The sequence below is a fragment of the Triturus cristatus genome, chromosome 7, assembly GCF_964204655.1.
Source record: "Triturus cristatus chromosome 7, aTriCri1.1, whole genome shotgun sequence".
Taxonomy (NCBI): Eukaryota; Metazoa; Chordata; class Amphibia; order Caudata; family Salamandridae; genus Triturus; species Triturus cristatus.
Genome location: NC_140590.1, coordinates 1,560,774,513 through 1,560,918,691, shown reverse-complemented (window position 1 = coordinate 1,560,918,691; position 144,179 = coordinate 1,560,774,513). Strand labels below are relative to the sequence as shown.

Below are 144,179 nucleotides of genomic sequence, written 5' to 3'. Positions count from 1 at the left end.
ATAGCCCCCTGGGGTCGTTTCAAAGGTGCTAAGCTGCAGCAATTGGTGGTCCAGGTCTGCCCCTTTCAAATGCATCCAATGACTGCCTCCGCGGTGGCAGAGCACGCCTACCGCAATCTTAAAAATTGTATCTGGTCACCACAATCATGGCTCCTATTAGCTGTAAGGGCATGCTCCATGGGAGTGATACAACTCTGGGGCCTGGGGTGCGCTACCACGATGGTGCATCTTTCAAATCCAGCCAATGTCCGCCTCCGCGGTGGCAGAGCACGCGTACTGCCATCTTCAAGATTGCATCATGTCACCACAAACATGGCTCCCATTGGCTGTAAGGGCATGGTTCATGGCGGTGATACAACGCTGGGGCCCAGGGTGCGCTACCGCGATGGTGCATCTTTCAAATCCAGCCAATGTTCACCTCCGCGGTGGTGGAGCACGCCTACCGCCATCTTCAAAATTGCATCATGCTATCGAGCTTTGCATTGGCTCTAGGGCGAGCTCCATGGCGGTGAAATACCGCAGGGGCCCGGTGTGCGCTACTGCGATTTTAGTGGCGGAACATGCCAACTGACATTTCCACATGTCTCCATGCCTATGACTACCGCACTTGTGTGAATGGGGGTGCTGGTGACACACCGCCGGGGCCAGGCCGTAGCTACCGCGATATGGGTGCTATACAATGGCGATGGCCATCTGTCACACATCAACAGTGCACAGTGCCAACATGTTCAATGGCACATCATTGTGCACACGACTCCAATGTTCAATTTACTCCACTGATGGCTACACATGCCATGTTTTTGTGTGTGTAACATAGATTTTCCCCTACCCACTCTCATGTCACTTAAGGATTTGATATTGGTGTAGGCAGGACAGTGTAGTCCTGGACTGTACAATGTGTACACATGTCAATGTGTTGAGGTCCAGTGACAATCACAGCAATGCTCGTCTCGATGAATGATTATCTATTTAGCATTGTGTGGTAGATGTGTGCCAGAATGTAATGACGCATTAAGGTGTGACCGGTACAGCATCTAGGTATGAGACAGTGGTTTTGATTAGTTGCACATATGCTGGATGCTAGACTCCCAGGCGTGCAAGTGTACCGTGGCCATATCCCTATGTGCATTACGCATTTAGTATCCGCTCCGTATGGCTGATTTTTGGGCATGGCCTTCCTGCAGTTCTTTTATTTTATTTTATTTTATTTTATTTTATTTTATCTGTCTCCTCATTTTAGGAAAGGACTTCACCGGCGCGTATTATGTGATTTTGTTTTTTCCCCGCACGATAAATCATTGGTGCGGACTTCTGCACTGTGAGCTCCTCATTGGCATCTATTCTCACCCACTACCCTGCTAATATGGCCGAACTTCTGGGTGAGGCTTCCCATTAGCTCTTTTCACTTTACCCGTTTTTTATTTCTATGAATGGGCTCCTCCGGCGTGCACCAGGTGATCTCGCCTCTATCTCCGTGCGGTATTTTAGCAGTGCGGACTGCGACTGGGCGTTCACACCGCCGCTGCCGTATTGAGGGACCCCGCTTTCTGATGACTGGATGGTGATACATGCGGTAAGCCGTCGGCGTGTTCATCTATCGCCTCTACCCATTTTTGTAATGCATTTTCTACGGCTTGTTACACTTATAGATACTTGACTTCCCTAGGTCTTGGATACTCTTAAAGGACTCTGTGATTATCCGTATCGCCACGATTCATTTGTACCTTATTTCAAACTTGGTGAGTCAATCACATACTAGCCATCCTGTCCCCCGGCATTAAGATAAATTTACTTAGGGCATTTACCCCTTTATCTCTGTTTTTTATGTGTTTTTTATGTTTTTCTTGACCTTTAGAGATTCGGGAGGACATATTACATTATCCTGTATTATCCGGTATTATCCATCTTTGTGGATTCACCACGGGTGCGGGTCCTGTCCCATATTTGAGGTATGATTGTCTCTTGATGAACTGCGCGCTCTAGCCTACATTTAGTATTTGAACTCTTTTTAGAGCCTGCCTACCCGATATATTGTCATCTAACACATGGTCTTATTGCATAGGTTTTATAATCATTATCCCCTGAAACATAGTGACTTTGGAGGATTCATATTTCATCTTGATTACTCTTCTGACGACATATACATTACCAATATCTGAGGTCGCACTTGGTGAGTCAATTATATGTTTGCCCAGCGTTTTCTTTCTTTTCTTTATTTAAGGGCAGTTTAAATCAGTGTGTTCAGCCTCTGTTTAGACTTTAATAGACTTGGGATGATGGGCAGTCTTGTTCTGCTAGAGCATTTCTCAGCACGTGGGACTATCCTCCATTACGGTTTTCTCCATGTGTTGTGATACTTGAGTCTCTAAAAATTTCTTTAGAGATTAGTTACTAGCGTTTACCAACAGATTGTATTCGTGTTGTTGGGTTCAATTCCTGTGATGTGTAGGTCATTTCTTTCATATATGTTGTTCTGCAGTAAGTCCTGTATTTACCCATTTTCTTTACTCTGTACCTGTTATCGTATAAGTTAAGAAAACGATGGAGGGTAGTGCCTTCTTAATTGGTCCACGTCAGTGGATAATCAATATCAGAGACATTGCTCGAATGAAGATCATTTGTGTTGTTTTTATTTATCTTTTTATCAAAGGAGCGCAAAAATTTCAAATTGTGAAGAGAAAAACAAAAGCCGACACGTGTTTCGCCCTAGTGGCCCAATGGCCGTGGGCTTTTTCAAGGCGGTGAATATTAATCAACACAGTCTTCCTGTGAGAGTAGAAAAGACGTCTCTGCGGTCCTCGGGAAAGTCGACTAGTGAAAGGAGCTGTCAGATGTAATCTGACTCAGGTTGCATGACAGCTCCTTTCACTAGTCGACTTTCCCGAGGACCGCAGAGACGTCTTTTCTACTCTCACAGGAAGACTGTGTTGATTAATATTCACCGCCTTGAAAAAGCCCACGGCCATTGGGCCACTAGGGCGAAACACGTGTCGGCTTTTGTTTTTCTCTTCACAATTTGAAATTTTTGCGCTCCTTTGATAAAAAGATAAATAAAAACAACACAAATGATCTTCATTCGAGCAATGTCTCTGATATTGATTATCCACTGACGTGGACCAATTAAGAAGGCACTACCCTCCATCGTTTTCTTAACCTAAACTTTTCAATGGCTCTTGGGTGTAGCCATTTACAAGGACTGTGCCACATATAAAATTGGGCCCTAACAACTGCAGCGTCGCAAGTCCAGAACTTTCCACCCATACAGCAACCTATACTGTTATCGTATAATCCTGTTTTCTAGACGATATCCCTTTACTTATTTAACAGGTGTGCTCCCCAGTTAATAATTGATTCTCCGACTATTACCTTCTGCTTTGAGGGATACGCCAGTTACTTAAGTTACGCTTAGATTTTGGACTTACACGCTTGGAGTGGAAGACTCCCCGTTTCCTAAGTACGTTAATATGTTTTTCTTTCGTTTCTCTCATTGTTCTTTTACACTCTAAAATATTTCGTGCAGGTTCTTCACACGGTTGGTCACCGTGTCACTCTCTCTTTTTATATTTTTTTATATATTTTTTTTATTTTCACTAAATTTCTGGAAGATATAAAATGTCCTCACTTTGGTCTTCTTTATTCTTTATTCTTTGGTATCCATAATGAGGGATATTCATACTATGTCACTTCCATTGTTATCTTTTATACACGGGTTGTTTGGTGATGGATCAATGTTTACACGTTGGTTACCTGTGGTTGGGATTGCATCCGTACCTGTAGTTTCATGTATTGTATATTACGCTAATTTTGGTTTTGTGTTCCACAGATCCTCAACATACTTTGTTGCTCCATACCCGACATGTAAATCATTATTCAGTTTTGAAAGAAATTATCTGGTTTACCTTACTGAGATTGTCAAAAGTATTTTGCGCCCTGAAGAAGGAGCTCATTTTCAAGCTTGGGATCTCCGAAACGCGCGTCGGCGCTTCACTGTCTTGGTTATGTCGTATTTTCTCAATTATTTTGTATTTTTTGCAGATGTTTTGACTGGTCTGAATCAACCTTAAATATTGTTGGGCTGTTCAATTACAGTTGGGTTTGCACACATGATGATGTTCCTTTTATAAAATCCACTGTGTTAAAGTCTATTTTACAATGTACCTGATGTATATGTACTAAATGAATACCAGCAGCAATTTTGCTACAACAGTTATAGTAGTATGTACAGCATCATTTTAGAAAAATAAATCGAAATGTGAAAAATAATTTAATTTTTTTTTTCTTTGTTGGGTCTGTAGACACAGTTTAATTTATGGACATATTGCCTACATATATTGTGTCAGTGGGGGGAATGGGTTCCTGTTTTCTGTATTGATATTTCCCTGACTACCTTCCCCTCCCATTCACTGTTTCAGGGTCCCTCTTCGTTGTATTTTCTCATATCCCAATGTGCATTCACATTGCCCAAGGAGGTGTTTGAGGTACTTGTCTTGTGTAGGTTGACACGTGTGCCCTTTGTGTAGCTGAAGGTGTCCCTCCATGTAAGCTGGTCTGTTAGTCACTGTAGATGTCAGTCATTGTTGTCGTTGTGTCATCCAGAACGTGATATGCTGTGCACATCTCATGATCTATTGCATTGACATGTGTCCACTATCATCTCCAATAGGAGGAGGCCAAATTTGACTTGTCACTTGACGGTGCTGGAGGACATGGAGGATGTTGCGATCATACGGAAATGCTGCCTGGACAGAACCACCCTGAAAACCCTTTGTGATCTGTTGGAGCCCCACCTGCAGCCACGCAGGACATATCCAACAGCTTTCACCCTTACTTATAAGGTGATGGCAGCCCTGCATTTTTTTGCCACTGGATCGTTCCAGAAGACTGTGGCCAGCGCTGGTGGGATGTCACAACCGATGTTCAGCATGGTGCTGCATGATGTACTGTCCGCCATGATGCTATACAAGGACAGATACATCCATTTCCCAGGGGTGCTGAATTGCCAGCTGAGAAGGAAGACTTCTATCCCCTTGGACACATCCCCAATGTTGTTGGGGCCATTGATTGCACCCAAGTCGGTCTTTTAACACCACAGGCAAGTGAGCACATTTACCGCAATCGCAAGCATTACCACTCCATCAATGTGCAGGTGGTGTGCCTGGCAGATATGACCATCTCGCAGGTGTGTGCCAAATTCCCAGGCTCGGCCCATGACTCCTACATGCTGCAGAACAGCATTGTGCCCCAGCTGATGGCTAATCTTCTTCCCAAGCGTGCATGGATTGTGGGTGAGTATGCCTAGTCGTGTGGCGTGCTGTGTGTGTGAACTGCTGCCCTAAGCCTCTGCGATGTTGCAATGTTTTTGTGCTTGTCATACCTAGGGGACTCTGCATAGCCCAACCGTCCCTGGTTGCTGAGCCCACTGCGGAATCCCAGGTCCCCGGCTGAAGTCTGTTACAATGAGGCCCATGGGAGGACATGTCGTGTGGTGGAGCTTTTGGCCTGCTCAAGTCACGTTTCCGGTGCCTGGACAAGACCGGAGGTGCACTGGCATACTCACCCGGGAAGGTGTGTCAGATTGTTGTAGCATGGTGCATGCTCCACAACCTAGCCATTCGCAAGGAGATTTCCCCTGCTCCTGGATGATGGTGAGGACCCAAGGCCCCAGCCTGCAAACCAAGCCGTGCCCAGTGATGAGGACAGTGGAGAGGAGGAAGGTGTTGACCTGCGTGAACAGCTCATCACCCGCTACTTCACTTGACGGTGGGTGTCAATGTGCAACATACCCATTGTCTGATGATATTGCTGTTGTCGTGAAGTGGCATGTGAGAATTGTAGCATCAGCCAGTTGTAGACTCAGTGGTGGTTGGAAATGTTTCTAGGACATGTCATTTGGGAACATCAACAGGACGTGTATGGTGACACTTGGTGGCCATTGTGACATATGCATGTTGAGTTATCCTGATGTTAGGGCTTGTGTGATGTCTGTGATGCCACACCCAGACCAGTGAGAGTTGTTCTGTTGTGTTTCCCTAGGTGCCTTCGACTTCTCCTTGCCTACATACAGCCCATGCTCCTGGTACATTGTGATCATGTTGAAGACTGTACACCCTGCAATAAAGACGAAGCAGACACAACAACATGTGTGTGAGGATATTTTATTTACTATGGTGAGATGCGAGGGGGGTGTACATTTCCATTGGGGGTGGGGTGGAGCAGTGAGTTGACAGTCATGGTAGATGAGATAGTCGAGTAGTCACCACATTGCTGTGGTGACCCAGTCCAACAGACAGATGCCATTCACAAGGCAGTGTGGGGAAGGACAGTCCAAAGAGTCAATGCAGTGGTGGACGGGGTTGCCATCATGGCTGGCTCCGTGACTGGCATCTGGCAGGTGTTTGGCCTCCATATACTCCCAGTGTCTTCTTGGGACAGCTCCTTCGTCGTTTGGCAGGGCAGGCCCTGCTGCAGGGCCAGAGGGGTCTGAGGACTCACCCCTCTCTGTGGGCGCAGGGGAGGATGGTGAACTGTCATTGTGCAGCCCACCAGAGGGAGGTGGAGGTGCTATCTGTGGCACATGTCTGTCCCTCAGGACCACCACTTGCTGGCCCAAGAGGTCCACGATTTGTCCCATGCGGGTGTCGATGGACCTCATCAGCAGGATGAGCTTGTGCAACAGATCGTCTGACCGGCCCGTTCGTCCCTGGGCCTGTTCGTATGCACCCAGGACTCTGGTGATGTGTTCCAGGGAGTGGGTCCCAGCCTCCTGGTGTCCGTGGGTGACCCTGCCCTCCCACCTGCCCTGCTGCCACGGACCTGTTGCCTCATCACTGTGGGCACCCGCATCCTCTCCCTGCCCTCCTCCGCCGATGGTGTGTGCTGGGCATCCTCTGGGACAGGGAGGGTGTTGCAGGCAGCACTGGTGGTGGTGGTTGTGGTGGTGGCAGTGGCCGCACAGGCCGTGACAGCAGGGGTCTGCTGTGGAGTTGGTGTTGCCGCAGATGTGGTGGGGGTGACGATGGGGTCCTAGGACCTGTTGCTCCCTGGCACACCAGATGGGCCAGCCTCGAGCTCATCGTCCATGGAATACTGGGAGTCAACATCCGAGAGTCCTTGTACCGGGGGTAGAGACTGGCTCTGCAGGTTGCTGGTGTTGTCCTCTGCAGTGAGTTCTTGGTCACCTGTGGGTCAGATGTAAAATGGTCATTGCAGTGCACCTGGCAAGCTTTGTGTTAGCTGTGTGTCATTCACTTTTTGTACACTGCACAAATGACATATCATCACATTGTTGACTATGTGCAGTACTGTGCTTCCTGACATGATGCAGTGGTACAAGCATTACTTGTCCATGGTGTGAGGTGTCAAGGCATACCATGCGAACCGTGCACAATTGAGGTTTACAGGGACTTGTTGCCATCGAGGGCCTGGCACAACATGTGTTTAATTGAGGACTCATAGTTTATTTGTCTGACCTAGCAGACGTCACATCTGGCCATGGACTGGCTATTGTCATCTCCTGTATCCCTTTGTCCTGTCATGTGCATATCTTGATTTGTGCCACCACATATGCTTTCATATTTTTCGAATGGTCCTTGATGCACTTGCCCCATGGTGATGCACATGTAACTAGTTGCTATGCATGATTGTGCCCTGACTTTCTTCTACTTGTGCATTGTTGTGTCACACTCTGATGGTTGTGACAGTTTCCTTAGCTTACCTGAGTGCACACTGTGCTTGTCAATGGGGTAGGTAGGCCTCTTTGTGCAATGAGAGGGCTGGTGTTGTCATATGGCAGCATTTAATTTGTTAAAAATGGGTGGGTGCACATACTGGCTACCTACCTGTAAGTTTGATGAGGGTTGTGTAATGGCTGACACATGCTTCTGGGTGGGGTGGTGGGAGGGATCCATCTTGCTAGGCTGTGGGACAGGGGGCATGGTGGGAGTAGTGGTGCAGGCCTCCCAACCAAACCACCCTCCTGGGGAAGATGGCTACCTACCTGTCAGTTTGTTTGGTGTACTGCAATGGCTTCCAACTGATTCTGGGTGGGGCGGGGGAGGAATCCATCTTGCTAGGCTGTGGGACAGGGGGCATGGCGGGAGTAGTGGTGCAGGCCTCCCAGCCACAACCACCCTCCTAGGGAAGATGGCTACCTACCTGTAAGTTTGTTTGGTGTACTGCAATGGCTTCCAACTGATTCTGGGTGGGGCGGGGGAGGAATCCATCTTGCTAGGCTGTGGGACAGGGGGCATGGCGGGAGTAGTGGTGCAGGCCTCCCAGCCACAAACACCCTCCCAGGGAAGATGGCTACCTACCTGTAATTTTGATGAGGGTTGTGTAATGGCTGACACATGCTTCTGGGTGGGGTGGTGGGAGTGATCCATCTTGCTAGGATGTGGGACAGGGGGCATGGTGGGAGTAGTGGTGCAGGACCCCCACCCCCAAATACCCTCCCAGGGAAGATGGCTACCTACCTGTAAGTTTGTTTGATGTACTGCAATGGCTTCCAACTGCTCCTGGATGGGGTGGGGGAGGGTTCCATCCTGCTCAGGTGTGTGCCAGGGGGCCTGGTGTGAGTTGTAGTGCTGTCTGCCTGTACACATGCCCCCATGGTTATGTTGTTAGCTATGTTTGGGGTGAATGGGAGTGGGTGAATGTTGGATCTGTGAGCCATGTTTTTGTGAGTGTGTGGTACAGATGGATGGTATGTGTCCTAGATGGTGTAGTTTTGTAGTTGTGCAAGGCAGTACATTGCAGAGTGGCGGTAGTCATTTGTTTGTACTTACCAGCCTCCACTCCCCCGGCTACTCCTGTGAGACTCTCTGGATGCAGTATGGCAAGGACCTTCTCCTCCCATTGTGTGAAGGGTTTTTGTGGAATGGGAGGGCCACCGCCAGTCCTCTGAGCCAGCTCACGGTTCTTGCTCCTCCTCTCCTTGACCAACCTCTTCAGATCATGCCACCGCTTCATGATCTCCTTTTTTGATCTTGGGGTGGTCCCTACTGCATTGACCCTTTGGACTATCCTAGCCCACATTTGTGTCCTTGTGGCTAATGGTGTCTGTTGGACCAGGCTACCAAAAAGCTGTGGTTCCACTATGACTAGCTCATCTACCATGATCTTCAACTCACTCTCAGTGAATTTGGGCATTTTCTGTGTGGCAATGGTGTGTGGTGTGCAAAGTGATTGTGAATGCAGGAGTGTGAGTGGTGGTTGTGGTTGTGCTGTGTATGGTGTGTGTTGTTCAGGGGGTTAGTTGTGCTGGTGTGGAGGTGGTGGTGCTGTGTGTGGTGTGGCTAGTGATGTTCCTTTGCCTCTCCTGTCAGCTGTGGTATGTGTCCCTTCTCTCCTGGAGTTCTGCAAGGGATTGTGGTCAGGGAAGGGGCTGGTTTTATACGCAGCTATGTGGGTGTGTCCAATTGGGGTGTTGCTGACAGGTGTGTTGTCCTGGGATTTGTATTTTTCTTTTTGCCATGTGGTTGTGTCATTGGGGTGTGTTTTGTTTATTTTGGAGCCATGGCTAGTTTTCTGTGTGCACTTTTTGGTCTTGTTGTGGGGTTTTGGCTTCGTCCGCCATAATTTTGAAGGTTTGTCCGCCGCGGTGGCTGTGCTTCAGCTCTACTGCTGGCTCTCCCATTCATCCCATTGTGCGACCGCGGCGGTCAAAGACAGCGGCACGTACCGCGGGACCGTCGGGGATATACTAATTTCCGGTGCGGTGTCTCCGCTATACTTGCGGCGGGTTGTTGTTTTGCCGCCACGATTCCAACCGCCGCGGACGGATTTTGGCCAACTCCGCCCGTTACGGGTGGGTTTTTTTGGCCTCGTACCGCCGCGGTCTGAATTTTTTGGCGGTTAATCCTAATTTGGCCACCGGTTCTCCCACGGTGCCGGCGGGCGGTTGTTTTCCCCTTCCATGGTGGTCGGGGTGCTTTTCCGCCCGCCATCCTAATGGACCTCTAAGTCTAACACTCTTTGAAGTGCAGTCTAGAGTGACTCGATCTGCACTTCAAAAAGTGTTAGTGTTTATAGAGCGAGAATGCAGACTGGTGCTGGTGCAGTCTGGTTCTCAGCATTTTATCTTGAAGTCTGTTATGAAGCTCTATGGTTATACTGAATAAGCAGCTACCATGTTGTTGTTATATGACATCCCTTTATTAATGTAACAACTGCACTTTCACAATTGCTTTATTAACCTTCTTGCTTCTCAAATTTGCTTGAAAATGCACCATTTACCAACTCTTTTTTCAAACTTTTCTCGGAGGGAGAACCCTCCCGAACCCCCCATTAATTGTTCGTGCTCGCTCGCTCGCCACGGTGCTCTCACACAAAGTTTACGCCTCACCACTTACAAATGTCACCAGCCACCACGCTGGATGCATTAAAGTTATGTATAATGTGGCTTTGTATTGTGTTGGATTTGTTAGTGGTTCAGGACGAGTGGTGTTTTATATGAAAGTGAAGGTGCCACTGTGATAGTTGGGGTAGAAGGATGTATAGGTGTGGTTTGTGAGGTTTTGTAGTGGTTCTACTGTTCTTACCTCCATCTTTGTCTTTTGATCACTGGGCAGTTTAGGGCATGGAGAAGCTGGGGCTACAAAATGGAGGTGCCTGTCTTGGGGTTGCCTCCACAAACTTTAAGGGCTGTGCAGGTGTGAGAGGATGGCTTAGGGTTGCTTTGGAGCTAGATGACCAACTAGTAAAGCACTGGCTGGTGGGCAAGGAGGTGCTCCTGAAATCAGAATCTCCTTGAATACAGACGGGCTCAATCCACACTTTGTAGTTTCTGTTCAACCCTGCTGGTAAGGCCCATTGCCTATACGAACATAGGTCTGTGAAACGCAGAACTCAAACTCAATTGTCTCAGGGAAGTGCCCAATCATGAGCTCAAGAGCTGAAGCCTCTCCAACAGAATCTTCCATACCAGTGAAGAACCAATGGAAATAGGTCTAGTTCATGTAACACTTACAGAATCTGCGAGAGAGTACATCAGAAACCTGGCCTATATATATATTCCAGATCTCCCGGAAATTTAATTCATATTTGCCCAATATGACCCAAGAAGGCATTGGGAAAAGCCAAGTCCCAACCTCTTTCAAAAGAGAGAGGTCGGTAAGATATATTAGCCCTTTGATATGCACCTCAAGAGAACTGTTAATCTCAGTTTTTCTCCTACGTATGCAGTTGGAAATTCCTAATGGGAAAAGTGAAGGGATATTGGCACTCTTGGATAGTGGGAGAGTGGCCTATATCTTGATAATAATTAGGCACTTGAAAGAGAGAGTCATCGAATTCCAAAAGAATCTTCCTGACAAGTGTGAATGGTTGATGGTACACCATTGGTCTGTGGACCAGTTAAGGATGTAACTGTGCCTTTCAAGTTAACCTTCAGAAGACATCATGAGGCTCTCTCCTTCGACCTAATTCCCACACGTACCCATGTCATGATTTTAAGGATTCCATGGCTTGCCTGGCATAACCCTTACATAAATTGGGAAAGAAGAACCAATTCTCTTTGCCCTCAGTTTTTTGACCAGTTCTGCTACGCTACAGAAGATTATCGGACTCCAAAGGAAATGTCTAAGAGTTTTGTGGACAATCATGGTACCATCAATGTCCTGCAAGGCGTTACCAAGGATATATGGATTTATTTAAAAAACCCAAAGATGCGTCACTACCTCCTCCCCAAGAATAGGATTGTGCTGTTCCCATCGAACCTGGTGCAACTTCCTTCTGGGTCAGAGAGGGAGGTGTTGAGGTAATACCTTGAAGAAAATCTCCAAAAATGTCTTTATTCCTCAGTTCTCTTCACCTGTTGGGGCTCCACTATTCTTTGTACAGACAAAGTTCAATGAACTGCGACCTTGCATAGACTTTAGAGGTTTATACAAAGTAACCATCAAGGACAGGTATCCCTTACCTCTCATTAAAGATATCCTGGAGTCTGTTCGAGGTGCAAAAATTTTAATAAAATTAGGCTTTTGTGGGTCCAGTCATCTCTGATGAATCAAAGATGGGGTGAATGGAAGACAGCTTTTAGAACCCCTCTGGAACACTTCAAATATTGTGTCTTGCCAATCGGATTAAGTAATTCCCCTGTGATCTTTCAACTCTTCATGGATTATATCATTGCAGATTTACTCAACCATACTCATGTGGTTTACTTGGGTGACATCCTTGTCTTTTCTTATGACCCTTCTCTGCATCATCATGTCTGTGAAATGCTTGGGAGGTTACGACAAACTAAATTATATTGCATGCCTGAAAAATGCAAGTTCAATCCGCCTGAGGCCAAATACTTAACGGGCCTAAACCATCCACAATGAAAAAAGACTCTGTGTTTCCATGGTTTTGCTAATTTTTATCTGCAATTTATTGGAGACTTTGCCTCCCTAACCAGTAATATTACCCGAATCCTTAAAGAAAATCTCCATCATGGGTCAAGTGGGATACTCAGACTGACAATGCCTTTCAGAAATGAAAACAAACCTTTACCCAAGCACCAATTCTGCGTCATCCAGATAACACCAAGAAATTAATTGTGGAAACCAGTACTTTCAGACTGAGCTGTTGGGGCTGTTTTGTTAAAATACAAGAAGATGAGGGCCTGGAAAATTCCATCCTCAATCTTTCACTTATCTTGTTAGATTCTGAAAGGAACTATTCAGTATTGGAACAAGAGCTTTGGGCTATAAAATTAGCTTGCAGTGAGTGGAGACAATTCCTAATGGGAACTCGAGAACCTTTTGAAAATAGGACAGACCATCTAAACCTCCAGTGACTTTGTAGCATGCAAAGGAGGAATAGCAGACTTGTTTCAACCAGTATGAATTCACCATCACGTTTATCCCTGGCTCCAAGAACATCCTGGCTGAGGCTCTTTCCTGCAAATATCCTGAATCACTGACCACCTTTGATCAGAATATTCTGGCACCTCAGCGAATTAGTGGAGCAACTCAATCTTTTCTTGACAGAGTATTATCTAGTTATTCTACAGTAACTAAGAAAAGCTGGAACTACTTACTTGGCCAAATTTAAATACAAGACAAGAATTAATTTAAGGACAAAACCGTGTTCATGCCTACTAAGAATTCACAACTTGAAGTCCTTAAAATGTGCTATAACTCCCCTATAGCAGGACACAGAGGCACCAAATCAACCTTAGAACCTCATTCTGTTTGGTGGCCATCTGTGCACAGTGATACAGAACATTATGCCACCTCTGTCCAAACTGTGTCCAAAGTAAGCCTTCACATACTCAGCCTTTTGGTTTGCTTCATCCATTACCCGTTCCACCTGAGCACACCATATCAGTTTAATTTATCATTGCATTATCTCCTTCAGCATGAAACAAAGTCCTAATGGTAGCAGTTGATTCTTCTTCTAAAATGGCACATTTCACCCCTCTGAAGAAATTGCCATCAGCTAAAGCATTGGGCGAATTTGTATGCACAAAATATTTCTTCTACATGGGATTCCTGAAGCCATTGGGTCTGATCGAAGCCCACAATACATATCACAGTTTTGGAAACATTTCTGTAAGTCTCTGCAATTTGAGGTTGCCTTTTCATCTGGTTTCTTAACCCAGTCCGATAGCCAGAGTCTAGAACAATACCTCCTATGATTATGCAATTCAACTCAGAGTGACTGGTCCAAACTTTTGTCTCTTGCTGAATTCTCTTACAATAATTCAGTTTACAATGCTACCAAGTTTCCGCCATTTTATTGTCTGTGTGGGCAACATGGGGTCATCTCTGTTCCTGCACTGGCTAGTTTCTTTTGTCATCTTCAAACTCGGATTTACTGTTTTCCTTAATTTGCAATTATCTAAGCGCAAGATGAAAGCTTCTGATGACTCCTATTGTCGTCGGTTCTCCACTTATCAAGTTGGGGTCAAGGTATGAAAGTCTTCTAAGTTTCTACCTGTTCACCTGTCCCAAAACAAGTTCAAACCACATTTTTATGGGCCTTTCAAGATTGTTCATCATAAATCTCCTAGCGTTTCAAGTTTATGTACCCTTTTCTTTGAAGGTGCACCCAGTTTTTCATTCCTCTCAGCTAAAACCTTATGTGAAGGATCTATCTTTTACTAACTCCCCCAATTTTGGTGAAGGATGCTCCTGAATATGAAGCCCAGGACTTTTGTAATTCCCACTTCTTTAGGAACCGCTTGCACTTTTTGATCCGTTGGAAGGGTTATCCTCCCTGTGAAAGAAAAAGATGCTTCTACAGTTTATGCCCCAGTCCCAGTCCTTGTCCAGCATTTTTTAAACAGTTTCCTGAAAAGCCTAGAGGCTCGGAAGGGGGGACATACTGTTATATCAATCTAAAAGAGAGAGGCCCTGCTATTCCAAGAGACAGTGTGCCATATAAGACTTTGTTATCACCAATAGATTCTCTTGGAAAACCCAATGCATTCACCACTTGTATACTTCACTTTTTACAATTTCATACCCTATTCTGCACCAGTATATTTAACAGGACCCACTCAAAAGTTCTAAATAATCCGGTTTTAATATCAGATCATATAAAAACAATTTGTACAATCATAAAAAAATTAATAAATTAAAAACAATTTGAAACCCTGTCATGAAAAAATTATTGCACATAATAGAATAAATACATCATAACAAGAGAGACAATACAAAAGACATTCATTTGTGATCAGAGAGTTAATTTGAAGGAATCAAAAATCATGTTATCTGTAATCATTTCAGCATGTAACACTTTGTTCCTCATATTTAACACAAGTAGGGGTCGACGCGTTTCGGTGGGTTAACAGGATAGGGCCACCTTCTTCAGGACAACAAGAAATATTTTAGCCCTCTCAACAAATATGCAGCTTTAGCCTTTATGCACAACTGCTCCCAAGTTAATTCAGAGCATATAGATATAGAAACAATTATAGATAGGTAACACACTAATATCCATTAGGTGCTCTTCCAAATGATAAAATCATGTAATCCGGTTATTCAAAAAAACCCACAGCATTCATGGCAATAAATCCATTAAATACAAACTCCTTAGGGTCCTAATCTTCGAAGGGACTCCGATGTGGTAGGGTCAAAGTCCAGATTCCAGGTCGTAACCACGGAGGCTGAAAAGCCCTCCAATCACTTCAATCCTCCACTAACCGCACCTTCAAAGTGTCTGTTGATGTTTTTTCAATATCGTGAAGTGTTGCGCGGTACGTCCTGTCTTCACGTTGCTGAAAAGACATGTGAGGTCGTGAGTTTAAATGGTCTGGGTTCACCGACAGAATATGGACGTCGCTAATATCGTACTACAAAATTATCGACACAAAAATATCAACCACAAAAATATTGACATCCTATATTTATAATGCAAATGACAAAAATATCAGCCCAAAAATTGATGTCACTAATATCGTTCTAATAAATATCATTTTATATATATATAAACATAAATAATAAACATTAAATATATTTAAAAGTAACAGTAATATGATAAAAATTACGATTATACTTATTTAAAAAATACTACACAAATATGTATTCATATATACATGTATTTATATATTTCATTTCTAAATGTTACTAATCATTTTAATGTATGTGATAATGTAATGATTATATATATATATACATATATATATGTATATGTATATATATGTATATTTATATATAACCACACTCCATGAACACGCACATGCCACTGGCGCCACCATGCCCCATGCACCCAGCTGGACAATGTCAAGTCACAGGCCACAGAAAACACCAACACATGACACAGTAAGCCACATGGCGGGAGTGTGGGCCCAAAAAATTACATAGTGCAAATCAGAAGCAGACAACAATGCCCTCTGCCCATATGGCCTAGGTCACAGCCAGACAAACAGTGTGTCCCCACACAGGAAAGACTCGCCAGCAAATGGCGGACGCCTTGCATCAACACATGGGGGTGACGGCACCTTCTTGCACATGACAGCAGCCAATGAACAGCCAACACTGTGAAAGAGTGGCAGCACACACCACCACAGCAGCAGCGCAGACACAGACACTACACCCAATGGGTGCCTGGAGATCACAAACAAACTCACATCAACAATCCAAGGGCCATTCAAAGATCTGCTAACAGTGTGTGCCCAGGAAGCTGGGCTCAGGTGACAGAGGGTGACACACAGAGGGAGGGAGAGGGGGACAGAGAGGGAGGGAGACAGAAGTGGACACAGGGAGACAGACAGAGGGAGGGAGGAGGGTGACAGAGGGAGGGAGAAAGGGAGACAGAGGGAGACGGACAGAGGGAGGAGGTTGACAGAGGGAGACGGACAGAGGGAGGAGGCTGACAGAGGGAGGGAGAAAGGGAGACGGACAGAGGGAGGAGGTTGACAGAGGGAGGGAGAAAGGGAGACAGAGGGAGACGGACAGAGGGAGGAGGCTGACAGAGGGAGGGAGAAAGGGAGACGGACAGAGGGAGGAGGTTGACAGAGGGAGGGAGAAAGGGAGACGGACAGAGGGAGGAGGTTGACAGAGGGAGGGAGAAAGCAAGACAGAGGGAGACGGACAGAGGGAGGAGGCTGACACACGGAGGGAGGGAGAGGGGGACAGAGAGGGAGCGAGAAAGGGACACACAGGGAGAGCAAATCAGCCTTGTGGGGTGTGGGAATGTCTGCTACTCAGCAGGTAGACTGCGTGCATGTAGACAAGGGTGGCCAGAACCCCCCCCCTCTCCTCCATGGCAAAACACAGGGCCATGTCACAACCTGTGCACGAGCACAACGACAGCCACCTGGATTATCTAAGTGTGTGGAACCACTCCATGTGCCCACGTACACTGCAACACAGAAGGCGCCAATGCATGGCTCGCCACACCTGCCCACTCCACTCCTGACTGCAGTCACAATTGACGCAGCAACTAAGACTGTGCCACACATAGGTAAAGTCGCAAAAGCTGTGGCCAAGGGACCTACCCATGTACAAGTGCACTGTGAGTGGAATGCAAGACATATCCAAATTCACAGAGGAAATGTGCCAACTTAGAAACCAATGAAACATGGATGTTGCATGGAACAAAATTAACATTGTCTCTCTCACACACAGGTCAACGTCGTGGATCACCCCCCAACACTGGGGGGGAAGACTCACAGGACCCGGCTCTGCGGGAGGCCGATCCCACCGGCAGCGACGACTCACACCACTCTGTGGACGACCCCGACCAACCTGGCCCCTCTGGTGTCCAACGACCTGCAGCACCTGCGTCAGGTACAACGGGGCCAACCACCACCCCCACTCCTGCCACATCCCAGGAGACACCCAGGATCCCTGCCCCACCACCACAAATCAGCCAGGCTGGCCAGGAGGGACACGGTGTCCCGGGCACCCAGGAGGAGGCAGGCGACAACGCCAATGCCACCCCTCAGGTGTCCCGGAGACCCGATGTGCCCACAAGGGCAGGCCAGGTGCAAGTGGGCAGGGGTGGTGGGAGTGGAGGACGGCGGAGGCGCCAGCCTGACCAGTTGGCTGCGGAACCGGTATATTCCCATGTCCGAAACATCCTGGACACATACCGGCAGGACACCACGGGCCTGGCCCAGGTTGTGTCCGTCCTCGAGGGGATCAAGACCCAGCAGGCCCAGCAACATGCGGAGCTACATGCCTGTCTACTGCAACACCAACGGAGGATGGAGGACGGACAGGCTGAGCTTGTGACGGTGTACACGGGAATTCACGATACACTCCGTCGGATGGCCGACAACATGGGCAACCCTCCCTGTGCCAGAAGGCGTAGAACATCACCACCCACAGGGAGGGATCAGGAGGAGGAGGAGGAAACATCCGATGGAGCATCCCAAACATCGTCACGGCCTGCTTCTGAGGGTCCCCGCAGGAGGGCGGGTCGTCCACGGAAAAGACCGTGAGGGTCGGCGCTACAGCACCATCTCCCAGGACACCTGGCCTTGCACCTGGCCCACTGGAGCAACAGCAGCACAGCATCAAAAGACATTCTCTGCCACATGGCCTTGCTGGTCACTGTCTGACCAATGTTGACAAAGACTGTGGCATGGACTCTGAGGATTTACAATGGCAAGGACACCAACTCCCCTACTGAACTTTGGATTCCAAACACCCGGAAAGCCCCTCATGTCATACCCCCCCCACTGAAATAAAAAGTCACACCATGAAGAGAAGATGCCTGCTGGTTGCATTATTACCTTACATGTGTCTTGTAATGTCTAAACATGCCTGAGTTCTCTTTTGACTTCAACCATCCACACCCTGGGGCCTGAGTCTGGCACAGGACACACGGGTCACAGTGTATTAGGCAAGACAGACATGGAGCACCATACACACCCGTGATGGCCCCAACCAGCTGAGGGGGTGGCCGCACAACCGTGCTGACAGACATATTGAGTACAGCAACAGTCATGCGCAGAGGTCAGGGATCATGTCCAGTGTCCTGGGGGGCACCCAGGTATGTGTAGACAGGTGGCAGAACCATGTCCTGCAAGCTTGAGTCTGGTGGATGCAGATAATGGGGGCCTGGCCAACGTTGGATGCATGGGGATGGCACATGTCACAATACCCACACACTCATGGACATCATGCACAATACACAGTCTCATCCCACACACACAGCTTGCATCTTGCTACTCGACACATAGACACATAGCCACTATCAGTGAAAACCATGCCAGACATGCTGGATGCACCGTGGCAACACACCAGCATTGACTGAGAAGAGGCACCTTGGAGGCATAGGGACACCTTTATTAGTCATGTTTTCGGGATTGCAGAGGCAACTTGAAGTACACATGAACACTTCATGTGGAGTAACATGTGGGTCCAACACTGGCACCCCCCTTCTGCAGCACAAATGCGTGATAGCCATGGAACTGGCACACAAGTTTCGGCTAACAGCTAAACACCCACAGCTGCTCACGGAGAGCCTGCCACACACCATTGATCCGCTGATGTGGAAGTCCCACAGCATGTCAAGCCAATGCAAACCGTATGTGTCCGAGGGCAGTGTTCAACACATTGATGCTATCATCACAATCCACTATCCCATCACTGATGACTGTCAACAAGTCTGACCATCTATTCAGGTGTACCCAGCTGCATGTCATGTGTACCATGGTTATGCAACATGGCTGCAGAGGAACCAAACTTCGACAGGGGCAGTGTGCATACATCGTGAACAACTGCCACACCCAATACACCCCTGATGCATCCCTTACCCTAAGGAGACTTCCAAATGTGTCCGTGCCTGTAACGCTGAGTCAGCACACGATGACATGTCCATGAGGAATAGCAGTGCCACAATAATGCAGGCAGCAGACGGCATGCGCAAGTACCTGGGGAAGAGAAACACACATGAAGTCAGCCACAAAAAGCACAGCCACTTGCATGTGCATTTACTCGACACATGTATGGATGACAACATGCTAGGTCACAATTATGACTGGGGAAATACAACCATCACTGGCACCATCACTCCAGTGACACACCCACACACACCTCTGACTCACGTGCCATACATGCAGGTGGAGACACACATCACAACACATGCCACACGGGGACCAATGCGTGCACACTCAGACACTGGTACTCACCACTAAGCAAAGAAGTCGCGTATGAGCCGAGTCCGAATGTCCTCTTGCGGCTCCACATTCTCCACATCACTAGCCCCATTGCCAAGCCCTTCGTCCTCCACGGGTGGATGGTCCTGGTCATCTTGATCCAGGATGAGTGACACAGCTTTCTCAACTGCCATGTTGTGCAGCATGCAGCAGACCATGAAGATTTTGCAGACCTTCGCCGGGGCATATGGGAGTGCGCCGCCGGTCTTGTGGAGGCACCTGAATCGGCTCTTCAGCAGGCCAAACGTCCTCTCTATCACTCGCCTTGTCCGGCCATGGGCGGTGTTGTAGCAGAGCTGGGCCGGCGTGATGGGGTTGCGGAGAGGTGTGATCAGCCATGGCATGTTGGGATAGCCAGCGTCCCCTACATGGGAAGCACATGGACATCGTTAGAACAGGAGAAGCGGTCGTGCTGGAAGTCTACGCAAAATACAGGACAGACAGACTGTACCCACCAACAACACATGCTCGTTCGTTGCGCAGCTGCGTCATCATTTCAGGCATCCTGCTACGCCTCATGATGTAGGCATCGTGTGCTGATCCTGGAAAACGAGCACAGACATGTGAAATCACCATGTTGGACAGACACACCACAAGGGCATTGATGGAGTGGTAGTGCTTGCGATTCCGGTACGCTACTTCCTGTGCGTGTGGTGGTACCAAAGCAACATGTGTCCCATCTATGGACCCAATGACATGGGGCATCCCTCCCAGGGCATAGAATCCACGCTTGACCCCAGTCAACATTTCAGGGGTAGGAAAATGTATGAAGTCATCCAGGTGAATCAACATGGCCTCTAAGAAATCATGCAGCACACGGCAGAACATGCTCTGGGACATGCCACCAACATGAGCTATGGTATATTGAAAGGTACCCGTGGCTAGAAAATGTAGGGCTGCCATTACCTTCAGCTTGGGTGTCAGTGCCGTAGGATACCTGTGCAGCGGTTGCAGGTGTGGTGCCAGTCTCGCCGTCAACTCCAGAATCAACGGTTGGGGGAAGCGGTAGCACCGGATACTGTCATTCTCCCGCATGGCAGCCAAGTCCGGAATTGGTCGGGCAAGAGGTGGCGCTCTGCAGTAATTTGGAAGTGACAAGGAAGAGTGAGTGCACCACAACAACAATTGATTTGTACTGTGCACATGTTAATCTGTCAATACACATATGCCACATACAGAGTCAGGTATGTGCTACATGCCCTGGACACATATGGCTGCCAGGTGACACTCCTACCAAGACCCAGCTACACACGGAGATTGTGAACCTTCACATGCCATGGCATGGGAATAGCTGTGTCCCAGTGCTAGTGAACAGCCAGACGCAAGACAGGAGTGACAGACATCCACACATCAGCAGAAGTAGGATGTCGATTGCAGAGACTGGTAGCGGAATACTAGAGACACAGGTCACATGACATTACACTAGGACAGCCCACACACCTTGCCATGAAGGTGTACATGTCATGACTCACCACACATTCATAGAGAGGATGCAGACATTTCCTTGTTACGCTACTACGTGTCCCATGCATACATACGCACTTCACATCCGATACCACATGTGGCATGGTGTGCGGAACAGTGTGCCATGGCCATCTACACACAGACACATGTTGGTTGCTGCAATGGCTGCAGCTTTTGAGGGAGCTCAAACATCTACCTAATGTGAACCCCCCACACATACATGACATAGTCACATCGTGCACCGTGGGTAGTGACATGTCAGGTGTGGTAACCCCTGTACCGGGCCTCAGGGGACACTCCCGTGTGTTGGTGTCCGTGCCATGCCAGTGACGCTCATGCCAAGTGTGCAGTACGACATGCACACATGTCAAAGGAGTCAAGGGCATGGCTGGCACACATTGCACCGTCACACATTACATATGTACACATCTCATCATACATCTGGTGCCTTCTCCACTCAGGAGTATTGTGCCACATCACAGCCATTCACACCTGTGCCCCACACATGTAGTACTGCCCAGACAATGACTTGATGCCCATCCATGGACAAGTATGTCAGCCCTATTCCTTCCTGTGTGCTGCCTGTCACCACTGTGATGTGTGAGAAACAGCGTACTTCTGCTAAGAGGGCCTGTGTACGTTCCCGTATCACTATGGGAGTGCTGCCGTATGTGTACCCATCGTGATGGTGAGCGTACAGGCATGTGTACGGTCCGTACCACTACGAGTACGCATACGCAAGAACACCCATAGTGGTACGGCCCGTACACGCGTGCGTACGTTCACTTTCACTATGGGTGTCCTCGCGTATGCGTACTCGTAGTGGTACGGGCTGTACACACGCCTGTACGCTCCCTATCACTATGGGTGTCCTCGCGTATGCGTACACGTAGTGATAGTGAGCGTACAGGCGTGTGTACGGGCCGTACCACTACGAGTACGCATACGCGAGGACACCCATAGTGATAGGGAGCGTACGCACGCGTGTACGGGCCGTTGCCATGCATTTGGGGTGCCCTAGGGCCCCGGAACGCACCGTACCTGTGTGTGAAGCTCCAAATTACATAGGGGACACATGAGGGACAAGTATTAAGGCCTACATGCATGCTGGTTGTCATGGAGACCAAGTTTAAACTATGATTTTGTTCTGGAAGGTGCACAGCAGAAGTCAGTTGGAATTAATCTACTTTGTTGCAATGTGTTTGTGGGGTTGACATCATGCAGAAGAAAAAAACAGAATAAGAACCCACTGACTGCTAGGTTTGAAGGGATTGGAGGAAACATAGGATGCAAATGTGAGTGACCAATCACTCTGCACTCCTGTGCATGAAATGGGCCAGCAAGGCAGATATAAGGCAGCCAGGTCCCATGAGGGAGCACTTGCCTGCACATCTCTGTATTCCACGACCCAGCTGCTGCTACTGATTCCCTGGAACCATGTCAAGGGCTGTGGAGAGGTCACAGCCATTCACCCTGGAGGAGAACCTGGCTTTGCTGGATGTGATCCTCCCACAGTACCCCATGCTGTATGGGCGACCAGGTTATCAGGTGAGTGCAGTGTCCACTGGCACAGACTGTGACCCTTTTTTGTGACTGTGACTTCTGCCATTTTGTCCAGGTGTGACACACATGCTGTGTACTGTAGGGGGGGTCCCAGGGGGGGGGAATGCCGGATGTCTCCCAGCAGTGCCCAGAGACAGGAGGGGTGGGTGCCTATCACTCCCAGCAGTGCCCAGAGACAGGAGGGGTGGGTGCCTATCACTCCCAGCAGTGCCCAGAGACAGGAGGGGTGTGTGCAGAGTCCCCCCAGCAGTGCCCAGAGACAGGAGGGGTGGGTGCCTATCACTCCCAGCAGTGCCCCGAGACAGGACGGGTGGGTGCCTATCACTCCCAGCAGTGCCCCGAGACAGGACGGGTGGGTGCCTATCACTCCCAGCAGTGCCCAGAGACAGGAGGGGTGGGTGCCTATCACTCCCAGCAGTGCCCAGAGACAGGAGGGGTGGGTGTGATGCACAGTGTGAGCCTGGATCATTGATTGTGTAGTTGCCCTCATTCCACCTGTGTCCTTTCAATGGCACGTACTGCTTTTGGCCTTCCCCAGAGGATCATGTCCCTATGACAAAGGTGCAATGCGTTGGATGCATACTATGCCTTGTTGTAAACAGCATATGTGTTCTAATCTGTGTCTCTGTGACATGTGCCAGATGTATTGATGTAGTGTCACTTGTTCATCCTCACAGGTAGACGGTAGGAGCAGATATGGCTGGACGCCGTCAGCGCCGTGAGGAGTGCGGATGGTCGGAGGCGGCGCCTGACCCAGGTGAGGAAACGCTGGCAGGATATCCGGTGCTGGACGCGGAGGATCGCACGGGTCCTGCTGGGGGACTCACCTGAGAGCCATAAGAACCGCGGGCGCCGCCGTCTCTCCCACATCCACAAGCGTGTGCTGGCGGTGGTCTTTCCAGACTTGGACAGGCGCCTACAGGAGATGCAGCAGCAGGAAGGGGGTAGGTACATGTGTGTTTGTTGTGTTTCACCAGCATTTGTACGTGCACTGTTCCATGGATACACTGCCAGGGTTTTATGGTGCTGTGCAGATCCTGTTACCCACAGTATTGCAGTGCTCTCCTGCCTCCCTTCCCCTCCTTGCAATGTGTTCCCTGGTCTGTGTGTAGTCACTCCGTCACAAGGTTATGTAGCCTGGCACCTTCTCCAAGTGTACTATGCCTGCAGCATCATGTGTGGGGGTGGTGTGTAACAGGTTTTGGGACCTTGCCTGTGCCCTGTCCAGTTCTGGACTTGTGGGTTCCATGTCAGTTGGCACTCATGCTGAGTCCAGACATGGGAGTTAATCTCTCAAGTGCGAGGCCTTCCAGCACGCATGTCCTATGTGGTGGCCTGTGACATGATGTGCATGAGTGTGCGGGACGCATAGTGCAGGGATGTTAGCGTGTGTTGCAGTCATTCTCATTCAGGAGCATGGAGTTGTGTGGCCACTACTGTCCCCAGGGGCATCTTTTCCTAGGTATCGTGTGTAATCCGAAAATGTCGACAATCTCTGTGTCTACAGCATAGGTTGTGCTCTGTGCCATTGTCCCCTGGCACCATGTATATTGACGTGAAATGTAGTACAAGTGTCCACTGTCCAGCCTGACCTGATTTCCCAAGTACATACTCACAGTGGCCATTGCCTGTGTGTCTTGTTACAATCATCTGATGATGCCCATTTGTACATGATTATTTGGACAGGCGCACCTTGGGTATTTTGTGTGCAATATTGCATTTTTCCATCCCATGTGTATTTCACCCAGACTAAGAGATGTACGTGCTTCCTGTGTCTCCTAAGAATTGTCTCATGTAGGGGGTGGGTGGTGAGGGCATGGCCTACATGTCAAGACCTGAAATCTCCTTGCTAGGACTGGCCAGTGTGTGATGTTTGTCTGGACATACACTCAAGGTGCAGTGTGCCAGTCAGGGTGGGCATGTTATCAGTATTACCTATGCTGCATGTGCCTCTAGTTCCTGGATATGGTCCCTGCTCATCCCTATTTCCTGCCACGCTGTGTGGTGCAGATGCAGTGCTGGATTGTCCCCAGGGCCTTGCTCCTCAGTCAAAATTCCATGTCATCTCATTTGCTATTGTGTCATGCTCTCCATAGTTTTTCCATGGCATGGTGGGTCAAACAACTGTGTCTTGCAGGGCCTACATATGTACCTTGTTTTGTGGTTGTAACTCTTCTTTTGTTTCAGGCTATGCACTGTAACCTAAGTAGATTGGACTCATGTGACATATGTATACAGGTGTATGATTAATTTCTGTCTCTTCACCCTGCCCACAGCATCGTCGGGGGACACGGAGGGAGACATGGACACAGACGGCGCAGAGGGACCGAGCACCAGTGCCAGCGGTGACATCGTGCCTGGCACATCGAGTGGGACTGAGGCGGAGGAGAGTGAACCCGGGGACCTGTCGACTGGCACAACAGAGTATGAAGCTGACGGTCCGAGGATGATCTCTCCGAGTGGGCGGTGGCTGCACCACCATCTGACAGCAGCCCTACATCTCGCACCGCCCCCTCCATTGGCATCAGCCGCCTCCCACGTGCTCGTGTCCCTTCCCAGCGTGCCCAGTCACCGCATGTCTCCTTCCTGCCAGGCACCGCACCCCCTGCCCCTGTCTCCACTGCTGCCACCAATGCCGAGTCTGTGGACATCCAGCGGCAGTTTCAGATTGGTCAGGCTGCGATCCTTAATGTCCTCCATAGCCACAGCCAGGTCCTCAACAACATGGAGGCATACTTGGAGGGCATTCATTCATCGCAGGCTGACCAACGCAACTTGCTGAGGTCCATAGACTCGACACTGACTGCAGCAGTGGGTCTCCTGCAGCGCTACGTCCCACCCCCTACCCCTGCCCCTTCCACACTTCCCACTCCCATGCCTGTCCCACGTACACCCAGACGTCAGCATGCACCCACCACAACAGACACAGGTACCACACCAGCAGGGTAGGTCCGCCGCACACCTCCTGGCACGCACACACAGGGTGAAGTAGGCACACCCACTGGGTCGGGGGGCAAACGTGTGACACGCAGCCAGAGTGGGAGTCCGCATTCCACCCAATCCACTCCCTCCAAATCCCCTCCCCTCAGCTCTCCTGGCCACATCTCCCCCAAAGACTCCTTCATGGCCGCTCTGTCCCTGAGCCCCACAGTGACACCACCCCGCAAGCGGTCAAGGAAGTCCACGGTCAGGGTGCTTGAGTCCCCCCCTGTCCACACCCTCCCCCAGTGGCGCTGCGACCCATCCCTCTGACCCCCCCCTCCTTGGGGCCTGTGGTTCCTTCGGGTGCAGGGGAGTCCCTGGAGGACCTTGCTGAGGTGTGCAGCGCGCTCCTAGAATCCACCTTTGGCCCTGCCCCACCCCCTGTGGTGGAGTCCTCCATCCCTGCCTCCACGTCGCCTACCCTTCGCCCTCCTGTCCCTGCGGTGCCTGGTCCTTCCACCCCACATGATGCCCTCACCCCTGTGGAAGACGACGGAATGTAACTGTGCAGGCAAGCTAGGGAACACGCATCCCACTGTGTCCCCCATCCAGCTGTGACTCATGGACTGCTCTATGGGCTTTGTAAATATTGAACTTTCTACTAACACACTATTTCAGATCATGCTGATTAAAGCCATTTGTGTTTCCTTTGAACACTACTGCTTTTCTGATGTTGCTGTTGGTGGGGCTGCGACCTGATTTTGGGTGGTAATCATGTGTTGGGTGTGTGGGAAATGTAGTAGTGTGCTGGTCATAGGGGGGACCCTGGTATCTGTGTGCCATCACACGGTGTTAGCTAGGTTTCTCTGTCCATGTACGCAGTTGCTGCATGGTGAAATTGTCCCAAGGTGTATTCCTTCCTCTGTGTACCCTGCCATCTTCCCTGCAGGGTGTTCCCAATATGTGGTGCTGAGCTGTGTGTACATTAGCTGGGTGTGTGACGGACTCCTTCAACTTTGCACATGCATGCTGAGCGATGTCTCCACCTGCATCATTCGTGGCATCCTTGGTAGTCATAGTACTTGTGTGTGTGGACTATTGACATGACTTCATGTGGACATGTTTTCTTTTCGGCGCTATGCATGCGTATACTCCCAGCCTCGCACACATGTGGTACATGTACTGCAGGGTCTTTGTGCACATGACTGACATTTGTGGGCATGGTATCTGTGGCTACTCCACCCTATGCGTTCCATGGGCACTACTGGGAGTGTTAGGCACCCACCCCTCCTGTGACTGGGCACTGCTGGGAGTGATAGGCACCCACCCCTCCTGTCTCTGGGCACTGCTGGGGGGGACTCTGCACCCACCCCTCCTGTCTCTGGGCACTGCTGGGAGTGATAGGCACCCACCCCTCATATGTCTGGGCACTGCTGGGGGGACTCTGCACACACCCCTCCTGTCTCTGTGCACTGCTGGGAGTGATAGGCACCCACCCCTCCTATCTCTGGGCACTGCTGGGGGGGACTCTGCACACACCCCTCCTGTCTCTGTGCACTGCTGGGAGTGATAGGCACCCACCCCTCCTGTCTCTGGGCACTGCTGGGGGGACTCTGCACACACCCCTCCTGTCTCTGGGCACTGCTGGGGGGACTCTGCACACACCCCTCCTAATTCACAATATGTACGCTTCGGCAATACACGGGTGTGGGTTCGCTCCATGCATACGCGGGTGAGGGTACGGGTCGTACTTACACTGTTGGGGTGGGGGGTACGCTCCGTACGTACGCGGGTGAGGGTACGGGTCGTACTTACACTGTTGGGGTGGGGGGTACGCTCCGTACGTACGCGGGTGAGGGTACGTGTCGTACTTACACTGTTGGGGTGGGGGGTTCGCTCCATGCATACGCGGGTGAGGGTACGGGTCGTACTTACACTGTTGGGGTGGGGGGTACGCTCCGTACGTTCGCGGGTGAGGGTACGTGTCGTACTTACACTGTTGGGGTGGGGGGTTCGCTCCATGCAGACGCGGGTGAGGGTACGGGTCGTACTTACCCTGTTGGGGTGGGGGGTACGCTCCGTACGTACACGGGTGAGGGTACGTGTCGTACTTACACTGTTGGGGTGGGGGGTTCGCTCCATGCATACGCGGGTGAGGGTACGGGTCGTACTTACACTGTTGGGGTGGGGGGTTTGCTCCATGCATACGCGGGTGAGGGTACGGGTCGTACTTACACTGTTGGGGTGGGGGGTTTGCTCCATGCATACGCGGGTGAGGGTACGGGTCGTACTTACACTGTTGGGGTGGGGGGTACGCTCCGTATGTACGCGGGTGAGGGTACGTGTCGTACTTACACTGTTGGGGTGGGGGGTTTGCTCCATGCATACGCGGGTGAGGGTACGGGTCGTACTTACACTGTTGGGGTGGGGGGTACGCTCCGTACGTACGCGGGTGAGGGTACGTGTTGTACTTAAACTGTTGGGGTGGGGGGTTCGCTCCATGCATACGCGGGTGAGGGTACGGGTCGTACTTACACTGTTGGGGTGGGGGGCACCCACCCCTCCTGTCTCTGGGCACTGCTGGGGGGACTCTGCACACACCCCTCCTGTCTCTGGGCACTGCTGGGGGGACTCTGCACACACCCCTCCTAATTCACAATATGTACGCTTCGGCAATACACGGGTGTGGGTTCGCTCCATGCATACGCGGGTGAGGGTACGGGTCGTACTTACACTGTTGGGGTGGGGGGTACGCTCCGTACGTACGCGGGTGAGGGTACGTGTCGTACTTACACTGTTGGGGTGGGGGGTTCGCTCCATGCATACGCGGGTGAGGGTACGGGTCGTACTTACACTGTTGGGGTGGGGGGTACGCTCCGTACGTACGCGGGTGAGGGTACGTGTCGTACTTACACTGTTGGGGTGGGGGGTTCGCTCCATGCATACGCGGGTGAGGGTACGGGTCGTACTTACACTGTTGGGGTGGGGGGTACGCTCCGTACGTTCGCGGGTGAGGGTACGTGTCGTACTTACACTGTTGGGGTGGGGGGTTCGCTCCATGCAGACGCGGGTGAGGGTACGGGTCGTACTTACCCTGTTGGGGTGGGGGGTACGCTCCGTACGTACACGGGTGAGGGTACGTGTCGTACTTACACTGTTGGGGTGGGGGGTTCACTCCATGCATACGCGGGTGAGGGTACGGGTCGTACTTACACTGTTGGGGTGGGGGGTTTGCTCCATGCATACGCGGGTGAGGGTACGGGTCGTACTTACACTGTTGGGGTGGGGGGTTTGCTCCATGCATACGCGGGTGAGGGTACGGGTCGTACTTACACTGTTGGGGTGGGGGGTACGCTCCGTATGTACGCGGGTGAGGGTACGTGTCGTACTTACACTGTTGGGGTGGGGGGTTTGCTCCATGCATACGCGGGTGAGGGTACGGGTCGTACTTACACTGTTGGGGTGGGGGGTACGCTCCGTACGTACGCGGGTGAGGGTACGTGTTGTACTTAAACTGTTGGGGTGGGGGGTTCGCTCCATGCATACGCTGGTGAGGGTACGGGTCGTACTTACACTGTTGGGGTGGGGGTATGCTCCGTACGTACGCGGGTGAGGGTACGTGTCGTACTTACACTGTTGGGGTGGGGGGTTCGCTCCATGCATACGCGGGTGAGGGTACGGGTCGTACTTACACTGTTGGGGTGGGGGGTACGCTCCGTACGTACGCGGGTGAGGGTACGTGTCGTACTTACACTGTTGGGGTGGGGGGTTCACTCCATGCATACGCGGGTGAGGGTACGGGTCGTACTTACACTGTTGGGGTGGGGGGTACGCTCCGTACGTACGCGGGTGAGGGTACGTGTCGTACTTACACTGTTGGGGTGGGGGGTTCGCTCCATGCATACGCGGGTGAGGGTACGGGTCGTACTTACACTGTTGGGGTGGGGGGTACGCTCCGTACATACGTGGGTGAGGGTACGTGTCGTACTTACACTGTTGGGGTGGGGGGTTCGCTCCATGCATACGCGGGTGAGGGTACGGGTCGTACTTACACTGTTGGGGTGGGGGGTACGCTCCATACGTACGCGGGTGAGGGTACGTGTCGTACTTACACTGTTGGGGTGGGGGGTTCGCTCCATGCCTACGCGGGTGAGGGTACGGGTCGTACTTACACTGTTGGGGTGGGGGGTACGCTCCGTACGTACGCGGGTGAGGGTACGTGTCGTACTTACACTGTTGGGGTGGGGGGTTCGCTCCATGCATACGCGGGTGAGGGTACGTGTCGTACTTACACTGTTGGGGTGGGGGGTTTGCTCCATGCATACGCGGGTGAGGGTACGGGTCGTACTTACACTGTTGGGGTGGGGGGTACGCTCCGTACGTACGCGGGTGAGGGTACGTGTCGTACTTACACTGTTGGGGTGGGGGGTTCGCTCCATGCATACGCAGGTGAGGGTACGGGTCGTACTTACACTGTTGGGGTGGGGGGTACGCTCCGTACATACGCGGGTGAGGGTACGTGTCGTACTTACACTGTTGGGGTGGGGGGTTCGCTCCATGCATACGCGGGTGGGGGTACGGTCCGTACATTGCCGTACCCACGCTGTGGAATGCTTGTGCGGGCCATCCCCAGGCCTTTGCCACGTGGATACGAGCCGTCCCGCCATTGTTGGGGTGACGTAGGTGTGGGCGTGGTACGACTCGTACCCACGCTCTTAAGGCGTGGGTACGGGACGTACCTGTATGGTTGTGTTGCCGGTTCGCGTCGTGAAGAACTTCCGTTGTGGCGGTCGCTGGCTTGGCTGGACACGCCCCCACCCCCTCGTAGTGACCAGGGCCTGAGGGTCAGGTATGTCCAGGGCATGTGTGCTGTGTGACTTGGGTGGGGGTTATGTGTCCTGCCCCTGCCCCCCCCCCCTTTGCCCATGGGTGTTGTTCTGACCTTCTGCGGCGTCTGCGTCGTAACCTGTAGAGGAGGTCGACTGCTATGAGGGCGGGGATGACACGTAGGTTCGGGTCCATGTCTGTCCGTCGCGTACAGGTCCTCCTTGTTCGCGTCGTCCTGTCTGTCCGTCGCGTACGGGTCCTCCTTGTTCGCGTCGTCCTGATTTCCCGGCAGTTTTTGGCAGCCGGAAAATATTCACCGTGCGGGATGACGTCGGTGCGAATCGTAATTTCTGGTTCGTGAATGGCAGGCTGCGTGCGTCCCGACGTCACGTCGGCGCTTTCCCGGATCGCTTTTGTACGTTTATTTTGTTCGGTCGGGGTTTTGTACGATTCGTACGGAAAAGGTGTTTCCGTGCGAATCGTAATTCCATGTTTGTATATTTACACGACCGGGTACGCGTTGGACGGAGAATATGCTCCGTCCGACGGTTCGTACCCGGTTTTTACCGGATTGTAATTGGCACCATAATGTTTTTACCACCAGATATTGAATGCCCTTTTAAATATAACCAATAATATTTTAAATTAATTTCTTTGGAGCAACATAGTGAGTTATCAGACAAAGTATAAAAATAATCAAAATTGTAAGCAAGAGTGATTGAGAAAAGATTATGTGTGCTTTCCCTATAATTTAAAAGACAGGAAGAAACCATTTTGAAGTTCCAAGATGGCGGTGCTGTTTGACGATGTTCATCAATATGCGTAATCCATGGACTATGTACATTTCCTGATCATTGGCTATGTACGGAGCTCTGTTCTATTGGATAGTAACTCCGTAACCCCGCCCATACAGGGCAAGGTGTTCCTCAGTGCTGCCTTAGAAGGAGCTGATAAATATTAGGGGTGGGTGAGGCAGGGGGAAAACTCCGCTACGTGGCGGAGTCAGAGTTTTTTTGCCAACTTCGCACTCCCAGTGGAGTGCGGAGTTGACAAAACTCTGCAAACTCCGCTGTCGGAACGGAGTTCCCCACCCAGGATTACCTAATATCAAATTAAATATATGTAATTACTTTTCCATCCTTTATCCTTAGAAAACAAACAACTTGCATCTAATATATGTATTTAAAAAAAAAAAAAGATTCAATAATTTACATAATTAATTTGCAACGAAACAATTAATAATAATTAACTAAAAACAAATTAATTATAGTTAGTTAACTTTCCACCCTTTACCCCTACAAATACAACTGACACCTAGGGCCTGATTACGATGTCGATCGTAAGGCCTCCGACCTTAGTTTGGAGGCCTTATGACTGACATCGTCGGTTTCAATTCCAACCGGCTGATTATGATACAGCCGGACGGAATTGAAACAAGCCGGCCATTCCAGTTGGCTACCGACGGGCTCCAGGAGCCCGTCTGCCAGTCGGAGACCGGCCCGTAATCCAAATGGAAGGCGTTTCCACCTTCTGGATTACAATGCACGGTTTCCAGCAGGGTAAAACTTGTCTGTGGGGCCCCTAGCAGGGCCCCTTCTGTATTTGGCCTCCAGTTGGGGGCCTGCCCCACTGTTGATCCCCACACCTTATGGCAGGCACCTTGAGGCACCAAATTGTGAGGAGCAAGACCTCTGACCTCCTGGTCAGGGACCTGCTCTCACCCCGGCAGCTCCACTGGTGGGCCTCTTCTACTGTATTGACACTGCCCTGATTAGCAGAGTTCGAGTCTGCTTTCTGCCGGTCCCGTCTGGTATTGTTTTGTGAGCCCCTGTATTGTGCCTTTATTTTTAACCTGTGCCTGTTTCTCTTGTGCCCCTGTATTGTGCCCTTTTTTCCTCTGTGCCCACTCTGCCCTCCTTGCCCCCCACTGGTGCCCCCGCGGCCCCTCCCCCCTGCCGCTTCCTGGCCCCGTCTCCCAGATGCGCTTTTCCTCCCCCCCCTATTGAATGGCGGCCACTGCGAGGGTAGCGGAGCAAGACCTCTGACCTCCTGGTCAGGGACCTGCTCTCACCCACGCAGCTCAGCTGGTGTGCCGCTTCTGCTGTTTTGACGCTGCCCTGATCAGCAGGGTTCGAGTCCGCTCTCCGCTGGTCCCATCATTGTTTTGCGAACCCCTGTATTGTGCCTTTATTTTTAACCTGTGCCTGTTTCTCTTGTGCCCCTGTATTGTGAATTTATTTTTAACCTGTGCCTGTTTCTCTTGTGCCCCTGTATTGTGCCCCTTTTTCCTCTGTGCCCACTCCGCCGCCCTTTTCCGCCACTGCTGCCCCCGAGGCCCCTCCCCCTCCTGAGGCTTCTCGGTCCCAGCTGCAGTTTCCCTCCCCCTCCCTATTTATTGGCGGCCACGCCAAAGCAAGCCCGTCTGCGCCCGTCCGCGACCTGACAGCGACCATGCACTCCCTGCAGGGACCTCCTGGACACCCTCTCACCAGAAATCGCCTTCCTTACAGAAACCTGGACCAGCACCTCCTCTGCCCCCGACATCGCCTTCCCAGATGGATACAAGATCCAGAGGAAGGATCACCCCAACTGCCTGGGAGGAGGACTCGCCATCACACACATGCGCTCCCAACCGACTCTCCTCCCCCACCGAGAGCAACCCATCCTCCACCACTGAACACCTCCACTTCCAGATCCAGACCAGCCCTAGAACCACACTTTGCGGCACCCTCATCTACAGACCCCCCCGGTCCCAGCGCCCCGTTCACCACCACCATCACCGACCTCATCGCACCCAAGCCATCTCCTCCATGGACTACATACTCGTAGGAGACCTGAACTTCCACCTATCACAACCCAAACAACCCCAACTCCACCACCCTTCTGGACAACCTCGCCAACATCGGACTGAAACAGCTCATCACTACGCCTACTCACAAGGCAGGACACACCCTCGACCCCATCTTCGCAGGAGGAAACAACATACAGTTCAGCCATACCACTCAACCCCCATGGACGGGCCACCAATGCGAACACTTCCACCTCAACAAAACCATGCTGCTCAAACCCGCACCTCGCCCCCCATGAAGGAACTGGAGCAAAGTCACTGAGGAGCTGTTCAACTCCACCATCAACCACCACGCACCCACCACCCTGACCGACGCCAACCTCGCAGCCAAAGAACCCCACAGATGGATCTCCAACTGCGCAGACAAGCTTGCACCCCTACGCAACCCCAACAGACAGCGCCCCAGGAAGGCCAACTGGTTCCCCTCCGACCTCCAAGAATCCATACGCACCTGCAGACGCCTCGAGAAGATCTGGAGAAACAGCAAAATGCCTGAAGACCGCATCGCCTACAAGAACGCCACGAAGGAATACCACCAATGCATCAGAACCACCAAAAAGACCTTCCTGCATAACAAGATCCACTTCCCTTTCCAGCAACGCCAGCCAGCCCACCATCTCCTTCTGGATCCCAGTCACCACAGAAGACACCATCTTGACCATGAAAAGCATCCACTCAGGGGCCCCCACGGACCCCTGCCTACGGCACATCTTCCACCGAGCCGCCAGCGCCATCGCTACAGAACTACGAAACACCATCAACGCCACCTTTAAGACCAGCATCTTTCCCGACCACTGGAAACAAGCAGAAGTTAGACCCCTGCTCAAGAAGCCCTCATCTGATCTCACGGACCTCAAGAACTCCCGGCCCATCTCCCTCCTTCCTTTCACGGCCAAAGTCACTGAGAAGAACGTAAATGCTCAACTAACAAAATTCATCAAAGAAAACTCCATCCTTGACCCCTCCCAATTGGGATTCCGCAGCAACCACATCACCGAGACCGCTCTACTTGCCGCTACAGACGACATCCGCACTCTCCTCGACCAAGGACACACCGCAGCCCTGATTCTACTCGACCTCTCTGCAGCTTTCGACACCATCTCTCACCGCCAGACTCCACTATGCCAACATACAAGGAATGGCCCTCGACAGGATCCGCTCATTCCTCACCGGCAGAACCCAAAGAAACAGACTACCTCCCTTCCTATCCGAACCCATGGAAATCAACTGCGGAGTACCCCAAGGATCATCGCTCACCCCACGCTCTTCAACATCTACATGGCCCCCCTCGCCGGCATCGTCAGACAGCACGGACTCAGAATAGTATCCTACGCCGACGAAACCCAGCTCATCCTCTCCCTCACTAATGACCCCATCACCACCAGAATCAACTTCCAGGAAGGAATGAAGAATGTGAAATCCTGGATGAGCAGCAGCTTCCTGAAGCTCAACCCCGGAGAAGAAAGATGTCCTCATCCTCGGACCCTCCCTCTCCGCATGGAACAAGACCTGGTGGCCCACTGTCCTCTGCATCCCTCCCACCCCCACCGGCCATGCCCGGAACCTCAGCATCATACTCGACTCCTCCCTCTCCATGTTCCAACAGATCAATGCCGTCGCCTCCAGCTGTTTCAACACCCTTCGCATTCTCCGAAAGACCTTCAAATGGATCCCCCCCGAATCAAGAAAGACCGTCACCCATGCACTCATAACCAGCAGACTCAACTACGGAAACGCCATCTACGCTGGGATCAACAAGTCTCTACTCCGCAAGCTCCAGACCACACAGAACACTGCAGCCAGACTCGTACTCGGCATCCCTCAACACAAACACATCGCCCAACACCTGCAGAACCTCCACTGGCTCCCCGTTGAGAAGAGAGTTACTTTCAAGATACTCACTCACATCTGCAAATGCCTCCACATCACCAGGCCCAAACACCTCAACGAAAGAATCTCCTTCCACATACCCAAAAGAAACCTCCGATCCGCCGACCTCACCCTCACCAAAATCCTTTGCATCCACAGAACCCAAACAGGTGGAAGAACCTTCTACTACATTGCGGCCAAGACCTGGGACGAGCTCCCGATCGACATCAGACACGCCCTCTCCCTGAACATCTTCAGGAAGACACTCAAGACCTGGCTTTTTGACTGAACGGAGTGCTGCCCCCTTCCTCCCAGCACCTTGAGACCCTCACGGGTGAGTAGTGCACTTAAAATTCCCCTGATTGATTGATTGATTGAGGTCAAGCTGCCAACCTATGGTCGGGTGGTTCCAGACAGCTACAGTGTCAACATCATAATGAAGCCCTATATTGTTGATGGCCTTGAGTGACCAAAGGGTTTCTTTTTCCTCATGACATAATATACGGGACAAAAAGACGACTGTTCTTGAGGGATTTAAAGTCTTTGAGTACCAGTTCCTTAAAAGTGGTCATTTCTGGGGGCATCAGATGAGAAGGGGGTTGAAAAGTCGATTTGGGACGAAGCGTTGTAGTGTCATGTGTGCAACTGCTCTCTTTATCTAGAAAGAAATATTGTAATCTAATCTTTCTGAAGAATTGTAGGGTTTTCGTGTATAATGTGAACCAATCCGGTTTTTCGGTTATTACAATTGACAGCCCCTTGCTCAGTAGAGAAATCTCCATAGAGAATAACTGATGTTGGGACAAGTTTAAAATAGGTATCATAGGGGGGGAGGGTTGTTGTTAGAGGTCTCAAAGGGAGCAATAGCTAATAAGGGGGTCCCCATTGGTAAAGCTTCTATCTCGCAGCGCAGCATTGTGGCTTGCTGCGTTGCGTGAATTCTTGATAAATCTGCCCCCATATTTTCAACTTTTATTTTACTTCCTCTTAAAAGTCAATAGAAGTATTTGTCTGATTCTGCTGCAACATTGTTCTCAATGACAAAAATGATAATTTCAGCATTAAATGAAGATAATGAAACTACATTTGTTGTTTCCAAATGTTGTCCTGTATGATAACGTCACCATCAGATGCATAGAACTGGTTTGGGCTGGCTACCCTTTTCAAGTGACCATCTAGGTTGCCCTTCCGGCATAGCCTTTGTGCAGAGTGATGCACCTCCTAGCAGGGTAGTCTGCAGCTTGGTGCACCTCCAACAGTGGTTAAAGGAGGTGTGAGCTCCTTGCTCCTGGCTATGAACACAGTGATAAGGAAAGAGGCAAAAGTCTAGTCTCACCTAAATGATCCTATACACTGTGAACAACAGAGACCGCACTCCCCCCCCCCCCCCCCCCACACACACACATCTACTAGTTGGCAGTGCTACAGGAAGTTTATTCATGAGTTTCTTTCAGTGACTGATGCATACACATTTATATAGGAGATATGTCCCCTCTGTCCCTATTTCAGTGTCTATGTCTCCTCCCTCCTGCTTCAGGAATGTTAGCAATACACTTTCACTGTCTGGAAAGACAAAATCACTTCTATCTTGTGCACAGGAACAGGTCAGAGACTTCCTAAATGGAAGTCCCTGGGCCTTCCATCATTCTGCATCTCTTATTATTTCAATACATTTACTATACTGGCCACATATACTCACAAGCACAACATACACTTGGGATGTTCGCTGTAAGTACCATTCATATCGGTGGTTGCTCATAGGTAACAAAACAAGTGTAATATCTGACTGTGAATTGACAATACCCTCTTAGCCAATGCCAAATAACTCGTTTCAATTAGTGAGTAAAATAAAATAAAGCACTTAGCCTTTAATACAGAGTAGTGAGGGAAGATCGTTAGGTGAGACCTTTTCTGCGCCAACTCCTCTTGTGCTCTGTACAAAACCTGCAACAAGGTTGTCATTATCCAGACTATGTTTACAAGGGCTGTCCTAGGGTTGGCACACAACAGGCTAATGCTCTTAATGTTTAAGTGGTATGTACACTACGACTCACATGTTTTAAGCTGCCTACTCCCAACATGGAGCACTATGTGTAATGTTTTTTTTTCTACAGCGTACAACCCTATATTGCTTTCTACAGTTTACATCCTTAGATTGCCTGCTATCTCAGAAAGCCTTCTCCCACAATACTCCCAAACCCTGCATGAAAAACTGACTTTGACTTACTTACCCCTTATTCCTTTCAAACTGATTCCTCGCCTTTCTTTCTTTAGTGACCCTCTTCTTACCTTCCCTCCTTCTGCATGCCGTCTATTTCTGAGTGTAGCCTCCTCTCAGTCTCATGACTGTTGCCTGTCTGCTTTAATGTCTCTTACTGTAGTTCTGCAAAAGACTGACACCACATGTCATAGATTACAACCTCTTCCTCTTTAAAATCCTATCCCTGCAATGTAACATTACCTAATCTCAAAGATCAACCATCTCATCCACCATTCACCTGAAACCACATAGCTCCCACTAATGATCACACCTAACTGGTATTAATATAATCTTTCACAAGGTAACTGGAGTAAATGCATGCATGTTTTTTTCTTGAAAGCAAATTACTAATTACAATAACCAACATATAACCACTGGATTAACCACTAACATTGGGTTCTGGAGTAGACTGCTACTTGCTGTAAAGTGCTTCAACTCCTCCTCAGGGGTAGTAAGCGCTATATAAATATAATTACAATTACAGTACTGGTGTGATCTTCTTTTAACATCTTCCCATCACTTTTTCACCTCCATGTTCTTTTGTAGGATAATATAGTGAAAACCTAATAGGCCATGATAGCCCACTTTTCTTTTCGGGCCTAGTTTGACAATTGCCTTCTGTGATTGAAAACAAAGGACCGTTATGTCCAGGACTTCCTGTGCAAGTACCCCCACCTCCTCAGATTTAAAAGTGGGAGTCGCCCTTTTTTGCTCTCTCCTGGATAATTTATTTTTCTGTTCCCTCTATCTCTTCGTCTCACATTTTAATTTACCTTTATCCAGTAATATGTTTGGATTAAATTGGATTGTAATCCAGAGAAATGTGCTGTTGGGATGTGCATGTATCTCTGATAGTTGTTCACATACACATTTGTTTTGTACACATGCAACATATAATATATGATCATGCACATTTATCAAACATTAATTTTATAATCAAATAAGTAAAACATATTCAAATGATAGAATCATAACCATGTGGAATATTACACACATACTAACTTGTATTTTATATTTCACTGTTATTTAACAATGAAAACATATATAATACGGAAAGATTAACAAATTATTAACACATTGTATACATATCAACTTAAAACCAAGCATTATTATTGATGCACAATGCATGCATATAATGTATGATATTTATATAATTTCAAAAACTCTATATATGTAAGCATTTTATATATTTAACATATATGACATAAATTACCCAAAGATGCGTAAATTACACAGCTATTGAAAAAACCTTAAGAAAGCTTTTTTGAAAACCAATCCATAGAAAAAGTTACAACGGAGCTTTTTCATACTTCAGACATCTTAAGTCCGCTCTTAAGTTTAGTAAACCAACCCAATATTTTGTAAATAAAAATAATAAATAAAATATTCTTCAGTTTCATTAGATATAAAATGTAATGTTAAAATATTTATTTGTAATTGCATTTATATAGCGCTTACTATCTATGACGAGGGATCAAAACGTTTTTCGTAGAGTAGCATGCTACTTCGGAACCCAAAAAGTATTAGTGATGAATTAGTATAGGGAAATATGAAATTAATTTGAGCAGTGGACATGTAAGTCTGTTAGTTTGATTGAAAAGAATAGTGGAGTGATAGAGAAGGGAAGGGTGATTATTTGGAGATCAAAACAGTAGGAGGAAGTTTGGGATTAGTAAAAGAGAGATGGAGGAGGGTAGAGTCTCTACAAGTGGATTAGGGAGAAAGATGAGGTATCAGATGAGTCTAGGAAAGGATTTAGAAAGGCTAGTTTGGGGTATCTGAGTAGTAAAAGAGGTTTGAGATGATGCAAGGAGGGGTAGAGGAGGGAAGAGTCTAGTAAGCATCATTTTGGAGATCATAGTAGTAGAATGGGATTTGGGATGAGTCCGAGAGTGGAAGTAGAGGATATATGTAGAGTTATAAAGTGAGAAATAGTGTAGTGCATTGGAGAGAGTATTGGAATGAGGTTTGGGATGAGTCAGTGAGTGGAGGTAGAGGATATATTGAGAGAGATATAGGGTGAGATATAGGGTAGTGCTTTGGAGATGCTGAATTAGGAGTAAAGTCATAAATATAAAGATACATAAGTACATGGTAGGTCTATATGTATAAGGAAGGTAATATATCTAGATTTAAGTTGTATTTAATAAACTCATATTTGCTTTCTGTACCTTTTTGTTCTTTTTTTTCCTTTAAGAATTTAATAGTAAAGCAATTGTAGATAATTATGAGACAAATGTACTTATTTATCCAGTGACCTATTTACATGTTAAACATAGTATAATAAAACCATATGTAATATGTACATTTGTTTAGCAGACCTAATGAATATCTATATATTTATAAACATAATTATAATACACATTTATACAAAGAAATAGACAGATCTGTATACATACATATAATCCAAATAAATGCTTATATACACAGGTATTTGCTGTACGTTTATGTTTGAGTATGAGGGGGTTGATGAAAAAGCATACACAAAGTTGCCTGATCAGTCTATCAACAGGGCATTCCCTTGGGGTGGTGGTGTGGGTGCCTGTACGCGAAGCCTCAGCATTTTGCATTTCCTGGTTTTGCAAAGAGATCAATATCTGGAATGCCCTAGTAAGGGTACACCCCTTGAAGCACTTGCTCATTTAGTTCCAATTTGTGTGACACATATGACTGTCTGCTTAGGCTGTCTGCTTCTATGTTTTCTATGCCCTGCAGGTGTATCGTTATCAAGGTTATCTGTTTTTGATTTGCAAATCTCCAGAGATTTGCTGGGCTAGTTTCGACAGCACGTGGAATCCTGTCCCTACTTGTTTGTTCAGGTAGGTCATCGTGTTGCGCTGTCCATTTGAGTTTGAACCATTTTTCCTTGCACGTGTGCCTGGAAAGCCTTAAGAATGAGCAAAACTCTCTTTAGCTCCTGGACATTTATGTGCTGGATCGTTTCTTCCACCTTAGAAAATATATAATATTGTAACATGTATGTAATTAATAATTTTGAAATGTCCAAATGTTTCAAATGTATTTATCAAAACAAAATTACAATGTTTTACAAAGATTAAATATTGCAATAAAAATTAATGAAAGTATTCGAGATACAAAGACAAATGTTTTAATTCGGAAGGGGTCAAATTTACTATACCGTCTGCAAACATACTCCCAATGCTGGACTCTGGTGGTTTTAGGTTTACTAATGCCACACCCAACTTAGCCACAATAAGGAAATTATAGACCTTGTGAGGGGGAATAATGATGGTAATTCTTGAAATATGATGGACATTGTTGGGGCTCCTGGTTTAATGCTTGCACTGACGTAATGTTGGTGATTCTTTTAATATATTGTGGGGTTTTGTGGCATGACAGTAACTACCTCTCGTGTAATGCTTGTACTAGCATAAAATTGGTAAATCTTGATATTTTTCTAACACTATTTCCACTACTGGTATGGTATACTCTGTCAGCATCCATCTATGCACATTTATCAATTTATCCATCACTCACTTATTCAACTATTCAATCATCTATTAACTCACATACCCTATGCTTATCCATGCACTTACTTGCTGATTCATCTATGCACTCACTCATCTATCCAAACTGTTTGTTCATTAGCACATTGACCCACTCACCTATCCACACACATTAAGTTGGCGATCCATGTAGAATAACTTAAATTTAGAAAATATCCAAATCTACTGTCTATGCAACTGGGGTGAAGTTACACGAGATAAAACTCCAAACTCAAATAGGGTGCAAACCCTCACCAATCCCTACAGATTATCAAGTTGGAAGACTCGGTTAAGGCTCTTTTTTTATTTTACGCCTCCTCTCGAAAAATGGTTGCAATTAAAGAATGGGGTATATCTTTGTAAATGCTTTTTAGTATAGGCTGTTACTCCTCTTTTCAAGGCCATGACGACTTTCAGGCACACAAACTGTCTTTAAATGGTATTATTAGTATTGAATATTGCTTATTGCAAAGGCTTCCATCGCAGACCAGAGGCTGTTTTGATTTTGTGACAGTGATTTTTAATTTATTGTAAACAGTTGGTTAAGTTAGAACATATAAATACAAGTTTCACTATCCTACCAGGACACAAAACTAAAACCTATGTTCATCTACATCTAATAATTCATTAGAATGACGATTATACAGTTATCATTAATCTGCTTTAACGTTACATATTTTACTATTCATCTCACACAAGCGTAAACTGAGGGAAAAGTAATGGTGCAGCTCTGTCTAAATTTGACTACGAAGGGGGGTGAGAGTGCTCAGCAGGCAATGTCAGTTTTAATGAGTTGCAAGAGTTTTGGTTGGTGTTGGTGAAGCCAGATAGATGTACTTATTCATATCCTTGGTTGTACAAGTGTCCATTACTAGCTAAATGTACGTGTTGGCAGGTATCTAAAGGTGGTGAGTGATTTTTACGTCTCACCTTAGACATCACATAAGCAGCCGCTTGCAAGACATTTTGTTTACTTACAGGGAGTTTAGAAACTGTGGCGGCTACCACAAACAAACAGTGGTGAGCAAGTGGAGGGGGTGTGGGATGAGCGTGGGAGGGGGAAAGGTTAATAAGAAAAAAAAAGATTTACTGTAAGCTGACGGTCGCCTTCCGCGTCGCTCCTTGGTCTTCTTGGCCCTAGCAGCCCCTGGGACAGCATCACAGACTCCCTGTGCAATAGTCACACTGCTCTCATTCTATGAGATCAGGGCGGGGATTGGCTTGAGTGGGCTCGTTTGATGCGCCACTCAGGACAGAGAGACTGTATTGTTTCTCCAACGGCTGTGCAATATAGCCAGGTTGGAGAATCCTAAGTGTGCATGTCTGTTTGGCCAGTCTTAGAAGGCCGGCCAAACACACATATGCACTTATAAGTGCACCAACCAGTTCTCCTTCCCCGCCAATGCCCCCCCCTCCCTACAGTGCTGGTTCTGAGCCATTGGGCCAACACTCCTTAGCCATTGCGGAGGAACTGCCTCTGCTTAGAGGCTGCCCATTGCCTACAGACCGCCCATTGCTTACCATTGGCTGACTTCAATGTCACTAGCATTTGCCTGCTTTTCATAAATTTGCATGTGCAACATTCACTTCTGTTTCTTGTGCCCCATAATGCACTTTTCCTCTGTCTCTGTTATACCCCCATATCCTCCCTCCATGTTGCCGTCCGCCCCCAAGCAAAAAAAAGAAGTGCTTTGACACAGCCCAACACTGGCCGCTTCAGAACTCTTTTTTATTTTACTTTGTCAATGTTTTTAAACATGTTGTACAGTATGTGGCTGCTCTGCAACATGGCTGAAAGAAAAAAAAAGCACTGTCTGCGTCATAGAGCTTTTCTTTTTGTGCTTTCAGTCATCACAGATGCTGTTCTGCTCCATCCAACAGCCCTCGTAGATAAGAGTATTGGTGTGGCCAATGCATTTTTTTTAAGCCATGCTGCAAGGCAGCGGCGATGCTATATAGCATGGCTAAATATCCACAGTAGCTCTCGTCTTGTAGGCAAGAGCTATTAGCTTTACTAATGCATCTTTTCTTTGCATTGCAAGAATAGATAGTCGTTCTACAAGAGGTGCCGCAGCATTGATTTTTTGACAGACCTCACCATGAGGGAACGATTAATTTAAAAAAACATATTTGCAAAGAAATCAGTCTGAACGATTATAATCTAAGCAAATATAATGTAAACTAGAATCTGGCAGCACTCCAGCTATTTTGAGGTCCTAGAGGAGAAAAGCAGGCCTGGCAGGGAAATCAGAGGAAATGTCTCTAGTGTTGTCCTTCAAGGTGCGATTGTAACATTGCAAGTGATGTCACGGGTTCAGCGGCAATCCAATATTCCAGGCTCGAGTGCGTTGTCGAAGGAGGTAGAAAATCAGGCAATGACATTTCCTGTAAGATTAGGGATTGGCTGTTATTGAAAATTGCTACGTTCAGACAGTGCCTGTGGAAAGACGTCAAAAGCACGCGCAGAGGTAGACGCCATTTTGTTCCGTGGCGCACGTAGACACGCGCAAGAAAATAAATGTATGCTCGTGCTAATACAAACAGATGTGCACCGCTGGAGGAGTAGAGGAAGAGCAGGAGAAATGCTCCACGCATAATGATATTTAAATGCCATAAAAAGCTCCAGCGTACTGCTTCTAGCGACCACCATAGAAAGATTTAAATCTATAAACATGTAGACAAGTAAAGGAAACCTCAAGGGGCAGTGGGGCTAGTAGGCAAAACAGTGGTAGTGCAAAATGATTAGACCCCTTTTGTGAATGTGATGAGGGGCCCCTCAGTCTCCCCTGTCACACAGATATTCGTTGGTTTTGGTCTCAATGGGGCCCGGTGGCATAACTAGACTTAAACCTTAGGTGGGTCATGTCAAAGAGCGGGGCGGAGGCAGTATTATATCCATGTCCAAATTACTTGCACTCCGCACTCATTTATCTGGGCCATTTGTGGACAATTCGCTTTTAAAGCACACTGGCTGTGGAACATTATTTTCAGCATAGCAGGATTTAATACAATGTTTAGGTTTCCAATAAATTATAGCACGATTAATGGCAAATGTTTTCATTTATTGCAAGTTGGGCTGGTAGACCTAGCAGGATTTATAATATTATGGTCTACTTTATGTGTCAATTAATTACATGCCATAATTCAAACACACTGGACAGGATGTATAAACCTAATAGGACTTAAAAATACCTACACCTTTAAGCAGGTATTCGAGCATTCCTCCCTAAAGGAAGTTTTGGAAAATGAGTAGTAAAAAGTGCAGTTTAAGCATGTTTCTTTAGTTATTGTCATATCTATGCAGTATTTACCTCTACACATAATGTTATGTTATTTGGAGGGTAAGATGTTTATATAATAAACAACTCTCTTGCTGTCTGGCAGGGGATGCATCATGCCCAAGCTCTGAAATGCATAGCATTTTGAAAATGTATTCATAGGTACTGATATAACTCTATTGAATATTCTTGGTTTTGAAATACTATAGGCATACAGCCTGAAATGCAACCCATGTTTGTAAAGATCTACTGAAATAGCATACAAGGAGAGTTACTCATGCTAACCCCACATCACACAGGAAATTCCATTACGGTTCTCCAAGTGTAGCAGTTACTGCCCCTAGTTTACAATTTAGTACCCGTAGCAATGTCCTTGCTATCCAGTGTCGTAGGGGTCATGATGGTAGTGGCAGGGTCAAAAACTAAACAGCACTCTAAAAGCCCTGTGTATTTATTTCATTTAGTTTACACTGTTTTCCCTCCACCGAGACACTGGGCACAGAGACCTAGATGCTGAAGAGTCAGGTGTGTGTCTAATGGTCAACCTGTGCTGTCATTGGCTGTGGAAAGTGGGTGAAGTCACTTCAACCACTTCTGACCTTTTAGTGAATGAACCACCCATGGCCGTGAAGAACTGACACCCAAACATGAAACATACCCATGAATGCTAGCAGGAGCAAATTGTAAAATAGTAATACCGTTCATGAAAATATTCGGCAACAGTGCATAAAGAATAACTGAAGTCAGATTATATGTATATAGCTTGGTCAACATATTTCTGTAGATCCTTGTCAAAAGCAAAGGGAGGTTGAAAAAAGACTTTTATTGGCAGAATGTTCAATAGTTGCATGAGAAACTAACTTTGGAAAAAAGTGTGAATGCATAAGACTGGTGTCTAACAGGAGAATGAGGCTAACTCAGAACAACTATGAAAAGGTTTTGAAAAAACAGGAATAATAATAGTGTGGGGAAAAATACTGGGTTGTAGACAACGTATTAGCTACTCTGTTGTGGTAGTCAGGAAATTGGGCACTGTTGCTAGGCCATGCAAATCTAATACCACCCTCATTTTATTTTCAGGGGTATAGTACTGTCTTGTCTGAGTAGGAAGCATTTACTTCAAGACAGAAAATACCTACACTTAGTATTACCTGTTTAAAGCGCTCCCTCTCCTGCTATCCTTGCCTTCTCTCCCCCACTCCTTAACACATTGTTCCAGACAACATCCTCACCTGCTACCTCCCTCCCCGTATTCACATCGCCCCACACCTCAAAGCGCTCCACTGGCTCTCAATCCAGAAACAAGCACTCTTCAAACTCTTCATGCACAAATGCAAAGCTGTACACAACATTGGTCCCACATACCTCAACAACCGTATAAGCTTCCACAAACCTACCAGACACCTCCTCTCAACCAGACTCCTACTCTGCCCCTTCCCCCACATATGCAGAACCAGATGCCAGAATTGTGCCTTCTCCTATCTCGCTCCTAAGCCCAGGAATGACATGCCACTGCACATCAGAGCGGCCTCCTCAGTTATTGAATTCTACAAGAAATTGAAGAACTGGCTCTTCATCTAGCCCCGACCCTGTCTCGCCCCTTACAGCTCCTGCTTCAGTGCTAGGGTACCAACCCAGGTGAGTCATGAAAGGTTTTACTGTGTTTTCCTACATTAAAGAACAGCTTAACAAAAGGCCCCCGAGCGTTATTGATGCAGAGGAATACGAAGGCATCTCCACCAAACAAAGAAGCACTTACTTCATTTAGTCAGGAGGAAGTACCCCTGTTTGGTGGAGATTCACCTCTTTGTAGTCTTGTGTCTTTACTTGACGAGGTTTCACGTTATCACAGAATTATGGATTAAGACGCTTGAGGAACAATCACATTATCAAAATGACATGCACGAAGGTCACTGGAGACAATACCCCATGGTCCTTTACACAGCTTTAGTGCAGAATATCCACGAGACATTTACCCAACTTACTGATTAACAAGATGAAAGTATTCTAGTTGGGTAGATGTTTTCAGCAAAATTGGGGACTCTTCTGAGGAAATTAAGGTTCAATTCTGACCCTGGTGCTCAGTTCACAAAAAGTAAACCTTAATGGGAAGCTTTTACAAATATAAACATAGCAGGTGCCCCAGTTGAAGCTCCACTTCTGTAAAGCACAAACGTTTATGACTTCTTGGGCTTGACAATCTGAAAAGGTGAATGCATTGTTGATCTAATGGAGTGCAATCTGATCTGTAGTGACTGTGACTAGTGGTTTCTTTCTTGTCATCTCCTGGTGAGAGCAGAGTCCATGGTTCTCCCTTTTAAATACCCTAACAATGCAAAAGCCCAAAATGCCCCTCCCCCACTCACTCATAACCACACACAGACACTCACACACCCACTGACAGACCCACACACGCACTTACAGACCCATAGCCTTTACCTGATTTATCAGAAGGAAACAGTTCCTCTCTTTGGGCCGAGGTGATAGAGATCACTATCTGCCTGCTGTTTATGGTCTCGGGGGGGGATCTGTATTTCAGATCTTAATGCCCCCACACACCTGTTAGGGTGTCATGCTTCATCATTGGGCGCTCCTCGTCAGACCGGTGCTGCAATGTCCAACGGGCCTGGTGGCATCTTTAGCGGAGTTCTTTTGATCTGAGATTGCCGTATGTGAAGAGTGTGTGTGAGTGAAGATTGAGTAAATCTTAATATGTGTTATAAATCAAAGGGTGATTAAAATAGGCCCTGGCCCTATGAATTATTTAATTCGGATGTCGGGGATGCGACTAGGTAAAACCAGTGGGGCTACTGCAACGATTCAAGGTATCTGGGTAGTCTTTAGTTGAATGAGGTCAACATATTTCGTGTCATCAGTGCTCCAAGATTGAGCGACACTTCTTCAGGACCAAGGGTAGATCTGTGGGGTCCCCAGGTGTGGTGGACCTGTGTGTGTTAACCTAAATAAGGGGGATCTACACCATATGTAGACAAGTCCCTAATTCGGGAGCTTGTAGGTAGTCTCCGCCTATATAGAGGCAGACAAAAATAGAGAGGACAAACAAGAACGTGACGTCAACAGCTGGAGGAGGATAGCTAAATATATTCACTACTTTTGCCTTCCTAAAACATATGAACTAAAGTGCCTACTGCCTAAAGGATGTCACATGACAAACGTGCATCATTTTCTTTTAAACTCATTTAGAAGTAGGGAAGCACGCACATGCATTAATACCTTATTATCTGTCCAAAAAAGTACAAAATGAAATGGTGTCTCTTCTTGTCATAACATTAATTTTGATCTCAAAGTGAAATTTTCCAAACTCTGCATACTTTTTATATTTCTATCATGTCACTGCAACTTTTAGGAAGATGTTAGTGCATGTGAAGCGCTTTCAGAAGTCTATGTTGAATATTCAATGTAAATTGTAGCACCAAGGGGAGTCAGTGGAGGTGAGCACACAGGGCCGGCTTTAGCGCTGGTGGCGCCCAGTGCGACAATGTTTGTTGGCACCACCCAGTGACCACCTCCACCTTGGATTCCCTCACTACCACCCTTTAACAGTGCCCAGATCTTCATAACCACTCTCTCTCAGATGCATTTCATTAGTTATATAGTGCCATTCATACCAGTGTAGGGTGCCAGAGCACTTTGTATCACACACACATTACACAGAGACAATCGATCATACGTGTGTAAATCAGTGTATAGGAAATGTGACATAAGACAGAGGACTACACGGTGTAAGAGTGGCATGTCATCCATACTGGTAAGACGTATAGTTTAAGAGTGCTTGGTCTAAAGAAGCACAAACTCAGAATTGAAAAAGGAACACCAAAGTTGGGGGTTCTCATAAGAATTGCAGTGTGCATGCAGTTCTTTGATGAAAATGAATAGCTCACTGTCCTAAATTAGAATGCTAACCTATATAAACTGCAAGTAACAAAAGGATGTCTCTATTAAAGGCAGGATCCCCCTTACCTATTTCCAATATATGTTCTTTATAATCTGTGTGGTACACGTTCTTTGCAGCAGGCATTTTAACCCTCTGTGCTAATTTATAGTGAAGCCAAACCTCAATTAGACAAAACTCCGATCTCTCTCCAGGAAGAACATTAATCACAGGAGTTATCTTGACATTCTTTTTGTTGCTTGGAAATTTCTGTACAAAAGGACAGCAGGAGATTTAAAACCATAATCAACTTGCAAACAGTTCACCCACCGGAACTAAGCACCCAGTGCGGTGACACCGGTTGCACCGCCCTAGAGCCAGCCCTTTGAGCACACCTCAGAGATAGCCCTGGGCTATCATTTTACCAGAGTCGCCTCCATCTTCTTTCAAACGCAGGCCAAACATTCTTACAAGGGGACAGTACAGGAGCTATGCTGTGTGAGAGCTAAGTCTAGATCTACTATGAAATAAAAGTCCATCATTAGCCTATTCTTATAGAAATCATGTTCTGAGACTCATTTAATTCAAATGGCCTTTTATTCAGAAAGGCCAAGCTTTAGCCTCTACATGCCAGAAATGTGTAAATAACCATGAAGGAGCATTTTCTTTTAAGGAGGATCAAGATGCAAAGGTAAGAGAATTATGACAACAGATTCAGAGACCAAAAGACCAGATATCACACCACACATGATCTTGAACCTACCCTTTCTTCTATTACTAAGCTTGTATTTAAACTTCTGAAAATCAAAGCTTAACATTGAACCATCACTCCAAACTTGACCAAGGAGCAATATACTAGTCTTTTTCCAGGATAAAACAAAGACTTTTCCATGATTTTCCATCTTGTATATTTTGGACCAAACCAATGTTTTGATGAGAGTTAATAACGTCTTGGATATCGAAAGGCTTTAATATATCTGATCAGACTTTTATCCAACAGCAAGAACTGCCCTCACTGCACAGGATGCAATCTGACAATTATTGTAAAATAAAAGCAGTTTCATTTTGGGAAAAGTCCAAGAAACCAAATCTGGTCTTGTCTTTTGTATCTTTCAAAACTGTCCAAGAATAATCAGACTTCTTCTCAGTGTCCTGCAAGATCTCTCTCTACTCATCCGCAGCCCATGCCCACCTCTATATTCCAGGAGGAAATGGAGACGCACTCCCCCATACTTCTTTGGTGATCAAGTCCTCTCTTGCAGTGGATGTCAGTGGTCCGTGCATTGTGTAGAGAACTACTTGGTGGGAGGTTTTATGTCTGTGATACTTACATTAGGAGAAATGCACAAGTGAGGTAAGGTTCACCTTCCTGCACACAAAAAATCCTCCTTACAATGCAGGCACCCTTGCACCAGAGTACAAGAATACCTGCGTTGGCGCTAGGCAACCAATACAGCTCCATCGCAGGGACAAAGGCAGGAGTGTGCCGTATTCTTTTAAATACAGTGCATTCCTGCCCTTTCCCTGTCATGCGGCACAGCACAGCAAGGTGACTTGCTGCGCCGCATGACTTTTTTATAAATAGACCCCATTGTTTCTTAACTATCTATATTCATCAAAGTTGAGATTGCCGCATCATTGTCCTTGATCTAAACTTCTATGTAGAAATCTATTGAAATGAAGCTTCTTATCAGGCATTGTACAAATGGTGGCCATACCTAAGTGCTGACAACCCTGTTAAGAACTCTGTCACGCCTCTCATAAGTTGTAAATCTTTAGTGTTAAATACCTCAGTCATGGCTTCAGAACACAATAGGAGGCTCGATTTACGATAGGACTTCAGCAAGTATAAATTCCAAGCTTTATTAAAAGAGTGGCAGCACCTGAAAATATGTGCTAATTATACCTTTCTGGATTCATAATTATAACAACATAATGATATATCTGTAACAGATGTATAATGTTTTCAGTTCTGTCAGTATTCCCCCAAATCAATCAAAGCAAAGTGTGTTCTCAGATAATCCATCTGTATCTTCAGTGAAAAGACACCAGTCAGATAAAACTGAAAGCATCCTGCTCTGTAACTCCTACAACTAAGTTAGCATTTTTCAATTCTAGACACTTGTCCATGTCTTCTTTGAGCAATTTATTTTTGATTTGCAGTTGAAAGTGCTTAAGTGGAACTTGCCTACTATTCTGTTTTTATGGCCACAGTCATTTTTTCTGGTGCCCCATATAGCAACCTTGGTGGTACTAAAAACAGATTAAATCTGCATCTACCGTCATGGATTGAACCAGAGCTTTTGCCACTCAGATTGTCAGACAGGGAGTCAAAACCACGAGTGGCACTCGCCGGTGGCACAAGTAGACCCCGAAGGGACGAAAGATAGCTGGAAGCGTTTCAGGGTTGTAGTGTTTTCCTTTCACATTTTACGTCAAATAAACTGAAAACATAATTTTAATAATCTCTTGATACTTCATTCTACAATTATTTTTCCATGACCAAAGTTTTCATTTTCTTCAGAGTTTTTCAATGCCTGCTATGCACAGCAACCTTGTTGACAATTTCATTATTAACAATGTTAACATTATGGTAGCTAGAGCATCTCAATGGATCTGCATTGATGAGGCCTATTGGCAAAGTCTTCCCTAGTCCCAGTCTAGTCCACTGCCGTCCTTTGTTGGGCTGTAACCTGGTCTGGAGCTGCCTGGGAGATGAACATCTGTCCCTCTCAAGTGCACAACACACGCCCTGCTTTTTTTTCTCTTGTTGAAAGATCCCTGAACATCCAGGGTACACCATTTAAGATGTCATGTTAGGCTGGAGGAAGTGTTTCTCAACCTTTCTCAGATACATTAATTACTTCTTACCTGGCATGTTGCAAGCTGCTGGCTGAGCAGAGCTTCTTCCACACCTGTGACCTCTGCGTCCTTGTGGCTTGTATGAAAGGGCCTAAACAGTGAATTGTGAAGGCTGCTTGTCATGGGACTATAGAGGTCAATCTCAGTGTTCTACTCCAGCAATTACATGACCACTTCCTGCAGCTCATCATCCAACCAGTGCTTGTCCTCTTTGTTGCAAGTCCCGCCCTTACCAAGCTGTCACTTTGTGCACCGACATTACACAAATCACATGGGTGACTCTGGTGCTTTAATCATATTTTTGAGTTTTTTAAAGCTTTATTAAGGTATATAATAAATACAAGATAGGAAATGATATGTACAGTTAAGACTGAGAACAAATATAAAAATAAGCATAAACAATGAAGTTGTACTTGCAAAAATTATTAAAAATTGAATTGACAATAAAAAGCAAATACATCTAAAATACTCAAAGAAGAATAAGCCATTTTTGATTGATTTTTTTCTTTTGTGGGGAGCATATATGTGAGTGGGTGATATGGGAGACTATGTGGTTGGTCGGTTAAGGTATTTCAGAAGGACAAAAGAGAAGGTAAGTAATTAATGTTATCACTTGAATAAAAGAGAAACAAAGAGTTGGTGGAAAAAAGTCAGGGGAGCTAAAAAAATCAAGGAGGTTTAAAGTAGCGGGGTCTGAAGCAGGATGAGCCATTGAGGGAGCACTAAGCCTGCTTAGATATGTTTTGAGAGATTGCCATATTCGCTCTCTTTTATGGAGTCCAAGTGTGGAAATTGCATATGCTCTATTAAGGCAATGATAATAGCAAACAGCATACCTCCATGCTTCAATGGATAGTTTTGATGCATGTCTCCAATTAGCAGTGATTTGTTAATAAGCAGTAGCAATTAAAGCATCCAGCAATTTTTTTTATCATGGTGAGAAAAGTAACAACCGTCTTCTAAGGAGCCTAAAAAGATTGAGATAGCATTGAACCGAGTTGAGGTATGAAAAGTAGGGTTAATTTGTCTCCAGACAGCAGGGCATGAAAATAACATGTGCTTAAGATCACTATACAGACTGGCACATGGAGGAATGGGAACAATTGGAGATAGAAAGCAGAGTGAAGTGGTGTCTACTATAGATGTGTAATGTTTGAGTAAGTGTTGCAATTCGAGACATTTTGTGAAGTTTGAGTCATAATTTGTTCAAAAGGGAAGATGTCAAGGAGCAACCTAAGGCAGTTTCTCATGAGAGTTCCGTACGGGATTTGGGTCCAGAGGATGGTACAGCAATTAGGGATTTATTAATAAGTGAAGGTTTTGAAAGAGTAGATAAAATCTGAAGTAATGGAGAATTTGTTAACACTGTAGTAGGTTCATCAGGTAAGGTGGTAAAAATATCCAACAAAATGTTGACGAGAAGGGAAAATGTGAGATGGAAGGAGGAGGGACAATGGAATGTTGAAATTGAGGAAATTAAATGGGATTATTGTAAAGAAATAAAACCCCAACCCCAAAAATACCCTTACTCCTCCATGTTTTCCAAAAGATAGGACAATTGCTAATACTGATACATTTATTGTACCAGATAGCCATTAGAAGGAAATGTTTGCAGGTGAGTGGAGATGGGGTTAAAGGATAAGGAATCAAATGATAAAGATGCTTAAAACTACGGTGAACAAATATGCAGGAGTAGAAGAGTGAGCAAGGTATTCTGGAAACGAGAAAGGAAAAATGAGAGATTGTTCAAGCGTTAGCCACAGGCGTGGAGAAGAGAGTGGTGTCTTTAATTACCAAAATACAGCTTGTCGAAGGACGAAAGCTTTACTATATTGTTGAAAATTAGGAATATTAACATCCCTTTCAGTTTTAAAGTGTTTCAAATGAGATAAAGAGATACAAGGTTTCTTCTTGTTCCATAAAAAGTTTGGCAAATAAGAGTCAATTTTCTTAAAATAGAACAGGATAATACTAACAGGAATCATGGATAGGGTGTAAAAAACAATGGGTGAAATCATCATCTTAATTGAATCGAGTCAACTCCAACAAGAAAGAAAGAGAGGTGACCGAAAAGAGAGTAAAGATTCACTATGGAGTAGGAGGTCTTTAAGGTTTAAAGAAACAGAGGCCAAAACAGAATTAGAGATCCATATACCTGGATATTTCATTTTAATTGAAATACAGGTAAAACCAGCGGAGGAGAATGGGTGTTTGGTACAGAATTTATTTCAAGGAAGGATTTCGGTCTCTGAAGTGTAATATTGAACTTCTTAATACCAGGGAGTAAGGTAGTATGTTAAGCAAGAAATGTTTTCTTTTTTTCGTCAACATAATCAATATGAAAACTCTGTACCGTGGCTTTGAAAGAATCTCAAAGGAGTTGAGGATGTACAGAGGAATCTTGATGTCTGGAGAAAAATGAATCGGTAAAGGTTGTAAATGCAGAAGAAACATTATAATCCCAGAGTAAAGAGATATGGTCTAATCAGGTGAGGGAATTGAGTGCGGGGAAGAAAAAGGTATATTCTCGTTCTGAGGGATGAGCTAATCTCCAAGTATCAATCAAGGCTCTGTGAGACATGAAGGAGCACACTGTTTATGCATTATATATGGAATAAATTTAACAATGGATTGTCAATCTAGAAATGGGTCAAAAATTTGGGTACAGTCGCCACCTAGAAAGTATTCATCAGTGAACTGAAGGCATGTTTTTTTCGGTATCACTAGGAACAAAAAGTCATTTTGGGTTGGTACATCAACATTAAAAACAGCAATAGGATTTTTTTTAACAGATAGTTTAGTAATAATCAATCTACCCTGCAAGTCTGTGTCCTATGAAAGGATATCAATATCAAGATAGTTCACCAAAGGGTGACAATGCCATTCTTTTTATTTTGTGTGGGAGAAACAAAAACCTTACCAACCCAGGATCGTTGTAGTTTCTGTGCCTCTGAGTCTGTAAGGTGAATTTCTTGTAGGAGTAAGAAATACAGTTTTTAGTTGCCAAATGCAAAAGAACTCCAAGGGACATATTACTAGAAACTGGCAGAGAGCAGTGTTACACCAAAATTGGTAAAGCCACGCTCCGTCAGTTTCAAATGCTGGGATGCGCCATATTTACAAGAATGCGGTGCACTTCTGCGTTTCAATATTGTTTTTTAAAACATTCCCTAATCCCTCGTTAATCCTTTTCAAAACAAAATAATCATGCACAGCTGGCTGTTGGCCATGGATGGAAAAAATGGTGACCCTTGTACAGAATAAATCTGCTGTGCCGGAGGACGTTCATGTACGTCGGGAACAGGGATTAAGATAGGCTGCCAAGAGCCCGTTGTCAAAAAGACAGAAGAAAGCTACTGGGTAAAAGGTCACCTATATAGAACCCGTTATGTTGTGTGGATGGGACAAACTGTATGTAGCTTGTATGTACATGGTCGGACTATCCTAAAGTACATGACACCCACTCCTCATCAAAAGGTCAACAAGGTCAGCTAGGTAATGCTAAAATAAATGCTATAAAAAAGGCATTATAAATTGGAAATCTTTTAAAACATACGAAAAGCATTTAAAAAGTCTTAAAATATATTGTTCATAAAAGCAGAAAACATCGTTCCCTAAAAGCGTTTCTAAGAAAGGTCCTTTATATGTCCTTTATAATTGCATAGTTTCTCTGAGCACCTTGAAAGTCACTACACTCAGACAGAGCAGAAAAAGGAATGAGGAAAACAGAGTCAATTTCGACCTTCAATTTGGAAGATGTTTAAAAACTTGTCAAATGTTCCCAGCACAGGAGAGGCCAAATTGTTTAAGAATCCTGCGCTGGAGACTCAACATCACTGAACATGTCATCCGCAGGAGGCAGGCTCTCCAGCACCTCCAGTATGAAAGCAAGCGAAAAGTGGTGATCATCTCTGGTTCCCACGGCAGCCGTCGAGGAAGACTCAGATGCCTGTGTGCCTGATGCTTGTGTGTCTCAGGCCGATGCCTGTGTATCCGTGGTGGAGCTGATCTCCGTTCCAACAGGCGCTGAAGCATCCCCTGGAGGCTCAAGGAATGCCATTATCAACGATGTCGACAACTGTGCATGTGGGCCCGTAAAGGCGCCAGGAGCATGTCTATGTCCGGCTGCGTAACCAATGGAAGTGTCAGACAAAGGTCCAACATGCGTTTAAATCCGCAAAAGAGGCAGCAGGAGACTGGTAGAATGCAATCTAGCCAGGCCGTACTGAAAGACAGGAACCAATGTTCACTCAATTCTCAAAGTCGAGGTATACCCACGAAGAACACCAAGTGCTCACGACAACGTCACTCCAGCAGTGTACTCTCCATTTCTTGAGTGATGTTGGCATCCATTGCGTAGCAATAGGATTAAAATCAGGATGCCCACTACTGAAAGCAGGACCAAAGGAAGCCCTTCAAAAATGCTTCCAAGTATGGAGTGTATGAATGATGGTTGAAAGGTGGTTAACAGGCCTGATCCTATGGTCTTAAATAAGTGTACGATCCCACTCGTATCAGACATGTGGAAGATACGATGCACCACAATGGAGGGGGGAAATAGTACGGACCAGCGCCTGTATCCCTGCAGAAGACCTTGCAACCTGGAGATCAAAGATCTCTGGGGCTGAAGTTAAGGCCACATTTTGCTGAAACAGCATGCCTTTCAGTCTGCTCAGAGACACAACCCTATGTTGGAAACATTCAATGAAGGCCACAGTGGTGCCTCCTTAACTGTGCGAGCTGGGAAAAACAATACTTGCTTACAACAAACAACCCTGGAGTTGACGGTCACTAGATAAGCAATGCCGGGCGTCATACCACAGCAGCATTGGTCATTTAGCATTAAGTAACTCCCATTTGAAAGTAACTCAAAAATGTATGAATTACAGCAGGTGGACGCATTACACACCACATGCAATGATATTTCCTTACACACTAAAGACCCACTTAAGGCCTTAACGCAGTTTGTACCACTCAAGAAAACCTCCTTGTCCTTATTTCTGCACCTATAAGTATACAATAACTCCCAGGTTTCTCATATGTACCCTCTGCCCAATGCGTCATACCTGCCTACTGGATAATATTTTAGACAGTACTGAAATTGGAAAGTCGTGATTGGCAGTGTAATATAGCCATGGATTAACCATTCTGTAGACGGTGATTCAGCTACAGTAAAAGGTAATTTCTCCAGTTTTTCAATGAGCCAAATAGTGTACTTCGCATCTCGGCGTGCCATGGTCAATTGTCTGTCTGTCACGTTGTAAGCTGAAAACAGATTTGTGTTGGTAATGTATCGACATGGAACGTGGCCAGAACACAAGGATTGAAGCGTCCAGCTTAGAAGCATAATAGCACGTAGCTGTGTTTTCCCATGGTGTAAAATAGACAAATCCTGTTCCATTATGACGATAGCTGAGGACACAATGTTGCCTAGTGAATAAATACTAGATGATAGTGTGCACATGCCATTATCTACCACGGCTAAAGCCTTTTCTAGGCTAAGTCTATCCATTTCACAAAGTCTATCAGCAGCTTCCTGTTGGAAGACCTTCCAAACCTCATTATAAATGGTGTATAGAAAGCGTTTAGTACGTAGTTTCTTGGGAACTAACAAGAAACCCCTAAAATCCATGTTGTCGGACAGAAGGGTCAACTGTTGTTTCACCTGTGATAGTGTTGAGGTATTTAGCCAATCTAGGCACAACTTCCCGACACTATACAAAGTCACTACCCCTGGGTCATCTAAATGCACATAGCACAGGTCGGGCCTATGGATACTAAACCCATCGGTGGTACCCCTGAATCTTGAGTTACACATATTCGTGTCTGTAGGCCAAACCAACAAACCCTTACCATTAGGAGATGAAGAATTGTATGTATTATGTATCTCTTCACCTAGTGTGTCATTTGAGATACCTTTAACAGGTGTGGGTGAAGGGATGTTCGGTGTTTTTAGGTCTTTGAGTCTTGAAAACCTGTAACAGGTAGTCTGTTGCACAGATCTGTTCAGGAAAATCATCTATAGAGGTATGAGGCAAGCTCTAAATAAAGCCTCAGTTCCTAGAACCTGCCACTCTCTTGTCCCCCAGATGGATTTTGTCTCTATAGTGTCCCTCCAATAGTCCAAACCCTGTACAGACAGTTGGGAGAAAAAGGGTGCTGAATATATCAGTTTAGCATTTGTCAGCATCATTTTCTTCGATGTTGTACGGTTTTGTGTGATTTTGTAATAGAACGATTCTGGGTCTGATGTGTTGAACCCTGAAAAGTATGCAAGTTTCTGTGTGAATGTGGCAGAGCTTCCCTTTGGCTGTGTTGGGCAATGTTCCCACTGATGGTAAGAGTTAACAGTGTGTGGTACACTTACTCTATGCAAAAAATGATGACCATAATGCTGATAACAAAGCATACAATTCCCTGTAAGAAAATGCAGCAGACTGTTCTAAATCTGTGAGCATAGTATTTACAGTTTCAATGTCCCCATCATCAGAGTGTGTACTGTGGGTAATTAAATCATTCAAAGGAATTTTAAACAAATGTGGAATCTTTAAATGTTCAGTGGGGCCCTATACATCATAAGAAACCTTATCCTAAACTATACCATCCGGCATTGGAATTGCTGTAATGTTCACCAGGGACAAGTCTCTTTGTTCACGATGTGATGATGTTTAGTTTCAGGACCAAGTTTACAGATTGTACTGCAGAGCGTTCAGGGAGATTAACTCCATTCAGAAGCAGAAAAAAGACAGTCACTGTGCCTATGCAAATTAATAGATATACTACCCCTATAGCAAACCAAATGTTCAACAAAGGTGGCACTAAATAAGTCTTATTCAGAAAAAGGTGGAATTGGCAAAATCTTTCTTTCTTTGAAATGGGTGGAGTTTGATCAGATTCACTTGGATCTGAAGAGAAAGTCATCGAAGTTGAAGTAGCCAGACGTAGTTCAATCTATCTTTGGTAGCGCCGCAGGTTTTGTAGAACTGGAAGATGTGTCGTTTGAAGGCACATTAACGTAAACATAATTTTTGGGCCGAATTGCAACTTGCATTTCTTCCTGATGCTGTTCAGTGTCAATTGGAATGATTTGTGCTCCATTGTTTGGTACTCCTTCACCCTGAGTATTGGAGCCTTAGAAGGTTATTAGTCTTTCCATCTGAACTTCCTGTATAGTAGCTAGAGGAGGTCTGCGGCTACTCAGGACCCCACGCAGCCTACTGTTAAGAAGCGGCCACAAGATGCAGTTTGATTAGATCAATGGAGACAAATCTTTTTTCTTTTTGGCCGACAAGAGGAGGCAGTAGTACTGTTCTTGTTCCTACTACTGCTAAGACAGATACAACTGTTCTGTATGATGACCCAAACACTCTTCTGTCCGCGATCTTTTCCCTGACCAGGTCCCCAATCTTCGGGACACAGGCAGGTCTTGCTGGAACTGGTTTCACTTCCCCAGTGGCGGTGCGTTTGACTTCGACGTTGCTTTGTAACGCTTGGAATTCATTCAGTTCTTGTAAGACAGCCAAACGGTCATTCAGTTCAAATGGTTTTGCATCCACCACTGTGCTGGCAGAATCGAGATCAGGTACCAACATTCGTGTTCCAAACAGTATTACATAAGGAGTACGACCTCCCAAGGACTTTCTTGGTATATTATTGAGTGCCCTCTGGACCCCGTAAAGGTGATTGACGCAAACACTACCCGCGCTTAATACTCTAGCTGTTAAGGATTGCTTTAGGTCACGGTTTTTCCTCACCACTACCGCATTTTTCTCGGGATGGTAGGGTGGGGAGTAGCGCAAGGCCAAGCCCATACTTTCCATGGCTTCCTTGTAAGGTCAAGAGCTAAACGCAGGGCTGTAACGTGCCAATTCTGTATGTCCTGATGAAGACTCGCAAATCCTTTATAACAGTTCAAGCGTCAGCCGAGCGCTGGGGCCAGACTCATAGGATTCCAGAGCATGAATCCACTGCCACCAAGATATACTTGTATGCCCCGTCAGAATTCAAGGGGCCGCAATGGTCCAAATAGACACATGCGAGGGGTTTGTCTGAAATCAGTAATGGTGTTTGTGATGGCCTGTGAACAGTGAAAACCTTCAACTGCTGGCAAATGTCACACTGCAGGTTGTAGTTCTTTGTTTGCTTCGTCAACCCCGACCATCAGTAATGCTGCTTTAATAATAAAATTGTTGCAGTAACTCCTGCATGAGCAGAGCCTAGACCCTTGGGTGCAGCTAGAATTAAACCTAATCTTTGTTCGGTATTACTCTACCCCCACTCCTGGAATTTGAGCATACAGTTTGTTGTGCGCATCTAGCTTGTAGAAGTACTTGAGTGGAAAGCCTTTTTGGCAGGATGGCCGGGTCGTTCTTTGTGGCATTGATAGCTACCATTATATCTCTGTCTATTCTCATGTGTGAACGAGTGATTGCGGTAATGGCAGCAGTTCGCACTGTCGCCTTGGCTGCTTCATTAGCCAGTGAATTCTCTTCAATGTGTATGCCAACACGCTGATGACTCAAGGTGTGAATAACTTGAGCCCGTGGCAGGCCAGCTTTCAGCTTTGCCACTTGTTCCGATAACAATTTGTGTTTTATCGTGCCACCCTTTGCGTCTCTCCACCTGTTCAGGCCACTGTAGTGAAGATATTCAGTGTAAGATTGCATACAGTAGAACAAATTGCACACTATCAGTGTGGGGAATTCTGTATCTGTTTACTGTAGTGCTAGTATCAGGGCTTTTAGTTCTGCCAGCTGCGCAGTACAATCTCCCAGAGATTGCGTCGTCGTATTGCTGGGATGGAACTTGCCATCTCGCATGCAACCTTTCACAATATCACACGCAGCGCTATATTGCTGTTTACTCCCTATGGTGGGCTGAGCAGATCCTTCAGTGTAAATTATGTATTCATACTGATCTAGAGGCAAGATTTCCTTCGGGAGAGGGTATTCTTGTTTGTATTGCAGGAAACCTTGTATTCTAAGCCTTGGATCATATCTGTTTTCTAAAACCAAACGATATGTATTGTCGAGCTTCATTACAGGAAACAAAGGGTTGTTCATAGGTGAAGTGCAAGTTTACACCTTGGTATTCAAGTTGGTGTAAGATGTCTTTGACCTGTTTCTTTGCCTCGTGTTTAACAGGGTAATGTCTGTGTGGTGTTGGAGTCGTTTTTATGGTATTTCGTGGTGTTTAGAATCCACGTCCCACCCTACATGTTTGCGGTATAATGCCAGAGCTAGGGCTTGCGTCCACTCCCGTGCGTATGAGTGTTTTAAGGATACAGGAACGAGGTCGGAAAAAGAAGGCAAAATGACGCTTTCGCTTTTTAGGCAATCCATTATAAATTCAGGCGGCCAATCTTTTCCAGCTAATAGGATATCATATCCAAATGTCAAATTTTCCCAAAAGAGTCCTTTAATTTTTCTTGAGATGTCCCCCTCTAATTTATTTTGTGTAGATGATGGGGGACACTCACTCTTGTATCAGGTGTTTCCACCGTGATATACTCATTCAACACTGCTGTCACCAGAAATTTCTTCAGGTTCTGGCAAGCTATTGTTACTTCTACCACGCTGTCTAGCATCGTCAGAGCCCATTCCCTATTCAGAAGCTGAGTCCTCAAAAACCTGGGCATTTCTAATTTTTAAGCCAGCTACCTTCTTCTTTTTGAATTGAGTCTTTGCTTTAGGTTGCTATTCCTGTTTGATCATGAAATCTGAAGTGCGTTGTGTCTCCCTTTTTCCCTTTTCTCAGCTTCAGTGTTTTGTTCTGACCGTCCTTGCCTCTCTGACCTTTTTGATGAACCCTGAAAGGAACGTGTATCAGTATCCTGATACCTGTCAGGTTTCCTAATGTGATTCCAATTCCTAAGGTTGTACCTCTTTTCAGAGGACTCCAATTGGGGAGACCCACCCCTTGATCGTGAAGTGTTTCTGTTACTATTATTTTTAGATGTATTATTATCCCATTTATTTTTAGAAACAATGGGTGCTTGTGTGAGTTATCTTTGTCAAAATTACTCAGCATTTGTGGTTTTAATGGTTTGGCTCCCAAACTATCTCTACCTAGTGAAGCATAGGTGTGTTCGACAATTTTTGGTAATGCATGCTCCTGATTTGCAGAAGGTGTTTCCCTTAGGCGTTGGTGTATCATCACCACTGCTGCTGCTTCTCCCTTTATGTTGCTCAGAATAATTGCCAAGACATGGTCCAAACTACCCAACAGTTTCATTCCCAAGTCCAGGGCAGGTCCTTCCCCGTACTCATTTTGTATCCTTTTCAATACTTCAAGAATAACTAATATGGTTGGGGTAACGTGTATTCTAATGAATACTGCAGCAAAGATTGTTCCCCTTGTGGTACAATCTTCCAGTGAGGGAACCATTCCCATTGGCAAGCAAATTGTTAACATTTTGTGTTTTTCCTGTGGACCCTTATGGGGAAATACTGCTTTCAACTGTGCTATTTTTTTAGCAATCCAAAATGGTATTTGATCCCTCTTAGATGGGAATGCATTCAAGACTGCTTTTAGTGTCTGTAGTCTAATTACCAGTGTAGGTTGAGTATGTAGTATTCCAGGTGGAGCAGCTCTCGCAGGTTGTAATGTGAGTGTTCGCATGACGAACTTGTCAATGTGTCTGTATAGCGTTACTATCTCTTTATATAGTGTACGCACTTCCCCTACTGGGAGTCTGTCTATCTCAGCATGTGGAGTGTAAGCCGCTAAGACCGTCCATGTTGATCCTCCTATGTTGAATGGATCAATTCTTACGACAGATGTTGTGTGATTTAGGGCACCTTTAAACCAGTTTCTATGTTACTGGAAAGTTAACAGGACCTCAATGTCCTCGTATGGAATGTATTCTGCTGATGGATCCACTCCAATGTATTCATGGAATAAAAGTGTCTGTGGATCTGCAGGTGGAAGTTTCACCGAGGAATAGAATACCTCTGACTCGAACAGCTCGTGTGCCTCAATCACGAAGGTAACATGGCCACCTGTTGCAGGTAACCCATATTCTAATAATTTCAGAGTTACTGCCTGTGGGCAGTTTTCTGTAATGTTAAGAGCATTAGCAAATTGGTCTCCTTCACTTACACCGCCACTTACGGCTTCAGTCATTTTGAAAGGAGAAGACATTAAGTAGTTTGAGAGTTAGGGCTTTAGCACGATATGAGAACCTTTAATTCTTAGAATCTTGTCTAAAACCTTCAGCCAATACACAGGATGTGCCTGCTCAGCTAAGGCAGATTATCCTTCCCACTTCAAACGTCTCTGAAAAAATGTGAGTAGGGTTGTCTGAGAAAGCAAGACTGAACTACTCAGATTTTACTGTTAATATAAGAACCAAAACAACTTAGGCAGTGCCATGTTGTGTAGTTCCTAGGACCTTCCCCCAGGACCTGCGCATTTTGGATGACCTAAACTGTGGGCTTGGTGTGCAGGCAGACTCTGGACACCCCCCACAGGATGAGTCAGCTGTTAGACCAGCTAGCTCTATGGTGCCACTACCATCCCCCTGTATTCTTACATTGGTGTGTCTAGTTTCTGGCAGCGGTGGTTTCTGTCCAGGGGCATTGGGGCTCCGCCCCTTTACATACAAAGTAAAAATAGCACTGCTCATATCAATATGTTGTTTTTTAATTAAATAAAAAAATACCCCCTTGCAGTAAGTTTCTAGAACACAGAACACATGATTTCTGCGTCAACTTCCTGCTCCCCGGCCAAAGTCTAAGCGTTTGCCGGGCTGACAATCTCATAGCCCTGACGCCTGTGAGGTCAGCAGCTCGGCAAAAACCTAGCTTCAAGGCATAGTCTCCACCCCATGATGGTGTGGAGGTAAAGTTAGCCACAGGCATTTTTAATTCAAGCCCGGTATTGCTAAGCCTCCACGTCAATCAGAGAGTGAAGTGCATTGCCACCCCCACCCTTTCCCAACTCGTTACAAAGTGTGGGTGGGACGGAACCCCACCCTGTGACGAGTTGGGAAAGGCTGTGGCAGGCGAGAAACCAAGGAATCGAGTCTGCGCAGACTCGACTTCTGAGTCTGACCTGACCTGACTGGTCGTGGTCTGGACACTATTTTATGAACGCTGTGTTGAGGCAGTCTGACACATGATTTAACTGCAGGTATGTGCTAAGATTCATCTTGGAGATCACTGATAAGTCGTTTGGCCTCTGTAAGGTGAGAGTCCTTATTAGACTATTTACCATCCAAAGCTTGCATCCTGGTATTTGTTTCCTCCACAAAAGGATGCAAGGCATGAATTTGTTCCAGCAAGATTTCCTTGAAGCTGGGCATCATCCTTTTTCCAGGAGATGGCGGATCCTGTGTAAAAGGGTTTTGTTGAATCAACTGTTTGAGGTCTCAAGGCAGTATTTGGTTTAGGTACAACGGAAGGCATGATACCAGAAGATAAGTGCGCAGCAATGAGTAAAGAACAAACTTTATAATTTTATTTTATTTAGCTAATTTTCCCCATAAAAGACTAGTAATTTGAATCAAAAGCAGCTCAGAGTCAATATTCTGTGCCACCAAGGCAAGACACCGGAGGTCACAGTCAGCAGCCAGCCAGGAACATTATATCCCAAGCACAAATAGCAGGAATAAAAACCCCCCAAAAACTTTAAACTGTGAAAGACGTAGGGCAGGAGTAAAAATAACTATTTAATCATTGTAAATAAGAAGGGTCCATTAAAAGTACCTGAGCTGCTTTGACTTTGTATGGAGGAATTCCATTCATCAAGTAAATGCAGAAAATGGCCGCCACATCTGTGAGGGAGAGATGTGCTGTATCAAGCAAATTGCTGTTGCCGGTACTGGAATGGGGAAATGGAGCCAACTGCGAGCTGTTTAGGCTTATTGAGGTTTCCAAATGCATTTCCCTCACTTCTGAGGAGGGAAATGCTGTAAAGAGAAGCGTCCAATAAGAGGGCTTCTGCAGCAACCGGAACACCACTAACTTGCTGCCATTCCTCCCAGTGCACAAGCCACACCCCCAGATTTTTTTCCCTCTGCACTTTAGCCATATTGTAACTGTTCTGAAGGTACTCAGGGTCAGGTGTACTCAAAAGTGGTTACAAAACACTGATCACAATTTGCGACCAAGGTTTTTTTGTCCAGTGTGGAATTTTGGGTGTTATTAGTCAAAGTTTGAGGTTTGCAAATACTTCCGGCTGAGAGCATGCAAGTCACCCCACCCCGGATTCACCTACATGCCAATTTTCAAAAATGGGCAGGTGTGATAGTTTTCTCTAGGTGCCAGGTGCACTAGGACCCAAAAAACACCTCTACCACAATGCAAAAATAGGGTCAGTTTTCAGTGGAAAAATGCGATGTGTCCATGGTGCATTTTGGGCCATTTCTTATGGTGGGTTCTAGGCCTATTCACACAAGTGAGGTAAACATTTTATTGGAAGACATAGGGGCATATTCCCAAGAACGAGTGATAACTACCGCAAAATTAGCTTAACGCAACTCTTCACATCGCAGTCTATCGCAGGAAAATAACTCTGTGTTAACGTGGTATTCTCAACACGGCGGTACCATGCGATAGTCCCACGATAACGCATCAAATGACCATGTTAAAATTAACGCGACGCTGAAAAAACGCGAAACGCATCCCTGCATCATGGTGGTACATATCTGACTCCAAAAGGAGCCCTGTTGTCACCTGTAGGTCACAAATGACAGCCAAAATGGAATGATTTGGGACACATGTGAAACGCTGAAGAGTGGAACTCCCTACTAACTGTGGCACACAGAACTTGCAGTTTGAATACGTGACACCCTAAACAGCCTCTCTGCACAGAGGTGACACACCCACCATCCATGAACAAATCATAAAATTGTTAGCACTACATGTCGCACTCACACTTGTCTGAGTGATGTGCCTGTACAGATGAGTGACATGCACTCAGGGAATGTTTTTTGGAATGCATTTATTTGCACATGCTGTGCCTGTGGTCATTTTTGTGCTGTCCCATGATTGCTAAGGACTGTCACAATGTGACTTGCTCATGTGAAGAAATTGTCAATGATGGTGTTCCTACGGGCTATTCCTGCTGCGGCTGCACTGGGGTGTGGTCCACCTGCCTCATCTTGATCATCATCGTTTGGTGCATCTGGCACTTGACTCCATGGGGCATTGCTGCGTACACAATTGTTGTGCAACCCACAACATGCAACGATCATCTTGCACACGATGTCTGGGCTGTACAGGAGCCTTCCACCTGTGACGTCCAGGCACCTGAAATGTGACTTCAACACGCCAAATGTGCGTTCCACGATGCCCCTGGTGTGTTTGTGGGCCGCATTGTACTGCCTCTGGGCCTGTGTGTTCGGGGCTCGGAGGGGTGTCATCATCCAAGCGCAGAGTGCATATCCTTGATTGCCTGTGACAGTGCAGAGAGACATGAGTCAATAGTTGGTTCTGCATGATGTGTTGGCAGGCTCACTGGTTCATTGGTGTGTGATATGTGTGACTTTGTGATTCCTGCATCACATGTACTGCTTGTTGCAAATGAGCGGCATCAATGTGTATTACGTAGCCTCACTGCTGCTCCTCCCTCCCCCGAGCCTATTCACTAGTGTGCGCAGTGCGGTTGCATCACTTGCATCCCTACGGCACACCATTGTCATGCCTGTCTGCGCATGTCCACAAGCCTGACAACGACACAGTGATGTTGTGCGCTGAAGGTGGGCGGCCACGTGTGTGTGTAGGCCTATGGTAAGGACAGGGCGGACACAGATGTAGAGTTCATGCCTGACTGAACTCGCCTTGCAGTTGAGGGTAGTCCTTTGGCTTATGCTGCAGTAATAGCGGCACACACAGTAGTCGGCATGTCTGATCCCTGACCCCAAACGGGCTTGCGCTCCCTCATTTACCCCTCGGCCAAGCCCGCACTCCGGGAGCATGCTACATAGCAACATTGAATAATATTGCGTGATGGGTGGCCCTGACACTACACCAGAGACACACGCATTAGTTACTTCCTTGGCAAGGTCTAAACTTAACCACGCCCAGAGCCACGTGTTGAATGACAGCATCCCTACACCATACTGCAGTACGCCGGTCCACTCCGCTTAAGCTCACAGGGGGGTCCGACACAGCTACATGTCCCAGATCTACCCCACTGCCTAAGATGACAAGGTTGCGCCCGCTGTACACAGCACAATGTAATGTGGTATGGGCCCTCATGCATGCATAATGACCACACGGACACACTGAGATAATTTGTGGAACTGGCTACGGACACGTGCGCCCGGCACCTTTTATTGCCAGGGTCACATGTCCAGTGACGCCTGTGCTGGATGGGTGTTGGCTAAGCCACCCCTCAGGTGTTGGTTGGTGCAGGCAACAACTACAACAGTGATCAGACAATCAGAAGTTCTAAGTTCAAACAGCAAGGGTCCATGACTTGAGCTGTACAGAGTTAGTGGCCCCGGATGCACTGCGGCCGGCACAGGCACACCGCCATGGGACGGTGACTTGCGATGCACTATGGGAGGTCCACAAGAGCTGAGCGGGTCCTCGTTGATGTCCAAGGAGAATGTCGCGAAGTGTTATGGGGGAGAGTGGAAGGTGTCCATCCAGGGCATGATGCAGAGGGCAGACGCAAGCAGAAACAGGCAATATGGAGGAGTTGATGCTGCAGTCTCCTTCTTCCCACCATGTCAGTATCAGCTACATGATGATGACGACAACCCCCAGGCCATAGACTCGTGTGAATGGTCCTCCAGGGGTACCGAGTAAACGGTCCCCCAGGGGTACCGAACCCAAGGTCCCCCAGGGGAACCTAACCCTAGGTCCCCCAGGGGTACCGAGTGAATGGTCCCCCAGGGGTACCGAGTAAATGGTCCCCCAGGGGTCCCGAGCCCTCGGTCCCCCAGGGGTACCGAACCCTAGGTCCCCCAGGGGTACCGAACCCAAGGTCCCCCAGGGGTACGGAGTAAACTGTCCCCCAGGGGTACCGAGCCCAAGGTCCCCCAGGGGTACCGAGTGAACGGTCCCCCAGGGGTACTGAACCCAAGGTCCCCCAGGGGTACCGAGAAAAGGGTCCCCCAGGGGTACTGAGTAAATGGTCCCCCAGGGGTACCGAGCCCAAGGTCCCCCAGGGGTACAGAACTCAAGGTCCCCCAGGGGTACCGAGTGAACGGTCCCCCAGGGGTACCGAGTAAAGGGTCCCCCAGGGGTACCGAACCCAAGGTCCCCCAGGGGTACCGAGTAAATGGTCCCCCAGGGGTACCAAGTAAACGGTCCCCCAGGGGAACCGAACCCAAGGTCCCCCCAGGGGTACCGAACCCAAGGTCTCCCAGGGGTACCGAACTCAAGGTCCCCCAGGGGTACCGAGTGAACGGTCCCCGAGGGGTACCGAATCCTAGGTCCCCCAGGGGTACTGAGTAAAGGGTCCCCCAGAGGTACCGAACCCTCGGTCCCCCAGGGGTACCGAACCCAAGGTCCCCCAGGGGTACCGAACCCAAGGTCCCCCAGGGGTACCGAGTGAACGGTCCCCCAAGGGTACTGAACCCAAGGTCCCCCAGCGGTACCGAGTGAATGGTCCCCCAGGGGTACCGAGTAAAGGGTCCCCCAGGGGTACCGAACTCAAGGTCCCCCAGGGGTACAGAGTAAAGGGTCCCCCAGGGGTACCGAGTAAACGGTCCCCCAGGGGTACCGAACCCAAGGTCCCCCAGGGGTACCGAGCCCAAGGTCCCCAAGGGGTACCGAGTAAAGGGTCCCCCAGGGGTACCGAACCCTCGGTCCCCCAGGGGTACCGAACCCAAGGTCCCCCAGGGGTACCGAGTTAACGGTCCCCCAGGGGTACTGAATCCTAGGTACCCCAGGGGTACCGAACCCAAGGTCCCCCAGGGGTAACGAGTAAACGGTCCCCCAGGGGTACCGAGTGGATGGTCCCCCAGGGGTACCGAGTAAAGGGTCCCCCAGGGGTACCAAACCCTCGGTCCCCCAGGGGTACCGAATCCTAGGTCCCCCAGGGGTACCGAACCCAAGGTCCCCCAGGGGTACGGAGTAAATGGTCCCCCAGGGGTACCTAGTAAATGGTCCCCCAGGGGTACCGAGTAAAGGGTCCCCCAGGGGTACCGAACCTAAGGTCCCCCAGGGGTACCGATTCCAAGGTCCCCAGGGGTACCGAACCCTAGGTCCCCCAGGGGTACCGAGTGAACGGTCCCCCAGGGGTACCGAACCCAAGGTCCCCCAGGGGTACCGAGTAAACGGTCCCCCAGGGGTACCGAGTGAATGGTCCCCCAGGGGTACCGAACCCAAGGTCCCCCAGGGGTACCGAGCCCAAGGTCCCCAAGGGGTACCGAGTAAAGGGTCCCCCAGGGGTACCGAACCCTCGGTCCCCCAGGGGTACCGAGTAAAGGGTCCCCCAGGGGTACCGAACCTAAGGTCCCCCAGGGGTACCGAATCCAAAGTCCCCCAGGGGTACCGAACCCTAGGTCCCCCAGGGGTGCCGAACCCAAGGTCCCCCAGGGGTACCGAGTAAAGGGTCCCCCAGGGGTACCAAACCCAAGGGTACCGAGAGAAGGGTCCCCCAGGGGTACCGAACCCTCGGTCCCCCAGGGGTACCGAACCCTAGGTCCCCCAGGGGTACCGAACCCAAGGTCCCCCAGGGGTACGGAGTAAACTGTCCCCCAGGGGTACCAAGTGAATGGTCCCCCAGGGGTACCGAGTAAAGGGTCCCCCAGGGGTACCGAACCTAAGGTCCCCCAGGGGTACCGAATCCAAAGTCCCCCAGGGGTACCGAACCCTAGGTCCCCCAGGGGTGCCGAACCCAAGGTCCCCCAGGGGTACCGAGTGAATGGTCCCCCAGGGGTACCGAGTAAAGGGTCCCCCAGGGGTACCGAATCCAAGGTCCCCCAGGGGTACCGAGTAAATGGTCCCCCAGGGGTACCGTGTGAATGGTCCCCCAGGGGTACCAAACCCAAGGTCCCCCAGGGGTACCGAATCCTAGGTCCCCCAGGGGTACCGAGTAAAGGGTCCCCCAGGGGTACCGAACCCTCGGTCCCCCAGGGGTACCGAACCCAAGGTCCCCCAGGGGTACCAAACCCAAGGTCCCCCAGGGGTACCGAGTAAACGGTCCCCCAGGGGTACCGAGAGAATGGTCCCCCAGGGGTACCGAGTAAAGGGTCCCCCAGGGGTACCGAACCCAAGGTCCCCCAGGGGTACCGAACCCTAGGTCCCCCAGGGGTACCGAGTGAACGGTCCCCCAGGGGTACCGAGTGAACGGTCCCCCAGGGGTACCGAGTGAACGGTCCCCCAGGGGTACCGAACTCAAGGTCCCCTAGGGGTACCGAGTAAAGGGTCCCCCAGGGGTACCAAACCCAAGGTACCCCAGGGGTACCGAACCCAAGGTCCCCCAGGGGTACCGAGTAAAGGGTCCCCCAGGGGTACCAAACCCAAGGTCCCCCAGGGGTACCGAGAGAAGGGTCCCCCAGGGGTACCGAAACCTAGGTCCCCCAGGGGTACCGAATCCTTGGTCCCCCAGGGGTACCGAACCCAAGGTCCCCCAGGGGTACGGAGTAAACTGTCCCCCAGGGGTACCAAGTGAATGGTCCCCCAGGGGTACCGAGTAAAGGGTCCCCCAGGGGTACCGAACCTAAGGTCCCCCAGGGGTACCGAATCCAAAGTCCCCCAGGGGTACCGAACCCTAGGTCCCCCAGGGGTGCCGAACCCAAGGTCCCCCAGGGGTACCGAGTAAACGGTCCCCCAGGGGTACCGAGTAAAGGGTCCCCCAGGGGTACCGAGTAAAGGGTCCCCCAGGGGTACCGAACCCAAGGTCCCCCAGGGGTACCGAACCCAAGGTCCCCCAGGGGTACCGAGTAAATGGTCCCCCAGGGGTACCAAACCCAAGGTCCCCCAGGGGTACCGAACCCAAGGTCCCCCAGGGGTACCGAGTAAATGGTCCCCCAGGGGTACCAAACCCAAGGTCCCCCAGGGGTACCGAATCCTAGGTCCCCCAGGGGTACCGAGTAAAGGGTCCCCCAGGGGTACCGAACCCTCGGTCCCCCAGGGGTACCGAACCCTCGGTCCCCCAGGGGTACCGAACCCAAGGTCCCCCAGGGGTACTGAGTGAACGGTCCCCCAGGGGTACCAAACCCAAGGTACCCCAGGGGTACCGAACCCAAGGTCCCCCAGGGGTACCGAGTAAACGGTCCCCCAGGGGTACCGAGAGAATGGTCCCCCAGGGGTACCGAGAGAATGGTCCCCCAGGGGTACCGAGTAAAGGGTCCCCCAGGGGTACCGGATCCTAGGTCCCCCAGGGGTACAGAGTAAAGGGTCCCCCAGGGGTACCAAGTAAATGGTCCCCCAGGGGTACCGATTAAAGGGTCCCCCAGGGGTACCGAACCCAATGTCCCCCAGGGGTACCGAGTGAATGGTCCCCTAGGGGTACCGATCCCAAGGTCCCCCAGGGGTACCGAGTAAAGGGTCCCCCACGGGTACCGAGCCCAAGGTCCCCCAGGGGTATCGAACCTTAGGTCCCCCAGGGGTACCGAGTAGAGGGTCCCCCAGGGGTACCGAGTAGAGGGTCCCCCAGGGGTACCGAGTAAAAGGTCCCCCAGGGGTATCGAGTAGAGTACTTGTTTTGCATTGGAAAATTTCTGGTACGTAATACAAACCAACGCAAAGCGCTGGTTTGCTTTACTCTGCGTCAAAGGGTCCCATGAAACATCCATGTTTTTTTATGTAAAACGCTATCTACTAACAATAGTAGTACAAAAGGGGGTGGTGATGGACAGAGCATCGGAAATAATCAAACACTCACACCCAGTCAACAGATCTGGGTTTGATCCATCACCATTCTTTAGCCCACTCTGCCACCCCAGTTCAGACATGGCCATATGCAAATCAGTCTGACCCTGTGCCTCATGGGAACAGTCCAGCCCGAACTGCCAAGCCAAGCTTCCTAGGACACGTTTCTGGCATTTCAGCCGTCTTCAGCCAAGCTTGCTTGAATCCAGTGGCAAAGTGAGCAAGGGACTCAACATCTGAGTACACCCTGCCAACTTATGGTGAACAAAGCGGTACAAAAGGGGGTGGTGATGGATGGAGCATCAGAACCAATCAAACACTCACACCCAGTCAACAGATCTGGTTTTGATCCATCACCGTTCTTTAGCCCACTCTGCCACCCCAGTTCTGACATGGCCATATGCAAATCAGTCTGACCCTGTGCCTCATGGGAACAGTCCAGCCCGAACTGCCAAACCATGCCTTCCCTGGTCCGGAAACAAGCTTCCTAGGACCGATGTCTGGCATTTCAGCCGTCTTCAGCCAGGCTTGCTTGAATCCAGTGGCAAAGTGAGCAAGGTACTCAACGTCTGAGTACACCCTGCCAACTTATGGCGAACAAAGCGGTACAAAAGGGGGTGGTGATGGACGGAGCATCAGAACCAATCAAACACTCACACCCAGTCAACAGATCTGGGGTTGATCCATCACCGTTCTTTAGCCCACTCTGCCACCCCAGTTCAGACATGGCCATATGCAAATCAGTCTGACCTTGTGCCTCATGGGAACAGTCCAGCCCGAACTACCAAGCCATGCCTTCCCTGGACCGGAAACAAGCTTCCTAGGACCGGTTTCTGGCATTTCAGCCGTGTTCAGCCAGGCTTGCTTAAATCCAGTGGCAAAGTGAGCAAGGGACTCACGTCTGAGCATACCCTGCCAACTTATGGCGAACAAAGCGGTACAAAAGAGGGTGGTGATGGACGGAGCATCAGAACCAATCAAACACTCACACCCAGTCAAAAAATCTGGGTTTGATCCATCACCGTTCTTTAGCCCACTCTGCCACCCCAGTTCAGACATGGCCATATGCAAATCAGTCTGACCCTGTGCCTCATGGGAACAGTCCAGCCCGAACTGCCAAGCCATGCCTTCCCTGGACCGGAAACAAGCTTCCTAGGACCGGTTTCTGGCATTTCAGCCGTCTTCCGCCAGGCTTGCTTGAATCCAGTGGCAAAGTGAGCAAGGGACTCAACGTCTGAGCATACCCTGCCAACTTATGGCGAACAAAGCGGTACAAAAGGGGGTGGTGATGGACGGAGCATCAGAACCAATCAAACACTCACACCCAGTCAACAGATCTGGGTTTGATCCATCACCGTTCTTTAGCCCACTCTGCCACCCCAGTTCAGACATGGCCATATACAAATCAGTCTGACCCTGTGCCTCATGGGAACAGTCCAACCCGAACTGCCAAGCCATGCTTTCCCTGGACCGGAAACAAGCTTCCTAGGACCGGTTTCTGGCATTTCAGCCGTCTTCAGCCAGGCTTGCTTGAATCCAGTGGCAAAGTGAGCAAGGGACTCAACGTCTGAGCATACCCTGCCAACTTATGGCGAACAAAGCGGTACAAAAGGGTGTGGTGATGGACGGAGCATCAGAACCAATCAAACACTCACACCCAGTCAACAGATCTGGGTTTGATCCATCACCTTTCTTTAGCCCACTCTGCCACCCCAGTTCAGACATGGCCATATGCAAATCAGTCTGACCCTGGGACTCATGGGAACAGTCCAGCCCCAACTGCCAAGCCATGCCTTTCCTGGACCGGAAACAAGCTTCCTAGAACCGTTTTTTGGCATTTCAGCCGTGTTCAGCCAGGCTTGCTTAAATCCAGTGCAAAGTGAGCAAGGGACTCAACGTCTGAGCATACCCTGCCAACTTATGGCGAACAAAGCGGTACAAAAGGGGGTGGTGATGGACGGAGCATCAGAACCAATCAAACACTCACACCCAGTCAACAGATCTGGGTTTGATCCATCACCGTTCTTTAGCCCACTCTGCCACCCCAGGTCTGACATGGCAATATGCAAATCAGTCTGACCCTGTGCCTCATGGGAACAATCCAGCCCCAACTGCCAAACCATGCCTTCCCTGGACCGGAAACAAGCTTCCTAGGACCGGTTTCTGGCATTTCAGCCGTCTTTAGCCAGGCTTGCTTTAATCCTGTGGCAAAGTGAGCAAGGGACTTAACGTCTGAGCATACCCTGCCAACTTATGGCGAACAAAGCGGTACAAAAGGGGGTGGTGATGGACGGAGCATCAGAACCAATCAAACACTCACACCCAGTCAACAGATCTGGGTTTGATCCATCACCGTTCTTTAGCCCACTCTGCCACCCCAGTTCAGACATGGCCATATACAAATCAGTCTGACCCTGTGCCTCATGGGAACAGTCCAGCCCGAACTGCCAAGCCATGTATTCTCTGTACCGGAAACAAGCTTCTAAGGACCGGTTTCTGGCATTTCAGCCGTCTTCAGCCAGGCTTGCTTGAATCCAGTGGCAAAGTGAGCAAGGGACTCAACGTCTGAGCATACCCTGCCAACTTATGGCGAACAAAGCGGTACAAAAGGGGGTGGTGATGGCAGGTAAGTTGGCAGGGTATGCTCAGACGTTGAGTCCCTTGCTCACTTTGCCACTGGATTCAAGCAAACCTGGCTGAAGACGGCTGAAATGCCAGAAACCGGTCCTAGGAAGCTTGTTTCCGGTCCAGGGAAGCCATGGCTTGGCAGTTAGTATAAGCATAGTATTTTGTGCCAAAAGTGTATCCTACCAGCACAAAACCTATGCAAGACTTACGTAGACACATTTGTTCTATGGCCCAAACCGTGTCAGTGGTGCTGGACTGCCTAATTGTGCGCCAGCGCTAGGGAGAGAGAAGAATAGTGGCATATATTAATAGATCTGGTACATTCCAGCTCTTTCTTCGTCATGCATCGTTGGACAACAGCTTTGGGTTCTACGCTGTTGTGGGACAGTTTTGAAAATCTGTGCCTTGATATTTCACCACACTCATATACAGAGCCGGTTCTAGGATTTGCGGGGCCCTGGGCCAAAAGGTAATGTGCGAGGCCCCTTTAATTTAGATAAGTGACCCCTTGCAAGGAGACCATTCAGGGACACTGCGGGACGCCCATTGTCCAGCTTTTTAGCGCCCTCACAGTTTTAACTTTTAGCCCACAAGCAATTCTCACACCTTCAGTCCGATAGGTGTGAGAATTGCTTATGGGCTAAAAGTTAAAACTGTGGAGGCGCTAAAATGCTGGACAATGGGCGTCCCGCAGTTTCTCTGAATGGGTCTCCTGCAATTGGGCCTCCCCTAGGCCTCCAGACACCATCCCTGAGAGGCACGGGGAGGGGGGCGCCTCCCATGGACCCTAATTGCAAGGCGACACCTTTCTTTAAAATGGATCGCCAGGGAAACTATACGACACACCACCAGTGCCCCATGCTGGTGGGCTGAGTGCGAGGCCCTGGGCAACTGCTCACACTGCCCATGCCTAGCGCCGGCCCTCCTCATATATAAACAACAAGTAAGTATCTCCTGAAACAAAGGAATAGTTTTCTTTCTAATGTGGTGAAAACCTAGAAGGCTGTCCGGAGATTTCCATTACTGAATGAGCAAGCACTTAAATACTGAAAAAATTGAAATGTGGATAAAAGGAACTGAAAATGTAAATGAAATTTGAAGAAACTGAACAGAATATTTCATAATGCATTGCAGGAGGACTGGGGCAACATGTAAGAGGGTGAGCAACACCTTCTAGAAGGATGTGCAACACCTTCTAGAAGGATGTGCCTGCAATATGAAAGGCTAACTGTATTGTGCGGCTAGAACTGCAGGAGTGATGCCTTTATTTAATGGAGAGCCTGCAGTTGATAGGAGTAGCCAGCTGGTGGCAATACTGGCTTACTAACATTTCAATAAATAGTGGAGCGGGAATTCAGAGAAAAATTCCAAAAATAACTTAGAGCCTCATTTATGGGGAACTGGCGTAGGGCAGTGCCTCAAGTTTTCTTGCTGTGCTGCCCTATGCCAATGTGAAAGGGCAGGGATGCACCGTATTTATGAAATGCAATACATTCCTGTCCTTTCCCCTGATACAGTTTTACTGATTAAACTTACAGTGGAGTGGACAATGATCTTTGTTGAAAGGGTTTCACTATTTCTTTTATGGCAGTTAGCAGGACCGAAACAAAACTGAGTCACAAACCCTAGGGTACCAACCTGAAACCAATAATATGGGATTTTAGACTCAGGCCCATACTTATTATTATTTTGCGCAACACACCACGGCACCTAGCTGTGCTGCGTGAAAGGGAGAGGGTAGGAATGCACCGTATCTATTAAGATACAGCGCATTCCTGCTCGCTGCCTGCGCTGGCGCATAAACTGCTGCATAGGGTCAATGCAGGCACTCTTGCACTATGGTGTAATAAAATTCCTGCATTACAGGCAGGATTTTTGTGTGCGAGAAGGAACACCTTCCTGCATAAAAACAATCCTCTGAGTCTTTTGTCCTCTTTCTGTGTGCACTGCACATGTAGAAAGAGAAAAAAGAAGGAGAAATAAAGATATATCTCCTCGTAATGCATCCATTGGGCAGTCATAGCCTTTTTGACGCATTACCAGGCGTACAGATATTGGTAAATCTTGGAATTCTTCAGAATCAATGGATGGATGTGTAGGAACCCATAGAACGCCTCCAGATTTACCATGACATGCAGGACCATGCAAGGAAGCCATGCGTGGCTTGGTAAATGCCATTATAGGCTTTACGTCATCTTGCGCGCCCTTGCATCACGCAAGGGCGAAGCAAAACCCTTTATAAATGTGCCCCTCAGTTTCAAAGGAAGGAGCAGGGTGGGCTGAAGCGTCAGTTGTCTCCTGCAAATCTACCTTGCCTACAGGTATATGTAAGTATGAATGCAAGTACTGTGAGGCCGCAAGTCTTTGCACATCTCAGAGCAACCGTGTTTTGTTTGAAAGCCAGAGAAGATGGCAAACAATGCATCTCCTTCAGGAAGCTAGGGTAATTTAAGTGATTATGAGGCCAGGATATTGAATAAGACTCCTCATTGGTTACTTCTGAAGGAGCATGGATGTATGCGCACTGAAACTTTACAGAATATTTATTTTCTTACTTGTTTTGGAGAGCGCTGGATTGTGACCAGAGCCACCCCATAGCACTATTGTAGGGAGGGTCAGAGATTTGGTTAGGCCTGGGTTCTTTGCCAGATGGATGGCTACGTGGCAGACGAATGAGAACGTGTGAACCCTCAGGGGTAGATTACAAGCCCCTTGCTTAATTTTTGGGCCGCCGTTGTGTCACTTTTTATGACGCAACGGTGGGGTAAACAATGCGCCACATTGTGGCCCATTTATGACGTGATGCATCTAGGGAGATGTGTCACGTTGTAAAGCACTGCGCTACATTATACCTGCATCAAGTATAATGTACGCAGGGTGAGCGTTCCAACGCAGGAAAGCCTCGTAGAAGTGCTGCCGTGAAATCTACAAGATTTCACTGTGCCACTTCTAAGATGCCACTGCGTCAAAACCTTATGCCTACTTGTAGCAGGCATAAGGAGTGACACAGCACTGGAGTTGCGTTGTGCTTACGACAAAACTCCAGCAATGCGTGACTTTTGCGCCAGCAGATGCATCAGAATTTCTGACGCATTTGTCAATCATTGCGCCATGGTGTGCCGTATTGTAAATATCAAAACACACAAGATGATGGACGGAATGATGCACATTGGCAAAACATTCACCCCCAGTTACAGATCTGGGTTTAATCTATCGTTATTTTGCTCACCATGCCACCCCAGTTCAGACATGGCCATATGCAAATCAGTCTTGACCCTGTGCCTCATGGGACCAGTCCAGCCCAAACTGCCAAGCCATGTCTTCGCTGGACCAGAATCAAGCACCTTAAGACTGGTTTCGGGGTTTCACCCCTCTTCAGCCAGGATAGCTTGACTCCGGAGGCGTAGTGAGCACGGGACCCACGTCTGGGCATACCCTTCCCACATAGGGCGAACAGCAAAACACACAAGATGATGGACGGAATGTTGCACATTGGCAAACATTCACCCCCAGTCACAGATCTAGGTTTAATCCATCGTTATTTTGCTCACCATGCCACCCCAGTTGAGACATGGCCATATGCAAATCAGTCTTGACACTGTGCCTCATTGGAACAGTCCAGCCCGAACTGCCAAGCCATGTCTTCCCTGGACCGGAATCAACCGGTCCTAGGATGCTTGTTTCCAGTCCAGGGAGGACCTGGCCTGGCAGTTCGGGCTGGATTGTTCCCATTGGGCACAGGGTCAAGACTGATTTGCATATGGCTGGGTCCAAACTGGAATGGCATGGTGAGCAAAAAAACGATGGATTTAGGCCCAGATCTCTGTACTGGGGTGAATGTATGACATTGTTCTGCATTCTGTCCATCAGTAGTTCTTTTTGCATTTGTCACCCCGAGTGGGACGGGTATGCTCAGACGTGAATCCCGAGCTCTCCATGCCGCTGGAATCAAGCTATCCTGGCTGAAGAGGGGTGAAACCCCCAAAACCGGTCCTAGGATGCTTGTTTCCAGTCCAGGGAGGACCTGGCCTGGCAGTTCGGGCTGGACTGTTCCCATTGGGCACAGGGTCAAGACTGATTTGCATATGGCTGGGTCCAAACTGGAATGGCATGGTGAGCAAAAAAACGATGGATTTAGGCCCAGATCTCTGTACTGGGGTGAATGTATGACATTGTTCTGCATTCTGTCCATCAGTAGTTCTTTTTGTATTGTAAATATGGCGCATGCATGGTGGCGCAAGGGTTTCGCACGCAGGCGCAGGGAATCTGACGCATCTCTGCTCTAACGCAGAGATGCGTCAGTTACTTGTAAATCTGCCCTTTAATATCTAAACCGGAATATCGATGGCACAAGATGTCAAAGACAAAGTATCAAAACTGAATTATCAGCAGGTAAGTATAGTTTTTCTATACCTAACTCTACATATTGTAGATATATATATTTAAGGTACATAGATTTGGAGTTAGGAATAGTAATTCTATACTTCCCTATATGCACTTATCTTTAGAGATTTTGTCCCTCGATAATCATCCACAAGTCGCTAATCTGGGGGGTCAATAATTAGTAGTACAACCAAATGAGAATCCCTAGTAGGTTGCAAAGTACAGCACTCCAACTGTGGTCTGATGGGCACTCTTTGGTGGACAATGTCTATGCAAGAAGTGGGTAATCTCAGATGAATATTCCACATACCAAGGGCTTGTGTATTCTGGGCTAAATTGGACTTAATTGCCACACTTCTAGGTGTATTTTTAAGTGTTTGCCCTGAGGGACTTGAGACCTGGGTGATAAACGAGGGGTCCCTGGATCTGAGTATACAGAAGTATAGGATTGTGTGAAATTGCAATATTATGTGTCTGTATAATACATAGCAGTTCTATATTGAAGCCCCAGGTACAAAAATTGTTTTTTTAGGGAAAAAACACATTTGTTTTAATATCATTTGGTCACAGGACACATTCTGAACGATACAATCTTCACTATTCATAGTCTACAAATATGTTAATCTTCAGGAAAAAAAATCTATTCTAGTTCAATGCAGATTAAGTTTATAAACAATAGTTTAAAGTTATCATTGAGTCGATTAGAGACATGATAACACAGCGCACAAGACTGAGCCAATTTGGACCGAACTCGGAGGCAGCAGACTATTCTAGCATTTTAGGACTACTCTCATGGACCGTTCTAGCCCCTTAGGACAGCTCTCATGGACTGTTCTAACCTCTAAGGACAACTCTCATAGACTGTTCTAGCCTCTATGGAATATACTCATAGGCTGTTCTATCCTCTTAGGACAAATCTCAGCCCATTCTTGCCTCTTAAAACAACTCTAATAGGCTATTCTAGTGTCTTAGGAGTACTCTGACAGAGACGGTTTTAGGCTCTTAGGACAACTCTGATAGACCATTCTAGCCTCTTAGGACTACTTTCATTGGTCGTTCTAAGCTCTTAGGACTATTCCCATAGACCATTCTAGCCTCTTAGGACAACTTTCATAGACCGTTCTAGCCTCTTAAGACAACTATCATAAGTCGTTCTAGCGTTTTAGGACTACTCTCATGGACCATTCTAGCCTCTTAGGACAATTCTCGTTGATCGACCCCCTCCTGTGTCATTTGATCATCTAGTAGGATGGGAAAGCTCCTTTGAACAGTCTTGTTCTTAGAGTTTTTTCTTGAATACTGCCAGGCTAGCAAGGTTTCTGATCAGGGCAAAACTAGTCAGTTCTTTGTCTCAAGCTAGCATGCTTTGGGGAGGAGCTTGTGAGCAGTGCTCATGTGTTGGGCTTGTAGGGCCTCTACAGTGCTACTCTTGGGTGGTGGTAGGGGACAGGCATCATCGCTTTAGAGGACATCAGAGAATGAGTGAGGCCCCTTTCTGGTGGAGGGACCGGCCCCTGGACAGGCTGCGAGACAATGCTCTAGGTCTGGTCATGCCATCAGCAGGTAGATTCCTCAATGCTTTCCCATAGGCACCATGTCCACATGAGGTGCACAGAGGATCTATAGGAGATGGTACACATGGACCTGCGGATTCCTTTGATAGACCATAAGTGGTGACACGCAGTGAATCGCCATTAAGGGCTGCCAAACCCAGGTGAGTGAGTTCAATGCATTTATAAAGATCCTAGTTCATTGCATATGGCGGTACGGCCTTGCCATAGACGGTCCCTCATCGGAGTGTGTAGCGGTATTTGCTTCAGTCTTCGAGGTGCGAATTTTATTTTTTTTCCCCCGATTCACTCTAGAAGTCGCTGGCCTTCAGGTGGCTTTGTGGTTACAGATAGTTGTGATTTCATCCTGTTGTAATAGGAGACTTTAAATAACCTTTACAAATATGGCATGTAGCTTTCTGTAAACTTGTGCTGTCTTCGCAGAGTGAGACTCACATGTAGGGCTTCCAGGACCTGCTACCAAGATAGAGGCATTGTTAGGGCAAAATTTGTACCAGTGGTTTCTTCTGGTGGGCCCCAGAGCTATTTTTAGGGACCAGGGCGTAGTTTTAATCATCACAAACCTTCACCCAGAGCAAGAGAGAGAAAAGCAGATAAAGGATAGAGAAGAAGGAAGAGAAAGATGGGAAAACAATGACTAAGGGATGAGATTAAACTGAGTGATCAGGGAGGACACTAAACCGTCAAGGGTGAGACAGGAAGTGTAGGGTGGTGAAAAAAAGCGCCATGAGGTGGAATCAAGACCAGGCAGCCTTGGTATACCGCAACCTTGGGATCATCCTGCTCCTAAGAACAACTCTGGGCCCATGCACTTACATTTTCCAAATTAATGTATGGACCTTTTGTGTATTTCTTCTGTGATGGACAACTGCATTTCCATACACCGAAGTAGGATGTCAGCCAGTACAAGGTAGCCCAACCTGACCCCAGAAAGAGGTAGTGGAGGAGGGAGTCATGGGGAAAGAGGAATACACTGCCAAGGATGTGTGTTTAGGCACTATGGAAGCAAACCACGGCTCCAGAAAGGCCCAGGAACACACTCCAGCTGCGACACAATGATATACAAACCGCTACATGGGCCATAAAAATGGACCCACACCGGAGGGAGAGCGGCTGACTGTCGTCGTGCGCGCGAGCAGCGGCTGCAGATAACGTGACAGCGATCCATCACTCCAACCACAACCGGAGCCCGGGCAGAGGCAGGGGGCTGGCTCGGCCCCAGACTGCTCATCTCCCGGGCAAGGACACGCTTTCAATTAAAGCTCTCCCTTAATGAAATGCACCGAGTGCTGCCAGCCGTGGACGTGGCCGCAGGCCCCAGGCTGAGTGGGTAGAGGCAGGCAGAGCTGTTCATAGCTCACGAGGGAGGGAGAGGGAGAGGGAGGCTGCCATTTAATCAGTGCTGCACCAGACCCAGCCCTGCGGGGCTACTCCGAGTCCGAGCGGCGCACTCTGAACTCACACTACATACTCCTACAGCCACTGACTACTTATACAGGAGGAGTCACGCGGCTCCTGTGACTTTCAAGGCGGCTTCCTCAGTCAGTGCGTCTACGCAGTTCCCTGCAACTTCCTCGCGGTGTCTGCTCCTACTCCATCACCCTCAACCGCATTCCCAGCAAGCACTGCAACGCCATGTCCTACACTACTGAACCATCCAGCACCACTACACCACTCCACGGAGCTCCCACACGACTGCCTACATCTCCTGTCTGCAGACGACACAGTTCCTTCACTGTTCCACAGATGGCTTAGCCCCCCCCCCCACTCGCAACAGCTATCCTCTGCCAATGCTATCACCCCCAAAACGGGTGATGGCGCAGGGGGAACCCGAAAGAACCAGCCCCCCCCCCCCCCCCCCCTCCCCGGCTCTCCTGTTCCTGGAGGCTTTTTTGGTGCAGTGTGGTGCCGGAGTGACGGCATCGAGAGGAGGGTGAGGGGGCCCAGGACCAGCACGGCTCGCTGCGTTCATGTCCCCTCCGCTCTCCATCTCCCTGTTGCCATGGCAACGCCGAGGCGGATGCCTGTTTGCTCCTGTCTCCCCCTCCCTGGTCTATCTGCTGGGGTTGGTCCTCGGCTTCCTGCTGCACTAGGCGGATAAGCTGTCCTGGAGCAGCCTTCATGGGTCTCACTGGAGGGACAAGCGACAGCGCCCACGGCTCGCCCAGCGGCCCAGCTCCAGGGCACCGCCGGAGGCAGGTTAGTACCATTCGGGCACCACTCGAAGGGGGGTCTACGGCAGTGATTGGATGCCTCTCGCCATAGCGGTGGTTGCATCGCATTAAGTTAGTCACCCCCATGCCACACCGCCCTTCAGCCGGAATGCACGAGCCTCGTCCTGTTCCTCAGCAGTGAAGACAGGACCTGCGCGAGCCCCCTCCTGTCCCTCAGCAGGAGTGCATGAACCCCTCATCCCTTAGCAGGGGGTGCACGAAGGCCCCGAGTCAGCCCCACCGTCCCCTAACCATGCAGCACAGGGCCCTGCGTCAGCCCCAATATGTGCCTCAGGAGTTCATGCAACAGGCCTTTTGGTCTGCACCATACTGATCCCGCGCAGGGAAGTCACCGCCGAGGTCAACCCTCTGACATCCCTCCGCAGTGAATGCAACAGGGCAGCACCCTCCTGTGGCTCGGCATCATGTGTCCAGGGCTCCGGGTCAACCCGCCTCTCAGCACAGGACCGAACCTGTAGACCCCTAACTCTCGCTGATTGGACGATTCTGAGCCTGCCGGCACAGCAGCGAGTCAATGTCCTTGGACAGTCCCCAGGGCCGCTAAGCAGACTGGCCAGGGCCCTGGGAGAGAGCCCTATTCCCTGATGATGAACTGCCCCACACCTGTTTATTGGTAAGGCGCCCATCCCTGCACTTTGAGCCCTCTTGGCAGCGCTTAGTTGTATTTGATTCAGGGTGTGAACTGTAAGGCCCATCAGGGAAGGTGGGTGTCACTCTGAGAGGATGATGACAACGGTTGGTGAGTGGAAGAAGGCGATGGAAGGACATGATACTGGGTTGGAGGTAGCAAATAGCATTTACCCCTGAAGAACTGAAAATAAATATCACAAGTGCTCGTGAAAATTAAATATATAGCACTATTATAAGGCTAGGTGCTCGTGTCATGTTACAGGTTATCATTTGTACAGACATCCCTAAAGCCACTTTAAAGCACAGAAAAAAATAGTTTTTACATCTACCGCTGCAGAAGGTTAATTATCATTTTACCTAATCTTGAGTTATACTTTTTGTGTAAAATAAGTTAGGATATATTATGTTGTACTTTTAAATCAACAGCATGGAGTAGGCGGTTTACCAATCAGGAGGGAAACAGTGCATGCAGCCATCCCTGGTGTGAATGCACACTTGTTACTACTGGTATTTTTCGCCCAACCCAAGGGCTTGCCTATATAACGTGCAACCGGGCCGCTAGTGGCACCGGGTCCAGGGGTGTGAGTGGCCCACTAAACTCCAATTAGGACTGTTTTTTACTATCAAATGAGGAGAGGGGCAATTTTACCTTCTTGCATGAGGACACGGCATCTTTGCTTCGCTGCTACTTGCTCTCTATAAAATTGACCTCTGCTGCCCACCCCCTGCCTCTCACTGTCCCGCTGCCATCCCGCCCTGCTGCCACTCACTCTCTCGCTGCCAGCCCGCCCCTGCCAGCCATTTAATTCCGACAGGCTCTGTCAGGCGGATTGCGCCAGGCCCGGATCCCGCCTGCTCCATCAGGCCTCTGCTCGGCTGTAATCGGAGCTCGCTCGGAAGAGACCGCTGTGGTCTGGGCCACAAATAGCCGTATTGATTGATTCATACACACGGCAGGCCCCTGGGGCCTGCTATTGTTAACCCCCAGGTTCTCACCCAGGGGTCTCTATCGTGTGTGCTTTGACTGGCGGTGAGAAGATGGCCGCTCCCTGGGGCATTCTCTGCGCGCGCAAAACAGCCCATTTCCTCAGTTTATAGAAACATGTCAGCAAACGGTTCTCATTTCACGGTGGTTGGTGTTTAAGTGCCGACAGCTATCTACTCTCAGCAATGCAGTGCATGCAAAGTTTTAACATTTTAATGGAAATCTTTTAGCACCGGGCTCTTTGTTATGCTTCGACTTTACATTTAATTATATTGTGTATTATACAGAAGGAATAAAAAAAGAGTATGCTTCATAATTTATATCTAAACTAGAAACTTGAGACGGACGGAAGTACAGACGGTCTGAGCCAGCTAACTACAGGGGCATTTAACTTATTTTATAGTGCAAAGAGATAAAACGGTTCACTGTATCCATTCCTGCATCACTAACAGTCACCACCAACGGACGTTCTAGAAGGTTCGTTGGTTTGATGATGTCATCTTGGGTTTTGATACTCATTGTGACTTCTTTTCACCGGAAGCTGAAAGCTTGAAGGCACCGACAAGTTTTGTGGCAATATAGGGGATCAATGCTCAAGACCAAGTTACTTTATAATTACGAGGCAAATTGAAGGTGATTTAAAAACAAAAAACGTATGTAATGGCAACGAACAAAGCATTTCAACACAACATGCTGTGAACAGTAACAACACACACTACATACATAGTCATTTTCAGTTTTGGTGGGTACATATAAATGGGGGTGGATGTGGTGGAAAATGGATGAAGAACAGGACAGTGCATAAAGTTATCATATATACATATATGCAAAAGCACACTGACCTAGTATATAGGTAAGGTAGTTAATACGATTCTTGTAAAATGAGGTGTTCCTTGAGAGCAGTGTTAACTATATGCAATATATAGGATAAAAGACCCCCACTGTACAATGTAAAAATATTCCAAGCCACCATGGAGTTCTCTGATCAATTAAAAGAGCTGGGAGAGTCACACTATGGTTTGCTGATTGGGTATGACTGCTGAACCTAGCTACATCCCAACCTTTAGGGTGGTATAATGAGACTTATATTAGCAGCTAGAGATCTCTTTGTGAGAATTGTGATTGGCCGATCCATGTTCTAAGGACATATAACAGGTGTACCAGTTGGATAGGTGATTCAGGCATTATTCTTTTCCTTGGCCGCCTATTTTCTTGTCATCCTAAAAGCATTTCTCTGGTGTCCAGGGCTGCACTGGTTGCTGTTCCACATAAAGTGATCTGATTTCCTTTTAGGCCGTGGTGGCTATTTTTAGATTCAGCGCGTCCACCGAGGAGTGTCAGACCAAGGAATATGCACTGTTGGTGATGGAGGAAGAGAGATGTTCACAGCAGTGAAGGCAATCATTGGCAGGCATAGTCAAAAGGTCTGGCTCACACTTGAGGCCTGAGAAGTGTATACTGCAGTCAAACATACGAAAAATGGTTTTCTGTATGCATCTTTGAGATAAAGAATTTACAGTGTGATGTTTCAGAGTCCTTTTGAGGTATAAAATTAATCTGCAAGTATTTTAGTGTAAGCACTCTATAGGGGTGGAATGATATACCATCCATGATGTGAGAGAGTATTATTCTACTGGGAGGAGAAAAAGTCTCCTACTTGTGTATTTTAAATAATTGGTAACAATAAGGCTCCCAGGTAACTGCGCTTTCAAGCCAGACCTACAAATAGTAAGGAGTTGTTGCTGCATTTACACTGCTGCCACAAATCGAGATAAATATACCAACCTAATTTTTAGCTTCCAGTGTCAAATTCCATCACCTTTCCATAGCGTTTTAAAGTTTACTATTTGCAACTTTTTCTGTTGTGTGTGTTTGTGCTCTATTAATCTACTAATGTTATTTCATTTTTTTGTCAAGCATTCAAGACTTCTTGTATATACTTTAGTATATACTTATATGTGTATGTACTATGAGGGCTCTAGAGATCAACCCTAGGACTTGTCTGCTTCTGCTTAGGAACTTTTTTTTCTGTTCAACTGCCTCTATTTAGCTGTCTTGATAGAAAACGACCAGCAGAGGTGAGTAAAATACCAGAATTGCTTTCTGCTGAGGACTTTAGTTTTTTTATTTTTCTGGCAACTGCCTCTATTTAACTTTCTTGATAGAAAACGACCAGCAGAGGTCAGTAAAATACCAGAATCACTTTAGCATTCTCTAGATTCCAGTCCATAGAAATTGTCCTCCACCAGCACCCATAGACAATAATATTTTTTTTTAAATCTTGTATTTTCAGTGATATGACCACCGAAGGCCCTGATTGTATATTAAAAACAGAGGTTTTGACTATACCATTTTCTGCTGAAAGGCAATATTTCATTCCATACCTGGCGTGACACACAGTTTGCTGCTTACTTTCCCTCTATGTTAAAAAACAGTAAATGTTTCAGCACTCAGGCTAATGTGCTGCATAACTAAATACATATAAGGTCCCACAGGTGAGACCAATTGCATTGTAAATGCTTGTTAATTTTCTAAACAGTCACAGACCACTTGAGTATGCACCGCGGACCCCCAGGGTTGCACGGGCCACAGGTAAGGAATCACTGCTCTGGGAAAAGCTCAGATGCAGTCATCAGAAGCCAGGAAGCCTGAGCCCTCCGATCATAATTAGGCTGGTACCGTCCTGCGAAAGCTGCCCCAGGTAAATGTCTGTCCCTACCAATTGGCAGAGCGAGGCTTATGGAAGAGGACAGGGTACAGGGAGAAAGGAAAAGAGAGGTGTATTTCTCTGTCACTATTTGCCCCAAATAAGACCATCACGGCTCACCCTTCTGAAGATATGCCCTTTCAGTGTAGCCCCCTTCTACTTTCATCCACAGTTTGGTGCCGACCTGCACAGGTACATGGGGGCTGCTGGAGATGTGTGCGCAGCTCACAGGGATTTGCCCAAAGTTAGTCCCAGTCGCTATCCTTAAACAGCTGCAGGGACACAGTGGTTCCATGTGGAATACGTGGCCCAGGTGCCAGTGTAACCCCTAAAAAAGACAAACATGGTTGGCTAGGTGCCATGCTCAGTGGCTTTATTAATGTTCTTCCCTGATACAGAGGGGGCGGGCAAGGGCGTCTCGCGGGCTCCAGGGGATGGTAATAAAGTATGCCATATCTCTCCCGATAGCCAGGCAACAAGGACCTCCGCCCTGTAGACTCGTCTTCATCTACTGGCTGCTAGCGCTCTGACACATTTCCAATCCAAGGCACTGAACCACCAAGTAAGAAATAGACACAGACAGCTCCACCGTCCAGAATGAAGTACTGGGGAGCAAGTTCACCTCACTCTAGGACTGCAAAGACAGGCGGTAATGCGGTGTAATCTGGACTGAGAGTCAGTATGCTCCAGCAGTAGCGGCTGCTACTGTACAGGGGTGGTAGGTAGGGAGGGTGGGTGGAGGAGTGCAATAATAATAATAAAAAAAAGACTTGCCTTTAACGGCCGGCCGCAGCCTCTCCTCCGTCCTCGTCCTCTTAATCTTCCTGTCCTAGTTGGCGGCAGCAGGAAGCACCCCAGCAGACAGGCTCCCCTGAGCCAATCACAATGCTGCAAAGCAGCGTTGTGATTGGTCTGCGCACCGTGGATCGTTCCTGACCAGGCTGTGTAATGCAGCCTGGTAGAAACAGGCAAAGTGTGCACAAACTGTTCGGTCGGCGCAAGAGGGCCAGCCAAACAGTTCATGTGCACTGAGGGAGTGCACACCACTCCTCCCCTGCTCTAGCCAGCCCTGGCCTGCCCCACCCCACCCCACCCCACCACTGACTGCAGTAGGTAAAATAAAATGATAATAACGATATGTTATTATAATTTCATTTTCCCTTTTGAGCAGTGGGGCGATGCTCCTCCGCCTTAGTGGAGAAGCCGCCACTGCCCCCCAGATGTGAAAAAAGATTAGCTGGGCGAGCATTGATCCATCAGTGGCAAAGCTCTCCTTCTATACCTGGCTGCGCTAGGTATTAACTGGCCCGTACCCCAGGCTAAGGATCTGGGGGCATATTCTAGACCTTTTATCCACTTCTAGGTGCCCTAGCAGTGGACTGACCTTCCTTGTGCTCTTTGTGTTCTGGGAGGATGCCAGTGGGTGCCAGTTCTATGTGCCACCCTTCTTTCCTCTAATGCCAGCATTTGCTGCAGGGACTGGTTTGGGACATGGAGGTCTTCGGAATCTGCCTATTTTTAAATCAGCAGCCGCCTAGTCTTGACTTGCCCAGCCATTTGGTACCAAAGGTCGAGTCCTGTTGGTACTGTGACGGCCCATCCTAGGTTTGTGAACCTCCATGAAGATTTCACTGATCCTGCTGTGCCCTTTTTGGGGTGTCTGCGCAAAGGGCAGTGCCCCATCACTTCCACACCAGCTGCTGACTGGGTCCCAAACACTAGGGAGTTGGCACTGATAATGAAAAGGTGAGTAAGGATTGCACTGAGGGTTTCACATGTGCAGGGACTGAGCTACCTACAGCACACAAGATGCGATGGGAGGAGTGCTTGCAAATAGTCTGACAATCACTCTGGTTAGATTTCCAACCCATTTTTTTCTGCATTGTGACACTCGAGGCAAAAGGCCCATGTTATACATATCAGGATTGACCCTGCTCCTCATGGGAACAGTTCATCCCGAACCTCCAGGCGAGAACCCCTTTAGAAGGGAACACTAGCAACCAAAAATAGGTTTCAGCTTTATTTGGCCTCGTCAGTGAAGTATGGTTTGGATCCGGTGTCACAGTAAGCAGTGAACCCACTTGTGGACATGCCCATGGCAACTTTGGCCATTGCATTGGTGTGCACTGGTGGTACGATCATTGATGCTGAACATGAATGTAAACAATTTCTTTTGTATTCCTATGTGGTTCAGGGGAAAAGGTGCTGAATGCATTGCAGAGGCATATAGTGTGGGACCAGCACCAATTGTAACTGAGATATTGAGGTGTACTCTATCTTGGTGGTGGTGACTGGGTTACTATTGCTTGCTTTGTTAGTACTGACATAGTGACTGAGATTCTATGACTTACATTAATGGCAACTTCGCACTAGCACTATTTACTGATTCAGAATGGGGTAAGAATATACATTTTGTGTTTAAGATCAATAAATTATCCTTGTAAATGCCTAATTAATATTTAAATAACTCTGTTTCTCTGGGACAGTAGGCAGGCTCACAGTTATTGATTGTATTTGCAAAGCCTGTTTCCCTCCCGTATTACATTTACTAAGAAGTGCTCATGCCATGTTGTACAGCTTGTATCAAAATTGTGCGTTTGTTGGCCAACATAAACGTTGGGATGGTGCTAGTCTGATTCCCACACCCCCCCAAGAGACGTTGGCCTATAGTCCTGCTAGCTCACAGTGCGCCATCCGCACCCCTAACCTTACAGGGTAACAAATGAGTGTGCAACCTCAGAACATGACCACCTTGATTCCCCAAAGAAATCAGAGTAACAGATCTAGAATCTTTTCATTTGGATTCTCGTGTATACCCAATGAAATACCCAAGAAATACTCAGCAAGACTTTACAATAGGTATTCTAGTGCTGTGATTCTTGCATAAAAGACGTGCGCTGTGATTAGGAGTAGAATTAAACAGATTAGTGTAATTAGGATCACAAGAACAGTGAAAATAATAAACATTTCCACCATTGTGATAAGACAGTTTATATATGCAGGCATATAAGTACTGTGTATATGTGTGCTCCTGACAAGCGCACCCTAACCTAGTCTTGCCTAGGGTGAGTCATTTGGCAAATGCTTGCCGGGTGGATTAACTCCCCGTTGTTTGTGGGTAAGTGTCATCAGGCTGCCCGTCTTGGTGTAGAGGTGGAGAACGCTCGTGTTGGTACGCAGGAATCAGCTGAGCTGGAATACAGATATGTGGTAACCCTGCAGTGTCAGCTGAGTGCTCCTTTAAAACATCTCCATGAATAAATGTAGTAATCCTAGCACAAGTTCGGACACTATGCCTTCATTGTGTTACTCTTGGAAATTCCAGGTGTGAAAGCATTGCCCAATCACAGCATAGCTCTTATTGCTTTACTCCAGTGCATTTTACTTTTAAATTAATCTTACTGCTTTTAATTTGACAAATTTGGTAAAGAGAGTAATTGCTGAATCACATCTGCCTGGGCTGAAGTAAAATAACTGTACATCTCAAATCTATAATCTTAATTAAATGCAAGCAATTGCCACCCATGTTTGCACTGTGCACTGCATTCAAAAAGTAAAAAGATGAACAGTAAAAGACATATCTTTTTTATTTATATCAGCAGCAGTGAAATTGATAGTAGATCTTCCTTTTCTCTTCCACCTGACGTACTTTGAAGGGGTGTGGTTAGCTTAAAACAGGTTCACTGAACTGAGACCACAAGAAAAGTAGGGAAGGAGCCCACCTTACAGTACCCCTTTGTAGGAAGCTTGGTTTCTGTTGCAGTAACCCCCCCTCACTTTTTGGTAGATTTCTGATGCACCTTGACTTGATGTGCCCTAGGTCCCTGCCAATTAGGTTCCCAGGGCCTTTGTTCTTTCCCAAAACTGTACCTTTGTACCCCCGATTGGCAAATCTTTGGCCACATGTAAGTCCCTTGTAAAAGGTACCAAGGTCACTGTGACCAGGGAAGGCCTCTAAGGGCTGCAGCACATTGTACCACCCTTAGAGGTGTGTGTATGTATGTATATATATATATATATATATATATATATATGTGTGTGTGTGTGTGTGTGTGTGTGTGTGTGTGTGTGTGTGTGTGTGTGTGTGTGTGTGTGTGTGTGTGTGTGTGTGTGTGTGTGTGTGTGTGTGTGTGTGTGTGTGTGTGTGTGTGTGTGTGTGTGTGTGTGTGTGTGTGTGTGTGTGTGTGTGTGTGTGTGTGTGTGTGTGTGTGTGTGTGTGTGTGTGTGTGTGTGTGTGTGTGTGTGTGTGTGTGTGTGTGTGTGTGTGTGTGTATCTCCTTAATGTTTTGTTTCATTATGGCACACATTCCTGTGTGCCACACCTTCAACCCATGACCTATGGTATAGGTAAGACACCCCTCTAGCAAGGTGCACTATACCACTGGTGAGGGTACAGTTGCATGAGCACTGTACCCCTACTGTGTCTAAGTCCATTCTAAGACATTGTAAGTGCAGTAAAGCCATAAAGTGTATATGGTCTGGTAGTTTCTCATTACAAACTCCACAGCACCATAATGGCTTCACTGAATTCTGGGAAGTTTGGTAGCAAACTTCTCTGCATAATAAACCCACACTGGTGCCAGTGTGGGATTTACTAAACAATGCACTCAGAGGGCATCCTAGAGATGCCCCCTGAAAAACGATCAGCCTCTGGTGGGTTCCCTGACTGGTACACACCAGCCTGCCACCCACAGACATGTTTCTGGACCCACGAGGTAGGAGCCATGGCTCACTGAGCCCAAAAACAAAGCCTTTCCTGGGCGGAGGTGTTCACACCTCCCCCAGGCCAGGAAGAGCCATCTGTGGCAGGGTAGCTTCAAAGGCCTTGCTGCCTTTGTAACGCAACCCCCGTCCTCTTCTGCTATCTGGAGCAGGCCCCCTTCCTGTCTCCCCTCCTTTTTGGCAGGAAGACAGGTGGGAAAAATTAGCTCAGCCCAGAAAGTGTGCCCACCTCTGCCAACCTCACCCCTCAGGTGGGGGAGGCGAAGTGAAGCCCACTATTCAGTGCCCACCATCTTGCAGATGGCAGGTACTCTCCAATCAGGATTAGGGACTGTGCTCACTCCCCCACGTGGGGTGAGCACTCCAAGGGTGCAGTCAACCTAAGGTCAGTAGCCCATTGGCTACTGACCTCGAGACCCCTAAAACACCCCTAAATACAGTATTTAAGGGGCAGCCCTGAACCAAGAAGAGAGATTCCTGCAACCTAAGAAGAAGAAGGACGAAAGAAGACGCCCAGCAGAGGAGACTGCAGAAAACAACTGACTTGGCCACAGCCCTCCCAACTCGTCTGCAGTTTCCAGAGATCCTGTGCCAAAAGTCACCTGTCCTGCAGCCAGTGACCTCCAGAACCCCTGGGAGGACTAACTTCCTTCCACAAAGACCGGATCTCCTGTGAACAGCAGCTCTGTTCAAAAGAAAGAGCCAAGAAAGACGCCAAGCCTCCTGAAGACAAAGAAACCCGACGCCTACAGGCCTAATCCGAGTGGCCCACCAGTCCCAGCGAGGTCCCCCAGTGCTCCAGAGTTTGAGTCTTCCGTGAGTTGACCCCTCCAGGACTCTCCAACGTAGCCTGCAGCCTCTGCATGGAGACCACCCCAACCACAAGTGGCCCCGTAAGGTGAAATCTGACCTCAAAAGACACTCCAGCATCCAGCTGCCCTAAGCCCTGGTGAAGAGAACCTGAGGTGCACCTACATCCCTGAGCCCTCCAACTTACCTGCCTAGCTGTTGGATCCTCCCGGAAAACTTCCTGGACCAAGCCTGCAGCCAAAATCCAAAACCGGCAATCCCCATTGAAAACAACAGCACCCGACGCCAAAACAGCACCCTGCTCCTGGCCGCCCCTGTGCCGCTGTGGGTGCACCTTGTGTGCTAACTCGAATCTCCCTTTGCCCTGAGCTTAAGTCCAGAAGCTTTGCTCCCACAACCTTGTGGCCTGCTCGTGAGCAGCCACCTACCGGAAGTTCCCTATCCCCTATTGGATAACATTGGGCCTCAGCACTCTGCAACTGGCCGCCCTAGTGCCGCTGAGGGTGCTTTGAGAGTGCATCCTTGACCCTGGGGGAACCCTTGGTCCAACCCCAGAAAACCAACTCCTAAACCTAAGTACTTACCTTTAAGTCGATAACACTGTTTTATCCCATAGGACTGCATTGAACTGCTTTCTTGTGAAAATTGTTCTAAAAGTGTGTAGTTGGTTTGTAGGAAAACCTAACAGACTGCAAATGTACAAAAGCTTATTTACTTACCTTTCTTCTTGGAAATGTCCCAGTGTGATATCTAGGCATATCACCCTGAGTAGAGAAAGTAACTTAAAAGGTAATCTAAAAAGTAATGTACAAAGTAATCTGAAAAGTAACTGAAAAGTAATTTAAACTGCTTTACAACCAAATGACTTACCTGTAACCAATCCTACTGCATTCAACTGCATTCAAATGTATTTAACTGCATTATTCCTGCAAAGTGTTATAATATGTACCTGTACCAGGCCTGGTTTGGTTCTAGAAAATAAAATACAAACTGAATCATATTTTTATACAAACAAATTGGTCTGAGTTCAGTCTTTGAGTGTGTGACATAATTTCTTGCCTGAATGTGTGCAATAAATGCTTAACACTACCCTCTGATAAAGCCTTACTGCTCGCGCACACTACCACAAATAGAGAGTAAGATATTATCTACTTTTACCTCTGCCTACCTTTGGGGTTCCAGTGGACTCTGTGTACACTATACCTTACTTTGGTATAGAATATACAGAGCAAGTTTCCTACACCCTTCATCATATAGTCTTAGGCATAACACTGTGGCCCAGCTTTACTAACGCGGTGCAGCAGCACAAAAATTGTTTTGTGTTAAAAAGTAGTCCTTAAGTAACACAAAGTAGTGCTTGTAATGTTTGCTTTGCCCTGGAAATTAGCCCTAAAGAAACACAAAGTAGCTCTATGCGGTGGTACGTGGGCAGTTCCATGCAACCATCCATGAAGTTTGATACAAAACACTATTTACTAACATTGGTAGACAAGGATTTGCATAAAAAATTAAACATCCTTGAGGCAGGCATAACCTTGGAGAAAAGTTTTTTCCTCATAACTTTTCCAGCTTTAAATCTGTGCTGTTCTGAACAGAATACATACAAATTTGGAAACGTGTTAATTTATGGTAAGCTTAGAATTTTACACTGGAAAAGTATCCTTCTAGTACAAAACCTTTGATCGATTTCAAGCATACATCATTGCATGATGGTGCAAAGGTGTGCGCGTGGCACAAGGCAGCCAAAAGTATACAGATGCAAAAAGAACAATTGATGGACAGAATGCAGAACAATGTCATATATTCACCCCAGTACAGAGATCTGGGCCTAAATCTATCGTTTTTCTGCTCATCATGCCATTCCAGTTTGGACACAGCCATATGCAAATCAGTCTTGACCCTGTGCCCAGTGGAAACAGTCCAGCCCGAACTGCCAGGCAAGGTCCTCCCTGGACTGGAAACAAGCATCCTAGGACCGGTTTCGGGCTTTCAGCCTTCAACAGCCAGGATAGCTTGACTCCAGTGGCATGGAGAGAACGGGACCCACGTCTGGGCATACCCGTCTCACTCGGGGTGACAAATGCAAAAAGAACAATTGATGGACAGAATGCAGAACAATGTCATACATTCACCCCAGTACAGAGATAGTATACCAAGTATGCCAGCACAGGGAGATATAGTAACAGCGCCATAGTAGATATGTCGGTGCTCTACTCTCTCTTCCACGTAACGCAGTGAAACAACTTTGGTTGCTGCAGTGTGTAACATTGCAAACCTGTAAATTTAACAAATATGTCTTTGAATGTGACATAGGCAACTCTGACTGAAAATTAAAGATTAAAAAACCCATTAGTGCAAGACTGAATATGTAGTGTATGCTATCAAGTTCCCCTGTGATAATCTATACAAATGGAGCACTACTTTCACAGTGAAAAAGAAGATATTAGAACAGACTAGAGCCATCACTAATGAAGATATGAATTATAGTACTGCTAAACAGTTAAAAAAAAACCACAACAGTGATTTGCTACTAATGAGCTATTTTGGAAATGATCGTATTACCAAAAAGACAAAGAGGAGGCAGAACTCTCATACTGAAACGCAGGAACATCTCCGGCGCTGAGGCGGAGGAGCGTTGCACCACTGCCTTTCAGTACAGAGAAAAATGAGAAATAAAATGATAATAACGCATTATAATTTAACTTTTCTGCGGAGGCAGTTTTTCGGGGTGGGCTGGGCAGAGCAGCGGGAAGGAGTGGTGGCACTCTCTAAGTATGCATGACTGTTTGACCATCAGTCTTGGGCCGGCCAAACAGTCATGCACACTTTGCATGTTCGCCACTGGCTGCATTCTACAGACGGGGTGGAGAACATGCCCAGGCTCCCAGTCCCTGTCTGAACATCGAGCCATGGTGCTCAGACCAATCACAGTGCTGTGTTGCAGCGTTGTGATTGGCTTAGTGGAGCCTAGGTGCTTCCTGCTTCCACGAAAGGAAGAGGACAGAGAGGATGGAGGAAAGGAAGCGGCCGACCTGCGGACAGGTAAATGATTTGTCTTTTTTTATAAAACCCTCCCCGCCCCACTACTGCTTCCCGGGAGCAGCTGCCACTGCATAAATGCCTGAAGTCATGGAACATAATAGAAAGGAATTGCCTCATACCCTTAGGTATGAATTATGATGAAAAACTTCATGTACATCTGTAATTGACTCGACTGATAATTTCATGCATTGTGATTTAAATGTTTATTTTACTCTTGTTCAATTATTCTTACTATATTTCACATGGTCATTGTAAATTTTCTTTTGTTTTTATGTCACTTTAGATGGTGCCCGTCAATTTGATAATCTTTGTTCATCACAATATTAAGAATCTTTATCGTGCGTATGTGGAATTTACAAATCAGGCATGAATAGATCTATGAAATGATACCATCAGTGCTGAGGTAATTTGTTAACAATTTGGGTAGAGACAAGAATACTATAGTCATTTAGAATATGGACATTTTTAATGCCTTCATTATGTGGTACTCAATGAAGACATAAATATAACTGAGTACTGATTGGGATGTATCAACAAGACTCAATGTATTGAGATAAGATTACTATAGTCTTTTTTTGGCCCACACAAGAGTAGTCACGTTATTAATAAACTATTGGACTGGGCAGAAGAACTCAATGCATTTCTGTGTCGAACAAAAGTTACAGGGACATTATAGTTAGGAAGCAGAATTTTGAAAACTTAAAAAGTCACTTAAAAAAACAAAGGTCAGAGGGACGTTATAGTTAGAAATAAGAATTTAAAAAAACCTTATAAATTCACTGAAAAAGCCAAAGGTTACAGGGATGGTAAAGTTAGGCTCAGATTTCACTTGTACAAAACCAGTGAAATTCAGCAGTTATAGTTACCTGAGCTAACTATAACTTTCACCCCTGCAATGCACTGCTTATGACCTCATATAATACATCCCTGATGACCTGCTCAGTGACATCACTAATGACATCACTGATGATATCTCAAATGACAAACTACAAGTTTAGGGCAGCGGAGAGAGCCACGCAGCCCCAGCTGACTCCCCACATATTGGGGGAGCCAGCATTGTTCCTTCTTGTAAGGAGCAGCTACCTATGCTTGCTCCCTCAGTAATATCTACAGAGCCATTTCATTTTTTATGCACCTGAATACCTCTAAAAACAGATGATAATATCTACTAGGTTTGGCTGACTTGACAGATTAATGTCCTGCATGTTACAAAAGATTATGCCCATTATCACTACAAAGGTGATAGAAAATTGGGTCTAGGTGCAGATTGCTGAGCACATTCCAGTTATAAAAGCATATACCAAACTGTCACATTCATTGGATGATGTCAGTAGTGATAGTTAGGAATTAGCATTTAAAAAACCTTAGAAATTCACTGAAAAAACAATAGGTTTTAGGGGTGATATAGTTAGCTGGACATTTCACTCGAACAAAACCATTGAAATTCCTCCGATATAGTTAGCTGTACTAACTACATCTCGCGCGCCCGCAATCCACTGCTGATGATGTCACATATTACATAATTCATGACATGGTCAGTGACATCACTGATGAAATCTCAAATGACATCACTGATGACATCATCCAGTGAATGTGATTTGGTTCGTAATTTAAATATGTATTATATTTATAGCAATTTGCATTGAAGAATGAGTTGATATATAAATATAAATATCTGGATGGAGGATTTAGTAGCAGTGTGATTGACTGTTTACTTGATTAATTTAAAGTGTCTCACTAAATATATTGGATAGTGACTAAACTGTGTGAATATCTGTATCACTTTGTCAGTTGTTGTGTAAGCTGCTGTACTAGTTGGTTTCTAGCTACGTGAAAGTCTATATCATTTATTGATTAGTTAACTGAGTATTTGTATGGGAGAGTGAATGTGTGTGTGATTCGGTGGGGGGTGTGTGACTGCGCAAAGATGTGTGAATAGTTGATTCAGTAGGTATATGAAGTTAAAACTACATGTTATAACAGTTGTTTTGGTGAGTGAATATCTTTATGGGTGTGGCGATGAGCAAATATATGTCTCAATGGTACATGTCCAACAAACTAGAAAAATAAAAGCCAGTGTATGTGTCAGTTGTTTTATATAAATAAGTATACATAAGACTCAGTGATTGTATGAGTGACTGTATGGATAACTGTATAGTTGTAATAGTGATTTTATAACACACTAAGTATGAGCTATTATCTATATGAATAGATGAAGTGGTGTTTTTATAAGTGTATAGCTAAGTAAAAGTAAGTATGATCCATTGTTTGCATTAGTGAGTAGGATGACTTCATAAGTGATTAGGATGTATGCTGGTGTGTAATGTCGATATAGGTGTATAAGTATATTTGATAGTGTTCTATTGATCATTGACAGCATGTATGAGTGAATCTATAGGTAAGTGATTAGATGTGTTTATAGATCTAGGAATCCCTCAGTGGGTGTTTAGAAACTTGTATTGGTGTGTCAATGGTTTTAAATCTGGCACTCTGTATTTTACAGTGAGTGATGAAAGGTTATACTAGTGTATGATGAGGTGTATCTGATTGTCACGTGGATGATGTCATCAGTGATGTCATTTGAGATGTCATCAGTGATGTCACTGACCATGTAATGAATGATGTAATATGTGACATCATCAGCAGTGGATTGCGGGCGCGCGAGATGTAGTTAGTACAGCTAACTATATTGGAGGAATTTCAATGGTTTTGTTCGAGTGAAATGTCCAGCTAACTATAACACCCCTAAAACCTATTGTTTTTCCAGTGAATTTCTAAGGTTTTTTAAATGCTAATTTCTAACTATATCAGACCTGAAACCTATGGTTTTTTCAGTGAATTTCAAAGGTTTTTTAAATGCTAATTTCTAACTATATCAGGCCTGAAACCTATGTTTTTTTCAGTGAATTTCAAAGGTTTTTTAAATGCGAATTCCTAACTATATCAGGCCTGAAACCTATGATTTTTTCAGTGAATTTATTTCAAAGGTTTTGTAAATGACAATTTTTAATGTATTAATTGTTATACTGATTTACTACATTTTTAAAACTGTTTTGTTTTAGATATTTTATTTTTTTAATTACATTATACATTACAATACAAAATATACTTTCTCAGAATGAATTACTTTAGTTTAAATACTTTGCAAATAGGCAATAGACTTTTAAGTACAGTAGTTACAGTTGTTGCAATGGGCAACCCAATTTCAAACACAAAGCAACATTGAGCTGAATGTGAATTTCTAGTCAAATGCAATTAGTTACTTTATGGATTACTTTTATAACCACAGGACTGGATCCTAGATTCAGTCCTTGGACATCTCCTGTAAACAGTTGAGTAAAAGCGTTTTGGTTACAGTAGTGATTTTTAAGGATTATTATTGTATTTTAAAAGTTGACAATTAGAAATGTTTCCACATAGAATCACCAATGTTATCCTATGGCAGAAAATTCACTTAGCAGGTAAGTAGTGTTATCGTTACTTTTTCTTACTCAGTGGTGGATCCTGGATCCAGCACAGGTGAATCTCCTGTAAACAGTTGAAAGAGTGTGTTTAAGTCATACAGACGATTTTTTAGGAACATTTTTAGTTTGTGAAAATGGACACTTAGAAACTTTTCTGCTGAAAACCACACAATGGAATCCTATGGAAAGAAATACAAGTTACTGGTAAGTACGCTTAGAATTATTTTTCAGGGTCAGTGCTGGGCTAAAAGATGCAGCCCTGGGTTCTCTCCTGATAACAGGTGAGTAAATCGGACTTCGTAGTTCGGCTGATTTTAGAGGAATATTTGTACATTTAAAAAATGGACACTGAAACTTTTCTGCTGAAAACCACACAATGTATTCCTACGGAAGGAAATACAAGTTACTGGTAAGTACGCTTACAATTACTTTTCAGGGTCAGTGCTGGGCTAAAAGATGCATCACTGGCTTCTCTCCTGATAACAGGTGAGTAAATCGTAATTCGTAGTTCGGCTGATTTTAGAGGAATATTTGTACAATGGTTAAGGAAGGGGGCGGGGCCTGAGGTGACGTGTGCAAACACATATCCTGTGGCACGTTTTAAGTTGGGGAATTAATTCCTCTTCAATGCTGCGGTCCCCTGGGGGCCAACTAGCCCACCAGGTACCTCCAGTATGCGCCAGGGAGCTGCGCTGCAGAGAGGTGTTCAGAGGTCACGCCCCTTTTTACAACACTCTGCAATACAGCTCTGTGGCACTTACTGGAGGTACCTGGTGGGCTAGTTGGCCCCCAGGGGACCTCAGGATTGAAGAGGAATTAATTCCCCAACTTAAAACGTTTGCACACATATCACCTCAGGCCCCGCCCCCTACCTTCACCACTGTGCACACGCACCCCGTGGCGCATTTTGAGTTGGGGGATTAAGTCCCTTTGAATCCTGAGGGTCCCTGGGGTCCAACTAGCCCACCAGGTACCTCCAGTAAGCGCCACAAGGCTGTGTTGCAGAGAGGTGTAAAAAGGGGCGTGGCCTGGAGCACCTCTCTGCAACGCAGCCCTGTGGCGCTTACTGGAGGTACCTGGTGGGCTAGTTGGCCCCCAGGGACCCCCAGTATTAAAGGGGAATTAATTTCCCAATTTAAAACGCGCCACAGGGCGCGTTTGCAGAGTGTGTTTGTGAGGGGCGGGGCCTAGGGACGATCGCGTCTTTTTTTTCTTTTTGAAAGGGGTCTGTGTGGCACCCCTTCCTTTTACTTTTTGGGGGCACTGTGGACCCCATCCCCCAGGGCCTCACCCCCAAATGAAAATAAATAAAAAATATTTACGGGAAGGGGGCCGCGTGGCCCCCCTCCCATGGCCAATTCCGGGCCCCGGGGACCCCATCCGCGGGGCATGGCCAAATTTTTAAATATTTGTATGGGGGGTGCTGCGTAGCCCCCCTCCTCTGGCCACTTAAGGCCCCGGGGACCCCATCCCCCGGGGCCAGCCTGCCTCTTTTTTTTGTTCTTTTTTTTTTGAGGAGGTGGGCCGCATGGCCCCCATCCCGGGCCACTACTGGCCCCGGGGACCCCATCCCCCGGGGCCTGGCCAACTCATGGGGGCGTCCCCAATCCCCCCACGGTCCCAGCCGGCTCCCCGCCTCCTGCGGGAGCCGGCATTGCTTTTCCACATGGGGAGCAGCTAACATGCTGCTCCCCATGTGGAAAAGCAATCTGCTTTGCTTCATTGAAGCGAGAGCAGGTTTCCCTGCTCTCGCTTCTATGAAGCAAAGCAGTTTGCAATGGCAGGGTGGGAGCCGCGAGGCTCCCGCCCTGTCATTGCAAACTACAGTGTCTCGGGGGTGGGCACCCCGGGACACTGCAGGAGCCGGCCCTGGGGGGTGGCGGTCCACAGGGCCATCATTGGCTCCAGGGGGGGCCGCGCGGCCCCCCTCCCACTTAATTTAAAGCCCCGGGTGGTGGTGGTCCCCGGGCTTGGGGGTCCGTAACGGACCCCCTATGTTAAATAATTAGTGCCCCGGGGAGGTGGCGGTCCCTGGGGCGTGTGGGCGGGGCTCGAGTCCCCCCACACAGGGTTTTTAGTTTTAAAAAAAAAACAAGCCCCGGGGGGTGGCGGTCCCCGGGGGGCCGTGAGCCCCCCCACATACATTGACATAAAGTCCCGGGGGGTGGCGGTCCCTGGGGCTTGGGGGGGGCCTTTGAGCCCCCCCACCCATGTATAATAAAGCCCCGGGGGTGGCGGTCCCCGGGGCTGGGGGGCTGAGAGCCCCCCCATAATTCAGATAAGCCCCGGGGGGTGGCGGTCCCCGGGGGGCCGTGAGCCCCCCCACATACATTGACATAAAGTCCCCGGGGGTGGCGGTCCCTGGGGCTTGGGGGGGCCTTTGAGCCCCCCCACCCATGTATAATAAAGCCCCGGGGGTGGCGGTCCCCGGGGCTCGGGGGCCCCCTCTGGGCCCCCCATTATAATATACATATTGCCCCTGGGACTTGGCCCCCCCGTGGGCTAAATAAAAACGAAGCGCGGCCGCGGCCGCGTTTCATTTTTTTTTCAGCAGCGGGGTGCGCGGATCCTAAGCGCATCCCGCGATTTAAAAAAAAATATATATTTTTTTTTTTGGGCCTTGGGGGTCCTTGTGGGACCTCTGAGCAGGCCTAGGGGGTCAGGGTGTTTCTACCCTGCCCCCTTGTCGCGTTTTGCGCTTTTTTTTTGGTTTTCTTGTGCCTCGGTGCTACCGAGGCACAAGATGGCTGCCAACACTTCCTGATTCAGAGTGTTGGCAGCCAATTAGCATACAGCTCGTGCTCGGGAGGTTGCGGGGAGAGTGCGCGGATCCTCCGAGGCCATAGATATATATGTACTTTTAACTCTAATTTTCTCAGGAACTACTAAACGGATTTACACCATTTAAGCAAAAGGCACGAGTCTGAACTGAGGACTACCTCTTTGCCAAATTTGGTGTAATTCCGTTCAGCAGTTCGGGCTGTAGCTGCGTCAACAGGTCCTATGGGGAAAACGTGTTTTGGGACCCCCCTTTTTTCTCGGCCCCCGCTTGACGAATCACCGTGAAATTTTCTGGATATGAGCGGACCAGAGCTGGCCAAAAGTTTGGAAAATTTCGCGAACATTCGTCAATCGGCGCCAACGTTATTCCAAATAGAATGTTGTGGATTTCCTATGGTAACTAGGTCCTAACTAGATCTACCTACTGGCGACCGCCAGTAGGTAATATATATATATATATATATATATATATAAAATCACTGAAAAAACCATAGGTTTCAGACATGTTATAGTTAGGAATTAGCATTTAAAAAACCTTAGAAATTCACTGAAAAAACCATAGGTTTCAGGGGTGTTATTGTTAGCTGGACATTTCACTCATACAAAATCATTGAAATTCCCACAATGCATTTGTGATGACGTCACATATTACATCACTCATGACATGGTCAGTGACATCACTCATGACATCACTGATGACATCACAAATGACATCACTGATTACATCACTGATGACATCATCCAGTGAATGTGTGTTTTACTGAATTTTAAATATGTTTTTTATATGTATATCTCAAGGTTGATGGAAGAATAAATGGGGATATATGTGTTTTTAAAGTTTTGTTTTGTAAAATTGTTTGTATGACGGACTGATTAAGTGTATCTTAGTGAACACATGGGTTACTGAGTAATGTTTAAATTTGTAAATATGTTTATCATTCTCTCACGTTTTGTATAAGTGACTGCATGGGTTGGTAAGTAGCTACATGAGTGTCTATATGGGTTATTAGTTGGTTTTTGAGTATGAGTGTGTGAGTGTCTGTATGGTTCAGTGGGGGTATTACTTAGTGCGTAGATGGATGAATGAGTGACACAGTGTTTGTTTGTGTTGAACATAGCATGTGTGCAGGACTGTATAGGTGAATGAGTGTGTGTATGGATGTGATAGCGAGTGAATGAGTGTCTCTATAGAGTCTTTTAAGTAACTACATTTATTTAAATTAGTATATGTGAGTATTGGTGTATATAAGTGAGTATATGTGAGAGTGAGAGATTGGAAGAGTTCCTGAATAAATAAGTATGTGTTTCTATAAGTGAATGTTTAAGAGAGTAAGTATGTGTACGTTTCTGTAGAAGTAAGTGTAGTGGTGTGTGTATAACGTTATATGCAATTAAATGGATGTTTGATTCTTTATTAGCATGAGTGACTATGTGTGTGAGTAACTCTATGAATCAGTGGTGGTGTGTAACAGGATGTATAGGTGTATGAGTACATATGATGAGTGAGTATACATGTATGAGTGACTATATATGACTGTTGGTGAAGCAGTGGATGTGTATGTAGATCTTGAATTTACTGATTAGCTTGTTGTAACTGGTATTGGTATTTCCTTTTTTTGAACATTTTAGTCTCTATCTAAGAATGTGTGTATCAAAGGTTATATTAGGGTGAGAGGAGGTCTGCCACTGTATCACAAGGATGATGTCATCAGTGATGTCATTTGAGATGTCATCAGTGATGTCATGAGTGATGTCACTGACCATGTCATGAGTGATGTAATATGTGACGTCATCACAAGTGCATTGCGGGCGCGCGAGTTATAGTACTAACTATAACGGGGGAATTTCAATGGTTTTTTGTATGAGTGAAATGTCCAGCTAACTATAACACCCATGAAACCTATGGTTTTTTCAGTGAATTTCTAAGGTTTTTTAAATGCTAATTCCTAACTATAACATGTCTGAAACCTATGGTTTTTTTCAGTGAATTTCAAAGGTTTTTTAAATGCTAATTCCTAAATTTAACATGTCTGAAACCTTTTTTTGTGGTGATTTTCGAAGATTTCTGAAATGACAATATCTTAAATGTAATAATAGCTCTATTTATTTCTTTGATATTCATTTTCTAAATTTTTTAAATTATTTATTTCTACAATTTAAAAAAAAAAAAATTATATCAAATATTTTTAATCTAATTTGATTTTTTTTCTTCAAATATTGAAACTCAATTTTTTTTGGGTTTAAGAATTTTTTGCAAAAGAAATGTATTTTATTTTCTTTTTTTCAAATTTTTTTTTGGAACCGCGCACCCAAAGCGTACCTTCCTCGATCACTGTACGGAACCTAGCCGCCATTTTAGGACTGTTGCGTAGGATCTGCGTGGGATATGCGATGGGATGTATTTTCATGCGCGATTACTATGCGACCGGTACGCGTTAGGAATCGCGCACCCTACATGAGAGGAATCGTGCACCCAACGCGTACACACCAGGGGCTGCAGGCAGAATCGTGCACCCAACGCGATAGGAGTCGTGCACCCAACGCGTGCACACCAGGGGGCCGTGCTGAGCGTCGTGCTGGATGCGCGACTCCTAATTTTACTGTAAAAAAAAATAGCACCTATTACTAATTTCTATTCTTCCATCCCCCGGGGCCTATATACCGTGGGGGGAGCCCCAATGCCCCCACGGTCTCAGCCGGCTCCCCGCATCCTTCGGGAGCGGCATTGCTTTTCCACACGGGGAGCTGCTAACATGCAGCTCCCCGTGTTGAAAAGCAATATGGTTTGCATTTTGAAAGAGAGAGCAGGTTTCCTGATTTCTCTTTCAAAATCCAAACCAAGTTTGCTATGACAGGGCGGGAGCCTCGGCACCCGCCCTACAATAGCAAACAGCAGTGTCCCGGGGGTGGGCACCCCGAGACACTGCAGGAGCTGGCCCTGGAGGGTGGCGGTCCCCAGGGTCATCGACGGCTCCAGGAGGGAGGCCACGCGGCCCCCACTCCCACAATATAAAAAGCCCCGGGGGGTGGTGGTCCCCGGGGCTTGGGGGGGGCCTTAGAGCCCCCCCACCCATTTATTTTGTAGCCCCGGGAGGTGGCGGTCCCCGGGGCTGAGGGGCCCCTCTGGGCCCCCCATCAAATTTTACAGTTGTTGCCCCCGGCATTTGGCCCCCCACAGGGGGCTAATTATTAAAGAAGCGCGGGAGTCCGCGCTTCGTTTTTCTTTTTTTACGGCAGGATCCTTGCAGCCAGCGTGCATTTTGCCGTTTTTTCAAAAAAGTAATTGGGCCCTGGGGGCCTTGTAATAATATTAATAATAATAATAATAATAATAAACAAATTTATAAAGCGCATGGTTACACTAGGCTAGTGTGTCCCCGCGCTGCGGAACATACCCATGACATCCCTGTCACAATACAATCCCCACCCGTGTGAGCTCCCTGCTACTCTATTCAGAGGGGAAAAGATAAGTTTTCAGCTCCTTACGGAAGGTCATCTCTGAGACCTCCGTCCTGAACCCCCACAGGAGTTTGTTCCATTGTTGTGCTGCCACAAAGCAAAAGGAGCGCCCGCCCATCCTTGCTCTCTTGATGGTAGGTATGATGACCTGCCCCTTCCCGCTAGCCCTTAATTGACGGGTAGGGGCATAGGAGGTTAGGAGGTTATGGAGGTAGGTGGGCCCCTTCCTCTGTACAATCCAATGACTCACACAGAGCACTTTGAACAGAATTCGCTCCTTAATCGGAAGCCAATGCAGGGTGGCCAAAGCCCTCTTGGAAGGGTCTCTCTTGGGCAGCATCAAAACCAGGCGGGCTGCCACATTCTGGATGCGTTGTAGCCTCTGAATGCACTTAATATTAGCTCCCAAGTAGAGGACATTTCCATAGTCCAGCCTTGATGTCACTAAGGCATGGACCATGGTTTTCCTGACTGTGGTAGGTAGCAGGTCCAGCGTTTTCCTGAGACCCCCGCAGGACTCCAAAACAGGTCAGCATACGACACGACCTTGACCCCAAATTTCTCCGTAATCTCTGCCACCGGTGTGACATAGAGATTAAATAGGGTCTGACTGAGGGTGGACCCCTGTGGGACCCCCTGTTTCATTTTGATATGTTTTGATCTGTGGGGTCCCTGTGCTACCTGGAAGCTGCGGTCTTGCAGGAAAGATTCCATCCATTCCCAGGCTTTACCAACCACCCCTCCCTTTCTAAGACACTGTAGCAACGTGTGATGGGCCACAGTGTCGAATGCGGCACTCAAGTCTAAAAGAATTAAAGCCACCGTTTGTCCCTCATCCACAAATTTCCGGATGGTCTCAGTAGACAGAAGCAGGGCTAATTCAGTAGAATAAGATGCTCGAAAGCCTGATTGGGTCGGGTGGAGAAGATTATGCTTACTAATGTGAGCCGTCAATTGGACATTGGCTACCTTCTCAGCGATTTTCGCGAAGTAGGGTAGTAGCGAGATAGGGTGGAGATTGTCCAAATGATCCATGCTGACATGGGGTTTTTTCTTCAAAGGGAGAACAACAGCCTCCTTCCATTTTTTTGGGACGATGCCTGAGGTAAAGGAGAGCTCTAAAAGATTTATGAGATAGGGCTCGAGAGTCTCAATACTCCCTCTCAGCACCTTGGGCGATGCAGGGTTTCTGGGAAAGCCAGACTTAATGTTGGCGGCTATCTTATTTAAGGTGAAATGGGATGGAACAGTGAAAATATCAAGGCATTCTGTCCCCAATATGTTAGTGGATACAACAGCATCCATGCGCCCATCCCGAGCCGAAACCGGGAAGGTGGAGTAAATCTTTTCTACCTTCTCTGAGAAGAAGTCTGCCACTCGATTACAGGACTCCACTGAGCCTATCATAGGTGCAGCAATAGTAGACAAGGAGGATATCTCTTTAAAGACATTAAACAACTCCTTGACCGAGTTCTCCGCTGTCTCTATCCTCCCCCTATTGTGGGTCCCCCTAAGCAAATCTAGAGGGTCAGGGTATTTCTACCGTGCCCCCTTTATACACTTTGCACACTTCATCCACTGATTTCTTAAGCCTCGCTTCTACCGAGGCACAAAATGGCTGCCAACACTTCCTGGTTTGGAGTGTTTACATTCAGGTAACAGCCAATTAGCATGCAGCTCGTGATCGGGAGGGTTCACGCTGGGTGCGCATTGGGTGCGCGGATCCTCCGAGGCCATAGATATATATGTGATTTTAATTTTCTCAGCAACTACTGAACGGATTTACACCATTTAACCAAAAGGCATGAGTGTGAACCAAGGTCTACCTTTCTGCCAAATTTGGTGTAATTCCGTTCAGCAGTTTTGGCTGTAGCCGCGACTAACGGTCCCTATGGAAAATTGCATGGGGAAAACACGTTTTGGGACCCCTCTTTTTTCTCAGCCCCCGCTTGACGAATCACCCTGAGACTTTCAGGATAGGAGTGGACCGGAGCGGGCCACGAGTTTTGAAAATTTCGCGAAGAATCGTCAACCGGCGCCAAAGGTATTCTAAATAGAATGTTGTGGATTTCCTATGGATAATAGGTCCTAACTATAACTACCTACTGGCGACCGCCAGTAGGTAATAAATATATATATATATATATTTATATATATACATATACTATTTTCGTCACTGTGGTTTTGCTGCCGGATCGCTCAACAGCGGGTGCAGGCATTGGGCCAAACCAGTTTTGCGGACCGAAAATCCGAGAGGCATGAACTTTGATGAGGAACTTTATGTTCACCTACAATAGAACAATGGGGAATCAGAAGAACTGTTTCTGGGGTATTGACAATCTCGGAATTGCGGTTAAATCTTGAAAATATGAATTGCAACATGATACCTTGCGCAAACATAACTGCATCAAAAATGGGGAACGGTGTTGATTAGTTTATGGGTACTAAACCCTTTATTGCTGCATGCACCATAGTTAAAAATCCCAATGCACTGAGTATGGTTACATCTGTGTACTAAACACATATATACTGCATTGCACATATACACATAATGGACGGATTACACTCAGTATTGTCCACAAACAAGTATACAAATCAATGATTAATCTTTGTAATTTATTCATAATGATGTGCAATTGGGGTTCTATGTCAGCAAAATTCAACCAGTAACTATGTAATGCGTTATGTTGTTTCACACATATAAAGATGGTATCTGTCACAAGGTGATCTGTATTTAACAATATTGAAACAACATTTCCCAGAAGTCATGGGGATGGTGTAAAAACAGGAAATGCAATAAAGCAGATGCAAAAAGCAGTGCCACCTACCGTGAGAAAGGCCGTCAGGCCGAAACGCGTCGGTGTGACAGACTGGGCTCTGTGCAATAAAATCTAAATAGACAAGTTCCAGAGTGTGGCGTCCTTTGTTGAAAAAAAAATAATAAAAAATATATATATATATATATATATATATATATATATATATATATATATATATATATATATACAAACAAGAATCCCTGTGTTTCCAGTAGGAAAAAGCGAGCTACTCCGGTGTGAAGGTGACAATATCAAGGGTTTATTCAGCAAACAAGACACGTTTCGACCTCAGGTCTTGGTCACATGACCATTTGCCAGTTCCACAAATATTTAAAGATGCAGTCACGAGAACGGGCCATGCCAGGCAGACTGTGACTTCACGGGGCAGAGGGCTCATTGCAGCGTTCTCCAGGGCCCGGTCTGTTTCCGGAATTGTGGCTTGGGCGTTGGGGACTCGAGGGAACCCTGGACCCTTTCAATTACTGACGGCACCTGCCACTACATGGCCCCCCCTCTACATGGTATTCTCAGCGCTCACTGCAAGTTCTATCAACCCTGCTGTGGTACTTACCAAGACATTGCACGCTGGGAGCTGTAGTCTCACATTTCATTACAGCTGCTCCTAGTCAAGCAGGGTCAGCTGATCTCCCACCAATGGGAGCACCGTAGGAAACAATAAAGGAGGGAGACGGTACCATCTGGGTGTGAGCGGCGTCTGAGGAAGGCTAGAGAAGCCGAAATGCATTATGCTGTGCAACTACCTGTGAATAAAGGGCTCCTGAAATAATCCCCGCGGTGTCCTTGGGTCACTTTTAACAGAGTGGTCTTTCTTTGATATACGTTTATGAAGGGAGAGCACTCCGGTAAATATAGTTCAAGATGTTTGCAAAATTCTGAGGGAATCTAGACCAACGGTGCTACAGTTAAGTAGAAGTTTGTCCTCTTCTACTACGCAAAAGTACAAATATTGACAGGGTGAGAGCCTGTATGTAACTGTGCACTGTTCACAAAGTGTCTAGTCTGACACTATAACATTTTTTGAAATCATGTTGTACTTTTAATTTTCAAAGATACAACCATCACATTATCTGAAATATATCACATTTGGTGCGAGGCAACAGAAATGTGTAAACAACTTGTTTCAATAAACACTTCAGTCAGTATTTACATGAAAAACATCTTATGCAAAAATAATGTATAATCTACTGACAATCGCATGATACAAACATGTAGTAGTAAATACACAAATTCATAACAACAGAAGTGTCAATGCCCAATGCATTTCGGAACCAGCCGGTTCCTTCGTCAGGGGCCAATCTGAAAAATACAAGATAAACCATTTTCTAATGAATAAATTATATTATGGCTCAATCTCATCTGTTCTGATGGTATGCAAACATAACTCTGTAGGTTACCTGTATGAATGTTGAATTTGGTACACTCTGAAAAAAACAACAATGTGCTGATGTGAACAACGGCTGAGGCAGGATGATGTACGTGAATAAGGGCGGTGAGTGACTGAGAGACTCACGCTTACCTGGACTAATGGAAACTCGTGTCTCTGAAAAGATAGAATACCGGGCTACATTGAGCAAGTGTTTTGACCATAAGCTAAAAATATATGGCTTACGTAAAATCATAATGCTGAAGATAAAATAAAGAGGAAGCTTACCTCAAAGAGGAGGTACGTGAAATGCTAGGGAAAAAAATAAGCAGAGCAAGGAGTAAGAGTGTGTTGCGGCAAGAATAACCAATAGTATTCGGCTGCGACGCACAAACGTGTAGGAACCCTTACCTGAAACAAGACTGAGGATGAGAGAAACCGCCAAGCTCCACACCGATATAACGAGTAAGAGCTGAAAATCGAGGCAGCTATTTCTAGTGTCAAAACCGGAAGGAAACCGGAAATACTAAACAGGAACAAGGGACTTGAAGAAAAACGAGTGAAACAGGCGAGCTGAAGGTAGGCGCCATCTTAGAACGGTAACGCACAACCGTGCTGGTGGGTCTGTAGATGCATTAAGCTTGGAAACTAAATATGAAAAATGAGGAGAAGCAAACTCGTAGAGAAGGAAAAAAGGTATAAACGATTTGTAAAGCATTGCAAAGAGAAGGAGAGATGTGGGAAGTGTAAACAGAAGCGCGATGGGCTATATTGCGAGTAAAGGAAGCTAAGGGAGAGAGACGGGTCACGAAGATGGGGGGAAGAGATAGACCAAGGGGATGGACTCAAAGAGCAAACTGTACCAATAGAGTCCAAATAAACGGCATCTAGGAACGGTGAGAGTAGGCATGAGCATGTGGGTGTGAGGGTGCAGTCCGGAGAATAATGAGAAGTAAACAAGGGGAAATAAGTACTAGAATGAAGTTATTCTAATAAAAAAGTGAAGTGCTGGGGATGTGTGTGTGTGTAACCCAATGTATCAATGCAGTGGTGCTAAGGTGCAAAGTGTATCATCAGTACAAAAAGAGGCCACATGGGGCTTATGTGCAGAGAAACGATCATTAGAATTAGATAAAGCATGACATGTCGAGCCTGTCATTAAGACCTCTCGGTATCATGGTGTCCAGAAACTTGATCCAATAAACCTCCCTCTGCAGAAGTTTAAGGTGAGTATTGACTCCATGTCGTGGTACAACATGTTCGATAATTTGAAATCTGAGTTGGGATATTGAATGACTTGCTTCCTGCCAATGGGTCGCCAGAGGTGAATTTTTATTCTTGGTCCTAATCCGACTTTTGTGCTCTGTGAGGCGTGTTTTCATTTTTCGTTCAGTTTTGCCGATATACAGTTTGCCACATGGGCATTTGATCCCATATATCACATTCGTGGTGTTGCAATCACTGGTGTGTCTGAGCAAAACTTCTTTGCCCGTAGTTGGATGTGTTAAGATCTTACCCGGAATGCTGTTATTGCAATGTGAACAATTTTGACATTTCAATGTTCCTTTGGTGGTGATTTTCTTGTTTGGTTTTTTCGTGGGAGCTATTAATTCCCGGAGGTTTTGACCCCTGGTGTAGGCATGCAAAGGAAATTCCTGAAAAATATTGTTGAAATCAGTTTCATTGGCTAGCAGTTCCCATCGTGTGTTGATAATCTTTTTAATGGCAATAGAGCTGGTGGAATATTAGGAGATGAACACTATGTTTGTTTTGTTTGGTTTCTTGATGGATGTAAGTAGTTCTCCACGTGATATTGTCATCGCTCTTTGCGCACATGAGTCAAGAATGACGGAGGGGTAACCTCGCTTATGGTATTTCTCCTTGTATTCATTAATTTTTGTTGTACAGTCCTGTGTTTCTGAGCAGATCCGTTTGATTCTAATGAATTGGGAGTAAGGTAGGTTGTTGATGAGATTGCTGGGGTGGAAACTTGAGTATTGCAATGCATTATTGCGATCCGTGGGTTTAGTGTAGACTGTTGTAATTAACCCTTGTCCTTCTGGATTTTTGTTGATGGTGACATCGAGATATTGTATGGACTGTGTGTCAATTTTGTGTGTGAATTGAATCCTAGGATTGTGTGAGTTCAGAGTGGTTAACATTTGTTCAAGACAACTCCTTGAACAAATGTTAACCACTCTGAACTCACACAATCCTAGGATTCAATTCACACACAAAATTGACACACAGTCCATACCTTACTCCCAATTTATTAGAATCAAACGGATCTGCTCAGAAACACAGGACTGTACAACAAAAATTAATGAATACAAGGAGAAATACCATAAGCGAGGTTACCCCTCCGTCATTCTTGACTCATGTGCGCAAAGAGCGATGACAATATCACGTGGAGAACTACTTACATCCATCAAGAAACCAAACAAAACAAACATAGTGTTCATCTCCAAATATTCCACCAGCTCTATTGCCATTAAAAAGATTATCAACACACGATGGGAACTGCTAGCCAATGAAACTGATTTCAACAATATTTTTCAGGAATTTCCTTTGCATGCCTACACCAGGGGTCAAAACCTCCGGGAATTAATAGCTCCCACGAAAAAACCAAACAAGAAAATCACCACCAAAGGAACATTGAAATGTCAAAATTGTTCACATTGCAATAACAGCATTCCGGGTAACATCTTAACACACCCAACTACGGGCAAAGAAGTTTTGCTCAGACACACCAGTGATTGCAACACCACGAATGTGATATATGGGATCAAATGCCCATGTGGCAAACTGTATATCGGCAAAACTGAACGAAAAATGAAAACACGCCTCACAGAGCACAAAAGTCGGATTAGGACCAAGAATAAAAATTCACCTCTGGCGACCCATTGGCAGGAAGCAAGTCATTCAATATCCCAACTCAGATTTCAAATTATCGAACATGTTGTGCCACGACATGGAGTCAATACTCACCTTAAACTTCTGCAGAGGGAGGTTTATTGGATCAAGTTTCTGGACACCATGATACCGAGAGGTCTCAATGACAGGCTCGACATGTCATGCTTTATCTAATTCTAATGATCGTTTCTCTGCACATAAGCCCCATGTGGCCTCTTTTTGTACTGATGATACACTTTGCACCTTAGCACCACTGCATTGATACATTGGGTTACACACACACACATCCCCAGCACTTCACTTTTTTATTAGAATACCTTCATTCTAGTACTTATTTCCCCTTGTTTACTTCTCATTATTCTCCGGACTGCACCCTCACACCCACATGCTCATGCCTACTCTCACCGTTCCTAGATGCCGTTTATTTGGACTCTATTGGTACAGTTTGCTCTTTGAGTCCATCCCCTTGGTCTATCTCTTCCCCCCATCTTCGTGACCCGTCTCTCTCCCTTAGCTTCCTTTACTCGCAATATAGCCCATCGCGCTTCTGTTTACACTTCCCACATCTCTCCTTCTCTTTGCAATGCTTTACAAATCGTTTATACCTTTTTTCCTTCTCTACGAGTTTGCTTCTCCTCATTTTTCATATTTAGTTTCCAAGCTTAATGCATCTACAGACCCACCAGCACGGTTGTGCGTTACCGTTCTAAGATGGCGCCTACCTTCAGCTCGCCTGTTTCACTCGTTTTTCTTCAAGTCCCTTGTTCCTGTTTAGTATTTCCGGTTTCCTTCCGGTTTTGACACTAGAAATAGCTGCCTCGATTTTCAGCTCTTACTCGTTATATCGGTGTGGAGCTTGGCGGTTTCTCTCATCCTCAGTCTTGTTTCAGGTAAGGGTTCCTACACGTTTGTGCGTCGCAGCCGAATACTATTGGTTATTCTTGCCGCAACACACTCTTACTCCTTGCTCTGCTTATTTTTTTCCCTAGCATTTCACGTACCTCCTCTTTGAGGTAAGCTTCCTCTTTGTTTTATCTTCAGCATTATGATTTTACGTAAGCCATATATTTTTAGCTTATGGTCAAAACACTTGCTCAATGTAGCCCGGTATTCTATCTTTTCAGAGACACGAGTTTCCATTAGTCCAGGTAAGCGTGAGTCACTCAGTCACTCACCGCCCTTATTCACGTACATCATCCTGCCTCAGCCGTTGTTCACATCAGCACATTGTTGTTTTTTTCAGAGTGTACCAAATTCAACATTCATACAGGTAACCTACAGAGTTATGTTTGCATACCATCAGAACAGATGAGATTGAGCCATAATATAATTTATTCATTAGAAAATGGTTTATCTTGTATTTTTCAGATTGGCCCCTGACGAAGGAACCGGCTGGTTCCGAAATGCATTGGGCATTGACACTTCTGTTGTTATGAATTTGTGTATTTACTACTACATGTTTGTATCATGCGATTGTCAGTAGATTATACATTATTTTTGCATAAGATGTTTTTCATGTAAATATTGACTGAAGTGTTTATTGAAACAAGTTGTTTACACATTTCTGTTGCCTCGCACCAAATGTGATATATTTCAGATAATGTGATGATTGTATCTTTGAAAATTAAAAGTACAACATGATTTCAAAAAATGTTATAGTGTCAGACTAGACACTTTGTGAACAGTGCACAGTTACATACAGGCTCTCACCCTGTCAATATTTGTACTTTCTTTGATATATGCATAACCTAGCGGACTCACCTTACTCTGTCCATTTAACCCACTTGGGATTTTAAAATTGGGATTTTGAACTATGGCACTATTTATGAACCCACTGAGGTAATACAACTGATTTGGGCTGCTAATACCAGAAGGCAATGTGATGATGTTGTTGCAGTGAGTGACTTTAAGACACGCCCACGAGGGCGGACTTTTTTAAAATAAAGCAGGTGTTCCCGATTAGCATAGTTGTCTTGTGTCTACATTTCCTGAGGCTTGTGAACAAGGGCGGTTGGCCTGAAACACGTTGAGCCGTATAGTGGAGGGTCGTAGGCGGATTCTGCTGGGGCCCTCGTGGTTATGAGAATGGAACCCTGGGCGGCCTCCTCACCTTGGGCAACCTGATTGACTTATGTTTAGCGACCTGGCTCGGTCGCGAGGCGGCCCACCGCTAACTAGCGAATCCAGGCGCCGGTGATTCCAGGCGTCAAAGGAGCAGAGTTCTTCGCAAACGAGGTGGTTGCATAACCTAGCGGACTCACCTTACTCTGTTCATTTAACCCACTTGGGATTTTAAAATTGGGATTTTGAACTATGGCACTATTTATGAACCCACTGAGGTAATACAACTGATTTGGACTGCTAATACCAGAAGGCAATGTGATGTTGTTGCAGTGAGTGACTTTAAGACACACCCACGAGGGCGGACTTTTTTAAAATAAAGCAGGTGTTCCCGATCAGCATAGTTGTCTTGTGTCTACATTTCCTGAGGCTTGTGAACAAGGGCGGTTGGCCTGAAATGCGTCGAGCCGTATAGTGGATGGTCGTAGGCAGATTCTGCTGGGGCCCTTGTGGTTATGAGAATGGAACCCTGGGCGGCCTCCTCACCTTGGGCAACATGATTGACTTATATATATATATATATATATATCCCTGCATTTCCAGCAGGAAAAAGCGAGCCACTCCGGTGTGAAGGTGAAAATATCAAGGGTTTATTCGGCAAACAAGACGCGTTTCGACCTCAGGCGAGGTCCTGGTCACATGACCATTTGCCAGTTCCACAAATATTTAAAGATACAGTGATTAGCACGACGCAGCGTGCCGTGATGAACATAAATAAAAGACTTTGGTGAGTAATATGAAAGATATTTTTACGTTCATGAAGATTTCATTATTTACTTCTTAATTTATATTTGTTTTTAATTCATCACAGTATTTTACTAAGACGGGGTCTATTGATAGTTCCAATGTCTGTTTTCATTAATACACATGTTTAGCTTTGCCTTCTTGCTAACGGGTATAGAACCCTCACATGAAGTAAACTTAGCATCAGTCACCTCGGGTAAAGTACCCTCAGCATAGTTGCAGTAGGTAGTGGCGATCAAGGTGGTGATTCAATGGTTATCTCATGTCAGGTGATATAATGTATATATAATAGAATTGGTGGAAACTAAGGAGGAGATAGTGAGGTAGAGAAAACGACAAAGGGAGCTATAATGGTTTTTAGTAACCATGTGAGTTGTGCACTCAGTGCTAATTTGGATCCCTTGTCAATGTATATATTAAACCTAATGCCCCCGTGCAAATTATTAATTGTGGAGGTGTGCTGTATTCGATATGAAGGTGCTGATTGCAACTACCTATATCGTGAAAAATGGAGAGATGACAGTTCCAGAGAACATCCTTCAATCTCCTGTGCTCTTAGCAATCTCCTAGTGGCTATCCTTCTGTCGTGTTAGATTGATCTGTTAAAAGATATGAAAAACAGAGCATATTAATATCGTAAAAACATGAATTCTTCCCACTTTTCCATGTATGAATTGATATTTTACCATAACCAATAAATCCAACCACATTTTTAACATTGTAACATCACATGAAACATTACATTTGTGACCTCACGGAGGGAGTTGCTCACATGTAGCAGACGCCGAAGGCAACCATGAACTTTATTTTACTCAACCATTTTAAAGTGAATTACAATGTAGAGACCTAAGGTCTCACTAAAAAGGAACTGATAGAGTTGGGCGACAGAAAGCAACAGTATATTTTACAAATGTACAAATAGTTCCTCGTCATTATTCATCCCTGTGGGGAACATGCTGCCTGCAAGATCAGTCTTGACTCTAGTCTGCATAAGGCTTGTACTTGATTCCCTCCTCTAGGATGTTTGGGAATGGTTAGCGAGACCAAAGTATTTGCCTTTAGTCCAATCGCCTTCATGGGCCTCATCAAAATGTCTGGCTGTGCTGTAGCTAAAGTCACGGTTTGTTATAGCTCTCCAATGCTCCAGGATTCTTTTCTTAACTGGGAATGTTGTCGATCCGACATACCACTTCCCACAGGGACATGTGATGGCATAAACTACGAATTCGGTCCCACAGTTAATGGGCCTAGTGATTTTCCATTTTTTCTTTGATCTCGGTAGTGTGACTTCTCTTACACTCTCGCTATGGCTGCAGGCTTTGCATTTACTGCATTTGTGGAAGCCTCCCCTTTGGTCCAGCCAAGGCTTTTTGTTGGTTTGTAAGTGGCTATTGACTAGAATGTCCTTAAGGGACAGATTCTTTCTGTAGGTGACCGATGGTGCTTGTCCTACTTTTTTCTCAAGTAGTGGATCTTGTGTTAAGATATGCCATCTTTTCTTGAGCACACTTCAATTCACCTGCTTGTGTGTTATATGTGGTTATGAAGCGTACTGGTGTTCCTACTTCATCTAGTCTGTGGTGATATTTTGGTGGTTGGAATAAGGCATCATTACGACTGATGGCGTCTGCTTTTGTTACACTCCTGCGTAGCATTTTAATGGGGTACCCTCTGTTCTTGAACCTCTTAACCATTTTGTTCTTGGTTCTTTCATAAGAGGCTTCTGTGCTACAATTGCGTTTGGCTCTAAAGAGCACGCTTTAGGGGATACTCCATCTGAAGTTTGGGGGATGGCAGCCAGCCGCATGGAGAATGGAATTGCCTACGGTTTGTTTCCTTTAAAGATCGGTTGTTATTCTGCCTTCACTAATGGTCAATCTGGTGTCAAGGAAATCAATGGTGTACTGGCTATATGGCATTGTGAATTTCAAATTCATGATGTTATAGTTCAGTTGATTGGAAAATTCAAGGAGATCACATTCTTCACCCTCCCACACAAAAAACACATCGTCAATAAATCTTAGCCATAAACCAATCCTGTTGGACCAGGGTTCCATCTCCTCACTCCATAGGACCTGCTTCTCCCGCTTCTCCCACCAGCCTACCACAAGGTTGGCATAGCTGGGGGCGAAGCAGGTACATAATATATATATATTTCTAGAAGAAAGGAATCAGTCAATGCTGGCTTGGCATGTTTGACAAATTAATTTTAACATGTATGGTAATATATGATTTTACATTATTTTAATTACCGGTCACATTGATTTGAACTGTGGTATGAATAATTCATCGACATACGACTTTCCTAACTATGTTTATCGACTAGTTAGAAGAAAGACGAATGTAATTCAATGTGTGTTTTGAAGGAGGTTGCGAAGTCTGCTTTCACTTGTAGTTATTGCACGGCACGCACAGATGCAAAAGACAAATGTGTTGCAATGGCACCTCTACTTTGGTGATCAAGGCTATGATCAGCCGCAATGCATTCAATACCAGTCAGACATCAATACACTGAGACAATCCTCACACGCTGTCATCATCCTTTGTAGTTGGTGTGTGTATATATATATATATATATATATATATATATATATATATATTCACTGAAAAAACCATAGGTTTCACACATGTTATAGTTAGCTGGACATTTCACTCGTAAAAAACCAATGAAATTCCCCCGTTATAGTTAGTGCAGGCCACTATAACTCACGCGACCGCAATCCTCTGCTGATGATGTCAAATATTACATCACTGATGACATATGTGTCTTTATGAAAAATAAATATTTGTAATATATGTATAGCTAAAGATACAGTATTAGCATCAACAGAGGATTGCGGTCGCGTGAGTTATAGTTGCCTTACGAGTGAAATGTCCAGCTAACTATAACATGTGTGAAACCTATGGTTTTTTCAGTGAATTTGCAAGGTTTTTTAAATGCTAATTCCTAACTATAACGTGTGTGAAACCTATGGTTTTTTTAGTGAATTTGTACGGTTTTTTAAATGCAATTTTTTTTTTGAGATTTTTGGTAAACCTATGTATAAAATAATATATGTACTATATCCTGCATTATGGAATGGTTAATTTATTTTTTTATGCATTTTTTACCGTGCGCGTACGGTAAACTGACGCTACGTGCTCCGTACGTCATAAGTACGGTGCGCTTACGTGATACGATGCGCGTACGGTAAGCTGACGCTACGCGCTCCGTACGTCATAAGTACAGTGCGCTTACGTGATACGTATGTGACGTACGCGTACACGCATGTGAGTTGCGCGGAAGCAACGTCGCGGTTACGCAGGGGCGTGTAATGCGCATGCGCGAGTGCGTCTTACGTACGCGCTCCGTAAGCGCTCCATAAGCGTCATGTTTGCGCATGCGTACTTGTTTACGAGCGCGTACCGTAAGCTTACGGAGCGCGCACGGTAGGTCATGTGATCCACAAAGAACACTTTTCATTGGTTGAAACTACTTTCAGTTCCAGAAACTTCCCACACCACACCCATTCCCCTCATTACTGCTTGAGATCCCCTAGGAGAAGGAGCTGAATTGACATTGAGATACAATGGCAGAGCAGCAGACCTCTTCTGACAGTGAGCCTAGCAGCACCATCATCAGAGAGAGAAGGAGGAAACAAAAGGATTCTTTTGTGTGGGAGTATTTTACTTTTCCAGAGGGGCAGAAAAAGGTCAATGCTCCATTGGTCACTTGCACACTTTGTGACCGTGTTTTATCTAGAGGAGATCCAAGGAAGAAGTATTCCTAGGAAATCACTCTATGATGAGACACATTAGGGATAAACATCCCAGGACCTTTGCTCGACATACTGAAGAAAACTCTTCAGTAAGTCACCGGAGCCCAACCTCAGAAGCTCAGCCGAGTACATCATCGGCAGCTCAGCTGAGCCCTTCCTCTGAGGTGGGAGCATCACCTTCTTCTGCTCCTCTGGACATTAACCCTCGATTTCGGAGTAGGTAGTTATAGTTAGGACCACGTTTCCATAGGAAATCCGCAACATTCTATTTTGAATAACTTTTGCGCCGGTCGACGAATCCTCGTGAATTTTTCAAAATAGGTGGGGCGCTACGCTCCGCTCCTACCCTGAAAGTCTCGGGGGTATTCGTCAAGCGGGGGCTGAGATAAAAGGGGGGTCCCAAAACGCGTTTTTCCCATGCATTTTTCCATAGGACCTTTAGACACAGCTACAGCCCGAACGGCTGAACAGAATTACTTGAAATTTGGCAGAGAGGTAGTCCTCAGGTCAAGGAAGTGCCTTTTGTAGGTTTGGTGTAAATCTGTTCAGTAGATTCTGAGAAAATAGCCTTTAAATCAATATATATATCTGAGCCAGCTTACGGTGCGCTTACGGTGCGCTTACCGTACGCGTACGGTGGCGTGCGCGAGCGCGATTCTGATTGGCTCTTAGATCTTAGTAAACATTCGAATCGGCCGAAACCAGGAAGCGGCGGCCGCCATTTTCTCTCTCGCACTCAGAGTGGGGCAGCATAAATGAAGCCCAAAAATGTGTAAAGGGGCAGTATATTGAGATAATAATCACCCAGCAGTGATATACGGGCCCCCAAACAACCCCCAAGGCAAAAAAAAAATTTCTTTTTTTTTTCGAAAAATCGCCGATTACGCTTACCGTACGCGTACGGTAAAAAATAAAAAAAATAAAAAAAATTATCCACACTTTCCACACCCCATGTGCAAATGGTGCCCTAAGGGCTCCATTTGTGCATGGCATATCAAATAAATGAAAATAATAAACAAAACATTTCACAACGATGCGCATAATATGTCCGCCATGTGCGCACGGTGCGCGAAGCGCATCGTGCGTACATGGCCCATCCCGCATAATGTGGGCACGCGGTGCGCGCAGCGCACCGCGTGACCACTGTGCGTGCAGGCACTAACTGCGTAAAGCGGGCGCGCAGTGCGCGAAGCGCACCGCGTGCTCACTGTGCGCGCACGGTGCGCGAAGTGCACCGTGCGCGCACGGAACGAACTGCGTTAACTGGGCGCGCACGCCACGAATGGCGTAAAGTAAGTTAGCATTTAAAAAACCGTACAAATTCACTGAAAAAACCATAGGTTTCACACACGTTATAGTTCGGAATTAGCATTTAAAAAACCTTGCAAATTCACTGAAAAAACCATAGGTTTCACACATGTTATAGTTAGCTGTACATTTTACTGATAAAAAACCAATGAAATTCCCCCGTTATAGTTACTGTAGGCAACTATAACTCACGCGACCGTAATCCTCTGCTGATGACATATGTGTCTTTATGAAAAAAAAATATTTGTAATATATGTATAGCTTAAATTTAATGGAAGAAGACATGGGCAAATAAGTGTCTAAATACAGTATTAGCATCAGCTGAGGATTACGGTCGCGTGAGTTATAGTTGCCTACAGTAACTATAACGGGGGAATTTCATTGGTTTTTTATCAGTAAAATGTACAGCTAACTATAACATGTGTGAAACCTATGGTTTTTTCAGTGAATATATATATATATATATATATATCATTGCTCCAACTTGCCCACGCTTGAACAGCACTCGAACACAAAGGTAGGTGGCAAACCTTTATTTTCAGGGTACAACCGGTCTGTTGCTGACAGCTTCAATCAGACAGTCAGTTTGGCAGTGAGCCTGACGCGTTTCAAAAGATTCCTTTCTTCTTCAGAGGCATTTGCTTAGCTGATTGCGTGCACCTGGCCCCGTTTTCACAATGTTGATGCCACTCCCCTGGATGGGCCTGTCACATGACAGTGGGGCATTGTGGGAACTGCAGTCCAGGTTGATTTCGTATCATATGGTGGCACTAATGTCTGTCACTCATTTCAAGCCCTCGGATGGGCCGCCGCCAGCAGCGTCCAGTTTCAATCCCTCCTCTGTGCTCCGCATTGCAGCTCGATAGGTATCAGCCACGCGGCCCCCGATTATGGGGTGGTGCAAGTTCGGCGGCTGGACCGCCGCCCAAATATCATTGCTCCAACTTGCCCACGCTTGAACAGCACTCGAACACAAAGGTAGGTGGCAAACCTTTATTTTCAGGGTACAACCGGTCTGTTGCTGACAGCTTCAATCAGACAGTCAGTTTGGCAGTGAGCCTGACGCGTTTCAAAAGATTCCTTTCTTCTTCAGAGGCATTTGCTTAGCTGATTGCGTGCACCTGGCCCCGTTTTCACAATGTTGATGCCACTCCCCTGGATGGGCCTGTCACATGACAGTGGGGCATTGTGGGAACTGCAGTCCAGGTTGATTTCGTATCATAAGGTTGCACTAATGTCTGTCACTCATTTCAAGCCCTCGGATGGGCCGGCGCCAGCAGCGTCCAGTTTCAATCCCTCCTCTGTGCTCCGCATTGCAGCTCGATAGGTATCAGCCACGCGGCCCCCGATTATGGGGTGGTGCAAGTTCGGCGGCTGGACCGCCGCCCAAATATCATTGCTCCAACTTGCCCACGCTTGAACAGCACTCGAACACAAAGGTAGGTGGCAAATCTATATTTTCAGGGTACAACCGGTCTGTTGCTGACAGCTTCAATCAGACAGTCAGTTTGGCAGTGAGCCTGACGCGTTTCAAAAGATTCCTTTCTTCTTCAGAGGCATTTGCTTAGCTGATTGCGTGCACCTGGCCCCGTTTTCACAATGTTGATGCCACTCCCCTGGATGGGCCTGTCACATGACAGTGGGGCATTGTGGGAACTGCAGTCCAGGTTGATTTCGTATCATATGGTGGCACTAATGTCTGTCACTCATTTCAAGCCCTCGGATGGGCCGCCGCCAGCAGCGTCCAGTTTCAATCCCTCCTCTGTGCTCCGCATTGCAGCTCGATAGGTATCAGCCACGCGGCCCCCGATTATGGGGTGGTGCAAGTTTGGCGGCTGGACCGCCGCCCAAATATCATTGCCCCAACTTGCCCACGCTTGAACAGCACTCGAACACAAAGGTAGGTGGCAAACCTATATTTTCAGGGTACAACCGGTCTGTTGCTGACAGCTTCAATCAGACAGTCAGTTTGGCAGTGAGCCTGACGCGTTTCAAAAGATTCCTTTCTTCTTCAGAGGCATTTGCTTAGCTGATTGCGTGCACCTGGCCCCGTTTTCACAATGTTGATGCCACTCCCCTGGATGGGCCTGTCACATGACAGTGGGGCATTGTGGGAACTGCAGTCCAGGTTGATTTCGTATCATATGGTGGCACTAATGTCTGTCACTCATTTCAAGCCCTCGGATGGGCCGCCGCCAGCAGCGTCCAGTTTCAATCCCTCCTCTTTGGTCCGCATTGCAGCTCGATAGGTATCAGCCACGCGGCCCCCGATTATGGGGTGGTGCAAGTTTGGCGGCTGGACCGCCGCCCAAATATCATTGCCCCAACTTGCCCACGCTTGAACAGCACTCGAACACAAAGGTAGGTGGCAAACCTATATTTTCAGGGTACAACCGGTCTGTTGCTGACAGCTTCAATCAGACAGTCAGTTTGGCAGTGAGCCTGACGCGTTTCAAAAGATTCCTTTCTTCTTCAGAGGCATTTGCTTAGCTGATTGCGTGCACCTGGCCCCGTTTTCACAATGTTGATGCCACTCCCCTGGATGGGCCTGTCACATGACAGTGGGGCATTGTGGGAACTGCAGTCCAGGTTGATTTCGTATCATATGGTGGCACTAATGTCTGTCACTCATTTCAAGCCCTCGGATGGGCCGCCGCCAGCAGCGTCCAGTTTCAATCCCTCCTCTTTGGTCCGCATTGCAGCTCGATAGGTATCAGCCACGCGTATGTGATGTTTTCTTAAGGCAATAGTGCACAGTAGCAAGTGTCTGGATTTCTTTGACAAAGACCTTGTTTGTGGAAAGGCGTCAGATTGTATTAAATCATGTTTGAAAAACTACCCCTGGAGTGTGGGCTCTCTTTGCTGCAGCACTGGCATTTCTGATATATATATATATCTATGTATGTATGTATATTTATGTAAATGATTTTATGGATTTTTGATTTGCTACTAACCTTGGTGCAGATTTTTGAATCTTCACAAATTTGCCCCCCAAAAAATAAGTCTCATCTACCTCAACTGCTGGGTGGGGGGGGGGGCATGTAAACTTGCTAGGAAAACACAGATTCCCAGCATTGTGAATAAAAAAGTGGTGCTGGTGTTACTCTTCATTAGGGGTTGGGTCCCCGCAGCCAGGCCTTGTGCCCAGCCACATGCCTTCTCATGGGGGGGTTGGGCGCAGGGTCTGGCTTGGTGGCAGAGCTTGCACCCAACCCCACTCCACGCACGAACAAAGGGTGTGCATGGTGTGTGGCTCATGTAGCAAGGTATGGTAATAATCTATTACATTACATTACACAACCTGCAGAAATTAACTGAGAAAAAACAAAAGGTTAAAGTGACTTTATGTTTAGGTTTAGTAATATTAGCTGCCTTTATATTAAAAAACCTTTAAAAACTCACTGAAAGAAAGCAAAGGTTAAAGTGATGTTATTGTTAGGTGGAAATGTCACTTACAACACAATGTAACTTGCGCCCTTACCATGCACTGCTTATACACTCACATACTATATCACTCATGACATGTTCAATGACAGCATTGATACCATCCCATATGACATCTAAAATGATATCATTTCTGACCAAACTGTGCACAGTGGGGGTTCATGTTATAGTTACTGGATGGAGTGAGTTAGAATTACTTCAATTAACTATTAATGGTGGATTTCAGTGCTTTTTTTGGATTAAAATATTCAGTTGTATATGACGTCTTGTCACCTAACTATAACATTACTTTAATATTTGTGTTTGTCTAGTGAAAAAAAAATATATAAATGTATATATATATATATGTATATATATAGATATATATATACACACCACATCAGATTCTTCACACAAAAATCGGACACCGACACGGGGAGATTTCAGGAATGCAAGATTTATTCCTCCATTACGCTGCAACGCGTTTCGGCATTCACTGCCTTGATCACATATAGATAGATATACACTGAATCAAACAGTAATTTTCTTGTTTTTTTAATGTAAGAAAAGATCGTATTACCATACCTAACCATAAAAGAGTACTTCCATAGTACTACTCCCTCTACTCATAATTGCTTTGGTTACTCAGGCCTCTTGTGTCTTGGAGTAAAGGGTTTCAGTAGTCGATTTGGGGTGCCATAAGTTCTTCCTTAGTTTTACTAACATCACAAAATCATGTTTGGGAGGCACTGGAAGAACAATTAGATAAGGGTGAATACTGTGGCAGTAATGATGACGTGTGCCAACTCTCTACTTTTTATGCTGGGGTAAGAGAATCATTCTGCAATGATGTCAAATATCTCCTTTATATATAGCTGACTTGACACCAGAATCTCTGGTTTTGACTTGTTCTGTGATGGAAGCTGTAGTCAAGCAATGAATGTGTTCAAGTGTGCTATGTTGCAATAAACAGTTTTACCTCTCTTTGTCTCCTCCTATCCTGTCCCATGATCCCTTTCTATTCTGGATTCCCTAACTCTCTTTTTTTCTCTCTCTCTTTCTATCTCTCACATCTCTTTTACTCATTTAATATGGATTACTTCTCATTTTACACATTTGGTCCTCGATTCTTGTTCCTTTTTACTGAATCCTCTCTATTTTCCTACAATGATTCAACCGGACTCCCTCTGCTGTTTTCTCTCATTCCTCTGTTTCATTCCAACATTTCATTCCTGAACTTGTTCCCATTTCTCTCTCTTGGCATCCCTTTTTTTTTTACCACACATCTGTTTTTCTCTCGCCTTGTCACTTTCCTTACCTCTCTATCACCTACTCTCACTTGCCTCCTCCCTTCCATTGTCCTACACTTCCATTTCTTTTCATCCCCTGTCCTTTTCTCTTCATTACTCCGTCTCCTCTAATGTCCTCATCCAACGGTTACTCTTCATTCTTCACAACCGCCTCATCTAACTCTCTATTTCTTCTTTTGCTTTGGCTCTCTCTCTCTCATTCTCTTTCTTTCTATATCTCTCTTCACCCTTTCTCCAAATCTCCACCTTCCTCATCTCCTTTAGGAAGCTCCTGTTATCTGAGCCTCTTTGCGGGACAATTTTAGACCTCCATTTTGTGAAGGAGAAGCAATGAGCCAAACGTCCGTGGAGCCAGAAAGCTCTCAGCTGCTGGTCTATAATCCCCAGGAGCTGGAATGCAAGATTTGCTACCACCGCTACGACACCCGGCAGCGCAAGCCCAAGCTTCTCAACTGCCAGCACCGGGTCTGTGCAAAATGCCTCAAAAAGATGGCCGACATTGGGGATTCATCCCCAAACATCGTCAGCTGCCCCTTCTGCCGCCAGGAGACCTGCGTCCCGGATGAGGATGTCCAGTTTCTACAAGATGACAGCAAAATCCTCACAGTACTCTCTTACCATGACCGTGTGCGGAAGCGAGGAGCGTCAGTGTCTCCAGAGGTTATCCTGAGCCCTGGGGACTTGGAGCCCTTCAATGAGCAGTCACACAGCTCATCGGACTGCCTTGTGATCACCATCATGGAGGTGCCAGAGGGCGGCACTTCAGCTGAGAGCCTGGGCGTGCTTGATATCATGCGCATGTACCGTGCCCCGAGCCTAGACTCTTTGCCCTGTCACTGCCCGGCCCAGAAATGCCGCTCCTGCACCTGGAGGACTTTTCCACGCTTTGTCATTGGCATCCTCTGCCTCATCTACTTCAGTTCACTGCCTCTGGGCATCTACCTTCTCATGATCAAGCAGCTCACGATGGGCATCGTGCTGGTCAGCCTGGTGCCATCCACCCTTCTCCTGTGCATATTCTATGGCTTCTGCCAGTGTCTGTGTCATGAGATCATGGAAGCCTTCCCTACATGATTAAACATTGCTGGCGGTAGAGAAATGCAATGACCCAGAGTGAGACTTTCCCAATACAACTCCCACATCCTGCAGGGGAGGGAAAATGTGTAGCCGAGTGAGACTTTCCTTGCCTGACTCATCCTGTCCTGTAGAGCAGGAGGACCATTGGCCAGAGCAAAACCACCTTTATGGGACTCCTCAATTCTGCAGAGGAAGGGGCAACAAGGCCAGGGTGAAACTTTCCTTGGTTACTCTCCTTATCCTGCAAGCGAGTAGCACTGTGGTTCAGAGTGATACCCTCACTCTGTTACAAAGTCATCCTTCCGAAGGATACTGTAAACCAGACTGATACTGTTTATAATTCACTACCCAACCCAGCAGGAAAAGGACACGTTGTGCAATATTGAGATCTTAATTATATGACTTACCCAACACTATAGGCACATCATAAATGGGTCACAGTGAGGCTTTCACTATGTGACTCCTCACCCTGCATAAGATGGGCACAGTGGGTTAGAGTGAAGCCACGTTACATGATTTCCCATACTTTAAAGGAGGGAGCAAATAAGTTGGAATTAGACCTTTTCTGTTAGATATTGTGGTTTGAAAAGGCTAGGATCCAGGCCAAGAAGAAACCTCAGACGTATTTCTATAACTAGCCCTTGACAGTATAATGCTTCCTTGCATTAAAGGAGCTATTCATCTAGGCCAGAGTGAGACCGTACTAATGTGGCTCACCACACCCTGCAGGAGAGAGACACCTTGAGTCATAGCTGGACTTTCTTAGTCAGAGTCATCTACATATGAACGTAAAAGGTACAAAGGCCATAACACGGCTGCTTCACCTTAGCAATGGCCGTCCTGCAGAAAAGGGACATCATCAGTGGTGGCTGGTGACATTTAAAAAAGATGGGGCAAGTGAAGTAAATATTTTGATTCACTGACAGGCACTGTGAGAAATTAGTAATTCCTTTTGGGTCAGGGCCAGAGCTCTCAATTGTGGCTCATTATAAACAGTATATATCTAGAGTTGAGGCTGAAGGAATGTGAGTTTCTGCCAGTGCCGGTCAGAAGGTCTAATTCAAAAAGGTGTCAGAATTAAAATTAAATGTTTACTTACCCACTGGGTGCTCTTCCTCCGGTTCTCGGTGTTCTTCTCCAGTCCATGGATTTGTGTGTCCTGGAGCCAACTCCCCTAACCAATCCAAATGCTGCTCTCATGCTTCTGATAATATTAACCAGTATGAGAGAGGCTCCAGGATTCTTTGGAATGGGCTGGCTCGGTGCTCATTCAGACACTGGGGGCCTGTGCCAGCTCACCATCCGGCTGTCCAACACAACTCGGGTTAGAGAGAACCTAAAAGTGTGCATGTTAGACTGGCTGTCGCAAGACAGGTGACCAAACTGACATGCACACTTTGAACTGGAATTCACACCACTGCAATCCTGCTAACAATCAGCAGTGTGGTCCAAGGCTTTGTCAAGGCTTGGTTTAAGATTAGTCCGGACTTAGTTAAATCAGGTTAAGAGTCAGGGCTCGAGTCTTGGCTTGGTCCTGGTCCAAGTGTTCATTATCAAATTTCTGAGGTTTAAAGACTGATCCAATTGTTGGACAGGTGAAGAAGTAAGGGATGTACAGTGTATATTTGAAACGGCCAATAAAGATTCAAGGGAACATTGGTATGGACATACATTGATTGAGGAATGGTCTAAAGTTAGGGTAGGGTAAGATTAGTGCCACGACTTTCACTTTAGAAATTAGAGTAGATCTATATTTTTGTTATTGCTATTTTAGGACTTATGCACTTTAAGAATCCACTTTATTGGGAAATCTTTGGGAGACTATGCAGACAGCAACATTTCCAGGGAGCCCCACTGATTGCATGGCCATAGACCTGGAACTTCCATTTCCTTATCTTGAAGCCATGTATCCATTGTATTTGTGCATTCACCATGCCCCAGCCAGAACCACTGTGAATATTACTTTAGGAGGCGGCTCCCGGAGAAGAATTGTGTGGGCTTGTCTGACACTTTAGCACGAAAAGTGCTGAAAATCTAAAACAGTGTTAGCTCTAACCAAGCCTTTGTGCAAAGGACAAGTATGTGACCTTTCTTGCCTGGGGTGGGCAACTAGAAGGCACAGGATAGGTGTTGGGATGGAGAGAAGCACCAATTCCTTGTCTGTATATTGTTGTTGAGCCAACTATTAAAATGCTATTAAAGTAAAAACAGAGCGGAATTCATTGTGTGGTGTCATGTCTTGTGCCAAGCTGTCTGGGAGCGTTAAAGCAAAGGGTAAACCCAAAAATCACTGGGACCTGGGTATCAGACAGTATAAGGGAAAAATGGTCGCAGAGCATACAAGCTTGTTAAAGCCTACACAAAATCGATATCGAAGGATACTTAAACAAGTAAGTGATGTCAAAGTGTTATTTAATCACACATTGGCAAAATACACATTTTTTATGAATAAATTGACACTAATCGAACAGTGCGGGGTGCCAAAGGAGGGAGGGGGGTAGTGAGTAAAGTGAGGTAAGAGGGCAAGTGACATATAACTTTAATGACACTGTCACAACTCAATTGTAAGGCAAACAATTCTATGCCACACAATCCAGATGAAATTCATTCGTTTAAATGTAGATTATTTACAAAACCCATGTACAATCGGAAGACCACAGTGTACATTGCACTGTTGAGGGTACTGGCAATATCATATGTCGACGTTTCGAACCCTGAACACAGGTAGGTTGGTTGGCTCCTTACTAACGGGGTCTTCTTCAGGACAGAAGTGACGGTGTAACAAGGAGGAAAGGCACCTACAATGATATTAAGTCAATGTTACAAATGAGTATTGTATCGAGTCCCAAGAAAAAAATTAAAGGGGACTAAGTATGGAGGCAAACGCTATAATTACCATGTTGGAAGATGAACGTATACTCAATATTGGCTTGGCGTCAGAAGGCGCGGGGCTGGTAGGCTCCAAACGAGGGTGGGGTGAGTGACACCTAAAAAGATTATGGGGCGTCATTACAATGGTGATCCATAAAACGAATAATGGATTCTTGTAGTTCAAAGACTTACTCATTTATCATCAAAATCACACCGGAGGTATTATTTACTCCAACATCACACGCCGTGGGGAAACCATCGGTGGGATAAGTGAAATCAATCGCAGAGAAATTCGGCCTCTATAAATGTAACGTGAAAGAAAGGCAATGTAAAAACAGTTTAAAACCAAACCCAGAGGATATGCAGCGCAAGGGACAAGGTACCAAAAGCTACCATCAGCAGATAAAACTTCAATAGATATGGGAATAATCAACACAGCAGACATAAAACCCATAAATTAACTCTGGGTCAATGTGAGAAAGGATCCCGCCAGAAGTCCGTGCCCATGTTCAAACATGCAACAATCCTAATGAGCAATCAGGGTCATGTATAGGCCTGGGCGAAAATTTCGTTCCGTTCGCGGAAATTGCGATAATTTGACATTTTCGCGTTCCGCGGAGAGCGCGAAAATGTCAAAAATTCCGGTTTCCGCAGCTTGGCGATAATTTGTTTCTTGCTCGCGCTGTAAAATAATACATTCTCCCGCGCGCGCGTTCGCCTTACCGGAATCCCTGCGTTCGCCGACAAGTTTTCTTGATCCGGTCGCGTTCTCCATGAGATGTTGTATTGTTTTTAGCCATTTGCGCTGTCTCGCGACAGTTCGCGCCCGCAGTGACGTCATGCGTCGCGCGATCACGTCTTTCTTCTCGCGATCATGCACCGCGAGAACAACTCAAAACAAGATGGCCGCGCCCGCAAGCAACCACATGGGTAAGTTGGCGACCCGCAACCATGCAGAAAATCTCGCGAACATGCCGGAAAAAAACTTCCGCATCTTCGCGATATTTCTGCTTGTTTGCGATAATTTTAAACATTTTCGCGATAATTTGCGAAGGTTAATTCCGCAAATTCCGCCCACCCCTAGTCATGTATGGTAAACACAAACCGGCCCCAAGGGGGTGAACCATAACTCAGGGGAGAGAACAAATCGCTAACGTACACAACCACGAAGGCCAGGCATTTATATACACTGACAATCAGAGCGATGAGAATTATGCGCTCTAAATCAGACGAAGTGCCGGAATAGCAGAATAGTTAAAAAGCAAAACATCCAACAATTCAATCGTGCACAGAATTATGTAAATAGCTAACGGCCAACACATAGGGAGAGAGCTGGATTAGTCCCTTACCGTGAGCAATAACAGCAACTGCTTTCCTCAGAGTTCGCAGACAAAAGCACTGAAGCTGCAATGAGTAATCACTAAAGTAGAGAGGCCCGAGCCACATGACGTTCAACGCGGCGCAGACGCTAGATGCTTGCGGTGGAAATGTATTAGAAGGAAGACAACAGAACTTGTTTTCTTCGGGATAATTACAATTGACTGGTTCAAGCCATAGGGATAGAAGTTGAACTTCAAAGCAGGGAATGATAGAGGAAATTCTAGATTTATCATGGCAGTGGTAAATGGTATAGACACCATGTCGAAAGATGAATTATTCATATGGGTCTAAACATATTATTGTGGTGCACCTGAATAGATACATTGCTAAACAGCGTCATTGTTAAACATAATGGAATAGCATGGGAAAAAACAGAGCGGATGTACATTATTCAAAGAGAAATCAAGTTGTGAACAGTAAACATCAGGCGATAAGAAAAATTCTTTAACATGTATAAAAGCCGTTGACAATGGCAAATGTTTAAAGAAAGGTCACCCATTATTAAAATTAATAAAGTTAATAAACAGAGACCTAGATGGTTGAAATGGATAATAATCCATCCATTGGTACCAGAATTGCATCATAAATGGATAGATTATCAAAAAATGAATGATAAATAGGTGCACATTCCGTTAAATACATGAATATTACCATCACATGCATCAGATAATCAACATAACAAATGCTCGAGAGATAACATTATCATCAAACTGAACAAAGAGACATGATGACCAACAATCACCCTAACTCACTAATTACTGAGAATGGCTAATTGTGCATTACTGGGATCTAGTTCGTTCAAACCCATATTGATAGTATCAAAGCGGATCATCCATTTAGACTCCCTGATGGTGAGGATAAGGGATATATTCTCTCCCCTAGGCCCCAATTCGATTTTTTCTACTACAATCCATTGCATTTGGTCAGGGCTGTGTCCCAGCTGGCTGTAATGCACGACTAGGGGTGCTCTAGTGACATGGCATCTTATTCTACTTTGGTGTTGCAATATTCTCACTTTGATTTTCTGCTGTGTTTGGCCAATATATAATTGACCACAAGGACAAAGGATCCCATAAATGACATTGGTAGAATTACAGTTAGTATGGGAATGCAACGTAATAGTATGATGTTTGTAAACAAACTTTTTGGATTGGATTGTTGTTGGGCATGCTTTGCACGAACCACATTTGAAATGTCCAATAACGGGTGGTAAATTCCAAAGTGACTGGATGGTCGGTTCCACTGGGTCCTCAAGAAAGGAGTGTACCACGTGATCCTTGATACTCATAGCCTTTTTTGAAGGAATGCATTGGTAAGTTTGGTTGATCATTCTCAGTTGATACAAGGCTCCAGTGCTTATTGATTATCTTTTTCACAGCGTTGCTTCTGGTAGAAAACGTTGTGACACAAATCATTTTGTTTTTAGCTGATGCAGCAGTTTCTTTGGCCGTAAGTAAGGTTTCCCGTGGGTTGAACCAGGCCCTCTTCTGGGCCCTTTTGACCAAGCATTTGGGGTAGCCCCTTGAGATTAATCTGGCACTTAAATCTTCGGACTCAGTTAAGTAATCAGTTCGCTTAGTGCAGTTTCTACGGATCCGCAAAAACTGTCCTACCGGAACATTGTCTCGCAGGCCTCGAGGGTGGTGACTGCTGTACCTGAGAAGCGAATTCCGTTCAGTGGGTTTTCTGTACAGGGTAGTGAAAAGTTTGTCATCTTCACTGAAGATCTTTAGATCAAGGAAAGGTATCTCCTGGGTATCAGACTGGATGGTAAACTGAATATCATGGTCACACTGATTGAGCCATTCATGGAACAGATTTAGTTGAGCTATATCACCATTCCAAATTAATAATATATCATCGATATATCTCTTCCATAAATCAACATGTTGAGAAAAGGGGTTGTTGTTAAGGACATAACGCTTTTCAAAATTGTCCATATACAAGATCGCTAGATCTGGGGCAAAGGCAGCTCCCATTGCTACACCTTTCTTCTGGACGTAGTAGTTGCCTTGAAAATAGAAGAAATTCTTCTTCATAGCGATAGTAAGAAGTGCTATGATGAAATCAGTGGGTGCCCTCATTGGTGCTGGTCTAGAATTAAGAACTTCTCGCATAACTTCCAATGCTGGTTCCTGGGGAATGCTAGTGTAAAGTGAAACAATATCACAGGTGACAAGCAATTGCTCACTGGAGTTAAATGATTTTTGGTCAATGATGGTGATGACTTGCATAGTGTCACGTAGATATGTTTCTGTTTTCTCAGCAATCGGTTTCAAGAAGAAATCTATGTACTTGCAAAGAGGTTCCAATAGTGAACCACATCCAGATACAATTGGACGTCCAGGTGGATGAAGCATATCTTTATGTATTTTTGGTAGGGTGTAGATGGTAGGTAGTCGTGGACATTTCTGGTTCAGGTAGTCAAATTCCAATTTGCTAAGAAAAAAAGCTGTCTGGGAGGGCTATTCTTCTTGGACGTTCGCCGGTATTCATGGTAAATAAGAAATCATTCGGTCGATGTGTCAATGTGTCTGTCCAGTTAAGAACATTTTATTCTCTCCATGCCCTACCACAGTACCATAACTGAGCCACCAAGAGTCCTCCTTGTAATGTAATGTAAAATAGTCTTTTAAAGCGCACTGTCACCCCATGGGTATCCTGGCACTGAGGTTACATTAGTTCCCCTATTTGCGCATATTACCATGAAGAGGACTGATCTGCATTACACCCTTGGGAAGAGCCAGGTTTTGAGCTTCTTCCTAAAGTGTAGAAATTCTTCTATTTGTCTAAGATTAGGCAGGAGTTTGTTCCATAAACAAGTGGCTGCAGAGCTAACTGCTCTTCCTCCAAACCTGGTTGTTCTAAATCTAGGTGTACTAACCAGATGGGTTGCAGAGGATCGGGGGCTTATGGTCGGGGCATACCAGACACATTTTCTCTGCAGTGGCACAGGCACAGGTCCATGCAGGGCCTTAAAAACGATACAGAGCGATTTAAACTGTATCGTCTGTAGTATTGGAAGCCAGTGGAGCTCTTTGAGGGACAGAGAGGCAGAGGATCTGCGTGGTCTCTTTAGAGTTAGCTTCGCAGCTATTGTCTGATTTCTTTGAAGTTTCATGATCAGGGAATTCGGTCCGCCCAGTATCAGAGCATCACAATAGTCCAGCCGACTCAGGATGACACTTCTCACCACAAGTGCCCTAGTTGTCACTGGTAGCATTGGGAGTGCTTTGACCAGGGAGAAACATGTTCCCACCATTATGTTTACTTGGGTTTCTAGGCTCAACTTGTCATCAAAAACCACCCCCAGATTGCACACTGCCTCAGAGGATGCTGGGGGCTAATCTGTAGGGGTGGGCCAGAAGTTAGCCGGGAGCGGAAGAGGGACTTTCTTTGCCGTGCAATACAGGATTACTGTTTTTTCTCCGTTAAACTGCAAAGAATTGTCTCGAAGTCATCTAGCAGTTTTTTGCATACAGTCATGAAAACTGTCGAGGGGTATTGAATGATTTCCCTCTAGTGACAACATGAGTTGCGTATCATCCGCATAGTTCACCAAATTGATTTTATATGATTTAAAAATCTGAATCAACGGGCTCATATATATATTGAATAGAATCGGACTGATTGCCGATCCTTGGGGGACACCATGCTGAATGGTACCATACTTAGATAGAAAGGGAGGTAAGGCCACTGCTTGCTGTCTATTCGATAGGTATGACTGGAACCATTTCAGTGCCATGCCCTCTATCCCAATTTCCATGAACCGCCTCAGAAGGATCTTATGATTGACCGTATCGAATGCGGCAGACATATCCAATAGGATCCATATAGCCGATTGACCTCTGTCTGCTCGCATTCTATGTTCGTCCAAGACTGTTACTAATGCAGTCTCAGTTCCATGACCTGGGCGAAAGCCAAATTGTATATTTTCTAGCCTGTGATTAGTTTCTGGGAATTGCAAGAGAGTTTTACTGACCAAGCACTCTAGAATTTTCATAGGGTAGGGTAGAAGAGAGATGGTTTTATAATTATTTGGGCACCGGGGATCGAGCGTGACTTTGTTTTCTAACAGGGGTGTCACAATTGCCTGTTTCCAACATGCAGGAACTACCCCACTGCTCAAGGACTGGCAGCAGATCTGACGGAGCTGTGGAAAGAGCTCCTCACTGAGCTCCTTCCACACCCTGTGAGGGAGAGGATCCATTGGGGACCCTGAAGAGATGTGCTCCAGCGAAAAGTGGCAAATTTACATATCCTCCCTGCGTCACAGACCCGACGTCACACTAACTCATTCACACATGCATTCATTGGTGGGGCCCAGAACACCAACACTCATACGTCTCACTTCGAATCTGCACACAGGAGGAAAGGAGCGCTGGACATGTGGGGTACCTTGTTACCTATTGGAGGAAAATCTTTACATTATATACATTATATACATCTGCACCTATAGAATCCTTACTTTGACATCAAGGCACTCCACCACTTGGTCGATGGACCAATTAGTTGGACTGGTTGATGGTGATTTAGAACCAGCTAAAACACAATTAAAGCTTCGGAACCTTTGATCATTCAATATCTTATTAAAAGAATCATGGACTCATTTTGTTAATCAATGCTTAGTTTATCTAATTAATTTACTTTCATTGGCATTGTCAGAATTTTAATCAAATCAGAATTTTCAATGAATATCTTTGGCACAAATTTACATACAAATATATTTACCTAAATTTTGACATTGGTGACCAATTTCCAGAACTCTCGTCAGCCCAGCATAAATCAAAATCCCTTCAGGTAAAATCGTTCAATCAAATGCAGGTTAAACCCCACATACGTCCGGGAAACGTTCTTTCACTCAGCACGACACAGTCCCAAAGGTGGTCAAGGGACCCGACAATCGCGCTATCAAATTGAACTCCACACCCACAGTCACCAATGGAGAAACACGGTACCGACCTCTTTTCTCTACTAATATTCCCCCCTTTTATACTTTTTCCCCCTACAAATATGCAACATTTTTTAAAAGCAGAACGGTCCTGATTGGCTAAATCCCCCTGAATTTGCAAGAAGTGGTGACTTTCTCAAGAGTTTTTGCTTCCCATGGTACAGAGTATGACACCTCCCGAATTTGTACGTTTTCCTCGGGTTCTCAAACGAAAGTTCCGAAGTAACAACATGTAGACCGCCGGATACAGGTCACTATTGTTTTCAGTCATTCACACTGGCTGGGTCTTGGCAACCCTCCACGTTCCTATCCTTGACAAGGAACACGTAGTCTCGCGGTTAAAGGTCGTCTGGAGATCTTCAGAGCCATTCGAGTCTGCGCATTAGGCATCGCGTTCAAATGACGGTGGCCACTTCCGAACTCCATTTTGAATACTGCGGCCTAGTAGGCCCGAACGCCAACTTAAGCAAAGATAAACATAAATGTAATTAATATATGGAAATGAAGATTCTAATGTTTAAACCCACACTAATCCCAATATATATTAGTATTTTCCTAGCTCCTAGCAACATTTAAAGCAATAATACTCACCATTCCGCAATATCAGGAGCACAAATCATCACAAAAGCAACATAAATCATGCAATTTTCTATTTCAATACATCCTACAATTAGTTTACGTATCACCGTTAATCATTAGACTTATTAGCCTTGCAAATTGCATTTTAGTCCCACGTGTATCTTGTGTTTATCAAGCTGCATATGTTGGTTAATAATAACACTCCAAACAGTTAATACAGGTTAATATTTAGAATGATAACGTAATTAGTATTTTCATGCAAAATAGAGAAGGTATACAAAATTTCGTTTTACCTGCTCCACCAGATGATTAGAGCGGGTCTATGAAAATCTTCCTCAGTAGGAGTCTCAAAGTGAGCTAATCTTTCTCCTTCTGAATCAGTGGCGGCACCTTGGTCGCTCTGATTTCACCTTCTATTTCGTCCACCTGATCTACTTCAAGACCATTAATTATTTTAGTAATCTTCTCCTCAAAAAGAGCCGCTAGACCATTACATAGGTCTTGAGTCACGATGATCTTATTTTTTATACATTGGGGCTTAGAAAGATCATTCACTATTTTAAATATGCTTCGAGCTTTGTTAGATGCCTCTAAGATGGTGTTGGCATAATACTCTGCTTTCACTTTGGCGATTTCCCCCATTATAATTACCCAATGTTACCTTCAAGGCTATTTTATCATCCTCCTCATAAAATGTTCTCCGCCTTCTTTCTGCTTGCTTGCAGTGCTTAATTTGAACCAGTGGTTTCCGATGCTCAGCACTGGCATTTAATTGACAACAGCACTTATTACAGTCTGCCACATGGTGGCGCTGTTTGTGTAATTTGGAGATGAGCACAACAAAAGTTATTTATTAGTTCAATATACATTAAAACGACTAATATCTGCTATCCAAGCCATTCTTTTTGCTTTGGGAGCCTGAAATAGTCTGAATTGTCACTCTTGTAGGAGTGTGATGGTTAGTATTTGTGTTAGTACTGCTGCTGGCAGGGGAAATGGATAGTGCAAACTGCAGTAATCTCCTGTTGATGGCCCTGGCAATTATGTTTTTACAAATTAAGCTATGCATCCTAGCCACATCAGACTGTCATTATTGATGAGTCTGCCCACTGAGGGCCCAGTCCACTGCAGAAACATCCTTATGACAGTAAACAAGGTATAATTTTATCTCTGCTCCCTACACCTTTTTCCAGTGCTTTGTCCCCACTGGCAAACTCTGGTTGTATACTTCATTTATTCCCATTAGGGTGAAAGTATTTAAATGCCTTGTGCATGTACCGCCACCCCCCTTTGGCCCTTGGCAGTGCTGTACACACGTATGTCCAGTTTCTCCCAGCAATAAGGCTTCAGAGCTAGCACTGAGTTGGTGAACCTTCTCTCTTGACCAGTACTTCCCAATCTTTTTAGAACCACCACCCACTTTTTAGAGCAATAAACTTTTGCCACCCACCTAACTTTAATGGACATGAGGTGGGCAATTTTTAAATGTAACTAAAGCATTGTGTAGCAGCGCACTGTCATTTACAGACAGCACATTTTCCTTTGAAATGGCCTCTAAATTTGCACAGACATACGGTTTCACCCATAAAACTATGTTGCGCACAAATTATAATGTGTGGGAATCAAGTTTCTTTTTTTTTTTTTTTTTTTAAACCGTTTATTACAGAATCCAAAAAATATACAAAGATGGGCCTACAACCTTCAGGCCGGCCGCTGGCAAACAGAAGGAGCATATAATACAGACAGTAAAACGCACGCTGCGGCAGAAGGGAATTCACAGGAGTTGAAAGAGGCGTTGGCAGCCACACCATCCGGACCCCACACGACGGTTTCATTTTTATATAAATAACAACAAAAAACAAGTCCACAAGGCAACCCACAGTCGGAAACAACAGCATGTGCTCCCCTAGGGGGGGGACCCCACCGATCCATAGGAATATCGAGGGGGGGGAATAGGTCAGGACGGGGACTAAGTAGACTCATTGCCCAGAACCGGGAAGACAAACAGGCTAAGGAGACGGGGCCGGTGACGGATCAGGCAGTAGCGGCGGGGTACAGATTCCCCCACGGTAGGCGTTCCAGGGGCCCCATACTTTCACCCATGTCCCAGGCTTACCTCTCGCAACATACACCACCTTTTCCCGAAACATACACCAATCCATGTTGTCCTTCCACGCCGAGACAGTCGGCGACCTCTGGGAACCCCACAGTTGCGCAATGTCACGTTTGGCCACCATATATCCCAGAGTCGCCCACCACGTCTGCGGCACTGAGTAGTCGGTTGGCTCCCATACATTCAAAAGACATCTTCTCGCCTCAGGCAACAGCGGCACATGCGTAACTACCTGCAAAACCTCATGCACACCACGCCAGAATCGCACCACCTCCGGGCATTCCCACAAAATATGGAGAAAGGTCCCCAAAGAACCACACCCACGCTTACACAACCCGTCCACAGCATAGCCCATACGCATCAGCCTCGGCCCCGTAACATAGACCCTATGGAGTATCTTGAGCTGGACGAAGCGAAGGCGGGCCGGTTTGGCCACCTCTTTCGGGGAGGCCACCGCAGACACCCAGTCCTCGTCATCCAGCTCCAATCCATCAGCCCCCCACGCCTCACGAAGGCCGGTCAGCAGTCCCGAACGGTCATTGATGAGCTTTTTGTAAATTAATGAAATCGTGCCGTCCGGGACATGCCCATCTAGCACTCTATCCTCCAGAGGGGAGTACTCCGGGATGGAGGCAACGTCCGGAAATACGGAGCACAACGCATGACGGATCTGCATATATCGAAAGTACTCCCTGTCCTGCAGCTGGAATTCTGTCTGCAGCACATCGAACGTTTTGAATCCCCCCCTCGTCCAGAGATCGCCCACCCTGCTGATGCCTATCATGTCCCACTTCTCAAAGCCCTTCGAGGTCCACAGGGAGCCCAGCCGCTCAGATGCGTATAGTGGCGTCGCCCGGGTCAAGCGATCCTTCCACCCCATCGCCACGTTAGCCGTGTGCCACACCCGTACCATGACCCTCGTGGGGCCCGTCAGCCGCGCGTCATGCGAGCTAGAATAAAGCGCCCGATTATAGTCACCAACCGGCAGTAACATTTTATCCATCTCAAAGGCCGGGTTTAGGGCGGGCCCGTAAAGGCCGTGATTGATCGCAGCCAGCTGGGAGGCCCAGTAATATCGCTTGATATCTGGGAGGGCAACCCCCCCGTCGTACCACGGGAGCGTCAGCTTCGCCAGGGCGATACGCGGCCTACCCTCCCAGAACAGTCGGCGCTGCAAACTCTCCACCTCGCGAAAGTAGCGCGCCGGGACAACGTCCATTGTATTCTGCAAAGCGTACAGGAAACGTGGCAGCGACATCATCTTAAACAATGCCGCCCGACCGAGCGGCGAGAGCGGCAAGCGCCTCCAACGCGCGACGTCCTCCTTCAGGCGCTGGAGGGGGGGAAGCAAGTTCTGGTTATATCGGGCCTCCGCGTCCAGGGTAATGAAGACACCCAGGTACCTAAATCCCCGCGGGGCGATCTGGATAGGACAACCCAGCGGAAGGATAGGATCCTCCCCAGAGAGGACATACACACACGATTTAGCCCAGTTGATGACCAGGCCGGAGTTGAGGCCAAATGAGTGCAATACATCAACCAGTACTATCAGTGATTTACGTGGGGAAGCCAGGTACAGAAGAATATCATCAGCGTAAAGAGATAAGCGGTCCTCATACTCGGGGGTCCATCGGAGACCACGAATAGAAGGATGCCACCGCAGCCACTCCGCCAGGGGCTCCAAGGCAAGCGCGAAGAGGAGCGGTGATAATGGGCAGCCCTGCCGCGTGCCCCTGCCCAGCTCAAACGGAGCCGACACTCTACCGTTAACAACCACCTGCGCCAGCGGTCCAGAGTACAACAATTTCACCCAACCGATGAATCCCGGGCCAAACCCAAACTTCGCCAGTGTCGCCCAAATATATGGCCACTCAAGTGTGTCAAACGCCATAGTGGCGTCCAGGGATGCCAAAATGGCCGGTTCCCATATAAACGGGACACGCGCGAGCACCCCATGCAAGCGCCGCAGGTTAAGCGCAGTGTTGCGATGAGGGATAAAGCCGGCTGATCCTGGTGAATCAAATCGCACACCACGCCAACCAGCCGATTAGCCAACACCTTGGCGAGAATTTTGGGCTCCGCATTCAGCAGCGAAATAGGCCGGTAGGACGTGACCCGGTCCCGCGGCCTCCCCTCCTTGTGAATAACCACGATAGTAGCCAGACGCTGGTCTAGCGGGAGGGAACCCGCCGAACGGGCCGCGAGGAACATCGCACGGAGATGCGGCGCCAGCGTATCCGGTCGCAGCTTGTACAATTCGATGGGAAGACCATTAGGACCCATGGCCTTGCCGGAAGCGACCGAGCGTATGGCGAGGGCAATTTCCTCAGAGGTTGGGGCGGCGTCCAACAACACTCTGTCCTCCTCCGAAAGGGAAGGCAGCGCGATATCCCTAAGCAGGGCATGGGAATCCTCTTCCGAGCGGGAGGACACCGGGGAATACACCCCACGGAAATATTCTGCAAAGCAATCGACAATTTCTTCCGGTTCAGTGACACACACACCATCCAGTTTCTCAATCGACGGGACAACTCGACTCGCTCTCTCCTTTTTATCCAGCCACGCAATCAATTTCCCAGCCTTATCACCCACATCATACAGTCTCCCCTGTTGCTCTCTACTGAGGCCCCTGGCCGCCTCCGTGACGAGGGCCTTATAGGCCGCCTGCTTGAGTCAGAGAACATGTAATTTGTCATCCATCACCCCACATTCGAGGTCGCCCTCCAACTCAGTTATTTCAGTTTCAACACGGGTCACTTCCTCCCGCTCGCGCCTCCGGGAATGGGAAATAAGGGACAGGGCATCCCCCCGAATCACCGTCTTAAATGCCTCCCATAGCGAGACCGCCGATGACACCGACCCCACATTATCGTCAAAATATCGCTTAAGGGACTTAACCAACTCTGCGCGAATGGTGGGGTCACGCAGGTACTAGGGATTAATCTGGACCACCCTACCCTCTCCCCTAGGGAGAATATCGAAGTGCAATAAGAGCGGGGAGTGGTCTGAAATACCCCGCGCCAAATGGCGCACCTCCCCGATCCTCCCCGCATGCGCCGCCGGCACCAGGACATAGTCTAGCCTTGAGAGACTGCCATGGGCCCCGGAATGAAAGGTGTACTGTTTCTGCGTAGGATGTTTCAAACGCCAACAATCCACCAGCCCCAAGGTATCCAAGAGGCCAGACAACCACGCTTGGGCACGGGGGAGATCCCTAGGGGGGTGACGGTCCTCAGTTCCGGAAACCACAGCGTTAAAATCCCCCCCAACCACCAGAATCCCCTCCGGAAGGCCAAGGAGGAGGCGCCCCAGATACGCAAAGGTGGTCGTCTGCAACCCTGGCGGGACATAGACAGAAACAAAAATAATCACTCTGCCCTCCATTCTACCCACCAGAACCGTGTAACGTCCCCTGTCATCGTGGAGCGCCTCATCAACTTCCAACGGGAACGAGGTCTTGGCCATGATGCCCACACCCCTTGAACCAGACGTGAAGCCCGAATGGGCCAGAAGGCGGTAGCCCCGTCGGTTCATAGCACGAAAGGAGTTGCCAATGAGGTGCGTCTCCTGCAGAAAAACTATGTCAGGTGAAATTCGTTTCAGGAACTGCAGGACCACACCTCGTTTTATCCTGTCCCCCAGTCCATTAACGTTCCAGGACAAAAGACTCAGTCCCCTACCCCCCATCATAAACGAAAGCAATCACTCGTCCCCCCGAGAGCACTTTGGGAATAGCACGACGATACTTTTGCCTTGTGGTACAAATGAACAACACCCCACCCCAACCCAACCGCCCCAACAAAACTCCCCCCTCCCTGCACTCCTGCATGAGCCCAAACAGCCCCCCCAACTTGCAGTGTGCCTGTCGCCCCTATATAGTTGAAACTAGGTAAACCCCCTAGAGGAGGAAAGAGTACCCCTTCGAGACCCCGCACCACCTACAAAGGAGGGAGAACGAGTACAAAAAACGAGAGACCCTAAGCTTGGCCGAAAGCGGCAGCATCTTCGTCCAGAGTGAGTCCCAGTATCAGCACCTCAGTCCCGGTCCAGTGGGCCTTCTCCTCCCACAGCCCCCCCCCCCGCCATCCCGATCCCGACCCCCAGACAAAGTGTCCAGCCAGTCCCCGGCCGTTTCAGGACGGTCAAAAAAGTGAATGCGACCATCCACCTCCACCCGCAGCCTGGCCGGGAAGAGCATGGCGTATTTTAAGTTCATGTCCCGAAGCCGCCGCTTGACGCCCAAGAAGCTCAGTCTCTGCTTCTGGACCGCTTGGGTGAAGTCAGGATAAAAGTTCACCTCCATGTTCTCCAGCTTAATCGGCCCTTGCAGTCTGGAGGCTTGCAGAATCGCATCCCTGTCCCGAAAATTAAAAATACGGGCACTAAGAGGCCGCGGAGGGGCTCCGAACTTCGGCCTTCCCCCAGGAACTCTATGAGCCCTCTCCACGGCAAAAAATTTACTCAGTCCCCGAGGCTGGAGATGGGTAGTGATCAGGTCCTCCACAAAAAGATCCGCCGCCGACTCCTCCCGTCCCTCAGGACTCCGATGATGCGGATATTATTCCTCCGGGCCCGGCTCTCGGAATCCTCCAGGCGCCGATCCATGAGCGCACTCGCCTGACGAAGCCGGTGTACCTCCGTTTGAAGGGCCGCCACCTCAGTCGTGAGGCCCGACGCGGTGTGGGCCAAAGAATCGACCCGGTCGTTAGTCTTCGAGAGATCAGCTCTCACCAGGTTGACATCAACGAGGACCGCGTCGATTTTATGCGCTAAAGTGTCAAACCGCTGGCCCACCGAGGCCTTCATCTCAGCAATGGCGCCCATGACGTCTTGCAGAGTCAGATCTGTGGGCAAATCCAGGGCATCCGGGGGGCACTCAGAGGACTTGTGCGGTCCACCGGGAGATCCCTTCGGGATGGTGTAGCGGTCCATGATGTTGGCCTGATGTGCGGCGCCACGCCGGGTCGACTTGGCCTTCAACCGATCTCCATCTTGTTTCGTGGCCATCGTCGCGGGTCTCACACCCTCACCAGCCATGCAGTAAAAAGCAAGCAATCAAGGCCACGAGCTCCGGGGGGCCACCCCAGGATGGCGGAGCGGGCCACAGCAGGCAGGCAGGCAGGGTCTCCCAGCGAGGCCACCCCAACACAAAGAGCGCCGCGATCCCACTTGCAAAGACAGCAAGGGGGCGCGAAAGTGAAAGTGAAAGTGCGGGGTACGCGACTCGCCAGGCCCAGCCCGCCGTTGTAGTTCACTTTGCCACCGGGTCGCCCCCAAACGCGAATCCGGGGTCAGGAGAGAAGTAGGCCGCAAACTTCAATCGGTGCTCACTCCGGCACCCGAGGTCCGATTCGAAAACGGGAAACGGGTACCACCTCGGCTCAGGCTCACCGACACAGTCCCCTCAACCGATGCAGGATGAAGACAGGATAAACGTAGGAGGTTGCGGAGGTCCTCGGGAGCCTCGCACCTACGCGGCCATCTTGGTTGCGCGCTAGGCTCCTCCTCCGGGAATCAGGTTTCAGTGAATATTTATCATGTGTGCATCACCAAATAAAGTGTCTTCATTTGTTTTGATTCTATTAAAATCTTTCCCACTTCAGAATTACAGAAATGTGCTTCATTTCTGCTTTCCTAACTGCTCAATGTGTACAGTTCATTTGCAGATATTTACATGTTGTTGTTGTGTTATAGAAAAACGACACCCTACAACCCTTCCTTTCACACTCTCCCCCAGAGAGAATGTCACATAATTCACTTTACTTTTCTATATCTGGCTGCAAAGTGAGAGGAGTTTCAAAACACTAAACCCTGTTATGAAAAAATAAGCAGCAATTTGTCAGAAAACATAGCTTGACATTTGAACTCTGTCTTGGAAGTGCAGCAAATGTAACAAGATAAATACAGAATTTAAAGGCTTCCTTATTTATTGATTGGACTTTCAAGACCCATCAACAACCATCCAGTAGCGGTCTGTGGAGGGAGTTCCGTGGAGCGGTGAGGCGGGACGGGGGAGGGGCAGGGTGGGGAAATGTAAACACCGGAATATGGATGAACGGAGGTAAGTACACATTTAAATAAATAAAACGAATTACGTTGCGCACGCTGCATCGCAAAATGCGATGCAGCGCGCGCAACGAAATTAGTTTTATTTATTTAAATGTGTACTTACCTCCGTTCATCCATATTCCGGTGTTTACATTTCCCCACCCTGCCCCTCCCCCGCCCCGCCTCACCGCTCCGCTCCACGGAACTCCCTCCACGGACCGCTACTGCAATCATCTCGCGAGACCCGCAGTTTGGGAAGCACTGCTGTAGACCCTACCAGAGAAGTGACATCCAGAGCTGACATCTTGGTCTGCCAGTGATCCACAGATTATAAAACCAACACCAGGGGGCTAAATAAGTCTACTTTTTTGTGACAAATATTATTTTACATTAATGTCCTGAAAGATACACAACATTCATCAACTTTTTCATGCACTGTTGTATGATATGGTTTGATGGAGGTTGCTTGGAGAAACCTAGTGCACAAAGTGTATGGATTATATTTCTGGCCTCATCTCATTTGTTTATGCTATGCACAAAAATAAGAGAAATAAAGTACAAAGTAGTTTTTCACTTTAACACCTAAAGAAATTGCTCAGCGAAGTGGCCCAGTTACTTTCTAATAACCCTGGTCGTCCCTGTCGCGGTCCTTACTATTTGAGCTAGTCCCCTCAACTGCGCAGGATTCTTTATTTATGTTTCTCCTACCTAAATGAAAACAATAAAAACTTATCGAGCCCCTGCTTCTCCCTCCACTCCTCTGGTAGGTTACACACTTCATTGATATACAAAGGAATCAACCACTCTCCACACTCCCTGTAGTTGATAAGTTGGTTCTGAGCTATTGTGGTTGCTTAGGTGGGAGGGAGGGACTTATGGACTGTGCTGAGGAAGACCCAGGCTCGGAGTAATGAAGATTACCAGTAAGTAACCAGGCCATTACCTTCTCACCCATCTTCCTCGTCCAGTCATTATTTGGAGCAATACCCAAGTCAGAAATAATCAATTGAAATGTAATCACAATGTGATCCATAAGATACCACATTGTAAAATGAAATGTAGATGAAAACAGAAATGTAATTGATTTAAATGGAAAAATAACCCTCTAATCAGGTAATACAGACTGATTTTGGGGCCTCAACAATGAGAAACCAAAATGTGAAGAAAAATTCCTCCCAACCTTAATTTGTAATGGACCATCAAGGAAGAAGGGCATGCCCAAGTAGCAGCCTTACAAACATCGATTATGCAAGCACTTTGAATGCTCCGCAAAAAGTTGCAATTTTCCTCATAGACCTATT

The 144,179-nt window shown here is 46.7% G+C and overlaps 1 protein-coding gene across 3 annotated transcripts; it reads left to right on the top strand.

Annotated features, from left to right (window-relative positions):
• Positions 1-81,328: 81,328 nt before the first annotated feature.
• Positions 81,329-127,139, top strand: LOC146812369 (E3 ubiquitin-protein ligase RNF182-like). Of its 3 annotated transcripts, none has more exons than XM_085619368.1 (2): positions 81,329-81,444; positions 124,124-127,139. In XM_085619368.1, the coding sequence occupies exon 2, from the start codon at positions 124,190-124,192 to the stop codon at positions 124,931-124,933; it is 744 nt and encodes a 247-aa protein (XP_085475494.1). In that variant the 5' UTR covers positions 81,329-81,444; positions 124,124-124,189; the 3' UTR covers positions 124,934-127,139. The 3 variants fall into 3 exon arrangements, 2 of the variants coding, with proteins under 2 accessions (XP_085475494.1, XP_085475495.1); XR_014966839.1 differs by lacking the exon at positions 124,124-127,139 and adding an exon at positions 94,659-94,753 and having other exon boundaries at positions 81,353-81,444; XM_085619369.1 differs by lacking the exon at positions 81,329-81,444 and adding an exon at positions 81,774-82,092.
• The last annotated feature ends 17,040 nt before the right edge of the window (positions 127,140-144,179 follow it).

What these genes read in the sequence shown, in the direction of transcription:
- LOC146812369 (XM_085619368.1), top strand. Translation starts at nt 124,190, where the DNA reads ATGAGCCAAACGTCCGTGGAGCCAGAAAGCTCTCAGCTGCTGGTCTAT.